This window comes from Tursiops truncatus, chromosome 13 (assembly GCF_011762595.2).
Source record: "Tursiops truncatus isolate mTurTru1 chromosome 13, mTurTru1.mat.Y, whole genome shotgun sequence".
Classification (NCBI taxonomy): Eukaryota; Metazoa; Chordata; class Mammalia; order Artiodactyla; family Delphinidae; genus Tursiops; species Tursiops truncatus.
Window position 1 is genome coordinate 74,756,307 of NC_047046.1, and position 144,179 is coordinate 74,900,485.

At 41.4% G+C, this 144,179-nt stretch overlaps 1 protein-coding gene across 2 annotated transcripts; it reads left to right on the forward strand.

The window, feature by feature from the left end:
* The first annotated feature begins 9,182 nt into the window (after positions 1 to 9,182).
* On the forward strand, positions 9,183 to 78,763 carry CDH20 (cadherin 20). Of its 2 annotated transcripts, XM_019937163.3 has the most exons (12): positions 9,183 to 9,479; positions 15,932 to 16,226; positions 16,734 to 16,853; positions 19,359 to 19,526; positions 24,013 to 24,200; positions 39,752 to 40,005; positions 52,120 to 52,256; positions 54,476 to 54,597; positions 59,129 to 59,246; positions 63,844 to 64,095; positions 68,202 to 68,806; positions 78,487 to 78,763. In XM_019937163.3, the coding sequence occupies exons 1-11, from the start codon at positions 9,234 to 9,236 to the stop codon at positions 68,705 to 68,707; spliced, it is 2,406 nt and encodes an 801-aa protein (XP_019792722.1). In that variant the 5' UTR covers positions 9,183 to 9,233; the 3' UTR covers positions 68,708 to 68,806; positions 78,487 to 78,763. The 2 variants fall into 2 exon arrangements, with proteins under 2 accessions (XP_019792722.1, XP_073646889.1); XM_073790788.1 differs by lacking the exons at positions 59,129 to 59,246; positions 63,844 to 64,095; positions 68,202 to 68,806; positions 78,487 to 78,763 and adding an exon at positions 58,333 to 58,569 and having other exon boundaries at positions 54,476 to 54,602.
* The last annotated feature ends 65,416 nt before the right edge of the window (positions 78,764 to 144,179 follow it).

A 144,179-nucleotide genomic window follows, 5' to 3' on the forward strand; every position in this document is an offset into this window, starting at 1 on the left:
TAATATTTATACATAAAAATATAACAATTCCTAATAAGTATTTAGTTCAACCTATCAACATTTTCCTTCACTACCTTTGATAATACTTTGGGAAGGTATTGTAAAAATAATATTCACCTACAGCTTCTCTTAGTATCTTTTGTTTTGTTTTTCTGTGTGTTCTACTAACTTTCAAGGTTTATTTTTTCCCATTTGACTCTTCAATGAATGAAGAGCGGATGGGGAACGGTGAAGGAACAGGTGGAGGTTGACCCTGAAAAGAATTAGAGAAAAAAGACCGCGTATCAGCCCCTTCCCCTCTCCCCTGAAATTAAGGAAGTAAAAAGCTAAACCACCAGAGATAACTTCATGGTCCTATCCCTTTAAGTAAACAACTACAAAATATTACATAATTTTAGGCCACTGTAATTTTTCAAATCCCGATTCCCTCATAAGGTTTCCAAGCATCTCTACAAAGGATTCTTTACATTACAACAAGTGATGCCAAGATCTACAGCACTTCTGACGTGTAAAGGTTTATTACATTTAGTGTCCAAAAATATCACTTGTAAAATCTCACTGTTTCCTTGACTTCTGTTGCCTTTATACTAATTACACACCACTTAATATACTGCTGGTAAGAATAGCTATTAAAATCAGCATGGAAAAATATTAATTAACTTAAAATAAAAGCCTGAAGACCTAGAAAGAATAATATCAAGCTGTTAAATACTTTTTATAGCTTAAAAATACGTTTGCACTCAGTTAATGTTTATTAAGCACCTAGTATGTGCCAAATACTACACTGGGTATCAAGGATACATGGATAAAAGACACTCTCTGGGTCTTCAAGGAGCTGACAGTATGGGGAAGAGAGAGACAAGTAAATAATTACAATACTGAATAATGAAAAGCCAAGACAGGAAATGCACAGGGTGCTTTGAGAAAAAGATAGACAAAAAGGGAAACATATAGGAAGTAAAATAGATAAATAAAAACAGAACTTAATCTATAGCAATAGGTATGATAATCTGTGATACTCCTTTAAAGAAGATTATCATCCTCATATTTGAGACTCAGAAAGGTTAAGGAGACACCCATGTGCCACATATCGAATGGCAGAGCTGGAAAGAGTCTTACCAAGGTGTCCTGATTCCAATTATGCACCATTCCTTCAAAGAGAGATTTTGTTTTTGAAAACATGTACTAGAAGACAAGTTTCTCTTTTCCTTTAACAGAATAAATAATAAATATCAATGAGACTTTTGCTTCGTTTTGTTTTGTTTTCCAGGGGTTTCTCTTTTCCTTTAACAGATTATCCAGTTGTTGCCTTTGTGTTCATCCTTTATGCATTAGAAGAATGAAAGATAAAATACCCACGACTCCAATATGAGAGTCAGTATTGTGTAAAAGGAATAACATGTGGGGACTGACAGGTCAAAAAAGTCCCTAGTTAAGTTGAAGTTCAAGTCGGCCACAGGAAGCCACTTACAGCAGGCCCAGCCCCCAGCCCGCCCCCCCCCCCCCCCACCACCCAACTCATCCGGTGAGCCTGGATTCAGCATGCAGGCTCGGGGAGTGGCGATAATTGCTCCAAGGGAGAGGCAGGAGCTCACATTCTTTATGCCCAAAGCTGCTTTGAAGTTTTGGACTAAAAAGAGAAGGGAAGTTCTTGCCTCTTTAAATAATCAGGCATAGAAGAATGAATTTTTTATCCCTAAGTCTAAAATCAAATTTATTACCTTGCCTCTAACTAGTGCCTCCTCTCAACTTCCTGCCATCACCTAAGCATGGAAGTTTCCTTGTCGTTGTTTTCCCGCGCCCAACTTCTTTCATATCTAGTCAGTTTGCAAGTGTTGGGGACTCTGCCTCAGGAGTTCAGATGTCTCACCGACCTTCTCCACCCCCATCCCTGGTTGAAGGTCTCCTTACCAGCTTCCCTGGACTCTCAGCTGAGTCCCTCATCCCTCTCCACTCCCCTCCAGCAACACAGCTAAACAGAGATTTGAACAAGTACATTGACATGCTTAAAACCCTTTAATTGCTCACTATGGACAATTAAATATATTCCAAACACTCCAGTCCAGCAATATTCAAAGCTCCTAGCTACTGGGTTTTGCCTGTATTTCCTGTCTTACCTCTCATTACCCTCCCGAATCGACCTCATTCTCCAAGCAAATTAAATTATTTTTCTCCCCCAGACAGGCCCTTTCCATCCTGCATCCACATCTCTGCACTTGCATTTTCTTTCACTTGGATGCCCTCCTTTCTATCCTGCAAGGCCTAGTTCATATGCTACCTTAAACATTTTCCTCCCTGATAGAAATCATTTCTCCCTCTTCCGACCAGGTGTAGCATTTTGTTTTTATGGGTCTTAGGGCCCTTATCACAAACAGATCCATGTTATAGTTAGTCATGTACAAAGCACGTGCTACAGAGTCACTCCTGAGGAAGAATTCCAGTTCATCCCATGACTCGCTATGTGGCATTTGTCAATGGCTGTGGTGCAAATATTCATACCATGGTTGATTTCAGGGAGTTGGAAAGATACGTGCAAACCGGCTTTAGTGATAGCCGGAAGGAGCTGACCCCAGCACACCAGTATTCATTTGTTTCTTTGTAAAATGGGAAAAGAATACCTTTCCATGGAATTCTTGTAAAGATTAAATGACAAAGAAAATGTATGTTACTTAACACAGCCTGGCGCGGAGTAAACACGCCATATGCTAGTTCTTCTGCTGCGATTGCTCCCGTCACTCCCGCTGCTGCTCCAGCACGATCGTCACCACTGCTAGTAAGGGTGCTATGCCTGAGCCTACTCCTGCTACTATTTCCACGCTCGGATTAATGGTAGTATCTGCCCCACTAAACTGCAAACTCCTTGAAGTAGGGAAGCACCTACTCACTACGTTTCAAGCGCAGGGCTTTACCAAACACCGTGCTAAGAGCTTCATATATATTTTCTCCCTTAATTCTGACCATCACCCCATGACAGTCTATAATTATCTCCAGTTTCTAGATGGTGAAATGAAATTGAAAGAGCTTAAGTCACTTGCTCAAGAGCGCACAGATGAGAAGTGGTAGGGCTAAAATTGAAACGAAGTTTTGTTTGGCTTCACGAACTGTTCTTTGATTAAACATATTTGATGCTCAAGTATTTATCAAATTAATAAATTGTCTTAATTTCAGACAGCAAACTTAACTTTTTCCCCCAAACTCTTCCTCCTGTGGATTAATCTTTATGGTCCAGCGAAGACTGCAGAATTGTCCTACCTGCCTAAAGTTCTGTACAAAGTCAAAGCTATAAGAGAAAACACTGAGTAGTGATTATTTCTAACTTCTTTTTTTTTTAACTTTTTATTTTGTATTGAAGTATAGTTGATTAACAACGCTGTGATAGTTTCAGGTGTACAAGTAACTTCTTATCAAAGAAGAATTCTAGCCATGCTTTTTTGTAATAAACAAGCACAAATTCAATATAATTATAAATGTCACATAAGACTAGAAATTAATGAGCATGTGAGACAACTCTGAAAAATCAAAATTGATCATTCTTGTCTAAGTGTAGTCAAAGAAAGTGCCCATGGACTGAAATGTAGTTTCATTAGCTTGATTAAAAGTGAAAACTGGAGGAAGGGTAAAGTAGGTCAAAAACCTCCTGACTCCTTTAGGATTAAAACATTTACTAGATACTAAGTATGTGTGAAAGGATCAGTAAGAATCTATTTGCCATTCTTGGAGGATATGGAAAGAAAGACAGGACACCCTCAACTGGAAAAATTGATTATAAAGAGAATGAAAAACAAAGAATTGGGCATGAACTCTAGCAAAAGGATTTCTAAAGTGGAAATTCCTTTATTCGTGACCCAAGCTGGGGAATTTATATCTAGAGGGTCAGTGTATATACAGAATACACAAAGCAGGTTTTATTATGGGACTGATCAGGTTTTCAAAGCCAGCTCTTAATTACATAAAATTCAAGCTTTCTATCATTTTTTGTTATATTCCTCTCACCCACATGTGGAAACACACACACTCACACACCCCTAGCCTTACATAAGACCATATATTGTTCCTAAAATCTTCATTTGAGCTACTCTATACCTCCCCCTCAGCCACATCAACCCCACAGTTCCATTTTTCAATGTCTTAAAACAGCACTCCCTCTCTCCTAAACTAGTTTTGTGGTGGGAAGGAGAAGGAGAGCAAAAAGAACAAGTGGTGAGAAAGGGAGGATTTCAGAGACTGATCACAGCTTGAATGAACACCATAAGAGCTGAACCTTTAGGCTCAGGGTTTCCACAGTTTTTGAGGAACTTGGAGGAGCAGGAACTCATAGAATAATAAATAATCAAAATTAGAATAAACAAGAGTGATGACTACCTTTTCTAAGAACTCTTCATGGAAATTAAGTATTCTGTTCTTCTTCTGTTTGATTTTTTTCAAAAACAAAAAGGTAATAGCATAATTCTTCAATTCTAGACACACCATCAATTTATTAACAGCTTCTTTGAGGGATGGGAGAGGAAATATGACCATATTAAATCTACATAATGATTTTAAGATATATCCCATTTCAGAAAGGTTAACTTTGGAGTTTGGGGCAGTGTCATGAGGCAGGTAAGGTGTGGAGTAGGTGAATGGAAGTGAGAGCACAGCCCAAATCCAGGAAATCTGGTACCTGGACAACTTCTTCTGGTTCTGTTGATAGTTGGTCACCTCCACAGATGGCTAGCTTTGGGTAGACTGGTGAGTTGATGGCCACAAAAGAGGACTGGAGCTTCTACTCACTTAATGACTATCCAGTTGAAAAGTGAGATGGAACACCTGTAGTAAATGAAAAAAACTTCAGGTCAGGGAACTATCTCATCTCCCAGCATACAAAACCATACTATACACCATTTCCAAAACAGAGCCCCACTGGTAAGCTTTCGTCAGTAGCACAGACATACACATTACAGATCCAGGAATGTTGAAAGTTTGTTTACAGAAGCACTGAAAATATTTTCTTCATGGGATTCCACAATGGGAATCTTGTTGTTTGTGAACTGTACATAGTCAAAAACATCATCAGCATATCAATTTTTCACTCCAATTTATACCTGGGACCACCTGTTCTCTGTGGATTCTATACTCCAATCTGAAGGATTTGACTCTGAAGTAAAATGTGTTTATTCATACTTCTCAAGAGAGACCCTTGATTGGGAGGTGAGATAATGTTGTGACACTGAGCTGTGTTCTGACTGAATGTTGATGCACCTCGGGTACGCAGTCATATCTCACTTTAACACCTAGGATCTTCACAAAGTTTTGTCTTTCTTTTTAAGTACATTTTTGAAACTCTTTTTATAAGTAAAAGTAAAAGTGATGGCATAAGAAGTTTAGCTGCCTAAAACCACAGCACCACAGCCTCCATTTACCTCTGTAAAGGTGTGAGTCGACTATAGAAAATTAAAACACCCCACTGTTCACAGGGGTAGTCACTAGCAGAGGCGACTGACTTTCTCCTTCTGTAGAGATGTCATTTGAGCTTTACTGAGTAGTAAAGCTCAAATGACATCTTCCATTGACCATGGAAAGCTCAGGAAAACTGGAATAATGAAGAAAGAAATCAGAGGGAGACCATAAAAGCCCAGTTCATTTCAAGGAGAAAGCAGTAACCGTCCCTTCCCCCTACATTTTAAATATCACAACAAATCTAAGTAAAGAAATAAACAATTCACTGAGAGCACATTTTATGTACAACTTTAATTTCTTCCTACTGTGTTCACTACCAAGCTGTTTACTTTCTTCAGGCAGGATGGGGGGAAAAAAACTTTTAAAAGACTCATTTAACACAGAAGTCAATTTCCACTAATGTAGTCTTCGTATGGCATATGTGGTCTTCCAAAGCAGACCTATATACACATGTATACATATATTAGCCTCTTCCTTAATAAGAACAACAGCAATTAGCCTACCTTCAAACACATCATCGCTATTCTTATCCCATAGGAAAAAAAATGAATATGAGAACCATTTTATTTACAATAATTGCAGACTGGTTAGTATTTTTGACAGAACTGATTTTCCCCTCACTTGTATAAACAGCTCTAATTGTGAAAAGAATAATGTAACTATTGGATAACCCAGATTTTACTTCCTGAAAAGTTTGGCAGGGGGTATTTTCCATGCATTCTGCCATGAGAAAGCAGGAATAAAGTGCTTTCTAATCAACTGTAGCTATCAAGTTATTTAACACAGAAGAGAGTTTACAGGCACGTCAGGCTTTGAAGTTTCAGGTGTGTCAGGGGGAATGTGAAAGGGGCACATGGACCACCAGAGCTTTCACAGGATCACCAAGGACTCCACAGGTCCTAGACATCCAAAAGCCACTTTTGTACGTGTCCCATGAAAGGGAAGCATGTGAGGGCTTTGCACTGGTGTATAGGAGGCCAAAGTGGACAGGAAAGAGAGATGAAAGCTTAGGCAACTGAACGGCCTACAAAATATTCATCACAAAGATTCCATAGAATGCCTTCTTTTTTCCTGAGCTCTTCAGATCACACTTATAGGTAAAGATAGGAGGTTTGAATTGGCAAGAATGCATGTCTAGTTTGTAAGAGATGGGGGAATATAAGGGACAGTCTTAAAAGTCCTCAAAATTTCCTCAAATCTCATTCTTTCCAGAAAATTTACCCAGTGGAAACAGGAGAGGAGATATTTGCACCGCCTCCACACACACAACACACACATGCACCTGCTCACTTAGAACCCAAAAACAAGATGCTAAAAGTAGACAGAGAAAATCATCAAAAATAATGCTTAGACAAAATGTCCACATACGAAACACAGACATTAAAGGAAATACATTAGAGTATTTATATTTGAGTTCTATCTTTGATAAGTATGACCCAAAAAGAGAATTTTCTCTATTCTACAGAGTTTTCGAAGAGATAGTCCTTTGATGTTTCCTCATACAAAAAAAAAAAAAAAGTTTGGTTATTACAGAATTGGGCTGGGCCAGATTTACTACCCAATAGTATTTATCATTGATGCAGAGATCTGTAAACTAATATATATACATTAGGCTCTTTCAGAATTTTGGTCCAAAAAGTGCCCACAAGATGTTTCAGGCTCAGCTTCATCATTTTTACACATGACCCAGGTAATTGCTCCTTATGTAGCTGTTCAAATGTCCGTTGACACCTTAAGCCATTTACGGAATACTTTCACCTACGTTATCCCAACAGATCCTCATAGTCATCCTGTGAAGTAGGTGGGAGAACTACCATTCACTGCCTAACAGATGAGGAACAAAAATTCATAGAAGTGAACACGTCAGAGGTGATGAACGCAGAACCAGGAGCCAAACTGTCTAGTGACCCTTTGTCTAGTGAACTTTGGGGAAACTACAGATAGGTCTGTGTCTCACAACATATGGAACATTCCCATTGTGGTTACCAATCCCAGTATTCATTCTGGCGATACCTTTTTTTTTTTTTTTGGTATTGCCCTTTAGTCCATCTTCTAAGTCCCTAAAACAGCATAGCTAATTCTCACCAATCTCTTTCATTAATTCATCTCCGCGGTTAAGGTTCCTTTTTCCAAAATGTCTCCCCTTAGACGGGGATCAGAGAAACATGAGCTGGGTGTCTGTTGATCAGTCTAAAGAGAAAGGGAACAGCTAATACTTGGTGACCCCCCCTTCTAGCAAACCGTTGTTCTTTATTAACAAACACATCACCCCAAATAAGGCACAGGTGGCTTGCTTTTACTTGACAATCAATCTGCCTTTAGAGCTCTAACTGATAAGAGGCACAGCCTCTCATTCTGTTAAAGAAATTCTATAGCTTTTTCCTCTTTATCAGCTCTCACTGAAGTGACTTCTTATACAGAAATGAAATGGCACATTGTATGAAATGATTATATCTTTTTAATTCTTTTGTTCATTTTAATAGTATTTGAGAGGAAGCTAAAACGAGTTCTGATGATGACAGGTGGAAGGTGGTAATTGAGTTAGCAGCAATGCATTCATTTTAAACCACTTGCAGAAATGGAGCATTGCTTAGTTGCATAGGTCTGAAATCCCCAAATAAACACATTTGTTATGAGAAGATGACAGCAGTTCTCCACATTAACAGTGAAAGTACTAAGCCCACAGAAGACATTCTAGTTGTTCTGACAGAGTGGCTTGAGTGCTATGCCACCTCATTAAATCCAGCCAAAGTAAAGGAAGAAAAGGTTGATGAGGTCATAGCCCAGGAGTGAGGTCACCAGCTAATCTGACCTCATAGCAACAGAAGAAGTTTGATGAAAAGGTGTCCCCAGGGTAGAAGTCAGCATCCCTTTGCCTAAATGAGTCTTTCAGCTCAGAAAAAAAAAATTGTTGGCTAGACTCTCTTAGCGTGCCCAGGGTAGCATGTAACTAATAGCACTTTAAAGTCTATTGTGAATGATATAATGATTAACTGACCTTTCAAATCCTAGAAAGGTTACATTAGCAGCCACTATCAGTGCTTCAGAGCTGAAGCAGTAGAGTGTGAAACTCGAATTCCACCATGAGCTCAGAGAATGATTAAAGTCAGAAGTGATCCATGGCTGCTTATAAATGAAGTCCAAGAGTCCCAATATTATCAATAACATGGAGTAGACAAAGTATAATTGTGGGTGACAAAAAAAATAGTTAGATTTTGCTTTTAGTTTTCTAATGAAAGCAGTTGGGCTAATGTAAATATTAGTTATTAGCTGTAAATTCTGGAAATGAATACTATTTTTCAGAATGTAGGAGACTGTCTTAAAAATATTTCAAAGAGCACACTATTAATTCAAGCCAATCAATAATACAGCATAGCCCTCTAGTTACCAGTGAGAAGAAATTTATTCACTAGTTTTATTTCTTTCTGAAATCCATATTTAAAGGTTTGGGATTGACTATGTCAACATAAGTTGTCTTCTTTTTATCAAAATATTATTTATTACTCAAACACTTCTAAAGCAGTGTTATGACTCTTTAATTTGTTGAGTAGAAAAAATGAATATTTACTAACATTTCTTGAAAACTTGCTGTAAGCCCACAAGAAAGAATTTGACATCATCACACTGTGTTTTCCTTAACTTGACAGGAAGTCAACGTCAAGTAGACTGACTTGAATCAGGACCTCATTTGGGAAGTATAAGTGTTCAATAAACTGCATTACTTTTTTATTTGGAAAATACTCAAGTTCAGTGGCTTTATCATCCTGAACTTTACTTTCTGAAAACCTGGCAATCCCATGTGGACTTCTGGTAGAATGAGCAATGCAAAGAGCTGGCTTGGACTTGGCATGTCCTTGTACTTCTGGGGATTGATGGACCTTACAACCACTGTTCTCTCGGGCACACCAACACCGCCAGGCAAATTAGAAGCGTTCCTGTCAGACAAGCCACAGTCACACTCTCGGACAAAGAGGAGCTGGGTTTGGAACCAATTTTTTGTTCTGGAAGAATACACTGGAACTGACCCTTTGTATGTCGGCAAGGTAAGAACTGCCAAAGAGAAAGATAAATGATCGGAATATTGAATATTGACATTGAATAAGAATATGAATTGCCTATGAAAGCTCAAATAGTCTAAGGCCTGAGAACAATTTTAACTAGATATATGTTACTTGACAGCTAGCTGAAATCTAATTTTTGCTGTGTCAGATACCGATCAGAAAGGAAAGATTTCTCTCCTTGTTCTTGCCTCTGTTCTGAGTGGGAAATATTAGGAATTGGATTTTTGCAGGAAAAGCCTTGGACCCTGTAAGAACCATTCAAGTCCCCCCAGAGGCAGCAGCAGCCTCAGGAATAACAGGATGGGGAAGAAATAAACTGGGAAATGCAAAGGTAGGAGTAGAGGGTTTTTTGCCTTTTTTTTTTTTTCAAAGCATTTCCACAGGTATTGCCTGAGGCCTTAATTTAATGGAAATAAAAAGAATAAAACATTCATTTCAGAAGATCCTAGCTTGTGCTTCAGGATAGTTGGAGACAATCAATGACTATATTTATAAACTTTATATTCAAATTCCCTTGATTTATCTGTCATCATTTCATTTTTAATCCGGGCTTTCTCCTGTGTTTACTTATTTTGGATGTTAATCAGAGACCACTTTGCAAAAGCAACCAAATGAGAGAAAGTGGGAAACAAGGAACTAATTAGAAAATAAATAATTCATTCAAATAACAAACACTTGTTTAGCACAGAGGCTAAGAGTGTGGGTTTCAGAGTCAAACATATGTGGGTTCAAAACCCAGCTCTGCCAATTGCTTCCAGAGTGACTTTGGAGAACCACGTAATAAGAGAACCACAACTTCTCAAGAGCTGTCTACATAAGCTCTTTCCTCAACTCCCACCCACTTCTCAACCCAGTTATCTGACTTCTGCCCTCACTCTGCACTAAAGTTGTCTTTTCAATGCTCCTAAGGACCTCCCCACCACCAGACCCAATGGCTTCATTTTATGGAACCACCCAACAGCGGCCTTGGACACTGCTGCCCAGTCCCTCTTTCTCGACTCACATTCTTCTCTCAGCTTCATGACCTTCACAAGCCCATTTTTCCTCCTTCTTTCTCAGCCTCTTTGCTGGTCCTCTCCCTCTGCCTGACCCCAACCACTGGTGGTCCTGTAAGCTTTGCCCTGGGTCTCTTCCCTATCCACACTCATTCCCTGGGTGGATTCGTCATCCCTATGGTTTTAACCATCCGTTAAACCGTCCCCAGCTTAAAAGCCTTTTCCATCATGAATACATCTTCCACCTATTCAGAGTCCAAAGATCTCTAGCAACTTGATATTTGTAAAACGTTTCTTCCAACTAGACACACATAGCTACCGCTAAAATAGGTTTAAGAAAATGTTTTTGTATTCGGTAATTGTTTTGTGTATTTGTACAGTTTAGAGCCCTCCTCCCTCCTCCCAAAGATAGAAACTGAGATGTCATCCCTGGCCTTCCCTACATTTCCCTAACACTGAGTACCCAGCACAGAACTGGACATACAAAAATGCAGAAAGACAAGAGTATCTGACAAGTTTCTGGGCTACCACAGTACCATGTGTCAGTCATATTCTCATAAAGCAGATCATTTAATCATCATAACAATGTTACGAGGTAAGTATAATTCACTATTTTGATAATTAGAGTAGGGAACAAGGCTCAGAGAGGTTACGTTCCTTGCCCAAAGTTACACAGAAGGCAACAGGAAATCTTAAACCGAAGCCATGGGCTTTCTTTTACACTGCCCTTCACATGGCCATGACTTTAGACCTAGCCCTGAAAGATACACAGAAGCATCAATGGTGTCGGTGAGACCAGGAATGTAACCAAGCCTGTTTCCTGAAGGTGGGAGCACACAGCTGTGTAGTACCCTCTAGTACTCATGATTAGTGCTCACCCTTTCCTAATCACCCCAACCCAGGACACAGGATACCTCCGCATCTCCACAGTCATCCTGTCCAACCAACACTCCAGCAAACAATGAAAGCTTTTACCCTGAATTGGGTATGTCACCTCCACATGAAGAAGATAATTATGTATTCACTTACCCAGGCACTTTTCCCCTTTACTTTCTTTTGAAAGAGAATCCAACCACCTTTCATTCCCTCTCTTCCAGGGGCATTTCAGCTTGTCACCTTGAGCTCTGGAAGATGTCTGTTTAGAGAGCTGGCCTGAGTATTTGCTTATTTCAGAAAGGAGTGTGGTAACAATTATCAGCTGTAATTGGTATGGCCTTATAAAATCCACACTGGGCTTTCCAGGGACAAGGCAGTGTCGAGTTAAAGCTAGATTATATTGACATATGCAAAAATGGGGATGCAGAGAGCTTGTGCTTACGCACGAACCTGTGGTCCCAAGTCATACTGAGGTTAACAACTACATGGAAGCTGTCTAACCACAAACTGTAAGCACTTGCTGCATTCCTGGAACTATACGAGGCACCATGAAAGACAGCAAAAGGAGTGAAAGTCACCCTTGTGTTTAACATTTTTTCATGATCTTCATGTACTTCCCATCATTCACTACTCCTTTGGCTCAAGATCTTATAGACTAAAGAATTGTTAGGTTAAGTAGACTATCCACCTGCCTGTCTAGTATAAGTACATAACCACGTGCTGCCAACTCCACTCCAGAAGTTCCTTACCTTCCTCCAAAGAGCTGGTGCTCAGTCAGTGTTAGCTGAATTAAGAATGGATAAACATAAAACACATTTTTATTGCAGTGCCAATTTGCTGAGTGACTTAGAGAAAAGCTGTTAATATCTCTTCTTTTCAATTTTCACAACCAAATGTGTATTCTATGGCTGGTAAACCTAATATTAAATGCACAGTACTGTGCTGGTTATTAAGCTAGTGTCTCAGCTCTGTATTCACCTTTCCATACTCCACTTTGTGATGCTGGGGCTGGAACTCTGCAAACCAGTTTCTCCTTTTCCAACCAGCTCCCACTGGGTTCTGAGAGTAGAATGCACTAGAGGGAGAACCAGAGGCAGGAGGAGGGAGAAGGGACTTGTTCCTTTTACCTGCAGAAGTTGATTCCAGTTTCTGGATTCTTTCCACACTCCCAGCCCCAGCCTCATCACACCCGCTGAGAAATATCAGCACCACTGGATGGCGCCGCCTTCTCAGAAGTCTGAGTCTCTGCTCCTTGGGAGGTGGGCGCTGGGGGGCACCTCTGAAGCTCCAGCCTGACGGGGCAGCACTCCCTTCTCAGAGGTCTCTGGCCCAGCCTCCTCCAAATGCCCAGATTCCAAAAGCCCCAACTTCTGCCCTCTGCTCCCCCAGCCAGAGGGACGCTAGCTGTTTCCTGGAGTTATTATCTCTCCTATGATACCTCAATGTTCCCTTTCTGCCTTTTCAATCCTTCATATTAAATTCTCTCTGCTAAAATGACTGGTGTGGGCTCTGTTCTCTGACTAGGTCCTGAACTGATACAATTTCAGGTGACCCTTGAGCAACGTGGGGGTTAGGGGCACCACCCAACCGCACCCTGGAAAATACATTTTTAACTTTAGAGTCGGCCCTCTGTCTATATCCATGGTTCCTCCATAATCACCGTTTACTCTGTATCCGTGGTTCTGCATCCACAGATTCATGTGTAATACTGTTTGCAGCATATACTATTGAAAAAATCCACATATAAGTGCACCCTCGTAGTTCAAATCCATGTAGTTCAAGGGTCAACTGTATAGTCCCCAGAAACTAGTTCTGTGTAAGCAGATCCTGGCCCTTTACATAGCTGGTACTCCTCCTGTTCATAGGAGGCCCTCCTGCTTCTCTGTGGATGTCCTCCCCCTCCCTTCCCCCCGCTCCCCCTTTCTTGCCCATAAGCACACACACACAAAGAAGGCAACTGAAAGGTGCTTGCCAGCTCTTTTAAGGCAAAGGTAACGTGGTTTCACTAAAAGCTTTAACCCTACTACTACACCCTACACCACTCATTCAATAAAATTTTATTGAGCATTTGCTACACGTGAGGATTCACACTAAGATGAAAGCCACGCGGTTCCTGACTTCAAGGAACTCACAGTCTACAGAGTTCCTCCAATTCTTCTCTCAATACAAACAAAAACAAAGATAACAGAGCCAACGTTCAGCCCAGACTCCACGGACATCAGCCAGCCGAGTAGCTCCTGAGGAACCAGAACTTTCTCTACAGCAGCAAAGATTTCTAGCCTCCTGTTACTTATTAAGTACTCTCCATAGGCAGAGCATTTCAACTTGGCCTATGATGATCACAAGTATGCTTAACTTTCTTAAGGTTCATAGGACAAAACTTTTTAGATGACAAACAGAACACCTCAAAACAATCCTGGGTATTTTCTTTAACGTCAGCTTCTATCCTTTCTTTTTCCCCTGGATAATCTGCCATGCCCTGAATTAACCTATTTCATCCTAAGTGAAAGTTCTATGCCACATGCCTTAAAACTACACGTTATTTATATGTATATTTAAATTTATATATGTATAGACATATATATGTAAACACACACAAATATATACATTTTTTTTTTTTTTTTAATCCTTAGATCCCTGTCCTCCTCCTCCCAATTCCATTCCTCTGCCTGGGAACACAGTTCCAGATGGAATGGATTTTCATTTCTTTGTGGCCGGGTCCAAATAAAATGGCTTTCTACTCTACACAGTAAGAGCTAGGCACCTCTGCCTTTTTAACTGCATAAACAGAAGATTTGGATTGCGATAAAAAAATAATAATACTGTATATGGAATGAGAAAATGGGAGAACTTTATATTCTAAATAGAATTCTCTAAGTAGAAAAAAATCCACAGCTATTTTTTCGGTCAATTTTGTTCTCTTACTTCCCTTCTGTAGATAAGACACAGCTGAATTCCTCTAGGCAGCAAAATCGCTGCCTGTGTGATTTGGCCGTGAGTCAATTTGAGATTCAGCTCAAAACCAGCCACAACCTGCAAACCCATCCTTGTCTGAGGATGTCGTGAATACACTTTCAGGTGTCTTCTTGGTGTCCGTGCCATTTAATCCTCAGACTAACACTGTCCCAGCAATGCTTCAGGCAGCCTTCTCCAGCTTCTACCATTGGGCTATGCATAACAAAAAGGCCAACAGGTTGTTTTTTTGCCGTCTCTGCTACACTCCTGAAGGTTTGAAGGGAGTACAGAAGAGCTGGGCATGTTAATACCCTTCTCTCTATGCACGTATATCATCATGGTAATTGGCCCCATTTATAGCTTTCCTATTATGGGAAAGACACTGTACTAGGTGCTTTACATACATTAATCTCTAATGAGCCCAACAAACCTTCACAGTAAGAATTAACATTGTCCTCTACATTTATAATATGAGGAACTTGAGAGTTATAAGCGTTAAATAATTTGTCAAGGGCACTCAATTTATAACTGATACAGACAGTGTTCAGGCCAGATATACTTGCCTCTCTGGCCTAACCCTAATGCTGGCTGTCTGTTTTATAAACTATATCTCATGGACTTCATCCCTGAGCTATGCAAAGTGCTAACTACCCCAGCAACAACAGAGCTGGTGGTAGCTGACTAAGGGTAACTAATTTTCTGTTGCCCCCTTAGAGAAGGACTATTATAAGAGCACAAAATTCCAGGGTTCTTGCCATCTATATACATTGTCTATAATTAGGGGTGCAGGAGTTTATTTCTAGGCTTAATATGAAAATAGTGCCCCGGACTCATTTCGAGAGTCGTTACAAAGTAATTTGGGAGGAAATATAGCTGGATGGACAGATAAAAGCATGTCCCTAACAGAACCTTCCACATATAGATTTGAGTGATTCAGTTATGAGGCCAAGAACTGGTCCCACCAAAAGGAGAGATACACTGATACAAAGAATAATAACCAGCAGTAAAATTCCATTTTGATGCCTGAAACATAAACAAGCATAGTCCCACTGAGTGAAACTACGGAATTCAGAGAATTTCAAGAGCCCCTGGAAGTCATTTTGTATTTCCAGTATGGTGGCCACTGGTCTATTTATTAGCTATTTCATCAGCTTCTCAGCCAACTCGAACTGTCACAAAGTTTCTGAAATTCCAAAACTTAATTTATATCAACACTTGTACAATTTTTAAATGTTTAGCTTGTCCTTTTCTTAAAAAAAAATTAAATGGAAAGGCTGGACTCCTTCTTATTAGACTTGCTCCTATTGTACACGTTGGGACCTACACTTTCCAGAACTCCTGTTTTCTATACTTCTCAGGGAAAGGAACTTCAGAAACAGTACTAAGTTAAGGATACTGAATGGAATGTGGAGAAACTTTACTTATTCATCAACTTATATTTGCTCTTTGATATAATCATGTTCAATGCGTATTAGTTCTCTGTAGACATTTTAAACATCTGAGTGAAAAAAAGTCTTTCTGTTTGAAAGGAAATCATAAATTTAGACCATATTGAAAAATCTATTTATTTCTGACACCTGTTCATATGTCGGTGCTTTTTTTCCTCAGCTTCATTCAGACATGGACCGGGGGGATGGATCCATCAAATACATCCTCTCTGGAGAAGGTGCAGGTGTCGTGTTTACCATCGACGACACCACTGGAGACATCCATGCCATTCAGAGGCTTGACCGAGAGGAAAGGGCCCAGTACACTTTAAGGGCTCAAGCCCTGGACAGGCGGACGGGCAGGCCAATGGAGCCAGAGTCAGAGTTCATCATTAAAATCCAAGACATCAATGACAATGAGCCCAAGTTCCTGGATGGACCTTATGTCGCCACTGTGCCAGAAATGTCACCAGTGGGTAAGGTGGAGATTCACTGATTCTCACAAACAGCGGTTCCACTATAGAAGATCCTCCTGTCTAAACATGGAGAAGGACAGAATGTGCACAACAGTTCACAAATCATAAAACTCTACCAAGCTACTTAGACAATGAAGACAGCCATAGTATAAAATAGTAGTAATACTAAGCTTAGTATTGTTATTCAGTTCCGGTTCTTAAAAAGCAAAACAAAATATAGATGATAGATAGATAATATTTGATTCATAAGGGAGAAGCATTTTGGTACTATCAAAAAGAAGAATGAAGGGCCCAAAGACTGTGTTGTCCTTACGAGTTACTAAGAATTTAAAACACAAGTAACTCCCATCCCCACTGAAGAGGTACTTCTGTACTAAGCAGTTATGGAAACTTGACCTAGAAAGAGGCCCTCCCAAGGAAGCAAATGCTTTAAAAATGCCCATTCAGGATTGCATTCAGCCTTTAGCAATTCAACTTGAATAGGTTTCCACCATCTCTCTCCCTCAGGAACTTCTGTTATCCAGGTGACAGCCACAGATGCTGATGACCCAACCTATGGCAACAGTGCCCGGGTAATGTACAGCATCCTCCAGGGCCAGCCATATTTTTCTGTGGACTCCAAAACAGGTATGTGATGTAATACTTGAGTCAGAAGTGTTGATTTTATTCTCTAATGATTTGTAACTGCTATTTATGACAGACACAACTCTCCTTTTCAAGAACTCTCCAGGGAATGTATTAACTAGAGAGGATTGTTACAAGCTTTGGGATTAAGAGACCAAACTAGCACTGCCCTGGTGGGTAAGAGCAGCACAATGCATAGACAGTGGATAAAGTCTGATTGGAGAGGCCCAAAGAACTGCCTACACAAAAGTATGCCTCCTCACTAACCTGCAAAAATACCATGGTTGTATTTATTCCCGGGGAGTAAGGTCTTTTATAACGCCAAGAAGATCTAAGAGGATTGGCATATTAACCTGGGCTCACTACAGAACTAGAATAATTGATTTTGAAACTAGGAAGAACCTTAGGGGAATAATCCAGTCCATCACTCTTCACTTAAAGGATAAGGAAATTGGGAACAGAGACCTAACAAAGTACTTCTGGTTGTAGAGGTGTCCCCTGACATGTGGTCTGATGTTCTTCCCACTGAGCCACCCCGTACTAAGCAGAGAGCAAGGCCAGAATGAGTGGATGAATGTGATGAGGGGGGAGAGAGCACAGAGCATGGAATGTGGCCCCCCAAAAAGGAGGTGCTAAGTGGGACACTCTAACAGGGAGGACAGCATAGAGAACTGGGTGGGTAAGGAGGTAAGGAGCAATGTGCTACAAAAGAACACGTCAACAATCAACAAATCAATTTGGCTTTGGGATTTTTGTTTTGTTTTGTTTTCAGTTTTACCCAAGAGCTTTGACTACAGAATTTATGTTTTAGGACTCCCTTTAATACTTTCAAGTTGGGCAGAGCAATTATTATGATTATTATCTTGCACTTGTGCCAGACTTTCTCGCTTTTAAAATACATTCATAAATATTACCATATTTGAGCCTCCCAATAATCTTGTGAACTAGTGAAATATATGGAAGTGTTGTTACTCCCATTTCACATACAGGAAAATTGAGGACCGAAGAGTAATTAACACAAAACTTGAGTAAAGAAACAGCCACAGAGATAAAGTCAATGACAAACACTCAAAGTCATCCCTTTACAGGAAATAGAAAAAACACATTTCTATTAGCAACCTGATATAATTTTTTTCCAGAAGTCCTCAGGGGAACCAGGCATTTGGAAAACTGTATCATAAAAGTAGAAAGTGAGGGAGTATACATTAGTAGGAGGAAAGAAAAAAGGTTGCTGTTAGGGACTTCCATAAAACAGTAACTTTAACCATTCTACAGATGGAGGGAGGGAGACTGAGGGGGTGCCCACAGGGAGGAAAAATACAGACAGGAAGTCGGTAATGTGTCCTTTACATCCCAAGAGGAAACTTACATTATTTTGACAGCTCCCAGGGGGCATCTATAGTGTTAAGTTCAAAAATACATGAAAAGATCGTTAATGCCATGCCCATAGGCCATTTAAAAAAAGAAAATGCCAAATATTTCACTTTAGAATGTTGTTACTATAATGCAATATATATATATTATAGGAGTAAAATGGGGACAGGTTTGTGGTTCCCAGTTCCTTCCCTTGGCATGCAAAAGGTCTGCTTAGCCAAGGGTCATGTTGTAAACCTGAAGTAAACAAGCCTTTAATCTTTACCTAGAGAGCACAGAAGTCAACTTTTCTAAGTTGAAGTGTTCAAAGGAATATAAAACATTACCACACATCCTTGGCAGGATCAAAACAACGCATTTCACAGGATTTTGACTTAGACCCCTCTTCCTAACTGAAACCATATCATCATACGGCAGTGCTGCTACCTACGGTCGGGGGGAGATCATCCTATATGTCTGTTAAAAATAAACAACTCACAGAGCATCTTTCATGTCTTAGCTCACGGAATGCACTGAAGCACAGAGGTAAGCAGAACCTAACAAAACAGAATGAACATATAAAGGAAAACAAACAGAAAACAAAACAGAATGAACATATAAAGGAAAAGCAAATCTGAATTCCAACCCTGCTTACAATTACTGTGGAGGCAGGAGAAAGCAGACTAGGAACGAGTTGCCTAAAGAAGAGTCATTCACACTACAAGGGCTCTAGGGGCTGAAAGAAAGAGCTAAAGGAGAATTATCTAAAATCACAGATTTGCAGGCATATGAGGCTTTATTTTCTGGACCCGAAGCCCGTTTTGTCTGGTGAGACAGAGCAGCCTGAAACTGTCTCAGACTGCCAGTCCCCCAGCCTGTTAGAGAAGCACTGCTGCCACCTCCTGTTCTTTCTCAGTAATGTTGCCAAAGGAAATCGGCCCACGAAGCTCTGCCGGCTGGAATAGTTATTTATTCACCCTTTGTTTAAGCACAGCATTTTTTTGACGCTGGGATTCTGACCTCAAATTTAATAAAAGATGTGACTTGCATCTCAACTCTAGCCATTAACAATGCACAAGGAGAAGCCTAGAACCCAATCTTTAAAATGGAACTTGTGGTTTTGTTTTTAAAAACAAAGTCATTTCTATTCTGCAGGTGTAATTAGGACAGCACTCATGAACATGGACCGAGAAGCCAAAGAATACTATGAAGTGATTATCCAAGCCAAGGACATGGGAGGGCAGCTTGGCGGATTAGCTGGGACCACAACGGTCAACATCACCCTCTCAGATGTCAATGATAACCCACCCCGCTTTCCCCAGAGTGAGTACCTAACCAGTGAGAGTATAGGTCTCAAGCCAGAGGGATGCAGCTGTGACAGCGGTGAAAGAGAAAGGCCTGAGTCCCTCTTTGAGTTCAATTTTTCATGGATTCCTTTCTGACATTTATCATGCAATTCTCACATAATTATTTCCCTTCTAGATACCAACTTCCCATAGCACTAAACCAGTGTTTAAACTCTTTTTTTCTTGATTGCCATGCCCTGACCACTCCCCATAAAATTAAATATTAAGCAGTAAGACTTTGTTGGGTAGGGCTGAACTTTAGAGAGCCACAAACCATTGTAATATATAATAAGTATCTAAGATTTTTTCACCTCTCCCCAACAAGAATCGATTTTTGCCCCCTAGGGGGCAATATTGCCCTTGTTGAGAATGCATGCAGGGAAACTAAGGCACAGCTGGAGGTGAACATAGTGACCCATCTGACCACCTTCACCAATCAATTCTCAAGCAGGTACCAAGCACCTGCTTTGTAAGGGCCCTGGGCATGAGGGGCATAAGATGACTGAAACCCAGTCTCTGCCCCTGTGAAGCTTAAAGTCCACTTGGGGAGTACATACTCAATACTCATCAAAAGTTAACCAGGAAGCAGCATTTGCTGTGCCACCTGGTTAGTGTAGAATGAAGCCTTCACAAGAAACCAAGATGAGTAAAGGCTTAATAAAAGGATGAGAGCTCAGCAGGGAATTGAAGAATATAAAGGATTCAAATAGGAAGAAAGGAAAACATTCCAGAAGGGGGAAGCTATTCATTCAAAAAATATTTGCTTTGGGCAACATCCTAGATATGGGATATAAAGACCTAGAAATAAAGCTGCAAATGTAATTTTATGTTCAAAGATCCCTAAAATGAAGACCTGCTCTTCAGTGTTTCAAATTTGTTATATTTCTAAAGGAAGTCACTGCGAAGTTTTTGAGCAAGTGAGAGACATAAAGGAAGGCTAATATGATAGCCGCGTACAGCACTGGTTGCTAGGGGTGGAGACTAGAAGCAGGAGAGTCTGTTAGAAGGCTTTTAGAGTGGTCCAGATTTGAACTGATAAGGATGTAAGGAAACAGCAGAAGGGGTGGAATGGGGCAAATAAGAAAACTTCGATTTCTGTCTCTTGATTTCTTGGCTAAGGGAAGATGAAATCAAAGATGACAGTGATGTTCTAAGTCTGGGTGACAGGGAGAAGAATTGTACTACTGATAGAAATAGAGGATACATAATGGAACTAGTGGCAGGGAAGGAGGAAGACAAATTCCAATTTGAATATGAAGTGACAGCAGGACAATCAGATTGAAGGTCCTTAAGGAAGGTGGAATATAGAGCTATGACTGTGGAATGGAGCCCAGGAACAGAGATGTGAATTTGAGAAGCAGATACCTAAAAGGGAGCAGTTGGAGAAGTGAGAGCAGCAGCCACAACTCCAGGTGAAAGACTTAACCAGGGGGAATCAGGTTAAACAACAACAACAACTAAACTAAAAACCAGACCATCAGCTGAATAGCTACATTTTGAGTCAGTCAAACCAAGAAGCCATCTATTTTATCTATGTAAACAGAGGAAGAGAACTCAAATATTTACATACAACTGGTATCCATAAAGTCCCATGAGATTTCGTGAAACTAAAAGACAGTATATTAAATATTTCACAAGTGGTACAAATAAGTAGGTTACTAAGTTGATTGGTTCTACAAATCAGAATAGTAGTGCATCATGAAAACAGTTTATGAAATGCCATATGGATTGGCTTCTTAATTGCTTTGCTGACCCTGGGGGTTCCATCTTTATTATTTCATGAATGGCTCACACTGTGCACACTGTAGACTACAGATTCTTGAACATCCTTGATCCTATCTGGCTTTGTAATTTGACACTAGACAGTATCTCTGAGGCATAAAGGGAAGAACGAAGTTCTTACACAGCTCACAGTATGTAGATCTGGACATATTGCAGGGAAGTTGTATGTTACCTACCAGGGCTCTTGGCCTCCTTTATCACTAGAAATTGATCAGAGGCCAGGCAAGAAATTCAGGCAAGGCTTTACTGGGGACCCCGCTGCAGCAGTGGCGAGTGAGAACAACAGTTTCCCTTGCTTGCTCCCTGCGCGGGGGCGAGCTCACTCCTTATATGGGTTGAGGGTAGGGGTGTGTCCAGGGGTCAGGACAGAGGGGTGGCTGGGGAGGTCTGCCCACCACTTAGGTGGTGGTGTGTGCAGGGGGCAGGCGCAGTACCCTGCATTTGCTCTGGGCCCTTCAAATGTGGCAGTGGGTTTTTTGGTCTCTTTGTATCTTTTGTCCAGAATTTGCCCCAACTGTGCATGGACCCAGTTATTTTTAGTCTCATATAGCTTCTCTGTCTTTTGTTGCTGGAGGAGAGGTGTGTCCAGGTGCAAGCACTGCAGCCCTGCAGCAAAGGGGCCCAGGTCCCAGCCTGTCTCAATATCACCCCAAACACGGCAGCTTCACAGAAGCATAACACAATACAGTGATAACTGGGGGTTTTAGTCCTGCCCCACAAGGCAACATCTTAACACCATTCTAAAGCACACATTTTGAGTCGTCATTTTTTTTAAATAATGAAGAACCTAGAATAGAGTGGAAACACAGACTATGTTGCACAGAAGACAAAATGGAAATGTATAAAAGTAATCTCTGTGTCTCTAAACATTGTTCACACATTATCTCTGCTTCCTCTAAAATAGTCATTATTGGGCTTCCCTGGTGGCGCAGTGGTTGAGAGTCCGCCTGCCGATGCAGGGGACACGGGTTCGTGCCCCGGTCTGGGAAGATCCCACATGCTGCGGAGCAGCTGGGCCCGTGAGCCATGGCCGCTGAGCCTGCTCGTCCGGAGCCTGTGCTCCGTGATGGGAGAGGCCACAACAGTGAGAGGCCCGCATACCGCCAAAAAAAAAAAAAAAAAAGTAAAATAGTCATTATTTTTGGGCTTATAAAAAATTTTCTTTATCTCACCATTAATTATTTCTCTTATTTGCTAAAACTAAGTTTAAATGATCTCATTATTCCATAACCTACCTTGGATAAACTCTTAGGCATTATTAATCTTCTGATTCTTCATTCTAGGAATCCCACTTTCCTTCTTTTTCACAAATATTATCATAACTGATTAGGTGTCAACACAATGACACACCTACTATTTTATATTGAACAAGCTCAGTCACCTTTAATTGAACCAGATATAAGGGAATGTCAAAACCTCAGACTATTTATTTCTAATATAATGCATTATGTGTAGAAATTATATGTTTGTTTCAACACAGAACATACAGCTTTCCTGGAGAAAATTATTTGTTTTTCCCAAACGTGTTCTGCAATAGAAAAGTCTAATCCATCAACAACTTTGGAAGTGAATGTAAAGAGATCATGAAATCCAAGTGCCTCCAGTTTAGTACAGACATTAGCAATTTCCTGGCTCATGCTGGCAAAGAACAGTCATCATTTCTCCTCCTGTGCAGGGGAGGGTGCTGTGAGCTGGCTGGGTGCTGTCAGCCTCCCCAAATCTTTGTGAGACTCAAGCCATCACATCCCAGACTTCCCAGGTTCACATCCCCACAGCTTGCAATGCATATTAGAATCAGAGAGGCCATGTACATATTGAAAATGTGATTGTTTAATATTTAGTTATTCACATTATGACTGACAAAATAATGAAGAATGTCAAAAAGTTTAGCCCCAGAGAATGTAAGTTAATGAAAATACTACTTCGTGGAGACAAAAATGAACTGAATTAGTGAATTCAGGGTATCAAGTTGAAAGGGAGAACATTACTGGCTCTGAGTTTCTTACATATGTGAGAACTCTGCGGGCATTCTATTATGGAAAAGAGAACAAGAAGCATCAGAGATCTGTCTATGAAGAAGCTGCCAATGGGCAGTCCCAGGTGCATGGACAGATTGAAGCTGGTGGAGTTTGTTCTCCATGGCTGGTCCTCCTTTGTAGATCACTGGTCTCCATTAAATTTGGGCAGGTGGTCATAGAGAGAGGCATTCAGCATCATGGCCAGGCTTCAAAGGAAAATGTGGGCATTTGAAACGTGAACAGAGTAAATACATACTTTGTGACCACAATGTTTTTTCTATTTTTCTCAGAAGTAATTAACATTTGGGGAAATGGTTCATTAGGAAGAAAAGATTGGAAAGCAAGGTACTGATACTTCCTACCACTCTGAAGGTAGATTCACTGAGATGAGAAATATTTTTGCTTTTGTCCTGTCCTACTCCTAGGATTATGATCAAGGTATTTTGGCACCTACTTATCAAACATCCAGTGCAGGCTATGACCCAATAACATTTACTCAGCCTCTTTGGATCTCAGTTTTTTCATCTGTAAAACTCGAGTTTTAACTTTTGGACCATGAAAAAGATGTTTTGCACAGCATGGTGGACATGATGTGATACAGAAGAGGCTTTTTTTTGGTAGTAACAGATTACAAAAAATGCATGTTCTAACTCTTCTTCACAGAACATTATCAGATGAGTGTGTTGGAATCAGCTCCGGTTAGCTCTACTGTGGGAAGGGTGTTTGCCAAGGACTTGGATGAAGGAATTAATGCAGAGATGAAGTACACTATTGTGGATGGAGATGGTGCAGATGCATTCGACATTAACACAGATCCCAATTTCCAAGTCGGCATCATAACTGTGAAGAAGGTAATCCAACTCCTTTTTCCAAATCATTTCAATGGAGGCTTTGAATGTGTATGAAATATTAGTAAGGACTGTTATATTATTGATACGTATTGCTTCAAATCCTCTGATACACTTTCCTATCATTAAGAAAAAAGCCTCTTACTCCTTTTGTTTACATGTGAACACTGGCTGTGTCATCATTTTACAGAAAGGGTACCAAGTCATGATAAAAATGTATTATAAATATGTCACTTCTAGCTAACTACTTAGCCACTTTAAAAAACTGCTGTAGCTTAATTCCCTAATGATGTTAATGACTTGACCAATATCTGCATTTGAATAACGTCACTTTTACCACAGTATACCATAAACAACAATAAAGCAAGCTATACTATTATTATTAATCAATAAATAACACGCAGGGATTTTTAAATTGCTACTTAAAGACCTAAAGATGCTAATCAGACTTGGAAAGGCTTTATCAAACACACCTGCTGAGTGATGTTACCACTTGGAACTCCTTCATAGTAAGGAGTTATAATAAGTTAATAAGTTTTCATAGTGAGTTAATAAGTTTTCTGAATGTAAGCTATCGATTCTGTGGCATAAAGCACATACGGACATACTCAGCTGAAAGATAAAACCTAAAAATAATTGAAGTTTTAACATCCTAATAAATATATCTGATAAAATACATTAATTCAAAAAAGTATTGATTTCATCTTCCTTCTCCTCTATTTCAAATACAACTTAAAACCCAAGATATCTTAAATTATTTCTTCAACAAAGATTTGTTGAGTGCCTACCTATGTGCCAGGCACTGTTCTAGGCATTTAATGTAGAGAGTAAGCAAAACAACTGAAAACCTCTGCCCTCTTGACGTTTACTCTAGTAAGGGGAAGAAGACAATCAAAAATAGCAAGTAGGGCTTCCCTGGCAGCGCAGTGGTTGAGAGTCTGCCTGCCGATGCAGGGGACACGGGTTCGTGCCCCGGTCTGGGAGGATCCCACATGCCGCGGAGCGGCTAGGCCCGTGAGCCATGGCCGCTGAGCCTGCGCGTCCGGAGCCTGTGCTCCACAACGGGAGAGGCCACAACAATGACAGGCCCGCGTATCGCAGGAAAAAAAAAAAAAAAAGCAAGTAAGTCAATAAAGTTGGATATTAGAAAGTGATAAGTGCTATGTGGGAGGGGGTGTAAAATAGAACAAAGCAAGATCAGAAGAGCCAACATGACTTCAAATTTAATTGCATGCTTGTGACTGGCCTCACACAGAAGTCACATTCATGCAAAGACTTGAAGTGGGCAGAGTCACAGCACAGAGTTGGGCAGGCTGACAGTGCACAACCCTCGGAGGAGCCCTGTAAATGACTTTCAGTGAGAACCATAAATGGCAGCCCTGTAAACGAGGGAGTGGACTGGAAATACTGAGGAAAGTGTTCCAGACAAAGGAACAGCCAGTCAACGACCTGAGGTGGGACTCTGCCTGGCTTGTTTCAAGAACAGCAAGGGGGTTTATAAGGCTGGAGAGGGAGACCAGAAGGAGATGAGGTCAGAAAAGTAACAAGGGAGACAGATTGTGTTAGGACCTTGTAGGCAGATTAAGGACTTTGGGTTTTAATCTGACTAAAGTGGAGAACTGAAGGATTTTAACAGATGTGTGACATCACTGGACTTTTATTATGAAATAATTACTGTGTAAGCTGTGTTGAGAAAAGGCCATAAGGGGGCAAGAATGGAAACAGGGAGACCAGCTGAAAGGCTATTGCAATAATCAAGGTAAGAGATGATGATGGCTTGGTCTACAGTATTGGGAACGGATGTGGTGAGAACTGGTCAGAATCTGAATATATTTTGAAAGTAGAACCAACAGGATTTCCTAACAAATTGGATGAAGATATGAAAGAAAAAGAGGAGTTGGTTGAGTAACAAAAAGAATAGAGATGGCACTAAGTGATATGGGGAAATACTGGCATTCAGTTCTGAGCATGTTACGTTTGCAATGTCTATCAGACACCCAAGTGGAGATGTATAGCAGTTGTTGGTTATAGGAGTCTGGAATTTGGAGAAGAGTTCTGGACTGATAATTTGAGAGTCATAAATGGTACTTAAAGCAAATAAAAAATAATAATATTCCAAGGGATCCCGCATAGATGGAGAAGAGGGCAGTGAAATAAATCCTGTGGCAGCCCAACGTGACAAGGTCAGGGAGAGCAAAAACAAGCAAGGAGACTGAGGAGGAGAGCCCAGGGAGGCGGAAGGAAGATCAGGAGAGTGTGGTGTCCTGGAAGGTGTAAAGAAACTGTTTCCAAGAGAAGAGAGTGACTGCTGTAAGTGCTGCTGTGATAAGTGCTGCTAAAGGTCATATAAAACACTGAAAATTAATCACAGATTTTAAGAACAGGGAGGTCATTGATGACCTTGACAAAAGCAACAAAGTCATAACTTAGAATGTGGCACAAGTTAATGTGTCAATAATAACTTTATTCTATGCTGTTCCATAGAGCTGAATTAACACTGCTTTAGAAAGGAAGAAGGGAAGAGTTCACATGTTTGTCCTTATTTATTTAAGGTGCAATCACGTACAGCAAAAGAACAGATATATCCAGCATTCCTCCAACCAGAAATCTTTATAACCAGCACACAATGACCTCAAAACAGTGCAAAATGCTGACATTAGCTTTGGAACCATCATATAAATCTGGATGTAATTTAAATATTGCAGTTTACTTTACTCATATTCTTTGAGAACTAATAATACTTTGTAAAAGGTGACTAGAATAATAATACCAAGTTGTTGTATGACATAAGATTAAGAACACTCCCCTATTATGTGGCATGCCTCAAGCTAAAAATTAATAATACATTGCCTATCATGACTGGTAACTATAAACGAGGTAAAAGCTCAGAGTTTGGGATAATTATTATCTCTTTAATGCAAAGATTATCTTTAAAGAATTAAGCAATCAGAAGAAGAGCTTTTGAGGTTCTCAATATATTTTAAATTTTATTTTATATCTTAAATAGTATATAATTCTAAATAATAAAATAATATTAATTTATGTCAAATTATTAGAATATATCTTAGACCTTACTATAAGCCATTAATTTAAAAAATATTAACTATTATAATTTTGTATATGATGAGATTGGATAGGGTGGTATGGCCATAGACTGTATCTGAAAGGAACCTCAAAATGTCGTTTCTCCAGCTCCCTTACCAGGAAAAAAGATTAAGCCTTGTAAGACAGAACACTGTCTTTCACTGTCATTGCTAAAACTATATCCATGTCTAATCAAAACATGTATCAACTTTGCCAAGGTCATTTGGATTTCTCTTCTGAACCTATGAGGTGCCAGAAAATGGAATTAAAAGAGAGGTCAATAAGTTGAGTAGATGGACAAGTCAAATACAATAAATACTTTGGAGGCTATTGACTGCTCAATCTATACCTTTGGAACAACATTCACTCAGATGCTTGATCCACACCCATCCTCCTACTTTGTCGTTAATAATGTCATGTAAAATTGAAAGAAATGTTCTGCTTTTGATTTATTTCCCTTAGGCCTATTATTTGTCTAAAAAAGCACACACTTTTTCAAAAAGAGAAATCAAGTTGAATTGATAGAATTGGGTCTTCATAAAACCACACTGATTACTACCCAGTACTTTGGGTCTTTTTTGGCTTTTAAGTAATCAATCAATTGATTTTCAGTCTCTTAATTTAAATGCTTTTCAAAGATAACTTGAAACATACAATTTTCAGAATGTTCTTTTTTCTATATGAGCATGATCTTATGTCTTCAGCATGTCTTCCATCTTCCAGCATACCATAAACAATTGTTTCAAGTCCACTCTCCTCTTAGGCAGGCCACAATGCAGAAAACTTTTGAATTTCATCAAACCTAAGGTGCCATGAATTCTCATCACTGTTTTATTTTTAATTTTTTTTAACATCTTTATTGGAGTATAATTGCTTTGCAATGGTGTATTAGTTTCTCCTATATAACAAAGTGAATAGGCTATACATATACATATATCCCCATATACCCTCCCTCTTGCATCTCCCTCCCAATCTCCCTATCCCACCCCTCTAGGTGGTCACAATGCACCCAGCTGATCTCCCTGTGCTATGCGGCTGCTTCCCACTAGCTATCTATTTTACATTTGGTAGTGTATGTATGTCCATGCCCCTCTCTCACTTCATCCCAGCTTACCCTTCCCCCTCCCCATGTCCCCAAGTCCATTCTCTACGTCTGCATCTTTATTCCTCTCTTGCCCCTAGGTTCTTCAGAACCACTTGGGTTTTTTTGTAGATTCCATGTGTATCTGTTAGCATATGGTATTTGTTTTTCTCTTTCTGACTTACTTCACTCTGTGTGAAAGACTCTAGGTCCATCCACCTCACTACAAATAACTCAATTTCATTTCTTTTTTTATGGCAAAGTAACAGTCCATTGTATATACATGCCACATCTTCTTTATCCATTCATCTGTCGATGGACACTTAGGTTGCTTCCATCTCCTGGTTATTGTAAATAGTGCTGCAATGAACACTGTGGTACATGGCTCTTTTTGAATTGTGCTTTTCTCCAGGTATATTCCCAGTAGTAAGATTGCTGGGTCGTATGGTAGTTCTATTTTTAGTTTTTTAAGGAACCACCATACTGTTCTCCATAGTGGCTATATCAATTTACATTCTCACCAACAGTGCAAGAGGGTTCCCATTTCTCCACACCCTCTCCAGGATTTATTGTTTATAGATTTTTTGATGATGGCCATTCTGACTGGTATGAGGTGATACCTCACTGTAGTTTTGATTTGCATTTCTCTAATGATTAGTCATGTTGAGCATCCTTTCATGTGTTTGCTGGAAATCTGTTTATCTTCTTTGAACAAATGTCTATTTAGGTCTTCTGCTCATTTTTGGATTGGGCTGTTTTCTTTCATATTGAGCTGCATGAGCTGCTTGTATATTTTGAAGATTAATCCTTTGTCAGTTGCTTCATTTGCAAATATTTTCTCCCATTCTAAGGGTTCTCTTTTTGTCTTGTTTATGCTTTCCTTTGCTTTTAAGTTTAAGCTTTTAAGTTTCATTAGGTCCTATTTGTTTATTTTTACTTTTATTTCCATTTCTCTAGGAGGTGGGTCAAAAAGGATCTTGCTGTGATTTATGTCATGGAGTGTTCTGCCTATGTTTTCCTCTAAGAGTTTTATAGTGTCTGGCCTTACATATAGGTCTTTAATCCACTTTGAGTTTATTTTTGTGTATGGTGTTAGGGAGTGTTCTAATTTCATTCTTTTACATGTAGCTGTCCAGTTTTCCCAGCACCACTTATTGAAGAGGCTGTCTTTTCTCCATTGTATATTCTTGCCTCCTTTATCAAAGGTAAGGTGACCATATGTGCGTGGGTTTATCTCTGGGCTTTCTATCCTGTTCCACTGATCTATATTTCTGTTTTTGTGCCAGTAACATACTGTCTTGATTACTGTAACTTTGTAGTATAGTCTGAATTCCAGGAGTCTGATTCCTCCAGCTCCATTTTTCTTAAGATTGCTTTGGCTATTAGGAGTCTTTTGTGTTTCCATACAAACTGTAAAATTTTTTTTCCAGTTCTGGGAAAAATGCCACTGGTAGTTTGATACGGATTGCATTGAATATGTAGATTGCTTTGGGTAATATAGTTATTTTCACAGTGCTGATTCTTCCAATCAAAGAACATGGTATATCTCTCCATCTTTCTGTATCATCTTTAATTTCCTTCATCAGTATCTTATAGTTTTCTGCATACAGGAATTTTGTCTCCTTAGGTAGGCTTATTCCTAGGTGTTTTATTCTTTTTGTTGCAATGGTAAATAGGAGTATTTCCTTAATTTCTCTTTCAGATTTTTCATCATTAGTGTATAGGAATGCAAGAGAATTCTGTGCATTAATTTTGTATCCGGCTACTTTACCAAATTCACTTATTAGCTCTAGTAGTTTTCTGGTAGCATCTTTAGGATCCTCTATGTGTAGTATCACATCATCTGCAAACAGTGACAGTTTTACTTCTTCTTTTCTGATTTGGATTCCTTTTATTTCTTTTTCTTCTCTGATTGCTGTGGCTAAAACGTCCAAAACTATGTTGAATAACAGCGGTGAGAGTGGGCAACCTTGTCTTGTTCCTGATTTTAGTGGAAATGGTTTCAGTTTTTCACCATTGAGAATGATGTTGGCTGTGGGTTTGTCATATATGGTCTTTATTATGTTGAAGTAAGTTTCCGCTATGCCTACTCTCTGGATGGATTTTATCATAAATGGGTGTTGAATTTTGTCAAAAGCTTTTTCTGCATCTATTGAGATGATCATATGGTTTTTATTCTTCAATTTGTTAATACAGTGTATTACATTGACTGATTTGCATATACTGTAGAATCCATGCATTCCTGGAATAAACCCCACTTGATCATGGTGTATGATCCGTTTAATGTGCTGTTGGATTCTGTTTGCTAGTATTTCGCTGAGGATTTTTGCATCTATGTTCATCAGTGGTATGGGCCTGTAGTTTTCTTTTTTTGTGACATCTTTCTCTGGTTTTGGTATCAGGGTGATGGTGGCCTGATAGAATGAGTTTGGGAGTGTTCCTCCCTCTACTATATTTTGGAGGAGTTTGAGAAGGATAGATGTTAGCTCTTCTCTAAATGTTTGATGGAATCTGCTTGTGAAGCCATCTGGTCCTGGGCTTTTTTTGTTGGAAGATTTTTAATCACAATTTCAATTTCAGTGCTTGTGATTGGTCTGTTTATATTTTCTATTTCTTCCTGGTTCAGTCTCAGACGGTTGCGCTTTTCTAAGAATTTGTCCTTTTCTTCCAGGTTGTCCATTTTATTGTCATATAGTTGCTTGTAGAAATCTCTCACGTTCCTTTGTATATCTGCAGTGTCAGTTGTTACTTCTTCTGTTTCATTCTATTGATTTGAGTCTTTTCCCTTTTTCCTTGATGAGTCTGGCTAATGGTTTATCAATTTTGTTTACCTTCTCAAAGAACCAGCTTTTAGTTTTATTGTTGCTATCATTTCCTCCATTTCCTTTTCATTTATTTCTGATCTGATCTTTATGATTTCTTTCCTTCTGCTAACTTTGGGGTTTTTTTGTTCTTCTTTCTCCAATTGCTTTAGGTGTCAGTTTAGGTTGTTTATTTGAGTTTTTTTCTTATTTCTTGAGATGGGATTGTATTGCTATGAACTTCCATCTTAGAACTGCTTTTTCTGCATCCCATAGGTTTGGGGTCATCGTGTTTTCATGGTCATTTGTTTCTAGGTATTTTTTGATTTCCTCTTTGATTTCTTCAGTGATCTCTTGGTTATTTAGTAGTGTACTGTTTAGCCTCCAATGTGTTTGCATGTTTTACACATTTTTTCCTGTAATTGATATCTCCTCTTATAGCGTTGGTGGTAAGAAAAGATACTTGATATGATTTCAATTTTCTTAAATTTCCCAAGGCTTGATTTGTGAACCAAGATATGATCTACCCTGGAGAACATCCCATGAGCACTTGAGAAGGAAGTGTATTCTGTTGTTTTTGGATGAAATGTCCTATAAATATCAATTAAATCCATCTTGTTTAATGTGTAATTTTAAGCTTGTGTTTCCTTATTTATTTTCATTTTGGATGATCTGTCCGTTGGTGATAGTGGGGTGTTAAAGTCCCCTACTAAGACTTTATTACTGTCAATTTCCCCTTCTATGGCTGATACCATTTGTCTTATGTATTGAGGTGCTCCTATGTAGGGTGCATAAATATTTACAGTTGTTATATCTTCTTGGATTGATCGCTTGATCATTATGTGGTGTCCTGCTTTGTCTCTTGTCACAAACAATTTTTATTTTAAAGACTATTTTGTTTGATATGAGAATTGCTACTCCAGCTTTCTTTTGATTTCCATTTGCATGCAATATCTTTTTCCATCCCCTTACTTTCAGTCTGTATGTGTCTCTAGGTCTGAAGTTGGTCTGTTGTAGACAGCATATATACGGGTCTTGTTTTTGTATCCATTCAGCCAGTCTATGTCTTTTGGTTGGAGCATTTAATCCATTTACATTTAAGGTAATTCTCAATATGTATGTTCCTATTACCATTTTCTTAATTGTTTTGGGTTTGTTATTGTAGGTCTTTTCCTTTTCTTGTGTTTCCTTCCCAGAGAAGTTCCTTTAGCATTTGTTGTAAAGCTGGTTTGGTGGCGCAGAATTCTCTTTGTCTGTAAAGCTTTTAATTTTTCCATCGAACCTGAATGAGATCCTTGCTGGGTAGAGTAATCTTGGTTGTAGGTTTTTCCCTTTCATCACTATAAATATGTCCTGCCACTCCTTTCTGGCTTGCAGAGTTTCTGCTGGAAGATCAGCTGTTAACCTCATGGGGATTCCCTTGTATGTTACTTGTTGCTTTTCCCTTGCTGCTTTTAGTATTTTTTCTTTGTATTTAATGTTTGATAGTTTGATTAATATGTGTCTTGGCGTGGTTCTCCTTGGATTTATCCTGTATGGGACTCTGCACTTCCCGGACTTGATTGACTATTTCCTTTCCCATATTAGGGAAGTTTTCAATTATAATCTCTTCAAATATTTTCTCAGTCCCTTTCTTTTTCTCTTCTTCTGGACCCCTATAATTCGAATGTTGGTGTGTTTAATGTTGTCCCAGAGGTCTCTGAGATTGTCCTCAATTCTCTTCATTTGTTTTTCTTTACTCTGCTCTGCGGTAGTTATTTCCACTATCATTTTTTTTTTTTTTTTTTTGCGGTACGCGGGCCTCTCACTACTGTGGCCTCCCCCGTTGCGGAGCACAGGCTCCAGACACGCAGGCCCAGAGGCCATGGCTCACGGGCCCAGCCGCTCTGTGGCATGTGGGATCCTCCCGGACCGGGGCATGAACTCGTGTCCCCTGCATTGGCAGGTGGACTCTCAACCACTGCGCCACCAGGGAAGCCCTCCACTATCTTATCTTCCAGGTCACTTATCCGTCCTTCTGCCTCAGTTATTCTGCTACTGATTCCTTCTAGAAAATTTTAAATTTCATTTATTGTGTTGTTCATCAGTTTGTTTGCTCTTTAGTTCTTCTAGGTCCTTGTTAAACATTTCTTGTATTTTCTCCATTCTATTTCCAAGATTTTGGATCATCTTTACTATCATTACTCTGAATTCTTTTTCAGGTAGACTGCCTATTTCCTTTTCATTTTTTTGGTCTGGTGGGTTTTCACCTTGCTCCTTCATCTGCTGTGTATTTCTCTGTCTTCTCATTTTGCTTAACTTACTGTCTTTGGGGTCTCTTTTTCACAGGCTGCAGGTTTGTAGTTCCCGTTGTTTTGGGTTCTGCCCCCAGTGGGTATGGTTCTTTCACTGGGTTGTGTAGGCTTCCTGGTGGAGGGGACTGGTGCCTGTGTTCTGATGGATGAGGCTGAATTTTATCTTTCTGGTGGGCAGGACCGTGTCTGGTGGTATGTTTTGGGGTGTCTGTGAACTTACTATGATTTTAGGCAGCCTCTCTGATAATGGGTGGGGTTGTGTTCCTGTCTTGCTAGTTGTTTGGCATAGGATGTCCAGCACTGGAGCTTGCTGGTCACTAAGTGGAGCTGGGTCTTAGCGTTGAGATGAAGATCTCTAGGAGAGCTCTCACCGAGTGATATTATATGGGGCCAGTAGGTCTCTGGTGAACCAATGTCCTGAACTCGGTTCTCCCACCTCAGAGGCTCAGGCCTGACACCTGGCCAGAGCACCAAGACCCTGTCTGCCACACAGCTCAGAAGAAAGGGAGAAAAGAAAAAAATAATAAAGAAAGACAAATAATAAAATAAAGTTATTAACATAAAAATTTTAAAATACATATTATTAAAATAAAATGTAATTTAAAAAAAAAGAAGAGGGCAACCAAAACAATAAACAAATCCACCAATGATAACAAGCACTAAAAACTATACTAATAAAAAACGGACAGATAGAACCCTAGGACAAATGGTAAAAGTAAACCTATACAGACAAAAATCACACAAAGAAGTATACACATACACACTCCCAAAAAGAGAAAAAGGGAAAAAATATATATGTATATATATAAAATAAAAGGAAGAGAGCCACCAAATCAATAAATAAATCTACCAGTGATAATAAGCTCTAAATACTAAACTAAGGTAAACATAAAACTAGAAACAAATTAGACGCAGAAAGCAAACCCCAAGTCTACAGTTGTTCCCAAAGTCCACCACCTCAGTTTTGGGATGATTCGTTGTCTGTTCAGGTATTCCACAGATACAGGGTACATCAAGTTGACTGTGGAGGTTTAACGCGCTGCTCGTGAGGCTGCACAGATAGATTTCCCTTTCTCATCTTTGTTCCCACAGCTCCTGGGGTTCAACTTTGGATTTGGCACCACCTCTGCACGTAGGTCACCCTCTGGCATCTGTTCTTCACCCAGACAGGAGGGGTTTAAAGGAGTAGCTGATTCAGGGGCTCTGGCTCACTCAGGCCGGGGGGAGGGAGAGGTATGGAATGCGGGGCGAGCCTGCGGCAGCAGAATCCAAAATGTTGCAACAGCCTGAGGAACACCATCTGTTCTCGCGGGGAAGTTGTCCCTGGATCACGGGACCCTGGCAGTGGCGGGCTGCAGGGCTCCCAGGAGGGGAGGTGTGGAGAGTGACCTGTGCTTGCACACAGGATTCTTGGTGGCTGCAGCCGCAGCGTTAGCATTCCATGCCCGTCTCTGGGGTCCAAGCTGATAGCTGTGGCTCACACCCATCTCTGGAGCTCATTTAGGTGGTGCTCTGAATCCCCTTTCCTCATGCACCCCAAAACAATGGTCTCTTGCCTCTTCAGCAGGTCCAGACTTTTTCCCAGACTCCTCCCGGCTAGCTGTGGTGCACTAGCCCCCTTCAGGCTGTGTTCACGCAGCCAACCCCAGTCCTGTCCCTGGGATCTGACCTCTGAAGCCTGAGCCTCAGCTCCCAGCCCCCACCCGCCCTGGCAGGTGAGGAGACAAGCCTCTCAGGCTGGTGAGTGTTGGTCAGCATTGATCCTCTGTGCAGGAATCTCTCCACTTTGCTCTCTGCACCCCCGTTGCTGCACTCTCCTCCGTGGCTCCAAAGCTTCCCTCCACACCCACCCCCCCATCTCCACCAGTTAAGGAGCTTCCTAGTGTGTGCAGACTTTTCCTCCTTCACAGCTCCCTCCCAGAGGTGCAGGTCTCATCCCTATTCTTTGGTCTCTGTTTTTCCTTTCTTCTTTTGCCCTACCAAGGTACATGGGGAGTTTCTTGCCTTTTGGGAAGTCTGAGGTTTTCTGCCAGCATTCAGCAGGTGTTCTGTAGGAGTTGTTCCACATGTAGATATATTTTTGATGTATTTGTGGGGAGGAAAGTGATCTCCACGTCTTACTCCTCTGCCATCTTGAAGGTCCTCCCTGACACATCCCCCATCACTGTTTTATATATCACTTAAAACACACACACACACACACACACACACACACACACACACGCACAAAAAAAAACCTCCTGCTAATTTGAATGATACAATGCTTTCTCATTCCTTTGTTTGTAGTTACTGGAAAAGCCCTTGCAGACACAGACATATTTGTTTCACTAATATCAGATTTATTCCCTGCTATTGTTTCCATACCATTTTACCTACACAGCAACTTTTGTTTCAATGTTGAATCATAATACAATCTTTCTGAAGACATTTTAGAAGGCAGTAAAGTTCAACACATGTATTACCAACAAGTGCAGAACACAACCGAAGTACATGAACGACTTTGACCAGGTTTGGCTAGCACAAATGGTGACAACTACATCCTACCTCTCGTTGGGCCTGCAGCAATTATAAGATGCTATCAATTGGAGAAGCAACCCTATTTCCAAAATGTCAAAATACAAAAAAATGTGTATCTTTAAATCATTGAAATATGGCAACGTAAAGTCTGTATATATCATCACTCAACTAGTATCAATACATGTTAATACACTGAAACACTTTTGCACTACTCAATGTAACAACATTTTTGGGTTTTAGTCCCTCCCTAGGTACTGGGGAATAAAAATCTGACTAAATCATAATCTTTGCCCTTTAGTATCATGAAGGCAACCAACACAGAAAGAAATATTTATAATACAAAATAAGAAGAGCCATAACGGAAGTAAGACAAAGTGCTATGGGAAAAGAAGAGGGAATGATTAATGCTGCTTAGGGGAACTGCATTACTATTTTGTAACATGATCTTCATTACTCAATTTTCAAGGATATAATAACTTCATTTTTACGTGCTCCAACTCTAGGAAATTTCTTGAATTTAACTTGGGTTCTCAGACATTACTACTCTTTGATTTACTATTTAAATATGTAAAAACAAGTACAAAAACTTTTCTAGACAGAAATGTCAAACTCATATCAATTATGGGCAATTTAAAGTTTAGGGTATTTAAGGCAATGTTTTCTTTAAATTTTAAATAATAAAATTATTTAAGGGAGACAATAATCTTAAATAATATAAAAATCACTGAGTAACTTATTTAAAAAGAAATTTTAACAATAATTAAAAACTCGCTCTAGTCTTTCAACAGTGCTAGAAAAATTGTATGTCTGTATACAAAAAAAAAAAATAAAGAACCTTGATTCATAGCTACAAAAATAAACCCAAAATAGATGATTTACCTAAATGTGAAAAACTAAAACTGTAAAATTTCTAGAAGAAAACAGAGAAGAAAGTCTTTGTGACCCTGATTAGGTAATTTTTTTAGATATGACACCAAAATCCCAATCTACAAAATAAAATGTGATAAATGAGACTTTAAGAGTTTCTTTTCTTCACTGATAAAAGAGTGAAAAAATAAATCACAGATTGGGAGAAAATATTTGCAAATCACCTGTCTGATAAAAGACTTTAATATAAAATATATAAAGAACTCTTCAAGAAGATATAAAGATGTTCAACATCATTAGGCATTAGGGAAATGCAAAACAAAACCACAATGAGAAACCATTTCACAGCCAGTAGGATGCTAAAACCAGAAAAACTGACAAAACCAAATAATGACTAGGATGTGGAGCAACCAGAACTCTCATACATTCCTGGTGGGAATGCAAAATGGTACAGCCACTTTGAAAATTGGTTTGGAAGTTTCTTATAACATTTAAAATATGCTTACCAAATAATCCTATGATCCCACTCCTAGGTATTTACCCAAGTGAAATGAAAACCTATGTTCCCACAAAAACCTGTATACAAATGTTCATAGTAGCTTTATTCATAACCATCAGAAATTGGAAACAACTCAAATGTACCTCCAGTGGAGGATGGATAAACAAACTGTGGTACATCCATACAATGGAATACTACTTGACAATAAAAGGGACAAACTCCACATTCACAATGACATGAATGAATCTCAAATGCATATGTTAAGTGAAAGAAACCAGACTCAAAAGACTACCTACTGAATGACTGCATTTATATGACATTCTTGTAAAAGGCACACAAAATAGATCAATGGGTGCCAGGGGGGTGGGACCTGACCACAAAGAGGTACTGATCAGGGCATAATGGGGTGATGGAACTGTTCTATATCTTAATTATCATAGGAGACACGTACATAATTGTATACATTTGTCAAAACCTACAAAAATTTACACTAAAAAAGATGAATTTTAATGTATGTAAGTTACATCTTAATTTTTACAAAATTCATACCAAATTAGAAAAATGACTTAAAATTAAAGGAACAACATATTTTGCCTAGCTCAAACCTAACATAAACAATCAGTGTCCACTCTGGGTTACTTCTACATAAGGAAAGAATTCTAAAAGAATACAGTGTAATTTACCAGGAAAGATAAATGTCTAGACTTAAAAGAGTAGTATAAATAAAATAAACTGGTAAACCTATTCCTTCAAATTTATTGAAACCTGAGTGGCAGATTTCCCTGTTTATGAAAACCCTGCCTTTTGACTAAGAACTACGGACACAGGGCGGCTGGTGGAAATGGCCACTTTGTTCAAATGGGAACGATGGACTCCATGAAACGAAGAGTACAAAGTATGGTGCTAAGTAAATACAGGACCAGTGGTAAACCAACAACAGCAACAAAACAAACAAAAAACTTTTTGTTAGAATTTGAAAATAACAAATTCAGTTAAAGCAATTCCTACTGCTGTTTGTTTCTCAAAACCAAACCAGTTGCTTAGACACATGCCTCTTTCTAACATGAAATGTGCTGACATTCAGCACATTTTATGAAAAAGGGACAAATGAATGAAATGTTTAGCTAGAAAAACTTGTCATCACCAAGTTGACATGTGACTTTTAAGCTTTAGTAACTGCTTCACTATCCTCTGTAATTATAGAATTGAGTTTCCATCATTTTTTAAATTATTAATGATATTTTGATATTTTGATATTTGATATTTTATATTAATGATATTTTGATATTTTAATGATATTTTGCTTTAAACTTTTATACATTTTTGTCAGTTAAAAAAAAGAAACACAAATGGATTATTCTTGAGATGGCATTCAAGTCCACTTTCTGCCCTAAAGTGCTGTATTTATTTTGACATAAAACATTCTGAAGGTAGAGATAGATCCAAAAAAGGAAACACCAAAAAAGTTATATTTTATGACATGGGGTTTTATTAGACAAAGTTAAACTTTTGGGGGTGAGCCTTGAATGAGGAATTTACAGATCAAGAGCAGCATTTCTACTCTGACATAGCGTAACCGCATCAGCTTAGGCCAGTCTGCTAGCTCGCTGAGTCTCAGTTTCTTTCATTGTAAAATGAGGTACTGGATTAGGTTTTTAAAAAAGATTGTCTATGATAAACTAAACACACAAATATTGATCTGACACAGTGCTTTGAGAACTTTGTGAGGTGTTTATTGATAGTTTATTGGAATAAAATCACTATTGCCTTTGTACTCAAGAACTGGGTTTTTTCAAAGAAAACAGAAAAGCCTAGGCCTCAGTTGTATGGATACGCTGAAACAGAACTCAAACTCTCTCTTAATTATCATGACACCTTTTCAAATGAACAAGCATTTCTAAAGATGACCATGCTGATTAAAGAGTAGACAAGTTAAGTCAGCCCTGCCCAGGGTTCAGTGCCTTTCTTCATCAGCAAAATGGCTTCCTTTAGCATCCTCCTTACTTTCTTTACCCAAATTGTTGAAAGTGACATTAAGACCAAGAACCATGGAACAGGGCTTCCCTGGTGACGCAGTGGTTGAGAGTCCACCTGCCGATGCAGGGGACACGGGTTCGTGTCCCGGTCCGGGAAGATCCCACATGCCGCGGACCGGCTGGGCCCGTGAGCCATGGCTGCTGAGCCTGCGCATCCGGAGCCTGTGCTCCGCAACGGGAGAGGCCACAACAGCGAGAGGCCCGCGTTCCGAGAACCATGGAACAAAAGAAAAAATTCCCTTATTTTTCCTCTTGCCTCTTTTCCACCATTTTAATGCATTTGAGAATCTACCCACTAGCCAGCAGTATCATCCATCCTTTAGAACCCTGACGTATATGCTCCTAACTGATCTATTTTCCTGTCATTACTTTCAGCCCCTGAGTTTTGAAACCAAGAAAAGCTACACCTTAAAAGTGGAGGGAGCCAATCCTCACTTAGAGATGCGTTTTCTGAACCTAGGCCCATTTCAGGACACAACCACAGTGCACATCAGTGTGGAAGATGTGGATGAGCCTCCTGCGTTTGAACCTGGCTTTTATTTTGTGGAGGTACCTGAAGATGTGGCAATTGGAACAACCATACAGATCATTTCTGCCAAGGATCCAGATGTGACCAACAACTCAATCAGGTTTTTCTACACATTTCACCTTATCCTTATATCCTGGAATCTTCCCTTATATCTAATTTTCTAGCACTTTTTCTCTGCTTCTTCCATCTCTGGACACTCTATTTCTTTAAATTCTTTTTTTCTTAAATAACGTGGACTTTTCATGTTATTTAGAAATGAAGTGCCATTATGTCTACAACTCACTGTCAGATGGTTCAGCAACACACATACACACACCTCTCAATTCTCAATTGTGGCCTTATTGACATTTGGGGGTGGATAATTCTTTGTTGAGGGGGCTGCCTGTTCACTGTATTGTACAATGTTTAGCAGCATCTCTAGCCTCTACCTACAAAATGCTAGTAGCATCCCCTGAGTGGTAACAATCTAAAAAGTCCCCAGATACTGCGAAATAGACAGATACATAGATGTCAAAACATTAAAAGTCGTTGAATCTTAGTGGTGAATATAAAGGTGATTATTGTACATTCTTTTAATTTTTATGAACCTTTGACTTTTTTACTTTAAAAAATGGAAAACACATATATAAACACATATTTCCATATACTATACAAAGAACAGACACAGAAACTACTACTGTTGTCAACAGCTTTGATGCCACGTAGACTGGCTTTCTATTGCAAGCCCACATAACAACCTCTCCAAAGTATGTTTTGAACATCAAGATTCCAACCTAGATGCTTCGCCCTCAGGAGGGGTAGAGAGCTGCTCTTATAGCCATGGCCATCTCCTGTTGACTATGAAACCAAAGTGCAAACCGCTGGTGGACAGATTGACACTTCAACCTTCCAGAGCAACTGCCAAGCCTGTGAAGCTTGACACAAAAGATCAGGATTCCAAGGCTGTTTGAGGCCATCTGTCACGTTAATTGTTGAAAGCTACACAAATGGATCTAGGGCTTTAGGGCAGATAGCACATTTTAAACACACCCTGATTCATCAAAGGCCTTTTCTGTCGGCTGGTTACCTTCCTCACCTGATGCCATTTTGTATTTAATGAAAATGTGCTTTTGTAGTCTAATAAAGATGGGTCTCTCCTGAGTTTAACCATATGGGGGAAATCTGCTTCCTCTAACCAATTAGCAAACATTTTACATTTTCAGGCATTAAAATGGCTAAAATTATTTTGCTTGAATTCTGATATTTGATTTTTAGAAGAAAACTAATCCTTATGAGCTGTAACAATTTTATAGAAGTGATATTTCAACCTTAAGCTTTCTAAATGTATAATAGAAGTTAGTGAAATATTATCCCCAAAACAACAACACAAATGAAACCAATTCTATTATAAATTTATATTTGTAATATAAATATTATAGTTATATCAGAAGCCAAGAATATATATCTATCTTCTGATTAATCTATTCATATCAGAGACACTACTGTGGGAAAAAACTCTAGACAATAAAACTTTATGGAGGGAAAGTGTTTGAAATAAAACAAGCACAGTTTGAAAAAAATCAGATCTCATTTCTAAAAGAGTCAATCAGAATATCCAGTGGATGCTTCCACATCTTCTTTCCAGATTCTGATTCTGGACTCCTACATGGTAAGCACTGGAAAAATGATTTTGTCAGGAGTCACACTACTAAATGACAAGCAAAAGAGACTGAAAGCAGTCAAGAAACAAGGAAATTCACACACACACACACACACACACACCCCTAGAGCGAATGTGCACTATTCAGGACTAAAGTCGTTATCTCAACACATATCTAGGAAGGAAGGAGAAACACCAGCAGGCCTAGATCCACTGCTGGCATGGAGCAAAATGAGGATACAAAATGAGGGAATCCTGTCTGGCTAACCGAAAATGCTGCTTCAGATGATGAGCCACTGAAAACTGTCAGTTGGCTGGCATGGCACTGATGCAATTAACATCAGGGAGGTCTATAGTAGGGTGCCTGTGTAGTCCAATACATCCCAGTCAGGAGGAATCCAAGAGTGAATAGGCGGGAGGCATAGAGCAGGGTCCACTGGGCTTATTCTAGTGCAGGGTTCTAGGTCTTGAAAGAGAAACTGGCAAGAACAAGGCAACAGCCACAGGCCTGGAGGTAACACGATAAACACGATAAGCGTTCAGGCACAGAGGATAAAGCAGAATTCCACTTATCATAACTAGAGATAATCGTCCCTCTGCATTTCGGCTGGAAAGAAGGAACAGAATTCATATTGTGAGATAGAGTCTCTGACCCTTTGTACTGTCCCACAGGAACAAAGAATGGTCTCTGGAGCCAAGCAGAACACCAGGGGTCCTGGATTCTGAGAAGGAAAAGCAACTAGAAGTCAAATCTCTGGCTATTACTTAATAAACCCATTTGGAAAGTACTTTCCTACATTATCTTTCACCAAATTGCTTGTTTTCTCCTTATTTATACTATAAAAGTTATTTTCTTTTAAAAATAATCTGAATATGCCATATGCCACTTGTCTATCTTGTACATTTTTGTTGCAAATAAATGAGGTTCACATTCCTAAAAAGAAAATTCATATTAAATCACCCAAAAAACAACATACCACCTGAGGTTCAAATGTTATGGATAAAAGGTCACTGAACTTTTAAAAAAGATTATCAGGACTTTTATAATCTCATTTCTAGAAAGTTTATGGTGTGTTCAGGCATATAAGCTGGTCATCATTTATTAGTAAAGTCCAAAACTAAGTCTCCAGATTTAGTTATATGTACATGAAAATTACCATGTTTGGATCACCTAAATTTTTAATAAATGCTCGAGGAATTTCTAGCAAGCAGGAAACTGAACCATTAGGCAACTGAAATAGGCTCCTGCTCGTATGGAAACAGCTTGTCGCCCTGTGCCTTCCTAGAGTGTGTATGGATTCAGGGAGCCTGTCCATGACACCCTACCTCCAAAAGCACTCCTAAATTCAGAGAATGTCCTCAGCCAAGTAAACAAGCAGGGAGCTCAACGAACACCAGCTACTGTTGGCTGAAGGCAGTTCTGTATGTGTATGTTATGCCTATACATATGAGAATATTATGATGAGAGAAAGGAAAACCACCTACGTAATTCATTAGTGTGTCCCAATTTCCTCATTTTCTATCTGTATCTATGCCTTTAAATTTGTTCTCTTGAGTCCTGAAAATTGGCCCAGCGTCCCATTCAGAGTAATGAATGCTATCATTGCCTCAATTCAGGCCCCGCCTGGGAAATGGAAGAGGAATTCCACTTGAGGGAGGCTTCTCTGAGGCAGGCCTGCAGCGTTTCCTCTCAGTGTGTCAGCGGCAGTACTGTCATGGGTTCTGTCAGTTATTTCCATCATTCCATCTCCCCTACCATCTGTGACATTTGCTATGGCCTTGTAGGTTTGAATGCAGGAAGCTGGTTCATCATAGGCTGCCTCTCCCCTCAGCATTATGCCTACAACTTGGAGAGCTGCCATCAGGGTTACAGCTCTGTGGGCTGAATGGCTGGCTTTTCTCCTGTTTGGGGAGCTGAAAGAAAAGACTGTCAGGAGCCAACCAGTATTTTTTCTCTAAGATAAATTCAAATCTTAAAATAGCCAGTAAACTTTAAAATTAAATCACTAATTATACCTAAAAAAAAAAAAAAAAAGCTCCAGTTAATTTTAAATTAACTTTGTAGGCATGTGTTTATTCTTTATTAAATAGTCAACTGTCGGCTATCATGGCTTAATCTATCTTCAAAAAACAGTTAAGGCTTTGTTTCCTTAAGCAATCTCATACATTCCATATGCCTAGGTTTGATTCCCAGCCGTGCAACCTTGGGTAAATGTCTTAACCTTTCCATGCTCCAGTTTTCTCACCTGTAAAATGGGGATGATAAATAGTACCTACCTCATAGGTTTATTGTGGGTATTATATGAGTCAATACAGGTAAGATGTTTAGAGCAGTGCCTGGCTACAGTAACAGGGTCAGAAGCAGAGAGAAGCATTACTTTACTTATTTAAATTTCCCAACACTTGGAGAGTTAGAACTGAAATGTTTCCAACTTCTCCAGCCTTTAGTGGTAACCTTTCCCTTTAATTCCTAATTCTCTGAACAGTCATCCTGAATCTCTGCAGGAAAAAATAAATACTCGAAACAAAATACTTTACCAAATAATACATATACTGGTATATACTTTATTTATTTATTTATATTGAAACAAAAGTTTTACCATCAATATTTACCCTTACTGGAATACAGTCTGGCATACATATACATGTTCTTTCTACACTAGTCACAACCCACCATATTTATTTCAGATTGAAAAACAATGCACTAAAGTAAAGAAACTACTTACTCCCATCAAATGGGCAGTATTTCCCAGTTTCAACAACTTTAAGATAGAGACTGCAATTGCTGGCAACTTTTTTTTTTTTTTTTTTGGCCATGCTGCGCAGCTTGTGGGATCTTAGTTCCCTGATCAGGGATTGAACCTGGGCCCTCGGCAGTGAAAGCCCGGAGTCCTAACCACTGGACCACCAGGGAATTCCACTGGCAACTTTTTTTAAATTAATTTTTACTGGATTATGGTTGATTTACAATGTTGTGTTAGTTTCAGGTTTACAGCAAAATGAATCAGTTATACATATACATATATCCACTCTTTTAGATTCTATTCCCATATAGGTCATTAAAGAGTATTGCGTAGAGTTCCCTGTGCTATACAGTAGGTTCTTATTAGTTATCTATTTTATATATAGTAGTGTGTATATATCAATCCCAATCTCCCAATGTATCCCTCCCCCCCGCACTTTGTCCTTGATAACCGTAAGTTTGTTTTCTACATCTGTGACTCTATTTCTGTTTTGAAAATAGGTTTGTTTGCAACCGCTGGCAACTTTAAATGGAATTTAGAACCCAATATGTTACAATAGCTTATATATATATAATATATAAGAAAGAGAATCATTTATATATAATTTACTGTATATTACATATACAATAGTTTATATATAAACACATGTATGTTTCAAATCTTACTGTTAGCTGCAAATTATTAGCTGTGTAACTGTATGAAAGTGACTTAACTTCTCTAAGTCCTAGTTTCCTGTTAGGTGAGATAATACCTACATCCTAGAGATCCTGTAGAATTTAAAAAGAAGCTATAGATAAATACAGCCCATCCTGAACTCTCCACAGACTGGCCTGTAACTTGCAACATTGTGCCTTCTAGAATTGCAGTTTCTCTGCTATTCCCCAGTAAACTCAAGTTCAGAAACCCCATTAAAGACTCTGGCCTAGAGTTTCCTCTTGCTCCTGTCTTTGCCACCCAACCAAAACCTGGACCTTCCTTGTGGCCCTGCAGGGCATGCAGTGACTCCCCTCTGAGATCTAACAAATTTATGTGATTACAAGTTTAAACCCAAGAAGACCTTCAAGATGGCTGAGGGTAAGACATGGAGATCACCTTCCTCCGCACAAATATATCAAAATACATCTACATGTGGAAAAACTTCTACAGAACACCTACTGAACACTGGCAGAAGACCTCAGACTTCCCAAAAGGCAAGAAACTCCGCACATACCTGGCTGTGTGGCTGACAGGGTCCTGGTGCTCTGGCCAGGTGTCAGGCCTGAGCCTCTGAGGTGGGAGAGCCGAGTTCAGGATACTGGGCCACCAGAAACCATCCAGCCCCATGTAATATCAGTCGGCGATGGCGAGAGCTCTCCCAGAGACCTCCGTCTCAATGCTAAGACCCAGCTCCACTCAACAACCAGCAAGCTCCAGTGCTGGATACCCTATGCCAAACAACTAGCAAGACAAGAACACAACCCCACCCATTAGCACAGAGGCTGTCTAAAATCATAATAAGTTCACAGACACCCCAAAACATACCACCGGACACGGTCCTGCCGACCAGAAAGACAAGACCCAGCCTCATCCACCAGAACACAGGCACCAGTCCCCTCCACCACGAAGCCTACTCAACCACTGAACCAACCTGACCCAATGGGGGCAGACACCAAAAAAACGGGAACTACAAACAGCTGATCTTTCAGCAGAAACTCTGCGAGCCAGAATGGAGTGGCAAGACATATTTAAAGTGATGAAAGGGAAGAACCTACAACCAAGATTACTCTACCCGGCAAGGATCTCATTCAGATTTGACGGAGAAATTAAAAGCTTTACAGACAAGCAAAAGCTAAGAGAATTCTGCGCCACCAAACCAGCTTTACAACAAATGCTAAAGGAACTTCTCTAGGCAGGAAACACAAGAGAAGGAAAAGACCTACAACTAAGAATTAAGAAAATGGTAATAGGAACATATATATCAATAATTACCTTGAATGTAAATGGATTAAATTCTCCAACCAAAAGACACAGACTGGATGAATGGATACAAAAACAAGACCCATATATATGCTGTCTACAAGAGACCCACTTCAGAGCCAGGGACACATACAGACTGAAAGTGAGGAATTGGAAAAAGATATTCCATGCAAATGGAAATCAAAAGAAAGCTGGAGTAGCAATTCTCATATCAGACAAAAGAGTCTTTAAAATAAAAATTGTTTGTGACAAGAGACAAAGCAGGACACCACATAATGATCAAGGGATCAATCCAAGAAGAAGATATAACAACTGTAAATATTTATGCACCCTACATAGGAGCACCTCAATACATAAGGCAAATGGTATCAGCCATAAAAGGGGAAATTGACAGTAATACAGTCATAGTAGAGGATTTTAACACCCCACTTTCACCAATGGACAGATCATCCAAAATGAAAATAAATAAGGAAACACAAGCTTTAAATTACACATTAAACAAGATGGATTTAATTGATATTTATAGGACATTTCATCCAAAAACAACAGAATACACTTTCTTCTCAAGTGCTCATGGGATGTTCTCCAGGGTAGATCATATCTTGGTTCACAAATCAAGCCTTGGGAAATTTAAGAAAATTGAAATCGTACCAAGTATCTTTTCTTACCACAACACTATAAGAGGAGATATCAATTACAGGAAAAAAAGTGTAAAACATGCAAACACATTGGAGGCTAAACAGTACACTACTAAATAACCAAGAGATCACTGAAGAAATCAAAGAGGAAATCAAAAAATACCTAGAAACAAATGACCATGAAAACACGATGACCCCAAACCTATGGGATGCAGAAAAAGCAGTTCTAAGATGGAAGTTCATAGCAATACAATCCCATCTCAAGAAATAACAAAAAAACTCAAATAAACAACCTAAACTGACACCTAAAGCAACTGGAGGAAGAAGAACAAAAAAAACCCAAAGTTAGCAGAAGGAAAGAAATCATAAAGATCAGATCAGAAATAAATGAAAAGGAAATGGAGAAAATGATAGCAAAGAACAATAAAACTAAAAGCTGGTTCTTTGAGAAGGCAAACAAAATTGATAAACCGTTAGCCAGACTCATCAAGGAAAAAGGGAAAAGACTCAAATCAATAGAATGAAACAGAAGAAGTAACAACTGACACTGCAGAAGTACAAAGGAACATGAGAGATTTCTACAAGCAACTATATGACAATAAAATGGACAACCTGGAAGAAAAGGACAAATTCTTAGAAAAGCACAACCGTCTGAGACTGAACCAGGAAGAAATAGAAAATATAAACAGACCAGTCACAAGCACTGAAATTGAAACTGTGATTAAAAATCTTCCAACAAGGGGCTTCCCTGGTGGCGCAGTGGTTGAGAGTCCACCTGCCGATGCAGGCGACACGGGTTCGTGCCCCGGTCTGGGAAGATCCCACATGCCGCGGAGCGGCTGGGCCCGTGAGCCATGGCCGCTGAGCCTGCGCGTCCGGAGCCTGTGCTCCACAATGGAACAGTGAGAGGCCCGCATACCGCAAAAAAAAAAAAAAAAAAAAAAAAAATCTTCCAACAAAAGCCCAGAACCAGATGGCTTCACAGGCAAATTCTATCAAACATTTAGAGAAGAGCTAACACCTATCTCTCCCAAACTCTTCCAAAATATAGCACAGGGAGGAACACTCCCAAACTCATTCTACGAGGCCACCATCACCTGATACTGAAACCAGACAAGGATGTCACAAAAAAAGAAAACTACAGGCCAATATTACTGATGAACATAGAGGCAAAAATCCTCAACAAAATACTAGTAAGCAGAATCCAACAGCACATTAAAAGGATCATACACATGATCAAGTGGGGTTTATCCCAGGAATGCAAGGATTCTACAGTATATGCAAATCAGTCAGTGTGATACACCATATTAACAAACTGAAGGATAAAAACCATATGATCATCTCAATAGATCAGAAAAAGCTTTTGACAAAATTCAACACCCATTTATGATAAAAACCCTCCAGAAAGTAGGCAAAGAGGGAACTTACCTCAACATAATAAAGGCCATATGTGACAAACCCACACCAACATCATTCTCAATGGTGAAAAACTGAAACCATTTCCACTAAGATCAGGAATAAGACAAGGTTGCCCCCTCCCATCACTATTATTCAACATAGTTCTGGAATTTTTAGCCATAGCAATCAGAGAAGAAAACGAAATAAGAAAAATCCAAATCGGAAAAGCAGCAGTAAAACTGTCACTGTTTGCAGATGACATGATACTATACATAGAGAACCCTAAAGATGCTACCAGAAAACTACTAGAGCTAATCAATGAATTTGGTAAAGTAGCAGGATGCAAAATTAATGCACAGAAAGTCTCTTGCATTCCTATACACTAATGATGAAAAATCTGAAAGAGAAATGGGAGTGTTTCCCATTTACCACTGCAACAAAAAGAATAAAATACCTAGGAATAAACCTACCTAAGGAGACAAAAGACCTGTATGCAGAAAGTATAAGACACTGATGAAAGAAAGTAAAGATGATACAGACATAACATGTTCTTGGACTGGAAGAATCAACATTGTGAAAACGACTATACTACCCAAAGCAATCTACAGATTCAATGCAATCCCTATCAAACCACCAATGGCATTTATCACAGAACTAGAACAAAAAACTGCACAATTTGTATGGAAACACAGAAGACCCCGAATAGCCAAAGCAATTTTGAGAAAGAAAAACAGAGCTGGAGGAATCAGACTCCTGGACTTCAGACTGTACTACAAAGCTACAGTAATCAAGACAGTATGGCACTGGCACAAAAACAGAAATATAGATCAATGGAACAGGATAGAAAGCCCAGAGAAAAACCCACATACATATGGTCGGTCCCCTTATCTTTGATAAAGGATGCAAGAATATACAATGGAGAAAAGACAACCTCTTCAATAAGTGGTGCTGGGAAAACTGGACAGCTACATGTAAAAGAATGAAATTAGAACACTCCCTAACACCATACACAAAAACTCAATATGGATTAAAGATCTAAATGTAAGCCCAGATACTATAAAACTCTTTAGAGGAAAACAAAGGCAGAACACTCTATGGCATAAATCACAGCAAGATCCTTTTTGACCCACCTCCTAGAGAAATGGAAATAAAAACAAAAATAAACAAATGGGACCTAACGAAACTTAAAAGCTTTTGCACATCAAAGGAAAGCATAAACGAAAAGACAACCCTCTGAATGGGAGAAAATATTTGCAAATGAAGCAACTGACAAAGGATTAATCTCCAAAATATACAAGCAGCTCAATATCAAAAAAACAAACAACCCAATCCAAAAATGGGCAGAACACCTAAATAGACATTTGTCCAAAGAAGATATACAGATTGCCAACAAACACATGAAAGGATGCTCAACATCACTAATCATTGGAGAAATGCAAATCAAAATTACAATGAGGTATCAAGTCACACCAGTCAGAATGGCCAGCATCAAAAAATCTACAAACAGGGCTTCCCTGGTGGCGCAGTGGTTGGGAGTCTGCCTGCCGATGCAGGGGACGCCGGTTCATGCCCCGGTCTGGGAAGATCCCACATGCCGCGGAGCGGCTGGGCCTGTGACCCATGGCCGCTGAGCCTGCGCGTCTGGAGCCTGTGCTGCGCAATGGGAGAGGCCCGTGTACTGCAAAAAAAAAAAAAAAAAAAAAAATCTACAAACAGTAAATGCTGGAGAGGGTGTGGAGAAAAGGGAACCCTCTTGCACTGTTGGTGGGAATGTAAATTGATATAGCCACTCTCACAGCATGGAGGTTCCTTAAAAACTAAAACTAGAACTACCATATGGCCCAGTAATCCCACTACTGGGCATATACCCTGAGAAAACCGTAATTCAAAAGGAGACATGTACCACAATGTTCACTGCAGCACTATTTACAATAACCAGGACATGGAAGCAACCTAAGTGTCCATCGACAGATGAATGGATAAAGAAGATGTGGCATATATATACAGTGGAATAGTACTCAGCCATAGAAAGCAAGAAAATTGAGTTATCTGTAGAGAGGTGGATGGACCTAGAGTCTGTCACACAGAGTGAAGTAAGTCAGAAAGAGAAAAACAAATACCATACGCTAACACATATACATGGAATCTAAAAAACAAAAATGGTTCTAAAGTACCTAGGAGCAGGACAGGAATAAAGATGCAGACGTAGAGAATGGACTTGAGGACATGGGGAGGTAGAAGGGGAAGCTGGGACGAAGTGAGAGAGTGACATGGACATATATACACTACCAAATGTAAAATAGATAGCTAGTGGGAAGCAGCCGCATAGCACAGGGAGATCAGCTCGGTGCTTTGTGACCACCTAGAGGGGTGGGATAGGGAGGGTGGGAGGGAGGGAGACGCAAGAGGGAAGAGATATGGGAACATATGTATATGTATAACTGATTCACTTTGTTATAAAGCAGAAACTAACACACCATTGTAAAGTAATTATACTCCAATAAAGATGTAAAAAAAAAAAAAGGGAGGGGATATGGGGATGTATGTATGCATATGGCTGATTCACTTTGTTGTACAGCAGAGGCTGGCACAGCATTGTGAAGCAACTGTACTCCAATAAAGATGTTAAAAATATATGCATGTTTTTGTAAAAAGAAGCTATAAAATGCCTGGTATTCAATAAACAGCAGCGATCATAACTACTGGCCATTACCAAGGACTATATAAGATTCTAAAGGATGGTTCTCAATCATGGCTACATATCAAAATCCCTTATGAAGGTTCTTAAACATACAGATGGCTGAGACTCCCTCCATACTTAGTGAATCTCCTAATATGGAAACCAGGTAAGACAACTTAGGTGAGATAATACAAAGGGTCAGACTGCCAAATCAGATTCAACAGGAATTACAGGTCTTACACAGTATCAAGGTAAATAAGGACTCAAAGGATATAAACAACAGCAAAATATGAGCTAAGCATTCTTTCCCTAGAGAGGTCTGAAACTGTCAGGTGTAGGTGCCTGTAACTATCCTTCTTTTTCCTGTATAAGGATGCATGTTGGTCCACACTGAATATGAAAAGTGTAAGCAAAGGATGAAGTGCAATGCTTGAACAGAAGGAGCCATTTTGATTCTGGAACATCTGCTTTTTATACCCCATTAATTACATAGCTCACGTGACATTTTCCAGCACGCTGCGCCCAATAAATTCATAAATTCCAGGCTTCTTTACAATAAGCAACCTAGACAGACCTGGTCCATCTTGCTAGTAACATTCCATAGGTAAGGACATCCCATCTAGCAAATACCGTTAGTGTGTTTGACAGCAGGTCATTAGTATCTTTACAAAAGACCTGATTCAAATCTTTCCTCCTCAATAGGTGATACAACTTACAGGAACCAGAACCACGTAACTACACCTTTTCCAGTTCCCATTTATCGTTTCTGGACTTATTTGAATAAAATTTTTTTTGAACAAAGATATGTAGGGGCGGACATTCAGAGTGTCCCAAAAGTCTTAGGGCAGTTTTAAGCTTTAAATAGCTGAAATTGATCTTTAAAAAGCGTGAAACTACCCTAACTCTTTGGTACCCTGTTTTATTTCATTTTATGAATGAGGAAATCAAAGCAGTAATAGTTTGTTGTTGTTTTGTGTTTGGGGTTTTCTTTTGGGGGGGCGGGGAGGGTTTTTGGACAGATAAAACAGCAATGCAGTCTTCCAAGTGCCCATAACTGAGAACTATCCTGTTTCACATGGCATGCACTCAGTTCTCTTATGGAATATGCCACAGTATGCTTATCCAAATAAAACAATGTGTGTAATCTCTGTTTTTGCAGATATTCCATTGACAGAAGCAGTGACCCTGGAAGGTTCTTCTATGTTGACATTACAACAGGTGCCCTAATGACTGCAAGACCTCTTGATCGAGAAGAGTTTTCTTGGCATAATATCACTGTCCTTGCTATGGAAATGAGTAAGTAAAACAAAAAAACTGCTCTCCATATAGTGACAAAATAGAAGCACTGGAGAAAGTGGAAGTTTCTAGAGCTTGTTGAAACAAAAATTATCTTCTTTATGGAAAGGAATGGAAATCCTGGTTTATGCAAGTGAATGAATATATTAATTCAAATACTTATTGAGGATCTTCTATATACCTAATCCTGCGCTACAGATAAAAACACACAAAACATGCAAAAGCAGCACAAAAAATAGCATCCTTAAATCAAAGAGTTAGACTTCTATATGAAGAAAAGGGAAAACTCCTGAGAACTCCAAGAGGCTTTCAATCTTTAATAAGATTAGGAATGCACAAATAGTATAAAATATTATTATTGGATGAAAGGAAACATTTATAACTTATCACTCTTATTACACACATACATATACACATACATGCATTTAAGAATTTCAGACATCTTACAACAAAAGACAGATTTATTAACATAAACTTAAAAATAAAATTGAAAACTAACAAAAACTAAATTAACATATTTATTATAATCTCAACACAAATTAGATTATATACTACTACATTGCATATTTTTCATAACACCTAGTGATGAGAAAGATTAAGGGAAATGACAAATACTAACATATTGGCAGAAGTATGTACAGCCATTCATGAGAGCAATTTGGTAACTAATCTTTGTATTAAGATCCCCCAATATATTCATACTCTTTTTCTCAAGAATTCTCCTGTAATAATTATCTTAAGGAAATAATCATAAATATTAACAAAGATTTAAGTACCCAAATGTCCACTGCATTGTTATTTTAAAATAGGGGGAAATTACCTAAATGTCTAATAATAGGAGTTTGATTAAATAAATTATGGTACAGCCACACAGTAAAATGAGACTATCATATTGATATTAATACCCATGCTTTCAAAGTATATTTCAATGATACAGAATAATCCTGCCCTAAAATATTAAAGCTCTAAATTCAACATTTTTCTTTTCTTTAATTTCAGTGCATGTGTGTGTATGTGTGCGTGTGCGTGTGTGTGTGTGTGTATTAGAGAGTTTGGACACATGTAATATAATACATAACATGTAATGGAGCTCTCTGGTGGTAGGACTATGGATCACATTTATTCTTACGTTTTTCTGAATTTTTCATTATTCCCTGTATAAACAAGCAACACCAAGTTACAATGAAAAAACTGTAAATATGGCAGCACTTTTGGTAACCAAGCAATAGAAATATTCAGGGGAAAAACACAGAATAGACATTCTTGAGAGAGAAGAAAAACAATGAACCAAAAGAACAGGGCATTCTGAGGTTTAATGCAATTATTTACTATGCATAATTTCTGTGTCTTATGATTTCTATTTTGTCTTCTTGGGATGGTGGCCAAAACAGAAAAAGGCAGGAGGGGCACTAGTGGGGCTGTGAAATTATCTTTGTGTGGTAACGCCAAGCAACAGACAGACCAAAAGGACATATTTCCCCGTAAGTGACTACGAGTAACTTCTCCTACCCCAGACAAAGATACAGATTTGGTGTGTCCTATACTATCTCCCTTAGTCCCTAGGTGGAAATAAATGTGCAGTGTTATCTGTAATCCCATGAATAACTTGAAACCTTCTGAAACAGTAATTCAAAGAACTGATTACAGGTTTTCCCACTATCCAAAAGTAAAGTGTTCCTATGAAACCTTTTGTAAGGCAAAATGTTGTAAAACGAAGAAGCAATTACATTAGGACACATCTTGCTAACAGATGAGCAAAAAAAAAAGCACAAATGCTCACAGACACAGTTCAAAGATATGGCAGCTGGATGCCAAGTATAGTTCCTGGGGAAAGAGCTTGTTGGTGCCACTCTCACAGCTCAGGGTGCGACCTGCCTTCAATTCTAGAATCTGAAGCATGAGCCAAGTGAGAGATTCAAAACCTCTTTTTAAGATTCATTTTGTGATACCTGCTCCCCCCCACCGAGTCTCATCTGTCCCCTCAACGTCCTGATATCACACCCTTCTCCAACACAAAACTCGTCCTGCCCATGCTTATGTTCTGGCCACACTCTTAATAGGCAACCCCTGCATCCTTGTGTTGCTATTTCCATGTACTTTATCCATTCCTTTAAAAACCAGAATGAGGAGGTAAACACCTATTCCAACAAAGAGCTGCTTTCTTGCATTTCTGAACCCTCCTCACCTTTGGTATTTGTTTGTTTTGTGTGTGCTTTTAGACAATCCTTCCCAGGTTGGAAGCGTTCCTGTCACAATCAAAGTCTTAGATGTGAATGACAATGCTCCAAAGTTCCCCAGATTCTATGAAGCTTTTGTCTGTGAGAATGCCAAAGCAGGGCAGGTAAGGCAGCCTGTGAGGGTGCACCCTGGTTAACCCCCAACATGTGGAAACGACTGTTTCAGATAACCAGATTTGTCATCAAAGAAATTTAAGACTCCAGAAACTAAGTGTACAAAAGACAGTCCCCAACTTCTGTATATCATGTTGCAACAGTTTATTTGTTAAGACAACTATTTCGAGCCTCCATTACATTTTATAAGCTAAACAAGGTTGTGAATCAAGGTGGCTTACTCACCTGTGAAGCCAGGTAGTCACCCACCTTGTAACTGAACTGTATGGAACCAATTGCAGTAACATGTGCTCTGGGTCCTGGAAATGAGGGACCATGGAGATGAAGATAGGAGAAAAAAGGAGAGTCTTTTTCTCATTTTAGCGATCATCCTTGAAAGTGTTTGTAGTAAGGAAAGTTTAGTTTTTATATCTTCCTACCTCCCTTCCTTCTGGCAGCAAGTTTACAGACTGCCTGCCCTATTCTCAGAACACCTCATTACCTAGAACTACCTAGGTAATTCTACTCTCCCCTCCCTCAATTAAAACATCCATTTTATTAGTACCACTCATGTCATGTAAAGTTTTGAGAGGAAAGGCATCTGAAGGAACAAATTTCTACTTATTTGAAACAGCTTTAGTTTCATAATCTTCAGATATATTTGTGTATTTTTTTAAAGTCTTCTTTTAAACCTAAATGAATATTGGGTTGACTAAATCCCAAGTGGTGTAACTGAAAAACATCCAAACTGTGCTTGGAATGGCCACGTTATTAATGTATGTGTCAGGCTGCTGCCCACCCCGTGCCCAGCCTTCCATACCTCAGATCACAGCCAATCTCTCCTCTTCTGCTCCTGCTTTTGTAAGACTCTTCAGTCCTCTCTAATGTATTTCCCCCGAGCATATTTTGTGGTCCTGGATTCCGGTTTGGGGACGTCGGGTGCACATGGCAAGGACACATGCTTTGGTAATTCAGGTTTTCCGACTGTAACACGGCTTTTGCTTCCACTTCTCTCACTCTCCTGCAACATCCCACTGCACAGACTCTCTCTATACAACCAAAACTTTTATTAGCTTCCTGAACTCACCAAAGATTGACTCAACACATCTTCACCATTCTACTCAAAGAAAAAGTGACTCCCTTGTTCCAGGGGAAAAAAAAATGTGTCCTGTAGTCCTTCTCATCTAAATTATCTCATCCATTGATTCTTGAAACCCAGTGCAATGGTCTATAGCATGCCTAAATTTTTTTTCAACAAGTCTAAGATAATTCTACTTCTATATCTATTGAATTTCTAATCTAGAAAGACCTGAAATATTATGCAGCTAATAAAGTTACAATGAAGACTTTCCAGCATAAGAAATGATCTGTGTTATTATAAGAAAGGAGGTATAGAAACTACATGTACATGCTTGAAGTTATGTAAAACTGTATCTGCATGTGAACAAAAATTGGGAGGCAGGATGCAAAAATAGCAATAGTTACTGTGCTAAGGTAGTTGAGATTTGAGCGAAGGGATTTGGGACTTTAATGATATTTTTATTGTAACATGACAATTTACTTATATATTACAGAAACACCACACATAATTTTTTGTTTATATTATATAAGATTATCATTATAATATGACAAACATAATACTTTATATTTTAATATGACAAGAAACTAATTTTTAATCTGTAATATAAAGAGTAATAGTAGCACAATAAATTAAACCCCTCATTCCCCAAAGTGAAACATTTCTTTTCTTAACAGGCTTCAGAATAGAAGGACAGGGTTTTTTTATATATATAAATTTATTTATTTATTCATTTATTTATTTTTGGCTGCGTTCGGTCTTCATTGCTGTGTGTGGGCTTTCACTAGTTGCGGTAAGCGGGGGCTACTCTTCGTGGCGGTGCACGGGCTTCTCATTGCAGAGGCTTCTCTTGTTGCAGAGCATGGGTTCTAGGCGCGCAGGCTTCAGTAGTTATGGCACATGGGCTCAGTGGTTGTGGCTCGTGGGCTCTAGAGTGCCGGCTCAGTAGTTGTGGCGCACGGGCTTCGTTGCTCCACAGCATGTGGGATCTTCCTGGACCAGGGCTCGAACCCGTGTCCCCTGCACTGGCAAGAGGATTGTTAACCACTGCACCACCAGGGAAGTCCAGAAGGACAGGTTAATAGCATGTTACCACCTCTCTTGTTTTTGCAGCACACAAGCACACCTCCCATTTCTACATTCATCTTCTAATTGTCTATTGTACAGTCCTTTGAAGCATGGTTTATCTGTGACTTCAAGTTCAGACTGTGAGCCACAAGTCTATCATAGTCTGTCATATTTGTCATCTTTAGCCCAAGATACGTAAACCCTACTCTTTGATTTTGGCTCTGGGACATGTTTTGAAGATTTTCAAAAGCACACAGCTCAGTAGGTATGTCTGGTTTATGAAGAATCAGGCCTCCTGCTTGTGTTAGATTTGTCAGACACTGTCGTTAGCTTTGTATCTGCCGAGTTGGGATGTGTGCTTTCCTCTTAGGGAGAAACGAAGCCCAGAAAGAAATCAGACGACGTCTTTGGTGCAGGCTGAGGGCGGCGTGAAACCTGCTGAGCAGAATCTTGAATGGCAAGTAGGGCTGAGGATGAATTGGACCTGCCAGGAGAGGGGAGGCCAGGAGAGCAGGCTCTGGTGCTCCCAACCTGTAACATCGCTCACCCATTCTTTAAAACCCTGTAACCAACCCATCATATGCCTCAGGTCCCCACCTCACCAATATACATATATACAATTTCACAGGTCAGATGTTCTGAAATGACTTTCTGTTTTCCAAGTTATACATAATCACCTATTTATAACATTCATGAAGAAACACGTCATCACGTGTGTGGCACCATGCACAAGACGGAACGTACAGGATTTGTCTCGGCAGGAATGGGGCAGTGGAGTGACCCTCGTGTATGAGCAGCATTGACGCCAGGCTGGACTGTGGGGCAGATTTATCTTCAGTGCTCTCCTGATCCCTGTCCTTTATTGCAACTCCAGCCCCCCGACCTTTAGATTCAACAGAGCCCCGCTGCCAGCTGGGTTCACCAGGAGGCATAAATGAGATGGAGTTCTGGTCTAAGATGTTTATTAAGGCATGCCCTTGGGGCCAATGCCCTTGGAAGGGAAGAACTTCTGCAAGACTGGGCAAAAGGAGAAGTCCAGCTGCAGTGCAGACCCACTAACAGCCCTGGATGACTTCAAAGAGTTCTAGGACTAGGGTTCTCCAGAGTTGAAATGGGATGGCCAGGCTTTATACTATCGCATCAGTCACTGGATATGGAATGTCCTGGAAGAATGTGGTGATTGTGGGTAGGTGGCTCTCAGCAACTGAAGCAACTGCCAAAGAGACTGACAGGTGAAGGTATCAAGTCCTTCACTGAAGGGGGTCTGAGCAACACCATGTTTACCAGCAGGCCCCTTGCTGGAAGCTTTCCCCTCTGTTATTTAATCTTCCGCATACTGTGAGGGTAGCATTACCTCCTTAATTTACAGATGAAGAAAGAAAGACTAAGCAAGCCCACCTCAGCCCTCCAGCTGACCCTGAATGTTCCATTTTCTACCCTGTTAATAGCCAGCTTTTGACAGCAGGAGCGTGGTGTCTACAGGGCCAGGCCCGAGAGGGGTGGGGGGGAGTCTGTGCCGTTGGTTGGCGAGAGAGCAAACACACAGGAAGGAGACCACCCCTTCGACACCTGTTCTATATCCCCCCAGTCTGCCTGCCAGTGTTTCAATTGTGTTATTTCTCACTGTTTTCTTTAGGAACTTTTCCATCCTGATCTTCATAACCTTCATGGTAACTTACGACTTTGAAAAACACATGGAAAGGGCAAAATTTTGGCCAAAGAGCTCAAGAGGAAGCCACTCCACCTCTTCCTCTCCTCAGCCCCAAGCCTTGCTCTGACTCCAGTCTGTGCTATAAAGCCCACCCTGGGGGTCTTGTGCTCTACACTTTGCCTAGCTCCCCTTCCTGCCAACAAAGAGTGACTGCTCTGCGACCCACCCCCTCACATCTGTTTTCCATTAAGCTGACACAATCAATGTAGTGTCTGCTTACTTCCCACTAGGTACTGGTCATTTTTAAATAGAGGGCTCTCAAACATAGCAATCTGACCATGAAATATTAACCCAAATGTGAGGCTAAGAAGGTGAGGCGAGGGGACAAAAAAAACTGGGAAACAGGCAGGACCTTGTGGCATCCCAGAATTATTTCACTCGAAGTCTTCTGTTTCAACTGCCTAAAAGGGGCCAGACCTGGGGTGAGAATAGTGTGTTATGTCGATGTCTAACATCTGAGGCATTTAGGTATCATCTACCGTGTGCCTGTTAACACACTCAGGCCCAACAATAAACCAAAATTCAATTCTGCACTGTGTGATGGCACAGAGACTGCCGAGGGAAGTTTCAGGATGTCCTCGTTAGGTAAAACAATCTACTACTGGATTTCAGGGTTTGGGATCCCCCCTGCCCTTGAAGCTTTTCTTTTGACTCTGACTCACCTGATTTCATGTCCCTCCCTCAGCTGATCCAGACAGTGAGCGCAGTGGACCAAGATGACCCACGCAATGGCCAGCACTTCTACTACAGCTTGGCTCCTGAGGCTGCTAACAACCCCAACTTCACCGTAAGGGACAACCAAGGTAATCAGCTGGCTACCGATGCTTCTCTACAGCGTGGGCTGGAAACTCTGGGTCACTATACCATGCAAACAGTGTCAGAGGTCACCTGCTCTTTAACAGCACGAAAGACATTAATGTTAATTTGTATGGTCTTTTAAAGTTTTGTTTCAGAACATCAAAGACAAAGAACATCCTCTGCTGATTCTGAAACTTCTACTCAGTCAGTCAGTTCACTCAAACATTTGAGCACAGGCTCTGGGCCAGACACTGTGTGAGGCACACAGGCTTCCTTCATCCCCACAGAGAGCAGCCATGTTTGTATGTTCTTTAACTACAGGAAGAATCTGAGAAAGCTGACAGAAAGAGGCCCAAGGAGAAAATCCTGACTGAACACTTCTAAGCAAGGATCAAAGGGGGAAACAGTGAAAGCTCCCAGAACAAAAGGGAGACAAAGGCTAAGTAACTTTTGAGTTACTTAAGAGCAAAGGACAAATACAGGAACACAACCAGTAGTTCTGGCACTGAAACCACTTTATTATTTTGGAATGATTCAGAAAGAAGAGTCGGGTGGGGTTCCCTATTCCAGAAAGTGCTTCCCTCTACATCTTTGCTAGAATGGAATTATAGACCCCTCTATTCCAAAAAGCATTCAGACCAGCTAAGGAGTTCACAGACCTAGCACACTCTTCATTGGGCACAGATGGGAAAAGGAGGGGCTTCTGTACTTTGGCCAGAAGATTTTCAGAGAAAGGTCAGAGCAGGTGAAAAAATAATTTAAATCTGTCAAGTGAACCCCTTATGTTGCTAACTCTGCTACCAACTAGCTGTCTGACCTTGGAGAGAGAGGGCATCACTTCTCTGGGCTGTGGTGGCCTCATTTTTATTCCAATTCTAAAGTTCTGTCACTTTAGAACAATCTAAACAAAGGGTAACAAAAAGTCATGATTTAGGCATACCTAGTCTTAGTCCAAAAATCAATTGTTTGGGACTTAAAGTATTAAATCCACCCCACACGATATTCTGCTATTAAAACTAGAGAATATCAAACCTGTTTTCTTCTAAATGGAAAGCATTTAGTCATCTGTTTAATCATCTACATCAAATCACTATAATTCTGAAAGGAAGAGTGATATAAATTATAACAACAGAAGTGCTACAATTAAATATCCTGATATTTTTTACTGGGTCAAATTTTGAATTATTCATTTATCTGCTTCACTTGGAAACCCTTCCTGCAAAACATTGTTTCAGACCCTTCAGGATAGGTTTTTTTTTTTTGGCCGTGCCACAAGGCTTGCAGGATCTTAGCTCCCAGACCAGGGATCAAACCCACGGCCCCTGCCCCTGCAGTGGAAGCATGGAGTCCTAACCACTGGACCACCAAGGAATTCCCTAGGATAGGTTTCATAGTAGAAATCCTGGGGGAAAAAATAATACATTATACTGTTTCTTCAAATTTTCAGCTAAGTGTCACTCTATTCCTCCACTCTGATATTTGTCTGAATCAATACAGAAACAATACACAGCAAAATGCTGCAAATTTCTTAACAATGACTTTGGGCACCATTTCATGGGGCCAATACCTTAAAAATATGGGCCCCTGGAACCTGATGACTATAAAAAGAAATGACTCATCTCTTGGAAGGTTTTTTTCAAAACGGAAGTTGGAACATCTTCAATAGAAAGAATGAACTCTTAATCTCATGACAATTTATCCCTCAAGTATCCTTTACTGAGGCTCATTAAAAAACTGACCGGGCTTCCCCGGTGGCGCAGTGGTTGAGAGTCCGCCTGCCGAGGCAGGGGACACAGGTTCGTGCCCCGGTCCAGGAAGATGCCACATTCCGCAGAGCGGCTGGGCCTGTGAGCCATGGCTGCTGAGCCTGCGCGTCCGGAGCCTGTGCTCCGCAACGGGAGAGGCCACAACAGTGAGAGGCCCGTGTACCAGTAAAAAAAAAAAAAAACAAAACCTGACCAACATCTGATGTGGTGGATCTACTGTCAAGCCCTCCAACTCCCGTGCCCAAAACATGATATTCATTTATGAACACAACAGTGCACTATTTCAAGTAAAGCCTTTCTTAATCCCCAAAGCATTGTGAAAAGGATTGTCCATATACTTCACAGTTTCACACGCATTTTCTCATACTTTGCTTTATTTGATATTTATAATAATCCTTTAAGGTCTTAAGAAAGTTACTAATGCCTCTGATGATTCTCATTGTCTCATCTGATAGACAAGGAAAGAAAGTAAATGGCCCATGGAATAGAGAGTAAGTATTAAAATTGGGACTGGAAGTTGAGACCTCCTGTTTTAGCCACACACACACACACACACACACACACACACACACACACAATCTTTGTGTCACCCTGGATACTATACCCAAATGGGTTATTCGAGCTCCAGTTATAATAGTCAACAAAATTTTGCAAGTGGCTAAATTTTGCCAGCTCCTTTGTAGGACTAGTCTCAGCAATGTGATGCTCTGATCTTTTTTTCTTAATCTTAAATAATTCTGAGATCAAGAAATCTATGATGCACAGTAGGCATAATGTAATACTTATATGAAATTCAGCTCTTCTCCGGCTTTCTCAAAGTCTGATGAACTGCCCTTGATTAAAATGAAAAATGAAAAAGATTTCTGTTCGAGAAAAACTTTACTTCTGACAAAAACAAAACGAAACTGAAACTGTGAAGCAAAATTACTAGTACTTAGCTATTAAATCTGGAAAACAGAAAAGAAGATGGATTGTGTGGTAGGTGGAAATATGAATATAATCTTCAGGTTGGTAACCAACTGCTATCTTTCTCCACTGAGAAGGAAATAAGAGGGAAAAGGCCTGTACCAAAGTAGGAAGAGATTTCAATTAGCTGAATAATTTTCAACATTAATGTTACAAAACTAAGTAAGCGGTTACACAGCACAATGGAAGGAGTGTGTATTTGGAGTCAAGAGACCAGAGTTCAAATCCCAGCTCTTCTACTAAATTAGTGACTTTGAACCAATTACATAATCTCTCTAGGCCTTAACTCTCACTGTAAAAGGGTGAGATTATCACTATCTCACCAAATGGTGATAAAGATTAAATGAGATACTGCATGTAAAGTCTAAATACCTTGCACATAAGCACTCAAAAAACAACTGCTCTCATGATAAAACAGGGGGAGGAGGAGGTGGAAAAGTTAATTAAGGAATTATGTATTAGTCAGAATAGGCCAGGTTAGGCTGCAGGAAAAAACACCAAAATCTCAGTGGCTTAACGCAACTAAAGTTAATTTCTTGCTCACATAAAGCTGACTGTGGGTCTGGCGACCAAGGACAGCTGTCCAGGTGTAGGCTGCCTGGCTCTCCATCTCTAACGTTCTTTCATATATTACAACAAGGCAAGACAGCACAAGAATAACATACCAGCTATTATTGATACATGCTGCTGTCCGGAAGTGACACGAATCAGTTTTGCTCATTTCCATCATCTAAAGCAAATGATACAGACATGCCCAAATTCAAGAGGGTAGAAAAGTATAATCCTTTATTATGTCCAGAAATATTGATATTGGTCTGAATAATGTTTACTTTGGCTAGACTCTCAGAATTTTTTGTGAAGTTCTAGACTCTTCCCTGTGAAATGTGAAACACATCCAGAGGACCTTCCATATACTGATGACGTTAGCTTTGTCACTGATTATACGTCCTACCACATCTCTCAAACTTTTCCTCTGCTGAAAAAGATACCAGCTTTCCAGAAAATATATCTGATTTATAAGTCAAACCCACTCAAGAAAACTTGAGAACATAGATTTAAAAAGATCCCAAAACATTACACTAGGCAAATATAAATACACACACACACACACACACACACACACACACACATCAGCTTTGTGGAAACATACCAAACGATTTTGCTAATCCCCTTTAAAACTGGGGGAAAAAAACTAGTATTGAATGTTCACCAAATTCATATTAATTGCTTAAACTTAGACCACCAATTAGCGGGAAATAGCAGGGTGTGTCATGATTAGGGGATTTCAAATAAGCTTCTGCTAAACGAGCAGGTTCATCAGAAAGCACAGGAGTTGGTGACAGCATTTCAGAGGCATAAAAGAAAATAGCAGAAGACTTGAACTCCAGCCAAAGTGGCAAAAATAAGCAATGTGCCACAGCCGCGTGGGCTCCTCAGCATTCTTTTCCCGGGGGCACAAAGCAGCACAGGGCCTTGGAAAGCTGCTGAGCCAGAACCAACAGGGACCACAAGTCGCCAGTGACTGTTCATTTCTGTCAAGTTTCCCCAGGGACATTTCAGTTAGATCTGAAGTCTGACAGTTTGCCCTGGGCACTTTGTCACAAAGGGTAAGACAGACTCTCAAAAAAGGCCTCAGGGTTTTCCCTAGAAGCAAGCAAAAATTTTGGTTTCTGAATCCAACTGCTGATCCCAAAAAACCCAACGGTGGCTGTAGCTAACCGCCTCCAGGGCATGCTGTCCCTTCTCTCTCCTTCCCCACCCAGTTCCTGCCCCCTTGCTTCCCTCAATCCAAAAAATTAATTCTCTTGTTGGTTCTTTCATTTTCCTCTTCTCTCTCCTTTTTTGATCCCGGAACCCCTGTCTTCTTCAGATAACACTGCCCGGGTTCTAACTAGGAGGTCTGGCTTCCGGCAGCAGGAGCAGAGTGTCTTTTACCTGCCCATCCTGATATCGGACAATGGGCAGCCGGTGCTGAGCAGCACGGGCACGCTGACTATCCAGGTGTGCAGCTGTGACGACGATGGCCACGTCCTGTCCTGCAGCCCCGAGGCCTACATGCTCCCAGTCAGACTGAGCCGCGGCGCCCTCATCGCCATCCTGGCCTGCATCTTTGTCCTCTTAGGTGAGTAAGTGGCTCCTCTCCATTCTGTGGGGTCCTGCAAGCGCTTACTTAGCAACCATTCCGTTATCACACTGACACAGCTGGCCAGAACTGGTTTTCCACACCATGCTTATTGAAAAGGTGGGAGAGTAAGGCTGGGAAAAAGTAAAGAACTTGGAGACAGTCCCCTCCTTCAAGGAACTCATGGCCTCTGTGGCCAAATGAAAGCACATAGATTTATCAACCATCTACTGTAGGCCAGGCTGCCTTTCTAGGTGCTGGGATTAATAAGACAGAAATGCCCCAGCCTTCACAGAGCTTAATTCAAAATAAAGCAAGTTCATTTTGACATCATAGAACCTATATAATAATTTTGGACAGGCTATGATGATCACCTCTTCTAACCCCCTCATTTCAGATAAGTAGTAGCTAAATCACAAAGAGGTAGTGACGGGCCCAAGGCCAAATCTCAGTCGCAGAGCCAGGGCTGAAACACAGGCAGGCCCGGCATTGCACATCCCTGTATCTGCGCAGTACGGCCTTTCCCCCAAATGTTCATCCCCAGATTCAGGATGTGGTAAGTGTTACAGAGAAGGGAAGAGGGACAGGGAGTCCTGAGAGGACAGGAGACAGGGGTGGGTGCCAGTTTAACTAGGGTGGTCAGGGAGGACCTCACTGATAAGACGACCTCTGAGCAGAGATCTGAAAAGTGGCAGAGTGAACCACATGGATATCTGGGAGGGTAAGCTGTTTGGGGGCGTTAGCACCCCCCCTCCCTGGGTACCGTGGCCTCTAACCAGGGTCAGTTTGCCTCTACTTGTGAAATAAAGATGTGATGACAGGCCAGTGGGAGAGCACTACTGGGATAGGCGATCCTTTCCTCTTCATCTAAAGTCATACTGCAAAGCAGCTCCCAACTCCCTTGTACTAAGGCCATTCATCCTATTATCCTCAAAATCCACACTCAAAACAAACAGTAAAACATCTAAACCAATTCCTGAAGCCAAAAAACTATCTGTACATATCTGCCAACTCTTCTGACTGAAATAATTCACAGCATACTTATTTTGCTTAGAGAAAAGCAGACTTAGTAGATAGTAATATTATTCAATATGGAAGAAATCCTAGTAAGGGAAAAGAGTAAAGATTTGAGGATTAAAATTAGAATTTAAGCCCTGATCCCAGGTTTACCTCCAAACCAAGAGACTGAGTCAGACCAAAGAAAGAAGGTCTAACTAAAATGTCAGTTGCTTGATTGAATCTCTAGTAGGTCTGTGGAATATGCTTCATGTAGTTCAGTGCTACATGAAGGGAAAAACAGTATAAAGAAGTAACCTTTCAAAGTCCTTGGATCCCTGGATCAGAGAGAATTGTTACGGCTTCTGGTCCCTTTCTTTACTGACAAATAAAACCCTCTTGCAATTCCCTGAGTGTCCATAAGGTGGCACTGGGAGTCCTTGAGTGCATAACAGGACACCCTGAAAGAGGCCTTTGAAGAAACTTGCTCCTAGGAGAAACTTCCGGTCTGGCTGTCCTTACTTCTATCTTTGGAAATGTCTACATTATGACTTCACCCTGGCCCACAAACAGTAGAAGGAGCCACCACTTCATTGGGGCTGATTTAAAGAGGCTGGCACAAAGAGGCTCTCAACTTAGAAGCGGTGTGCAAGGGGCGATTTATTTCGTGCCTCCCAAACCCATTATGTCTTGCTTTTGGAATTGCGCAGAATAAACAGACAGTTTTCAGCACCTAAACCGAGCAAAGCTGTCATAAAATCCTCAGAGTTTTAGGCACTTTCACTTCTAACAGTGTACATCCCACATTAAATATAATTCATAAAACTGAGTAAGACTGAACTGCAGTTGATTTGTCAAATACTACATTTTGTGGATAATTATATTAACACATTAATTTTGACTATGGATTTTTTTCCATGTTTCAAATATGTATCTAGTTCCTAGAAAATCTCATAGGCCCTATGCACTGTGCCTATAGATACTAAAGAATAAACATCCCTAGAACTGATTCTCTTCTGTCAGGGAAGCCCTTCAGCTGAATAGGATCATTTTTCCTAAAATTTGATTTTCAGGGGACTATATAATACTTGATATTTATATAAGATTACCTAAAAATAAGATCCGTAGCAATCTTTATTTTTTTCAGAGCTCTATAAACTGCCTAATTCTATATCATCAGAATTCTTTCCAGTACAAACTCAAAGACTTTTCTAATATTGCTTCCCAGCATTTTCTGAAATACCACACCTAGCACTCCAGTGTCACCTGTGTGGAGGTTTTCTCAGGTCCCCAGGAAGAATTAACTGGCCCTGCTTCTGTATTCTCTGCAAAACTCTTGCAGCTCTATGATAGTCCTATCACCACCTGTTTGATATTAATCATTAATGTCTATTATCTCCTTCGACTGCATGCTTGTAAAAACAGAAATCATGTCATATTCTACTTGGTTTCTGTTTTGCTTCAGATAATGTCTAAAAAATATTTGAGTTTAGTAACTCCTTACTGAATCCCACAAACACAGCAAGTTCACTCAGAATCCCATTTCTCCACCCTGCATCCATCCAAATCACACCCCAACCTCCAATGCCCAGTTCAAGCCCCCACTTCATCAAAGTCCTATTAGTCCACTTCTCTGAAATCCCATAGTCCTCTAGCCTATGAGTTACATTTTTGCACAGAGATAAAATACAAGAGTATATAACTGTTTCCTGTGTGTGCATTTTGTCACCCGAGCTATTCAGGAAAATATCATGTATTAACATCATTCACTGCAATTTACAAAAAGCACATTCCACATTCAAGTTTAAAAAACCATTATTGTTATTTTTTTAAGTTAGTCCATAATCTTACTGGGCATATGACTGTACTCCATTCCCCCCCCCACCCCTTGGATAAACTGGGCTCTTATTGTGCAGTGTTGTCTAGCTGTCACCGTTCACCAGCTGTAACAAAGCATGCTAGAAAAAAAAAAAAAGTTCTACAGCCAAAATCTCAACACACTTCCTGGAAAACATTTTTACTCACAGAGATAAATGGTTCAATGGGATTACCTCCATCCCTCCTTTAAACCCCAGTGAACACATCCTGGGGGAAAAAAAAAAAACATACGTCGGGATAAACTTTCATCCAAACCTGCAAGGGCACATCTAACAGTGTGGTGCGCCTTTGATAACATGATGAAATTATACAAAATGCCACTGTTCATTCCCTCTCTTCCATGAACATCCTTAGATCTAGAAAGTCACAACCTCCTCTCTAATGGAAGGCTTTTCTGAGGAATCTGAGTTAACTGGACAAAGATGGTCATTTATGCTCTCTTATTTTTTGGAGAAAACATAGAAAGACTAAGACTTTGGCTCATATTTAACACATGTGTCTATACTCATTTAATTAATATATGATCACAATTGATCCTTGAACAATGGTGGGGTGGGGTTAGGGGCTTAGACCTGCCCTGAAGTTGTGAATAACTTATAGTCGGCCCTCAGTATCCATGGTTCAGCATTTGTAGCAACCAACTGCAGTAGTACTGCAATATGTATTTATTTTTAAAAATCCACAGCTAAGTGGACCCCAGTAATTCAAACCCATGTTGTTCCAGGGTCCACTGTATATTTACAAAGTAGGATCCTATTGAGAGGCCAATGTAAAAAAGCAGGATTCCACCTACACAGTAAGGTTTTCACATTATAATGGAGAAACACGTATTCGTCCTTACGCAGTCAGAAAACATGATCTGATCCTTAGCATATACTCCACGGGGCCACAGGGCTTCGTGCTTTGTTAATGAGATGTTACACTGGGTGGCTGGGTGTACAAACGCACACACATTTCAAAGCGATAAGGTGTGTGCAGAGCCTCTACATGCAACTTCTACTTAAACCACGTGGAATCAATCATGTCAAGTAGCGTTCACTCGCCCACAGACTCTCCAACAGTGCAGGAAGAGTGAGAACAGGGTAGACCCTGTGAGGTCACATATCCAAACACTGCCCCTGCTCTCCCCACCCAGACAGCCCTCGCCCTACCTGTGTTACTCAAGAGCTCTGGTCTCGGCCCACACGGCCGGGGCTCTTCCGCCAACACCCGGTCCTCTGTGTTTCCGGCAGTGCTGGTGCTGCTCATCCTGTCCATGCGGAGGCACCGGAAGCAGCCATACATCATCGACGACGAGGAGAACATCCACGAGAACATCGTGCGCTACGACGACGAGGGCGGTGGCGAGGAGGACACCGAGGCCTTCGACATCGCAGCCATGTGGAACCCACGGGAGGCGCAGGCGGGCGGCGCCTCCAAGACGCGGCAGGACATGCTGCCCGAGATCGAGAGCCTCTCCCGCTACGTGCCTCAGACGTGCGCCGTCAGCAGCACCGTCCACAGCTACGTCCTGACCAAACTCTACGAGGCCGACATGGACCTGTGGGCCGCGCCCTTCGACTCCCTGCAAACGTACATGTTCGAGGGGGACGGCTCGGTCGCCGGGTCTCTGAGCTCCCTGCAGTCGGCCACTTCAGACTCGGAGCAGAGCTTCGACTTCCTGACGGACTGGGGACCCCGCTTCCGGAAGCTGGCGGAGCTCTACGGGGCGTCGGAGGGGCCCGCGCCCCTGTGGTGACGGAAGCCGGGAGGCCGGCGCGCGGCCAAACCCGGCCGTTCTGGGGCGGAGGCTTCGCGGAAGAGGCGCCGCCAACCGCAAGAGCAAGACTGCTGGAGAGTGAGTTTGCGGGGGGAGCGGGCGAGCGGAGCTCTCTCTGAATCAGCTTTACTTGGTTAGATTAAGTTAAATAATCAAAAGGAAACACAGGAAGAGGGGGGCAGAATCTCCAATGACCTTTTCTTCTTTTTTAGTTTTTGTGATACTGTATTCAAAGGCGTGGAGTCCAAGGTTAAGTATGGCGGGCTTGACTTTTCTCCGCCTTTCACTTGGTCATTTTGCCACCTCAGAGAGGCTGTGCTTTTCATTGCAGAGGTGGCAGTTGAAAGCAAATAGAAAGTTCTACTCTCCTATCCGTTTTTTGTTTTTATTTTTAATCATGTTTTTTTCTCCATTTAAAAGTTTTGCTGGCTCATCACACTGCACAAACCAACCCCCATAAAAGAACACTGAAAAATTATTCCTCGGTGAAATTAACCTACTTGTTCTGGGATGGATGGAATTTCTTTTAATACTTTTAAGACAAGGTTAAGGCCTAATTGACCTTGCATGGGGGGTGGGCAGGGGGGTGGGAGAAGGAAGAGGCATTGACTTTAAGCTCAAGTTTAATGGCTGAACCAAGAGTTGTTGGCATTACAACAAATCCACCTCCATGGAGTAAGAGTGCTCTTGTTCTCTCAGCTCTTTAACTGTGCCCCTGCAAAATTATTCAGAAGGAAACCAGAAAATCTGCCTCTTTTGCACTGTAGATGTCTCTTCCATGTGCCAAATGTGAAGATTAGATTCTACAAATGAAAGCCAAAAAAAAAGAAGTATCTGATAAAAGCATGGGTTAGAGGGCTTTCCTAATCTGTGTGAGGTCAATTCAAGGGATGTTTACATACTGTAGATAACCTACTTGAACACAAATCAGTATTATAGAGAATGGATGTAAGAAAATTACATGTATAAGTTTTGTATATTTGTTAATAATTTTGGTAATAAATATGATGTACTGCATCTCAGTACCTTAGCATCTCTTTTAATAAAAGTTAAATAGAAGGGAAAGTCTATTGCACATGTGTTTAATTGCTGAGCAGGTAAGGTTTTGTGATCCTGACCTAGTCTCAGGTTCTTGGGGCTGGGGCTCATTCATAAAACAAAGACAACAGCACAGAAGTATGAGGCTGTGCATTCTATTTCGGTCACTGATCAGATGAACGTATGGTTTAAACTGTAAAGCTGTAAAGCTTTTCATGAATATTTTTCATTTCCCCATCCCTTAAAAGAGCAAAGGATGGTTTGATAACACCAGCAATACAATAGTGAGTTTAGCCCGTATTTTTTTTGTTTTGTGAGAGTGTATTGCACACAGCCACCAATGAAGCAGGCCACTGTGCTACTTTCATCTCTGTTCTGTTGGCAAATCAAATATGTACCAAAAATATGTACAAATATGTACATCTTGTCAATACTGGATGAGCTCACAGAACACTGGGGCCATATTTTATTCATGTTTCCTTTCCCCACAGTAGCTAAGAGTGGGTACTTAATAAGTGCTTAATGGGTACACGATGGAAGGGATCTCTTTCTTTGACGTCGTATTATTAAAGGATATTTTACACAGTTATCCTCACCATTGGGAACAAATTGGGAACAAAATAGTTTTCTGAATGTCTCGGTTAAAGGTTCTCAAATTTTAATGTTTGTCAGAATCACTTGGAACAGAATCACTTGTTAAACTATAGCTTGTTGGGCCTTTACCCACAAAGTTTCTAATTCAGTTGATCTGGGGCGATTTGCATTTTTAACAAGTGCCTGGGTGATGCTGATGCTGCTGGTCCAGGGACCACACTTTGAGAACCTTTGGTATATGGTCATGCTTTCTCAAATATAGAAAGATTAGATTGCACTGGGGCCTACCCCATCAGTAGAATAGTATTGTGAATCTCTTTTCCAGTAAAAAGGAGAGTTTGGCAGAAACATGTGAGAAGGCTAATGGATGTCTGGGAACCAGCAGGATGTGCTTCATGCTTTATTACGTGGTACACTAATAGCTAGGCAAGTTCTCATCTTCAACCTTCAGCATACTAACCCTTTCCTCCATGAAAGGCAGCTCTCATACATGCTCTTTGAGGGTAAAGTATGATGTAAAAATAAATAAACTTAGCAAAGAAAAAGAAAAATCATGAACTTGAGTCCAAACTAGGCTTTACAACATACCAGTTATGTGAATGTGGGCAAATTGACCATTATAACATTCTTTTCTGTCACTAGCCCTGAGGATAGTTTTTTGACTAGCTCACTCCGTGTTGCTTGTTTTAAAAACTGGGAACAGCTGTTATCCTAACCACAGGGGATTATCATTGCCCCACATCCTGCAAATGTGGCCCCCCATGATACTGGGCATGAAGTGCTTACGCAGAATCTCCTGGAGCTTCTGGTCCCTGGGAAGATGTTTAATGGTGTGATACAGGAAGTGTGAGAGAAGCACAGAATAGGAGATCCATTTCAACTCACACTCTAAGCTAATAGAGACTCTTCCTTCCAGATGAGTTTTAGAATTCCCTTTCCACTGCCACAGTTTACCACAAATGCTGGTTCATCTGAAAATAAAACATCATTGTCACCAGACAGAATGCAGTGTGATCAGGTTAAAAAAGAGAGCTGTGAAATTATCCAGCCATTTATTTGTAAACAGGTAAAGCAGCTAGCCTTTAATTTATGTTAGAGGGAAAAGGAACATCTGTGGAAATCAATTGATAAGACTTTGTCTGGAACGGTATTCTGAACAAGAACACAAGCAAAGATAAAGATTAGCAATGAATTTTCTAAATCATAAAAGCAGAATATCCCAACATGGCAGATAGCAAAGGCAAAGAAGGGAGTAGTTTGCACAAGAAAGAATCTATAAATCCTGAAAACGAATTCAAACAAGCCAAAATCAGTACAAGCACATTGACTATGCATTGTTACTAGTTTACTAGTGATCGAGAACTAAACCTTGATGTCAAAATTCCCAGTATTTCCTTTCTAGCGCTGGAAATACATGAGCACGGGATACACTTTGCAAGCAGTTCTTTTCGCATATGGACTCATTCTCAAATCCATTTGTCATCTTCATAATAAAGAACTTTCAAGATATTTTTATGGGTAAATACCTGGATTTGGGAGGCTTCTGCTTGACCCTGAGGGTCAAGGTTCTGGTACAGGGAATGGACAAAATTAGATCAAGGAATCTTCTTTTTAAAATGACCTACTAATGAGACATATCTGTCTCTTGTGATTCATGTTGTGCAAAAATTGTGAGTACTAATTTATATTATGTGTAATTAACTACAACATCAACCAAAAACACAATTTTTCTTAAATCTTTCCTCCTGGGACGGGAAGCTGGCAAATCCTACCCCATGTGTTTGTCCATACTTTTGGTTTGTAAGGATTCCATATGACTGATGACGGGGCTGTTTCTTCCACTCCAACATTTTAGCCGCTGAGACCACCTTCCTGGTACCCATGATGACAAGGGCTACTTTCCATCCCAGAAAACCTTAGACCTCTTCTCTGAGAGGACACACTTCCAAAAGCTAGTAAAACTACCTATGAGTCTTTTCTTATTTTTCAGGAAGTTTGGATACTAGCTTTTCTTTTATTATTTCCACTTCTTCCCCTTCTTCATATCAACTGTTTTACCACCATTGCTGCATAAAAAGACACTAAACTTAGTGGTGTAAAACGACAATCTTTTTTTTATTTTTCTGTTTTTTGTTTTGTTTTGTCTGCTTTGGGTCTTCATTGTTGCACACAGGCTTTCTCTAGTTGTGGCGAGCGGGGGCTGCTCTTCGTTGCGGTGCACGGGCTTCCCGCTGTGGTGGCTTCTCTTGTTGTGGAGCACGGGCTGTTGGTGCACGAGCTTCAGTAGTTGTGGTGCGTGGGCTCAGTAGTTGTGGCGCGCGGGCTCAGTAGTTGTCGCGCATGGGCTTAGTTGCTCTGCGGCATGTGGGATCTGCCTGGACCAGGGCTCGAACCCGTGTCCCCTGCATTGGCAGGCGGATTCTTAACCACTGCGCCACCAGGGAAGTCCCCAATCAGCTATATTGTCTTTCCCTTTTTTCTACTCTGCCTCCTTCCTCTATTCCAGGCATCACTTTGGATTCCATTCACCATTTCTTTTCTCTCTTCCATTCCCCCTCCTCTCTATAGAATACATTCTTGTTTTATAGGTATATTATTCTCCAAAATTCAGTTTTATCCCTACCATGTACTACTTTCAGAAATAAATGAGTATTTCATGAAAATACTTAGCAAAATATCTGATATATAAAAGGCACACAATATATTTTTATTGAAGTATAATTAATATATAATAAACTGCAGGTAAAGCATATTATTTAATGTTTTGACATATGTATACACCCATGAAGCCATCACCCCATTCAAGATAGTAAATATATCGGTTACCTTCAAGAGTTTTCTCATACCCTGCTGTAGTACCTCTCTCCCATCCCTGCCAACCACCTCCCCCAACAGCAAGCAACCCCCAGTGTGCCTTCTATCACTGTAGATTTGTTTACATTTTCTAGAGTTTTATATAAATGTAATCATACAGAGTATACTCTTTCTTGTGTGTGGAGGATGGGGGAGGGGGTCTGGCTTCTTTCACTCAGCATTATTAGTTTGAGTATCATACATGCCACTGTGTATATCAACAGTTCATTGCTTTTTGTTGATAAGCAGTATTCCATTGTGTAGATAAACCACAATTTGTTTATTCATTCACGTATTAGTTTGCTTATGCTGCCAAAATAAAATACCCTATATTGGGCGGCTTAAATAACAGAAATTTATTTTCTCTTAGTTCTGGAAGCTGGAAGCCCAAGATCAGGATACCAGTATGGTCAGATTCCAGTGAGGACTTGCTTCCTGGTTTTCAAATGGCCACTTTCTCATTGTATCCTCACATGGTGGCAGGAGCAAGTGAGCTCTCTGGTGTCTGTTCTTATAAGGACACTAATCATATCAGATTAGTGCCCCAGCCATGTAACCTCATTTAACCTTAGTTAATTACTTCCTTACTCCAAATACAGTCACATTAGAGGTTAGGGCTTCAGCATATGAATTTGGGTCATGGAGGGGGACACAATTCAGTCCATAACAATTCATATGTTGATGGACATTTTGATTGTTTGCAGCTTTTGGCTGTTACAAGTTAGGCTGCTAAGAACACTTGCATGTGAGTCTTTGTATGGACATATATTTTCTCTTCTCTTGAATAAATGCTTAGGAGTGGAATGGCTGGAGTCATATGGTAGGTATATGTTTTCAGTTCTTGTTTTGGTTTTTTTAAACTGCCAAACTATTTTCCAAAGTCTTTTTACCATTTCAAATTCCCACCGGTAGTATATGAGGGTTCCATTTCCTCTTCACCTTCACCAATACTTGGTATGGGCTGGTTTTTTTTCATTTTTGTCATTGTAATAGAAATGTTGTAGTATCTCACTGTGGTTTTAGTTTGTAATATCCTAATGACTAATAATGCTGAGCATCTCTTCACATGTTTATTTGCTATCCAGATATCTTCTTTGGTGGAGTACCCAGAGGTATTTGCCCATTTTTAATTGTTTCATTATTGTTGAGTTTTGAGATTTCTTTTTATTTCCTGGATATGAGTCTTTATCAGGTACAGACTTTGTAAAGATTTTTATTCCAGTCTGTGGCTTGTCTTTTCATTCCCTTGACAATGTCTTTTGAAGGGCAGGAGTTTTTTTATTTTGATGAAATCCCAATTCATCAATTTGTTCTCTTGTATTGTGCTTTCAGTGTCATTTCTAAAAAAATCTTTGCCTACCCAAGGTCACAAATATTTTCTTCCATGTTTTTTTTCTAGAACTTTTGTGGTTTTAGGTTTTACATTAGGTCTATAATTCATTTGGGATTTATTTTTGTAGATTTTTAGGTATGAACTGAAGCTCTGTGTTTCTTTTCTCTTTTGGCATATGGATATCCAATTGTTCTAGAACCATTTATTGAAAAAGGCTATCAATTTTTTTACTGCATTGCCTTTGTTGTGAGTTGAATTGTGTCTGCCACAAAGATATGTTCAGGTCCTAACCCCCAGTACCTGTGAATGTGACCTTATTTGGAAATAGGATCTTTGTTTACAGATGTAATCAAATGGACTTGAGGTCACACTGGACCGATGATTGGTGTCTTTATAAGAGAGAAATTTAGACACAGAAGCAGAGACACAGAGTGGAGAATGCCACGTGACAACTGAGGCAGACAATCGAAGAGATGCATCTGCGAGCCAAGGAGTATTAAGGATTGTCAGCGACACCAAAAGATAGGGAGAGGCATGGGACAAATGCTCCCTCCAGAAGGAACCAACCCTGCCCACACTTTGAGTTCAGACTTCTAGCCTCCAGAAGTGTGAGAGAATACCTTTCTGTTGTTCTAAACCACCCAATTTGTTCTGGCTGCCCTACGAAACCAATAGAAGCCTTATATAATACATTTTTTAAGATCAATTTTAACATAAAAAATAACTCAGTATGAACCCTTTACATGTCCTTGTCACTTTGGCTGGATCTACAACACATCCACACACCCGGTTGCTTATTAATTAATTAACTAACTAATTAGTGTGTTCGTTTTGCAGGATCTTTTTTTATTTCGACTCAGCCTTTGCACATGGTTGGAGTGTATGGAGAGGGCTCTGAAGATGCCCTGCTCTCTGGCAGGTCTCAGGCAGCAGCAGAACTCTCCGGCTGACTTGGCAGCCTGCAAGCAGCTCTCACAGTTGCAGGCAAGGGGGAGGGAAGAATGAATCACCAGATGGCTGAGAAGAGGCACTTCCATTCATATGACCCCACTGATGTGGGCGGTGCAGAGAGGTTACAGAGAAAGCAGAGAAGGCAGGAGCTGCTGAAAACGGCGCTAAGTGCCCATTGGTCCTCAGGCAGCACAGCAAAAGGACAGCATTCAGAGAGGTGTCCCCAACTCGCCCGCAATACGGAGCATATGTACCCTTGGCATGACTCTGCAAGTGAAGAGCTGCACAGCAGAGTGAAAGAATTAACCTTCAAAGAGCAGGCTGCGTGGTTTCCTTCTGTCTCTTGTACTTGATATTCCCCTGCTGCCCCGGGGAAACAGATACAATCCTCTGTGTTTCCCTGCCAGGCCCATATGTAGTGAAATTCACTCATCCTAATTGCTAGTCTTCACTAGCCTACTGGGGGAGGGTGGGGCACCAACAGTCTACCCCCGTGTTTACCTCCAGGACTGGTCTCATCAACCTCAAATTTTTACTTTTGCCCATGACTTCTTGGGACTGTGGCTATTGGACTGTATGATGGTTGGTGTGAGATGAGATTCTTAAATGCAGGGCATTACCTGAGGATGAATATTAGTTACACCCAAGAGGGGACTCAGGGCCTCATCAGCATGCTCCAGGCAGACGTCACTGCTGCTGAGCTGAAGCAAAGAGAAGGAGAAGGTCATGGCCAACTATTGAGCACCTACTGTATGCCGGCACAGTGCCAGGTGCTTTTACACTAGTGATCATGTTGAAAACATGAGCAGAGCACAGACCTAAAACCAGAAAAGAACACAGAGCCATTTGTGAAACACTCACCTCAGATGTTGATACCATTGGCTCCTCTGGGAGCTATAACATGTAAGGAGCTCTGCATACGTCCTTCACCATTGATTGTGGATATCCCGTCTACATTAAACCCTAGAGAACTGAATACTGGCCTACAAGTGGGCAGCGAAACCAGGTGAGGACAGCTGACAAGCATCATCTGAGAAATAGGGAGTGATCATGCTTTTGAAATTCAGTCCTATGTTCTTTCCAGAAAGTATGAATATTTCACTATTATGTGAAGATTTTTAAAAAATAGATAGCATTGGAGAGGACTTCATTATCAGGAACCTTACATAACCCAGGTTAATCTCCTCTCAAAGGAGCGGGAGGCTATTTCTGGAGAACACTGGCACACTGCCATATTTACAGTGTGTCCCTTACCTACAAACTGGGTACAAATTCTCTGTAAACTCCAAGCCACTTATCACATCCAGATTCCCACATAGATCTAAGCATATGCCATGTACACGTCAGGCACAATGGGCAAACAGATTATTTATGGGACTTGGCAGAGATGTCTTGATCAGAGTTTTTAGTCACAGTCTCGGTGACAGCATCCACTGTGACAGTGAGCAGGTAAAGTGAATAATAATATATCCATCTTGGAAGGTCAGTTCCTGCTCATACTTCTAATTATTAAGTACATTATTGAGAGCCTTTCCGTAGCTTAGTTTCCTACTGTGAAGGTAGGCTGTTCATTATTCAAAGTTGTTCTTTTGTTGCAGATGTAGAACAGAAAAAGTGGAAATTGCTCCAGTGCAATCCTTTTATTTTGAAGAAAAAAAAAAAAGGCACAGATTTTTGACTTCTTGAAATGTAAGGCTAGAGCTTATTTTTTCTCTTTCCGTTTCAGTGCCATCCTCACTGAGTCCATCAGTAAATCTTCAAACTCCATTAAAATATAACTTGATTAGGGATCATCCTTTAGCATCATCCTAGTTGGTTTGTTTCCCTCCTGACTAAACACTTTCCTTTGAAGGAAAAGGAAATGATGGAACCTTCTCATTTTATCTCAAAGAGAAAAAGCAAAAAGACACTTAAAGCTGCAGAAATAGGAACTTAACAGCATAGACAAAAATCTCTTCTATAGGGTCCCTCTAGCCAAAAGTAAACTAGATTAAAAAATGCCAACACAGGAGAAATGTGATCATCTAAATGAGGTTCACATTAATTCTATTACTTGGTCATCCTTGGCCAAGTTTTCTAATAAAGCCTAAATAGATAAACTAGATAAATAGCAAGTTTAGTAGATAGATTATTTTTATAACTTCTATATTAACTAGCACACTTGGGAGCCTAAATTATTGAATACTGATCATAAGACTATTCAAGGGATGACCATACATCCTGTATCGTTCTGTTCTAAGTCTTTGCTTATGAATGGCATTATTACACATGGCCGCGTTCTAAGAGTTTGCTCAGCATTGTATTCAGTTGTTTGGCCAAAGTTCCATCCTGCAGGGGAGAATTCGCCCTCTCCCAAACTGAAAAGAATGGTAATATCAACGGGTAATAACTCTGGAGCTGAAGAAATGTGCATCTCAATGTGGTCGACATTGGGGCAGGTCACAAATATTCCAATTACCCTCCATCTAGGTACACATGGGTCTGAACTTCTCCATCAGGTTACGGTTGTATCCAACCACGTGACTGCACTGAGCTAAGGAAACATGAGCAGGAGTAACAGCCAGTGTGGGATCTGCTGGTTCCTTGCCCCTTCCTGCTGCAGTGATCTTTGAAGTCTGTGCCAAATGGAACCTCTTTCTGCCTAGGTGTGAGTGACCGTATTAAGTAGGGTCCTCCTGCTGGCCTGTAGCCTGAGCTGAAATGAGAGCTGTCACAGGACAGACACACCAACTTTCACAGTGTTAAGTGACTGAGATTTTGGAGTTACTTATTACCACAGTATAATTTTGCCTATCCAGACTAACATGACAATGACAAAAACTGTTAACTTCCCTTAAGAAGAGGAATTAACCAACTGGTATGACTGGTATGCATGATGACTACCGATGCCTCCTCCAAAATACATGTGCCCTGGTTGTTTCTTACCATGAGTAAGAGTGGATTTTGTTGACCAATTCATCTTTTTTCCATTTCTTCTCAAAATTAACAGCACACATTTTCAAGATTAAAGAATAAAACAGCACTGTGCCCATAGATGGACACGCACAGAGGGAACGTAGCCGTGTGACAGCAGATGCAGAGATCGGATCACGCAGCTACAGGCCAAGGAACGCCAAGTGATGTCGGCAACTCCTGGAACCTGGGAGATGAGCACAAGCAGATACTGCCTCTGGACCCCCAAGAAGGAACCAGCCCTGCTGCCACCTTGATTTGGGACTTCCGGCCTCCAGAACTATGAAAGATTAAAGTCCTGATGTTTTATGTCACCCAGTTTTTGGTACTTTGTTACGGCAACACTAAGAAAATACTACAGTGACTTTTAACTATACTTTCTACCATTCCTCAGCCTGCCTGACATTTTTACCATGTGTCTTTACACGAAGACCTGCACGTTCCTGCATTTTAAAGCTCAGTGCTTTCTGAGACTCTTTCTGAGTTGAATAAAATAGGTACAGGGCCTAAACTCTTCTTTAGCCAAATAATCCCTACCAAGATCAGAAGCAATATCTTGTTCATCTTCTCCCTCTCTCTTTTTTTTTTTCTTATATTCACTTGTTTGTTTTATTTTTCCTATTCCACATATAAGTGAAAACATACAGTATTTGTCCTTCTCTGTCTGACTTCACTAAGCGTAATACCCTCCAGGTCCATCCATGTTGTTGCAAATGGCAAAATTTCATTATTTTTTATGGCTGAGTAATATTCCATTATATATATCACATCTTCTTTATCCATTCAGCTGTTGATGAACACTTAGGTTGCTTCCAGGTCTTGACTATTATAAATAACGCTACTATGAATATTGGGGTGCAGGTATCTTTTCAAATTAGTGTTTTTGTTTTCTTCACATATATACCCAGGAGTGGAATTCCTGTATCCTATGGTAGATTTATTTTTAATGTTTTGAGGAAGCTCCATACTGTTCTCCATAGTGGCTGTACCAATTTACATTCCCACCAACAGTGCAAGAGGGTTCCCTTTTCTCCACACCCTCTCCAGCATTTATTGTTTGTAGATTTTTGGATGATGCCCATTCTGACTGGTGTGAGGTGATACCTCATTGTAGTTTTGATTTGCATTTCTCTAATGACTAGTGATGTTGAGCATCCATTCGCGTGTTTGTTGGCAATCTGTATATCTTCCTTGGATGTCTATTTAGGTTTTCTGCCCATTTTTGGATTGGGTTGTTTGTGTTTTTGATACTGAGCTGCATGAGCTGCTTGTATATTTTGGAGATTAATCCTTTGTCAGTTTCTCCGTTTGCAAATATTTTCTCCATTCTGAGGGTTGTCTTTTCATCTTATTTATGTTTTCCTTTGCTGTGCAAAAGCCTTTAAGTTTCATTAGGTCCCATTTGTTTATTTTTGTTTTTATTTCCATTTCTCTAGGAGGTGGGTCAAAAAGGATCTTATTGTGATTTATGTCATAGAGTGTTCTGCCTATGTTTTCCTCTAAAAGTTTGATAGTGTCTGGCCTTACATTTAGGTCTTTAATCCATTTTGAGTTTATTTTTCTGTATGGTGTTAGGGAGTGTTCTAATTTCATTCTTTTACATGTAGCTGTCCTGTTTTTCCAGCACCACTTATTGAAGAGGCTGTCTTTTCTCCATTGTATATTCTTGCCTCCTTTACCAAAGATAAGGTGACCATATGAGCATGGGTTTATCTCTGGGCTTTCTATCCTGTTTCATTGATCATACTTCTGTTTTTATGCCAGTACCATACTGTCTTGATTACTGTAGCTTTGTAGTATTGTTTGAAGTCAGGGAGCCTGATTCCTCCAGCTCTGTTTTTCGTTCTCAAGATTGCTTTAACTATTCAGGGTCTTTTGTGTCTCCGTACAAATTTTAAGATTTCTGGTTCTAGTTTTGTGAAAAACGCCATTGGTTGTTTGATAGGAATTGCATTGAATCTGTAGATTGCTTTGGGTAGTATAGTCATTTTCACAATGTTGATTCTTCCAATCCAAGGACATGGTATATCTCTCCATCTGTTTGTATCATTTTTAATTTATTTCATCAGTGTCTTATAGTTTTCTGCATACAGGTCTTTTGTCTTCTTAGGTAGGTTTATTCCTAGGCATTTTATTCTTTATGTTGCACTGCTAAATGGGAGTGTTTCCTTAATTTCTGTTTCAGATTTTTCATCATTAGTGTACAGGAATGCAAGAGATTTCTGTGCATTAATTTTGTATCCTGCTACTTTACCAAATTCATTTATTAGCTCTAGTAGTTTTCTGGTAGCATCTTTAGGATTCTCTATGTATAGTATCATGTCATCTGCAAACAGTGACAGTTTTACTGCTTCTTTTCCGATTTGGATTTCTTTTATTTCTTTTTCTTCTCTGACTGCTGTGGCTAAAACTTCCAAAACTATTTTTGAATAATAGTGGTGAGAGTTGGCAACCTGGTCTTGTTCCTGATCTTAGAGGAAATGGTTTCAGTTTTTCACCATTGAGAACGATGTTGGCTGTGGGTTTGTCACATATGGCCTTTATTATGTTGAGGTAAGTTCCCTCTATGCCTACTTTCTGGAGGGTTTTTATCATAAATGGGTGTTGAATTTTGTCAAAAGCTTTTTCTGCATTTATTGAGATGATCATATGGTTTTTTTCCTTTAGTTTGTTAATATGGTGTATCACATTGATTGATTTGTGTATATTGAAGAATCCTTGCATATCTGGGATAAACCCCACTTGATCATGGTGTATGATCCTTTTAATGTGCTGTTGGATTCTGTTTGCTAGTGTTTTGTTGAGGATTTTTGCATCTATGTTCATCAGTGATATTGGCCTGTAGTGTTTTTTTCTGTGGCATCTTTGTCTGGATTTGGTATCAGGGTGATGGTGTGCTCGTAGAATGAGTTTGGGAGTATTCCTCCCTCTGCTATATTTTGGAAGAGTTTGAGAAAGATAGGTGTTAGTTCTTCTCTAAATGTTTGATAGAATTCGCCTGTGAAGCCATCTGATCCTGGGCCTTTGTTTGTTGGAAGACTTTTAATCACAGTTTCAATTCCAGTGCTTCTGATTGGTCTGTTTATATTTTCTATTTCTTCCTGGTTCAGTCTCGGAAGGTTGAGCTTTTCTAAGAATTTGTCCATTTCTTCCAGGTTGTCCATTTTATTGGCAGATAGTTGCCTGTAGTAATCTCTCACGATCCTTTGTATTTCTGCAGTGTCAGTTGTTACTTCTCCTTTTTCATTTCTAATTCTGTTGATTTGAGTGTTTTGCTTTTTTTCTTAATGAGTCTGGCTAATGGTTTATCAATTTTGTTTATCTTCTCAAACAACCAGCTTTTGGTTTTATTGATCCTTGCTATCGTTTCCTTTATTTCTTTTTCATTTATTTCTGATCTGATTTTTATGATTTCTTTCCTTCTGCTAACTTTGGGGTTTTTTTGTTCTTTCTGTAATTGCTTGCACACAGGCTTCTTGGTGGCTGCAGCAGCAGCCTTAATGTTTCATGCCCGTCTCTGGTGTCCGCGCTGATAGACGCGGCTCACACCCGTCTCTGGAACTCATTTAGGTGGTGCTCTGAATCCCCTCTCCTCGTGCACTCCAAAACAATGGTCTCATGCCTCTTGGGCAGGTCCACACATTTTTCCGGACTCCCTGCCGGCCAGCTGTGGCGCACTAACCCCCTTCAGGCTGTGTTCACGCAGCCAACCCCAGTCCTCTCCCTGGGGTGTGACCTCCGAAGCCCAAGCCTCAGCTCCCAGCCCCGCCCGCCCCGGCGGGTGAGCAGACAAGCCTCTCGGACTGGTGAGCGCTGGTCGGCCCGATCCTCTGTGCGGGAATCTCTCCGCTTTGCCCTCTGCACGCCTGTTGCTGCGCTCTCCTCCGCGGCTCCGAAGCTTCCCCCTCCCGCCAGCCGCGCCCCCACCCCGTCTCTGCCAGTGAAGGGGCTTCCTAGTGTGTGGAAACTTTTCCTCCTTCACAGCTCCCTCCCTGAGGTTAAGGTCCCGTCCCTATTCTTTTGTCTCTGTTTTTTTCTTTTTTCTCTTGCCCTACCCAGGTACGTGGAGGGGAGTTTCTTGCCTTTTGGGAGGTCTGAGGTCTTCTGCCAGCCTTCAGTAGGTGTTCTGTAGGCGTTGTTCCACGTGTAGATGTATTTCTGATGTATTTGTGGGGAGGAAGGTGATCTCCACGTCTTATTCCTCCGCCACCTTGAAGATCCCCTCTCTTGTTTATCTTCTAATCCCTCCTCTGACACCTTCTCAGAACTTGGCACAGCACCTGGCCCACAACAAGGCCTCCACTATATTTGTTTAAAAAAGTATAGGACAAACATTGGATATTACTCCTTTTCTTTCTGCACCTGTCATCTCATACTAAGCAGTGATTTAGGAAAACTGAATTACTAAGTCTGTGAGTGTTGGCTCACTTCATGGCCAATTACCTGACAATTAACTGGGTCACTCTGGTAGCCAATCAGACCATCCATACATTGGTACCAGCTATGCCATGGTCCATTAATGTCACTCCCATCGATGATTACATCAGAGCAACCAATGGAACAGTCAGCGACCAGAGCCAGACTTGGGGTGTTTGAAGTAATAGACCATCATTAATCAATGAGGACAAAACAAGAAACCTAAGACTTAAGAGGCAAAAATAAAAGTTAATCTGCAAAAGTGAGACTCCATGTGCATATAGCTGTGTCACCAATGACTGTGTACACATACCACATCCCGCAACAGAATTTCTATTTATTCATTTGCTATTTACCTCAATGAGTTGGCACCCAGGTAAGGTATCTGCTGGTTTCCACATATACTCGACTTTCTTCCCAAGCATGTGGCAAAGCCAATCTGCTCATTTGGGCTGGGAAAAAGTCCTGATTACCTAAGAACTAGCACATTTCAATCTAGTGAGGACTAAGTTTCACTGTATTAAAATGCAACCAAAACACAGAGTTCTGTCTCACACACAGAGAAACCCAACTGAGGGTCTTCTCCCAAAATACTTAATGCCTGCGAGGTTCTCCAGTCAACTCTATCATTTGAAATCATATCCCTTACAGACAAATTAATCTTTTAGCATTAATCTTCCCGAGTTGTGGTGTTTGGGGGATGTTTTAATTAGCTCAGCTGGTTTATCATTCCTTTAAGTATCTGAAAGTATCTGTTAGCTTCCTACAGGTCTCAGGAAGATGGCCCCTTCCCTAGAGGTGGCTAGGAAATGTGTATTTGCTTTCAAAGTTCTACGGCTTTCTGAGACGAGCATTTCATCTTATTATTTCCTTTCCACCACTAATCATGAAATGTTGAAGGCCTTAGCTAATTCTGGGCGCCCTAATCCACCATAAATCTGAAACAAGGGAAAATCAACTGAAAGCTAGCCCGTGGATTTTCCTATACCCGGAACAGGAAGAGACTGGTCATAAAGATAAAGTAGTTGACTGTTCACATTGGGTTCCAGAAAAGGTCTCTAACTTCTCAGCATTTCCCCTACAGGTCCTTACTCAAAATGCAAATAACCTGAGGGAGATAAACCCTCTTTATCAAGACTTTTTTTTTTTTCCATTGCAGCATTGATGAGGGCACAGAAGTGATGGAAATTTTTGCAGAGCCAGGAAGAAAAGGGCTCTGATGGTGCCTGGGTCTATATATCCAGAAGGTAGAGCCAGAGAGCACCCAAAAGAGAGTAAAGATTCCTCAATCTCTGATCAGACAGAACACTGTGGTCCCTATTTCAGAAATAAGACAACTGAGTCCCTTAGAGTTAAGAGCGGTACCCCACTGAACAGCAAGAAAGCACTAGATGCTTGAAAGGTTTTATGAGTAGAGGAAAGAAGAGAACAGAAAAGGGCAGTGAGAGGGTCAACTGTGCCTAGAATCATCTCCACTATGTGAAAATGTTGGTGCCACGGGTGAAGGTGACACACTACGCCACCCCCAATTATGGCTCTGAAGAACTAGGACATGAAAGAGAGGGATTTGGAGAATTCCCTGGTGGTCCACTGGTTAGGACTCTGTGCTTTCACTGTCAAGGGCCCAGGTTCGATCCTTGCTGGGGAACAAAGATCCCAGAAGCCACTCAGTGCAGCCGAAAAAAAAAAGAGAGAGAGAGAGAGGGGTTTGCATGAGGGAGAGCATGCCTGGACCAGGAGGCATAGACACAGGTGAGAACAGGGTAGGGAGTCAGGGCCGTGAGGGGCTCTGGATATCTGGCTGGGAAAGAGCGGAGACAAAGCTCACCTCCCCACTCTTTGGAAGCTGGCTCTCACGCTGATTTTATTTCCGCATTCAGGATAGAGCATTTGAGAGGAGCTGGGGGAGAGAATGGCCACCAGGAAGTCAAAACAGGGTATAAAGTGAGCAAAGCCAAAGATTATCCGTGTAAAATCCAGTGTTCCAAAACCTCTACAGTAACATTTCAGGTCAGAGATCCACAACTACCTCCTCATCCTGGCCCACATCGTGGTGGATACGGCCACGTGTCATTTAGGAGTCTATGTCCCTAAGTAACAGAAAGGTGTACTAACAGTGACCTAAGCAAAGATTTCTTTTTCTCACAAATAAGAACTCCCATGTTGCCTCAGTGACTCAGTGCTGCCAAGGTCAATATTGCTACAATTCTCAGGTTGCAAGATGGGAGCAGTAGCTCCAAGGATCAGATCTTGCACTGGTTCAAGGGCAGGAAGCCGAAGACAGGGCTAGGACAGGTTCTCTTCTGGACCTTCCTCTTACCAGGGAGGAAAAACCTTTCCTGAAATGTCCCAGCAGACTTCTTATAGTCTTGTTGATCTATACTAACTACGTGCCTTCCCTTAGACTAAGGACTGTGTCCGGATTACCTAAAGTTAAAGATGCCCATCTGATGTATAGATTTCTCCTGTTCCTTCCTATGGGCATGGAAGATGGGGGCAGTGCCTTTGGAGGCCTCTAGCATCCATTGTTGATGAGATCCAAGGGTAGACCTTGGATCAAGGGTGGAGCTGCTGGATCAGAGCAAAGCCCTCAAGACCAGCACAAGCAGACTGCTGGGACTACAAGTAGAGGGCCTCCACCCCACATAGGCATCCTCTCTAACTTTAGAAGCAAGAACTAGCCTTCCCAGAGGCTCCTTTGAAACTGTTGAGAAATCATAATTAGACTCTGTACCTCTGCTAAGCCTTTCATCCCAGAAGCTTAGGGCACTTCCCTGCATGGTCTCATTAATCTTCACACCATTTAAGGCAGCCAGCCTCTATTGTCATCTTTATTTTCAGGATGAAGGAACTGAAATGTAGGTACAGGTTAATGACTTGCCCGATGTCATATGTTCAATGAGTCACCAGCCCGCTGGGGATAGGACCAAATGTGATGGGGAAAGATAGCTACCCCAACTCACTGAGGACCCTGGGTGAGAACGTGGAGGTCATTTACTTACCCAGAGGGCATGAGCCCTGAAAGGTAGCCTGATGAAGAATGTCAGAGCTCTGGGCAGAGAGGCAAGAGGGCCAAGTCTGAGCTGTGACTCACTGTCCAGACAACCTTGGGCAAGTCACTTGCACTTTCTGAACATTTTTCTTATCTAAAAATAAGGATTGTACCCTGGTGGTCCAGTGGTTAGGACTCCGTGGTCTCACTGCCGAAGGCCTGGGTTCAATCCCTGGTCCGGGAACCAAGATCCCGCAAGCCACACGGTGCAGCCAATAAATAAATAAAATTAAAAAACATAAAAATAAGGATAGTCACATTCACCCCATCTAATTCACTCAGCTGTTTCGAAGGCAAAAGGAATGTTTCCAATGAAACCACGTGAGCTAGGACGTTGTGTAAAACTAAGTCCACGGAGGGAGCTGGTAGAACCAACATTTAAAATCAGCCTGTGCTCTTGGCTCACCACGACTGACAATCCTAACCTGCAGTCAGACAATCATACAGGACTCTCCCCAGATAACCAAGAAATTCCTTTCTGCCATTCGATGTGCTACGAGCCTATTTCCAGCACATACTGTATGGAGTATGCAATGCCCCATGCATGCATAACTAGGATGTGACCTGTGTCCTCTAGGAAATACCGTCTGGAAGAGGAGGCAGGCAAATGAACCACTTACTTCATTGAGAGGCAAAATGAAATAACACTTATGACAGACAAGGAGGCGAAACAGGGGAGGGTGGTATCCAGAGAAGGTCTGGGTCAGCCAGTGGGCTGGGAGGAGGTAGAGTGGGGAGAAGGAGGACAAAAGCCGAAACAGGAAAAATCCTTAGCTTTTTCTTTTCCTTCCCCAGCGTCCATCATTCTCCCATCTGAGAAAGAGGATGTCAAGGTGGTAGAGCAGCAGAGGCTGAAGGTTGGGTTTGCCTTGTTTCCATCCGCAGGAAAGGGCATTTGCAGAGAAAACATTTCCTCCCCGCGCCCTGGGCGCGCCTCTCTCTGCGGGCAGTCTTACTTTCGGCCACAGGAGGGCGCTTCTCCTCCTCCGTGGTCTCTTCACTGCGGTCGGCGCCGCCCCGCCTTCCAGCTACGTCCAGCGGACGCGGGCTGTGCTTCCAACACCTGCAGCCTAGAAGCACTGCACCAGCAGGTGGGGAGCCTGGAAGACGGGGTCACAGCACGCCCAACTTCCAACATTTTATCTCTTTCAGACAAGCCAGGATAGATGTTCAAAAACAATTAGTCTCCCATCAGCAATGCATGCTATGAGGACAATAATGCCTAGAAAATTCTCAGGGAGTAGTTTTGGAAGATTTTCTATTGAAGAGGCAAAGGCTCAGATTCATCCGGAGGTGGAAATAGTGTCTCTGGCCCTGTCAGCAGCGTCTCCCCCATTCCAGGCTTAAAATAGGGTGATAGGGAATTCCCTGGCCGTCCAGTGGTTAGGGCTCCGCGCTTTCGCTGGGGAGGGCGCGGGTTCAATCCCTAGTTGGGGAAATAAGATCCCGCAGGCCTGTGCAGCGCGGCCAAAAAATGAATGAACGAATGAATTTTTAAATTAAAAATAGAAAAATAAAATAGGGTGATTGATAACCAATTGACATAGCAGGACCTTGTCCCTTCCCAGGGAGACATCCAGTGCGGTGCTAAGGGGACCCAATAAAGGAGAATAAAGGGGCTTCCAGATCTGAGACACGACCAGAGATGGAAAACAGTCACCTTTATTTATTTTTGTTTTAACAATTAATTGTTAAAATACCTGAAGGAAGGAAACTATTAGGGCTGGCTCTGCACCAGGCAAGAATTCCCAAACTGCACTAACTTGGCTACGCCCCAAAGTCCCTTTGTTCTCTCCACACCCTCCTGTAAACATCCCTATGCACCACCACCCTGTATTATTTGTCTCCAGTGAATTAGAATGAAAGTTCTAAGATAAGACAGGATGAAGCACTGAGAGCCAGTCAGGAGCCTTTCACTCAAAACTCTCCATTAGAATTAACGGAGGACTGGTTTTTTGGTTTGCTTGTTTTCGCCTCCTAAGAGTACTAACTAATTCCATGATTTCTGGTTAAGCCACTGGATTGGAGTGGTTCTTTGGGTAGAAACAGCCTAAACTTTCCTAAACTCTGAGATGAACAAGAACTATCACAGCATGTAAAAACAAGAATTACCAGCTTGCTAAAATTATCCCCTCCTCAGAAAGGGAGAGAAATCTCTGATTATGAAAAAGATTTTTAAAACAATCTAATAACTACACAGCAACACTCAAAATAGATCTTGAATAGTCTGAGAGATGCTTGGTCTAAAATCCCATACCTTGCTCCAGAATATTTGTCTAGCCGCATGCCCATAAAGTACTGTACATAGTCACGGGAGCCGTCAACGGAGTGGATTGCCATCACCACCACCATCATCATCGGATGAGTGGTTTATTAGATAGAACACATAGTTAAGTGTTTCGAATCCTGATTTCTTTTCCCTTATCTTTCTGAGCCTGGGTCCTGATGTTTGGCGCTCTTGCTGGATCATGGATTGCGTTAGTATTACTGCAGACACGAAAGAAAACCTTCCTCCAGTCCCCTCCACACAGCAGAACACTATAGGAGAAATCTGAATCAGAGTGTTAAGTGGGACATTGTTCTCATCTGTAAAATTGGGCGGAGTCCATCTATTTGCGGGGATATATCCACAGATGCTGTGGGCTAGCATGAAAAACAATGATTCCTGTAGTTTCTACAGTGGTCACACCTTTGCTGTAAGGTTTATGTCTCTGAAATCATATCAACATCACTCACTCCAAGGAGATTTGAGCTAAAAACATTGAGGAAAACAAGATTGGAGAATAAAGATTATGTGACAGTTTATTTTACGTGTCAGCTTTGCTACGCTATGGTGCCCAGGAGTTTGGTCAAACACTAGCCTAGATGCTGCTGTGAAGATATTTTGTAGATGTAATTAAGATTTACAATCAGTTGACTTAAGTAAAGGGGATTACCCTGGATAATGTGAGTGCGCCTCATACAATCAGTTGAAGGTCTTAAGAACAAATACTGAGGTTTATTGGTGAAGGAATTCTGTCTCAAGACAGAAATACCAACTCTTACCTTTGTTTCCAGCATGCTGGTCTGCCCTACAGATTTCAGTCTTGCTGAGTGTCACAGTGGAGCCAATTTCTTAAAATAATTCCATTTGTGTGTGTGTGTCTATGTGTGTTTGTACACATGTTTGATTCTGTTTCTCTGGAGAACACTGACATACAGATTTCAAGTGAATCTTTATTGTGTGTGTGTGTGTGTGTGTGTGTGTGTGTGTGTGTGTTTGCTACCTGTAAATTAAAACAACGATGAGGCATTCAGTAATGCCACTTTACATGACATTACACATAACTTAGACTCCTGATCTGGTTTGGGCACCCAGTCCCTCCCTAACAGCCCACCCACCTCACTGGAAACTAACCTGAGCCCCACCCCACCCCACCCCACCCCCAACCCCCCTCAGGGGTAGTCCTGATTGGTCCAAGGCTGAGAGATCCCCTTGCCAATGATTGGTTCAGTGGGATCATGTGGCTTAGAAAGGGCCAGTGAGATATGAGAAGAAGTTTGTAGTGGACTTCTTGTAAGGTTTGTTCTCGTTCTTCTGAGAGACTTTACAGAAGCAGCCGTTCTCTCTGATGTTGGAGGACAATGAAGCAGTACCTGGATTGCTATTGGCAATAACCCTTTGATGGGAAATAACCTGAGTCCCTTATGATGCTGTTGAGCTGGATGGATCAGTCATCCCTAAAGCCTGCACTGACTCTGGTCTTCCTTTAAAAGGAGCCAATACGTTTTCTACCATGCAAGTGAGTTTGAGGTTTCTTGAGGCTTCTTGTTAGTTGCAGCCAAAGGACCAAGTTTTCTTGCCTTTCGTTTTTTTACCTATAAACTGGGAGGACAGAACTAGATAATCTAAGATGTCCTTGAACACTCAGTATTTGTAAATTGCACGTTTAGGCACTAACACTAACCGTATTTATCAATTACTGTTTAGAGAATCTGAATATTACTGTAGGTTTGAAAATACGTCTTCACTGTTAGAAATAAGTATGTTTCTAAATACATCTTCATTTTAGAAACAGGAAACTGACATGAATTTTAAGTTCCTATAGTGTAATTTGATGAATTTTTTTCAGCAGCCTTAACTCTAGCCAGCCACTGTCAGCAATAATAATTTTCACTAATTTTTTTTAATATGTAAAAACTCTAACAAATGAACAATAACTAGAAAAAGAGCCTAATAGGGAAACGGGGAAAGGATAAGAGCAAACAGTTCCCAGCAAAAGAAATGCAAATGAATCTTAAACCTAGGAAGAGATGTTCAACCTCCCCCATAGAGAGAGAAATGCAAATTAAAATGACAGTGAGATTGTTTTTTTCACCTAAAAGATTGGCAAATTATAAAAAGTTTAATAACACACTATTGGAGAAGCTCGAAGAAGATAGCAACATTCATACCAATAATGGGAATTATCACTGAGGACCAGCAATTACAGGTAAGGGTGGAAATGGTACAACCTTCAAGGAAAGCAATTTGGCATTATCTGTCAAAATTACAAATCCATATACTCTTTGACGTAACCATTCCCCTTATAGATCTTTATCCTACAGTTATACTTTCCCATGTATAAAATGATATTATTTGTAATTGCAATAATTGGAAACCACTTAAATATGTATCAATAGAGAAAAGATCAAGCTATCATAGGTGTTACAATAGAATAATTCCCAGCTGTTAAAGAAATGGGGCAGCTCTGTATGCAGTAAAATGGAATAATCTCTAAATTGTATCTTAAATAGAAGAGTAAGACGAAGAACAATGAGAATTATATGCAATTATATGCAACAATGAAAATTATATATTATTTGTATTTTTAAAAAACAATAACTACATATGTTTTTGTGTAGGGATAAACTAGGAGACTGCATAGGAAACTAGGAATTGTGGTTACATCTAGGGATTGCAACGTGGGAACTAGAACACAGGGGTGAGAGCCAGGTTAACTTTTCCCTGGATATCTTTTTTTTAAAATGTTAACATATGAATGTATATCAGTTATTTTAAAATTAATGAACTTGGAAGGAAAGTAAAGTTATTATTATAGATACATTTCCTGATTTGCTATCATGATAGTCATTCTGAAGCTAAATTACAGTGCTACTGTTTTGGATAAATGATAATTAATGATCAGATACGAAACAATGATTTGGTACATTTGTTCTCATTTCACTTTCTGTCTAAATAAAGGTAGTAGAAAAAGGATCAAGAATAAAGGAGAGGAAATTAATCTTAACCATAATATTTTAAAAACTGGTTTGCTAGGCATTTACTTTTCCGTGCCTTCTACCCCTAAGGTGCCTAAACTAAATTTCTTCTAACCCAGTGTCCTATTGTTCACTCATATTCAGTCATTCGACAAATATTTACTAAATATTGGTGTGCAGTCACTGGAGCCTCAAATGAGAATACGACCCAGACAACTGCTATCTTTTTTTTTTTTTTTTTTTTTTTTTGCGGTACGCGGGCCTCTCACTGCTGTGGCCTCTCCCGTTGCAGAGCACAGGCTCTGGACGCGCAGGCTCAGCGGCCATGGCTCACGGCTTCCCGGACGGGGGCACGAACCCGTGTCCCCTGCATCGGCAGGCAGTCTCTCAACCACTGCGCCACCAGGGAAACTCTATGACGTTCTTTTAAATGTTCTTTCTATTAGGCAGTAGTCCATTAAATGAGATTTAATTAAAGTTGATTTGGTTGATACTCTAAGATCTCATGGTCTTTCCAAAGGCTGCATAGGTTTGTGTCATTGATCAAAAACAACCCTTGCCTTTTGGCAACCTTGTGGTAAAATGATTTATTTCCTTGGTAAAACCAGCAATACTATTGATCTCAGGAAACATCACTTCAGTCATTCCTGCGTAGTGGAGGTTCTTAACTGTTATTAAATCAGCTGTTCATTGGCTGACACATCACAAATGGAAACTACACACACAAATCACACAGCCGAACTTGAAAAGCCAAACCTGTTTTTATTGCACTGTGGAAACTAGAAATGGGATTTCATTCTGCTGAGGTTATCACATGGAAATAAAAAAAATGCAAAACATCCCTCCTTTTAAAAATAATAAATGACATAAATCATCTCGACAGCTGACCATTACATTGTAACATTTCAGTGAGTTTTGCATTAATAGGAAGCTGAATTAGATTAATAACTATGCATTCTTCTAGGCCTTTCAAGGAAATTAATTTAGCTCTTCACATGTCTGAGCAAAATGCTTTGAAAATATTAACTACCCGATTCTTATCACCAAAAAACGTTTCCTTTACACCTATTTGCACATGGGGCTTTGCTAAGCACTTTTAAGCGATTCAAACTGATGGATTATATAATCTAAAACTGCAGTTTTCCTATTAAAAGGACAACCTGGAACTTGTTTATTTAAGTGCCAGCAGCACTTTTTTTTAAAAGTTGGATTATTTCTGGTTATAAAAGTGTGAGGAGGTCTTATTTCATACAAAGGATGCATCTTACAAGACCTTGCATAATTCAAGAAAGATTTTCTCAAGGGAATAAACATAAAATAAGACAGATGTATTCTCAGAGCACATTTACAAGTTGTAACGTATTTGTACTTTAAAGCCGCTTTTCCTGTCCCCAGCGTTATATCTAATATTCCACAGAGTTGTCTCCCATATCCACTGCACCATGTTTCATCATAGTTGTTTGCTCTTCCTCTTGGCATCTTATCACATATAGCTTCCCCTCAAAAGTTATTGATCTGGGGACGCACTGTTCAGCGTGAGCACTTAACATCATTATTTTATGAATACTTGAATGACACTGTTATAGGTCGTAAAAATAGTTTACACGATAATAACAGCGAATGCTAAAATAATAGCATAATAGTAAAAAAAAAAAAATCACTTGCAGGAGTCCCATTGCATGTAAACAACAGCATGGTTTAGAGACTCCTGCAAAGCCAGGTTGACATTTCTGTTTACCAGCTAAAGTGGCAACCATGTTATAAAACTGTAGAGAGGTTTACAATATTCCTTTTGCTCATCAGCAATTAAATTACATGATTCTTGACATTTTTTTTTAATTTGGCATGATTGATGTATTTTTATCTTTGTATCTGAATTAAGATTTTATTGGGATTTTTACATTGATTCTCTCAAGTGTACATACCCCATAGGGCTGCCTCCCCAGGGGGTAGTAGAGGGAACTGGGAAAAGGATGTTTCATCAAAGTCCATGGTGGCTAATGTACAGACTCAAGAGATGGAAGAGACACACCGTCATTTAGGAAGGATTTCATCTCTATCGCGTCTACAAGGCAGGAATTGCAGGGCTCATGCTCACCACAGAATAAAGATCACTCAAAATGCAGGTTCACTCCTAGCACCTTTCTCCTCCTACGTCTCTCAAAAGGGGTATGGATTTAGGGTAAAGCATAGTCTGTGTTTGATTCTGCCCTGGTCTGTGTTTCTGTCGCTGCTGTCCAACTGAGGGGGTTTAGGTCCCTCCCTCTGAGCCCAGGCTTCAGTATCAGCGAGTGATGGCTTTAATCTCCATCCGGCTCCTCTCCTTGGGTGGTTGTAAATAGCAAGTGAGCTAATTACAGTCATTCTCAACAGAGGGAAGCATGCCAATCTAGGTATTAGGGGCCTTACATGGTTTGGAAAAAACTTAGCATTCTTTCTTAAATGGAAGAACAAAGATGTAGTTACCACTAGAACTGGAGATATACTAGCTTATTTTAAAATAAACTTATAGAAAATGTGAAAAATTCCAGAGCATGAAGAAAGATAAATAATTTCATTATTCCACTGCTAAGAAATAAGCTTTCTAAAATTGTGGCATGTTTTTTCCCCTCCTTTTTCTGTTGCTTTTATATTTTCCATTACTAATATTACATGTACCATTTTTTATTCCACTTCAAAAAAAGCATTCCAGAGCACATTTACATATCAGTATATCATGTCATGCTCAAAAAGCAGTTGTAATTGCTGCTTTCTAACCCAACATTCGGATGTTCTCCTCTATTACTGAACATTTGAACTGTTCCAGAAAATTAACATTTTAAACATATTATTCTCCAAGTGTAGAGAACATTCAGAATTTTTCTATTTATCAAAAATTACAATATTGATTTTAAAATTCTAAAATTAAGTAATTTGCTATATACTTATTAATTCTCCATCTTGATTTACCTCATTTTCAAGCCCTGAAGATCCAACAGTAACAAAGTAACATCCTTGCCCTTAAGAAATGGACATTTTCGATCACCAATGTATATATAGTCTCATTATACAATGTATAGTGAGACAATATATATACAATGTATACTCAGACTCATTGACTTATACATTTAAATATAGGTAATTTGGGGACTTCCCTGGTGGCACAGTGGTTAAGAATCCACCAGCCAATGCAGGGGACATGGGTTCGAGCACTAGTCCGGGAAGATCCCACATGCCACGGAGCAACTAAGCCCGTGCGCCGCAACTACTGAGCCTGCGTGACACAACTACTGAAGCCCTAGCACCTAGAGCCCATCCTCTGCAAGAAGAGAAGCCACCACAATGAGAAGCCCATGCACTGCAATGAAGAGTAGCCCCTATTCTCCACAACTAGAGAAAGCCCGCACACAGCAACAAAGACCCAACACAGCCAAAAATAAAATAAATAAATAAATTTTAAAAAACCAGATGAGGAAACTGAGGCCCAGCATGAATAAATTACTTGTTCAAACAAAACAAAAAAAAATAGGCAATTTTACTACACAAATTATATCTAAAATTATTTTTTTAAAAAACCTCAATGGATTAAAGTCATTTATTATAGAACTGGTGGTTAATGAGGATTACCTGCTTAGGCTGCACACATCTAATGTCAGCTGGGTTCACTCATTACCTGTCTGCAAGTTTCCTGTCTACAGGTAAGCTGGGCATCTGCTCTTGTCTGGCTTGGTTGAGGCCTCTTAGCTGGGAAGCTATGCGCTAAGCCCTTCATCCTCCTCTTGGGACCAGAGGGCTAACCTGGCCTTGTATTTCTCATGGCAGTGGCGAAGCCCAAGAGACACACGTACTCTTGAGGGGTAGGCTTGGAACTTACACACCATGAATTCTGCCTCATTCGTCTGGCAAAGCAAGTGACATGGCTAAGCCCAGGTTCAGCAGGGGTGGCAGGAAGAATTCACCTTGACTCTTTTTTTGGGTTTTTTGAATTTTATTTTATTTATTTTTTTATACATCAGGTTCTTATTAGTTATCCATTTTATACATATTAGTGTATGGACCTTGCCTCTTAAGTGAGAGAAAATGTAAAGTCACATGACAAAGGGTGTGGATATTAATGCAGTCAACCTCCAGCTCCGAGTGGAGCTATCAGAGGAGTATTTGGAGATACGTGTATGGAATTCAAAGCTCTGAGCTGAAGATATAAAATTGAGGGTTGTTGAAATAGGAAGGTATTTGAGGTTATATGACTAGATGGATCACCTGAAAATGAATGTTGATAGAGAAGAGATTCAAGTCGGGGGAGATGAAGAAAACCAGCAGAGGATATCGAAATGGGGTGCTGGTAAGTTATGTAGAGTAAAGAGAGAACAGTATTCTAGAAGAGGGGCTCAGAACATGTTTTTTTTTTTTTTTTTTTGGCTGCGTTGGGTCTTTGTTGTTGTGCCCAGGCTTTCTCTAGTTGCAGCGAGCGGGGGCTACTCTTCGTTGCGGTGCGCAGGCTTCTCATTACGGTGGCTTCTCTTGTTGCGGAGCACGGGCCCTAGAGGGCATGGGCTTCAGTAGTTATGGCTCACGGGCTTTAGAGCGCAGGCTCAGTAGTTGTGGCTCATGGGCTTATTTGCTCCGTGGCATGTGGGATCTTCCCGGATCAGGGATCAAACCCATGTCCCCTGCATTGGCAGGTGAATTCTTAATCACTGTGCCACCAGGGAAGTCCCAGAAGGTGTTTTAATAGGGAGGAATGATCAGTGTGTCGATCACTGCTCCATGAAATAAATAAAACTTTTTTAAACTGCTGCCTGGTTCTTTCTGGAGAGTCATGTCACAGTTGGGTATGTCACTGTGCTGAGCTAGGGTGCAGTTAGCATCTAATAAGAACTGCCTTGCCACACCCACTCCACCTGCAGACACATAAACAAACCAGTTTAAGATTAGCTAAGCCCAGCCTAAACAGGATCTTTTGCTACATTCATTCACTGATAGCTGCCAGGATGGTTTCCAACATTTTAGTGATATCTGTAGCCTAACTACTGTATTTGTGTAACAAATATTTATTGGGTGCCTAGTTTCGTCACACACTGCTCCAAGCAATCAGGCTATAACAGAAAGTAAGATAAGTAGGTTTCTAGCTGTCATAGAGTTAACATTTCAGTGGAGGAAATAAACAAAAAACATAGACAGATGGGTAAACATATAAATTAGCAAGTAATTTCAGATAGTGCTGAGTGTTGTGATGATGATAAAGCAGAATGATGACTAGAGAGTGACTGAGGAAATTACTTTTGATCATATGATCAGGTAAGGTGTCTCTGAGGAAGTGATAGTTGTCTGAAATCTGAATTATTCAAATTAGACAACTCCTCAGTGAGTTTCATTATAGCTCTTTGACCTTCCACCACTCCTGAGCTGCTGCACAGAAAGGAGAATCCCAGCATTATCTTCTGTTCTCCCTCGTGCCTTTCCCAGAGCCCCTGGAGAGCTGAAATAAAAGAGGAGAGTAAGGATGCCAGGGGAGGTATACCAGATATCTGCTGAACCATGTGACCACAAATCCAGTCTCCTATGGCCAGAGAAGATTCCTTTTAAGGAATTGAACCCAGTTAAAGCTTTTCAAAAAACAGAAAGGTCTCATTTGATTCAGAAACTTTACCTTTTTTGTGGCAGGAAAAGAAGAAGATATTAACTCTGCAGAAGAGAAAGTCATAATTGACCTAAAGCCCCCTTGACTGCCATATCCTTCCAGCATTCTGCTATCAAAGAAGTGAAAGGAGGTGCTGGATGATATATGTGCCATGTCTCCCTGAGACCCATCAGCAAACTCAGATGGTGGAAATCATTACTGGAATGAAGACACTGGCTCAGAAGGACTAAAGAACTTACCCAAGGTCATCCAGTCAGTAAGATTAGGAAGCTGACAAGAGGTAAAGGAAATGTCCTTGCTTTCTCCCCTGCAGAAACCTCACTGTAGGAAAAGTGGAAAGAACACAGGATTGAAAATCGAAGTAGGTTTGGTATAGAAAAAACACAGGAGGGAAATATGAGAACGTTTGGAAGAAAGCAATATGAAATGAAAGAATTTCAGAGTAAAGAGAAAAATAAGAGTAGCTGTTGTAGAAGAGCAGGATGGTTAATTAACAAGGGGGATAAGAATGGCCTGCAGATAATATTTATCATCCTTCCCAGTTCTCCCGTGGCTTTGTTTGTGCCCATCTGTCAGCTCAATCTTTTCCAAGCGTCTGCTGCCACAAACACAAGCCATTAATTTACTGAAAATATTACTGAAATTAGATTGCTTCTGGCCTTCCTGTTGTTTTTCTTTTAACTTTTTAAAAAATTGTGTTTATCTGTGTGCCTGTTTGTGTTTTCATTTGGCAAAGTGGAGGTTTGCCCAGGCTCAGAAACATAGGCTTCCCAATTCACAACAAGAAAAAACATGGGAAACTTTCCCGTGTTCGGAAGCACACTCATCTAATTTTGCAAAACAATTTTGTCAAATGTTCCTGTACACACACCCCTGTTCCCCTGGGGTGAGAAATCTAAGCCTGAGATATTCTGACAAAAAAAAAAAGAAAACAATGGCAATGTTGCATTTATTTGCTTTAGCAGAAAACATACATAAACAAGTGGCTCTTATTATAAACACATCCAATTTACGTTTAAAATAAAATTCATTATACTAAGAAAAAGTAGGTGGTACATTTAGATTATACCCGTTTTTACTTCAAAAACAGGGACAAAATCCTTCCTATCGACTCTATCACAGGTTGATATGTCACCTCAATTGAAGCTGTTATCAAAGGAAGATCATTGTGACATTTTTAGTGTTACATAATCGAATTTTTTAATCAGCATTTGCATGTATATTATGAGAGTTGTGAAGAAGCAACTCTTCAAAGGGTCTGAGGCCTTGATTTGATTTCTTCAGCTTCCCAAGGTTGCCCCCAAAGAGCAGACAGGCCACCCAAATCTCCAGTTTGTCAAACTGGTCTGGCCCCAGGAGAGATTTCTGAGTGCTTTCCTTCAAAGAATACCACCCAGGCTGGTTGGCTGCAAGTGTGAGCGGCCTATTATTTCTCCTTCATTTCCCAGGACATCTGGGTTCTAGAGCTCCCAGCCTCCTGGTGGGCACTGTGCCCTGCCTCTTCACAGCCCCTTCTCATGCTCAGCAACCCTTTAACTGGAGAATCCCAGCTGCTTCACCTCCAGGCTCACTTGCTGGCAGTCTGGTGTGCAAGACAGAGGGGAGAGAGGTGGAGAGAGTGAAGAACGAAGCAGCTTTGGGTGGTTTTGTGGGGAAGGAAAAAAGCTTATTTTTTTTTCTCTACCCATCTTAGGTTCATAGGCTGGGACCAAACTGATAAAAGACAGATTGGAAATTCCCCGCCGGTCCAGTGGTTAGCACTCTGTGCTTTCGCTGCCAAGGGTGTGGGTTCAATCCCTGGTCGGGGAATTAAGAACCTGCAAGCCCTGCAGCTTGGCCAAAAAAATAATAATAATAGTAAAATAAAAGACAGATTAACAAGAGGAAAAAAAAAACAACACATTTAACTATGTGTATACATTTGCATGGGATTTCACAAAGAAATGGTACAGCCAGAGGTTTATATACCATCCTAGGCTAAACAAAGGAAAAGGGGTCTGGGACTTCTAGGTGGGAGAGGCAAGCTATGGGTAGGTGACAAGTAAAAGTACTGTCAACAAGGGTTGCTTAGTGGGATGTGTTATGCAGACTTAAGTAGGTACTTTCTCCACTGAAGATATGTTAAAAGTCCTTCTCCCCCGGGTGCAGGATGGGGAAGCTTTACAAAAGGATAAGTAAATGACTGTTTTTAGAGCTTTCCGTGCATCTACTGTTTCTTAATGGCCTTTAACTCAAAATAGTCCAAATGTCAAAGGGAGCTATTTGGGTGCCATATTCTTGAGGGAGAAAAACATGTTTTAAAGGCTGAGGGACTGGAGATTAAGCAATTAGCTTCCGCAAAATAAAGTGTGTATTTCAGTTACAAAAGTCAAAAAAAAAAATGAAGTGGCAGAAGGTATTGCAGGGGAGGAAAAATAATTTCCCCTCTACCCTTCTAGGTTTTTGGTGGAGATGCCCCTGCAATAAAAGAAACATTAACAGGAGAAAAACAAACATAAGTTTAGTATACCTTCTGTATGCCTGTATACAAAACTGAGTGTGTCCCTGAAATGGCCCAGGCCAGGAGCTTAAATACCATCCTTAGCAAATGACAAAAAAAAGATGTTGAGGGGTAGAGGAAGTCCTGTTAATGGGAGGTAACCAGGAATAGGATGGTAACAAGTAACAAGGTCATGGCTGTTATGCAAATCAAAGTCTTTGCCTTCTCAGTGGGTAAGAGTTGCTAGGGATTTAGTCATCCTCCTCGTGGTATGGAGAGATGCCCCTACATGTGGAGATTTTCTTGTAAATGTAAACGTCTCCCACAAAAGGGTAATTTCTACTCAATTTTCAGAGCTTTTCCTGAGTCTGCTGTTTTTTACAAAGTAACAGCCCCAAATAATCTTTATGCCAAAGAGGCATATTTTGGGGTGGCAAATCCTGTTCCCCTTCAGTACCCTTGTTGCCAAAGACAAGTTCCTGTGCCCGATGCCCAGGGAGGTCAAACAAACTGAAACGTTTCTATAGGCAAAATTTGGGGTGAGGGCTGCAAGGTGTGTGACTTTCTTCTGATTGGTTGGTGGGGAGGGAACAGGGTGGTGTTTCAGGAATCCTGTGGTCAGCCTGAAGTTACCAGCCTCCACCCGGGTGAGGGCCTTAGTTCCTGCAGAAGAGCTCAAAGGTATTGTTATGAATATTCCTTCAGGAGGAACCGGGACCCTGCCACAAGGCTGCACTATTGTTTCTGAAATCCCTCCCTTCCCTGATTGGCAACCGTTTTAATCTGCCCTTTGGAACTCAGGGAAAGTCTAAGAGGCTGAAAGAAGCCTATTTCCTACAAACAGGAAATGGGAGATGGACAGGATTTGTAGCCGAGAGGACCTCACAGGGTCCTGCTCAGTTTCACCCTGGTGGATTAAGGTCAGGATATCCCCAAATATTATGAGTGGACACTCCTGAGCCTACATAAAAGAGGGGGAAATCTGCAAATTGTGACAGATTTGCCCCAAATGTTAACCAAGCTCACTTCAAATGGTCATTTTCCTTTGTGTTTAAATGTCTGTTGATGCCCTTCTAATCTGAACAATCAAGAACATATTATAGTTGTATCTGGTGGAGCCAATCAATATGTTCAGATGCACAAGGAGAACCGTAGGATACCAGAACATGTCACTCCAAACTATGCCTCTTTAGCATAAGGATTATTGTGAGCTGATTATTTAATAATCAATAGACACAAGAGAAGCTCTGAAGACAAAACATACAAATTTACATTTTTAAAGGAAGTCTCCATTTGTAAGGTGTCTCCCTCTATCACCTGAAAACTGGGTTCACCTCTCGATAGGTGTGGAGCCAATAGACACAGCCAAGCCAAAGATCAAGAGAAGAAAGGATTTAATACTTGGAGCAAGTAAGGAGAGCTCCAGAGACCTTTCCCAAAGCAGTGTCTCCCTGAACAGCAGTGAAACCTGTGGGAAAGACTCCTTCCTTGCCTCTTGTTGCTTCTGGTGGTTGTCATCAATCTCTGGTGTTCTCGGCTCGCAGCTGCATTCATCCTATCTTACCTCCATCGTCACATAGCTATCTTCTCCCTCTGTGTCTCTGTTTCTTTTCTTGCAAGGACATTAGTCATATTGGATCAGGGTCCAAACTTATGATCTTACCTTAACTTGATTACATCTGCAAAGACCCTATTTCTATATAAGGTCACATTCATAGGTACTGGAGGTTAGGACTTCACATATCATTTGGGGGGACAACATTCAGCCCGTAACAATCTCAAAGGAGTAAGCGATTGGCATTCCACGCTTTTAAGGAAGCTGGGACCATTTGTGAAAGCGGATGAGTGAACATCTCAGTAAAGTGGTGGTGATGGAAGCCAGCTTTCAAGAGCTAAACAGTGCAGTAAAAGAGGCAGTAAGTATAGCCTGCAAGTTAGAATGTGGCTGGTGACAGTAGTGGGGTAGGGTGGCAGCATGAAGAAACTAGTCTTTACCTCTTGGTGCTGCTGTGGCCCTGATCACAGAAACTCCCCTACCTGGATTGCTTCCACATTGTTCTGTCATTTTCCTGCTTCAGAGTCTGTGCACTCCTCGGGGCCACCCACCAACATCCTGTTTCCTGTCTGAAGGATGCCTTGGCTCATCTGCTGGACAGAGATAACCGATGTGCCAGTGAATGTTGAGCCCAGGGACCCAGCCACCTCCTCTTTCCTGGCCATCTTTCTGGTGACTCACAGCTGTAGTATTCCCAAAGAAAGTGGGAAGATTTTCCTAAGATTAGTAATTCTGTGATTAAGGTTTGTACGTGAGAACTATGTAACTGAGGGTACACACTTCTAAACAGTAGAACAATTTAACCCTCACATTTCTATAGAGTATACGAGGAGAGATGATTAGATGTGCAAGTCAAAGAAGAGGCAAGGAACGAATTCTTCCCTGGAGTCTCTAGAAGTAACCAGCCCCGCCAGCACCTTGATTTTAGTCCCATAGGACTCATTTCAGACCTCCATTCTCCAGAACTGTAAAAAGAATAAGACCGTGTTGTTTTAAGCCACTAAGATTATAGTAATTTTTTACAGCAGCAATAGGAAACTAATATACAAATCAGCCTCATATGTAAAGGCCCCCAAAGTCACCCCAAATGCAGCTCAGGTCTTTCTCATATATGACCACTTGACTCTGCCTGTTTAGCTTAAATGTCCACAATTTCTGGTGCTCCCACACTGGTGGAGTCCTCTCCTTCTCCTTCTTTTTCTTGTCTCTTTTGGGTCCCACCCCACCCAAACTTCATCCCTTCCAAATGCAAGAAAAAAGAAAATCTCTGTCTCACTTAGTAGAGAATGAAGAAAACAAAACAAGGACAAGAAAGAGGCAGAGCAAGTGGCCTTCAGGATGCTTACAAACCCAGAGGCGTTGTTATTGGTAATTAAGGGGTTGCTGGTAAATGTTCTGGCACATCAGTGCAAATTTGGCAGGTTCACTACATCAGTTAATATAGTAAGTGCTGTGTTTTATAAGGTCCATAAAAAGGAGTGCCATTTAGACCTTGCCAGGACCTCTCCCCAGGGAACTGTATGTTTTCAGATTTTTGGAAAAGATTCTCCAAAAAAAATTAAAACAAAAAAAAAAGGAAGCAGAAAACAGAACTGCCCAGTTACCTGCCTTTTTGGTCTCTATTTATACCTCCCGGTTTTATAGGTCCGTGGAGAGGAGTCAAGACTTAACATCTTAGATCAGTGCCTGGCCCATATTAGCACTGATCAGATGTTAGATATTATTATTATTCCTAGAATTACTTTCTCTGATCATTCTGAATTAGTTAAGTAATTACCTTCTCCTCTTTAAAAGAACCCTCAGGATTGTTAGAAAATAAAAAAGAAATGCACAAAGTTCTAACTGGGCTTTGCTGTTCTTGGGAATCACTTCCTGCTTCAAGTACAACTTTTTACGTATGCATCTGCATTACAGTAGGATTTTTTTCCTTCTTCTCTCATCTACCAGAACAAATGAAATAAATCTGTTGCCCTGACAGAAATACATAGATTGACCTTGATCATGGATTATTCCAGACTTGTCCAAGCAACCTGCCTTGCCCACAGGTAGATTCAAAGGACAGATTCCAGGTGCAGAGACAAATATGATGGAGATCTGCATTTGCCCAAAAATTCTAGAGGGAAAGCTTCAGAAAGAATGTCCTCTCGCTGCACCCAGGATCAAGAGTGATTGGGAGGGCTTCCCTGGTGGCGCAGTGGTTGAGAGTCCGCCTGCCGATGCAGGGGACACGGCTTCGTGCCCCGGTCCGGGAAGATCCCACATGCCGCAAAGCGGCTGGGCCCGTGAGCCATGGCCGCAGAGCCTGCGTGTCCGGAGCCTGTGCTCCGCAAGGGGAGAGGCCACAACAGTGAGAGGCCCGTGTACCACAAAAAAAAAAAAAAAGAGTGATTGGGATATATGAAAACCCAGGTAGCCTGGCCTCATACCTTGAACTTGACCTCACACCTGATCACGCTTTCCCATCTCTTTGCAGCCCACCCTCACTTTCTCCTTGCCCTCTTTATTTCAGGATCTTTCCTCTCTCCCCCAGCTCCCTTCCACAGGAACCCTGACTCTCCCACCTGTGCCTCCACAGCAAGGTTCTCTGTGCCTTGTCCATTTTCCTCTAAATGGAAGGGGTCTTGGAAAAAAGAAACCTAAATAGACAGAGCTATAAACATGGGATTCATTTTTGAAAACTGTACATGCATTTGTATGCATAAAGTCAAAGCAGGGGATAGAGTCACAAAGAATGATCTTCAAAGCAAATTGCAGCATCGTCTATGCCTCACATCAACTCATAAACTGTAAAGAAATACATTAACTTGTGTTTTTCATCTCTTTATCCTTACTCACCTGGTTGTCTAACAGCTAGCAAATGTCTCATGTGAAATTTTAATGTACACAGACCATTTCATGTTATTAAAGGTCCTAAAATTTATATGCAAAGGTGAGAGTCTCAGCAGTGAGTTCTTTTGCAGCCTTATTCAATCTCAGCCTCCTTTTCCTCTGAGGCTCCCATAAAGGCCAGCACTCCATCCTGGAAATGTAATGTCAGCTCATGATCTATCAAGCAACTACTGCTGCACTTCTGAGTACACCAAAGGAAGCAATTATTTGTATTTCCAAGAAACCAGATTTGTCTGAGAAATCTTCACATCTATTTTCTCACCTAAAAACAATGAAAATAAATCTTGAGTGGAGAAGTGACCACTAGCTTCCAGTCTGCATCATCCACTTCACGTTGCTACATATTTACTCAAGGATGACCCTCACTAGCACTGTTTCCAGTTTTATAGGAAGCAGTGTTGTTTGCTGGCCATAAGTTTAATGGGGAAAAGTTAATTCTTGTAAGAGTTACAGAAACAACCAATCACTGATCTGGCCAGCTCACTCCTTCAAGACAGAGCTATATTTAAAACTTACTCCATAATTGCTAATGTAAAGTGCTTGCAGTACTTGGTACCCACTAAGGTATTAGAAGTCTACCTGGTTTGGGACTTCCCTGGTGGTCCAGTGGTTAAGACTGTGTGCTTCCAATGCAGGGACACAGGTTCAATCCCTGGATGGGAACTAAGATCCCACATGCTGCACAGCCAAAAAGAAATCTGTCTACCTGGTTTGAATTAGCCCTTTCCTGCCCCAGTACCTAAGTCCCTTTTCTGAGTATGTTAGTTATTTAGCAGTAATGGAGTAAGCTGAGTAAGCTTTCCTTAAGTCTAATTTAAATAAAGCAGAAGATAAATGAACTATGTCCTTGGATTTTATCCCATGTTGAATAAATAACCATGTGCAAACCTTCAGGAATACAGCTAAAAATAAGAATGAATACACATTCCCCCAAAAGACTCATGCTTGTCCTTGACAATCATCTCAAAAGATTAAGAGCACACATCAGATCCCAAGATCCACCTGTCTGTAATAATTCAACTCAGTAAACCTTTATCAATCATTTGCCATGTACAAGTGACTGGGCTTGTCATCTCAGCAGGCATAAAGATGAATAAGACATGGTTCCTGCACCAGAAGAACTTATTCATTTCTCATCCATTAGGGTATTGACACCTTTTTAGTATCCAACTTTATTTTCTGTTCCCAACAAGACTTGCATTAGGCAGAATCAAAGCATGTCCTGCCCTATGTGGCGTGAGTTAAATCTATAGTCAAAACACAAAAAAGGAAGAAAAAAATATAAACAATTTTTCCCTAGAAAATCAATTTGTGTTGATTGGAATCTCTTTTCTCAGAATAGTTTTAGCTCAAAACACTCTTACATGAATCCTCAAATATTTGTTCTCATAACAATTTTGCTTCTGTTGCTCTAAGACCCATAGGAAAAATCCTATGCTTTATTACATGAAAGGAGGGGAATCAAGCTTCCTTCTCCTTAGAAAAACACAAAACCAGTGAGAGAAGGCTGTTGAAAGAAGAAACCCCATCAAGTCTGTGCAATTTGGAGAGTTCCTCTTAAGCTGAAATTTTGAACACAGACAAAATGCTGAATGGGTAACGCCCAGAGACAACCAATTCTTTTTTTTTTTTTTTAATAAATGTATTTATTTATTTATTTTTGGCTGTGTTGGGTCTTTGCTGCATGCTGGCTTTCTCTAGCTGCAGCGAGCGGAGGCTACTCTTCGTTGCGGTGCGCGGGCTTCTCGCTGTGGTGGCTTCTCTTGTTATGGAGCATGGGCCCTAGGCACGTGGGATTCAGTAGTTGTGGCTCATGGGCTCTCTTAGAGCACAGGTTCAGTAGTTGTGGCGCACGGGCTTACTTGCTCAGTGGCATGTGGGATCTTCCCAGACCAGGGCTCGAACCCGTGTCCCCTGCATTGGCAGGCGGATTCTTAACCACTGCGCCACCAGGGAAATCTGAGAGAGCTAATCCTAATGAGCCCTAAGGAGATCGAGCGTTTGAATTCAAATCAGCAGTGTGAGATATAGAAAGTGCCACCCATGTCAGGAGAGCTGGAGCCAGCTCTAATCTCCAGCAAGTCCAGACTCAGGCTAGAGCATTTTCTCAAAAGACAATGCATTAGGCTGACCAGTTGGCTGGGCTAGGTTGGGCAAAGGACTTCAGGTTATCAGAGACATGATGTCAAAATGTTGACAACTACGAAAACCAATCCTGTCACAACAGAAATCCACCCCCACATATGCTAATCATTATGCCTGGTGCTAATGTGTGATAAATTATTTAATGGCCATGAATTCCTGCCAGCCCAGTATGCTCGACACTTTGCAATGTAGCATTGCTCATCCTCCTATCCAGCAGAATTATTTGTGTTTTTTCTTTCTTTCTTGTTTTTTTGGGGTTTTTTTGGCTGCCCCACGTGGCCTGTGGGATCTTAGTTCCCTGACCAGGGATCAAACCTGTGCCCCCTACAGTGGAAGCACGGAGTCTTAACCATTGTACTGCAAGGGAAGTCCCTATTTGTAATTATTTCTTGATCATCTAAATGTGATGGAGCTGATAGTGTATGAGTTCTGGAGTCTAGGCTTTAAGAGACCCCCTTGGAGCCTCCACATTTAAAAGAAAAAAAAAAAGATTTTCCTATTACTCTTAAGCTGCTAAAGTGCAAGTGTGCAATTTTATTGACATTTGTGGAGTATTTCCGCGATGCCCAACCCCAGTCCATGGCACTGTGCCGAGTCCATCATAACACAACAGGAGTTCAATTAATGAAGACTAAACCGAGTGAAACAACTAGAAAAACAGGTCCTACTTGAGACAGCCTAAATAAAATACTCCCTAAACTGATCACTGTAAGATTTAATCCTTTCAATGAGGCTCTGAATTTGAATGCTATTGGATACAGCCTACTGAACACATCTCTTTTGGGTCTCGGCTAGAAGACCTGACAGCACTACCTCAATTCTGGGCCTGGCCATTTGACCAATATGGTGACAGACTCACCTCCCACCCATGTTTCTTCTGCCAAGGAAGAGCTTTTCCTCTTTGTTTTCTGTTGTTGTTTTGTTTTGAAATTTAACTTGACTGGGAAAATCAAACTTCATGGATACAGATTATGAAGGCCTGGAGGGGTTAAGAGAGCACTGATTTTGTGGCCTATTGTATTTCCCAAATTTACATAGTAGCTTGGCTGGCATTACTTCAAACATCCTCAGCTTTACCTAGAGGAGGAACACTTCCCCAGATGCCCTTCATTTTGGTCCTTGAACTTTTCTTCTGCTGTTCTCTCCACTGGGTACCCTCTTTACCCCACCTCTCCATTTCAGCTGGACAGGGTAGTAGAAAAGCACAGGATTTGGGGGTGGTTTCTAGCCAACCCCTGGAATTCTGTAGGCACATGACAGCTGGCTGCCCAATCCGGACCTCGCACCACACTCTCCTCACAGGGCTCAGAAAGAGGAAGAGGTCATCCACAGAAACAGAAAAAGCGTGATAGACATCACTATCTTTCTTTTGTCTCTCTCCAGGTATCACAGAGGTAGAGGGAACTAAGAGAAGTAAAATATTACACGGGTCAGGAATTTGGGGGAAGTCCCTCTGCTTAGGAGTTGTAGGTAACAAGAAGGATAGGACTTGAGGGGAAAACAGGGCCTGGGAGCATGAAATGGGCCCTGTACTCCCCCTCCCCCTCCCTCCCCTACCCTCCCCCACACCGTGATGCACAACTCCAGTAGGGCACCATTCACATTGACCCCCAGAGTTAAGCAATGGGGACAGAGTTGTGCTTCCGTGGAAAACTACACAATGTCTGGATTCTAGAGGACTCTTCTCTGGGTTATACGGTGTCATGAGGGTTATTTTACAGCTTTGTGAATTGTACATGACTGACGGCAGTGCAAAATAATTCTTGGCGATAGGCATGCAAATTTTGTCCTATCCCCAGTGGTTTCATGGACTTCACTTTCCTAAAGTAAAACTCGGTTGGAGGTGCTTTTGCGTATTCATTTCAACATTCCCATGTTCGTAGGATGGTTCTTTTTCTACTTTCCATTGAACTGGTTTTAACACCTCACCAGTTTGAGTTAAATAAAGTATTTAGCATGTGTTCATATATCAGTATGAGAGTTGTGGTTTTACCTTTTTTAAAAAAAATGATTCTTTAAGAGTCCACGGTAAGAACCTACTTGGGTCCTTCCCTGTGATCCAGCCGTAAGCATCCAAAACTTGCTAGAAAGGAAGCTGTAGCTGAGAACCAAATGCTCACTCCGGCTCAGGGCACATGAGCATAACAATAGGCTCTTCACTCCTGGAGGTCCAGGCTTTTTTTCCTTTCTTTCTCAGGGTTCCCCTGAGGTGAAACCCTATTACCCCAGGGATGGTGTTTTAATTCACTTCTAAGTGACTGGACCGCAAGTTGGCTTTGCATCCTCAATCCACTGGAGCCTGGATTCATTTGCAAGTAAATAAAATTAACTCTCCTTTTCTAACAGCCCTTAAGGTCAGCAACAACAAGGAGCTACTATGAAATTTTCATAACTAAAGGGCAAGATTTTACTTTGAATGCTAAGTAAGGCTCTTTAAAGATAAAAATCAAAGCCCTGGCCATTTCCTATAGTATGTAATTCGCCAACTCTTCTTTTTCCCCTGCCTGTCCTCCCTCTATTGGAAGGCACAGTATTCTTTGTATAGTCATCAAAATGTATTTGGTACCAAAATACACCGGAAGCTCTGTCAGGAATCTTAGCCTATTAGAGCTACCTGAGGGTTCCTGGGTCTTTTATTTTGCTGAAACTCGGAGACTCAGAAGAGAAGATACGAATGGCAACTGAAGAGCCAGGATCTAAAATAAGTGGTTCCAAATTCATTGCTTGTTTCCCCTATTACATCCTGACGCAGGACAGTGGTCTCCAAAGTAAAGTGTAGGAAGCAATTATTCAAATTTGCTTCAAGTTATTTTTCTTTATTTTTAACTTAAAATTATTTTATTTTTTAATGTATTTTTAAACATTTTATGTATGTTTTACAATATAATACAGCAGAACTACAGTATGTGTATATAATTTATAAATGAATGAATAAATAAATGTCAGAGGTGTGTGCTCAAAAAAATTATGATAAGGACGACAAATAAAAATAATTTAGAGGCCTTTTCTTTAGTGCTGATGGTGAACTCTAAGCCCTGTGTTTCCTGAAAGCAGGGATGGTAGAGAAATTCTCCCACCATTTTGTATTCCCAGAAAACACAAAGGACAACCAAAGTAAGATCCACCTCTGGCCTTCTTAAGACCAACTAGAAAGAATTAGAAAAATTAGAACAAGCAAATGTTGGTTCTGAGATGATCAGAGCTGGCTGACCCTAAGAATTGAGCTATTTGTTGTTATTGACAGAATTGTTTCCCCCTAAATTTACACATTAAAGCCCAAGTCCCCAGTGTGACTGTATTTGGAGATAGGGACTTTGGGGAGGTAATTAAGTTAATAGGAGGTTGTAGAGGTGGGACCCTAATCCTATAGGACTGGTGTCCCTATAAGAAGAGACACCAGAGATCTCTCTTCTTCCTCCACCCCACGTACAAACACAGACGAAAGGCCATGTGAGCACAGTGAGAAGGTGGCCATCTGCAAGACAGGAAGAGAAGTCTCACTAGAAACCAACCCTGACGACACCTTGATCTTAGACTTGTAGCCTTCAGAACTGTGAAATAATAAATTTCCTTTGTTTAAGCTGCCCAGTCTATGGTATTTTGTTTTAGAAGCCCAAATGTCCTAAGACTGCCCAATGCTTAATACAGATGTATACTATAGGAATTAAGAGAGAGGTAAAGGAAGATCTGATGAAGTGGGATTTGAGGTATGGATATTGAAGTGAGATAGTTAGAGATGGTAACAAATGCCAACTTGGCTGGAAAGTCCATGATCAAGGTGCCAGCATGGTTGTGTTCTGGTAATATAGCACTCTTCCTGGTTCATAGCCAGTGCCTTCTCTCTGTGTCCTCACATGGTGAATGTGGCTAGGGATCTCTCTGGAAGCTCTTTTAAAAGGGCACTAATTCCATACATGAGGGCTCCACCCTCATGTCTTAAGCACCTCCCAAAAGTCCCCACCTCCTAGTGCTAACATCTTTGGAGGTTAGAATTTTAACACATGCATTTTGAGAAGACGCAAAGCCTTTTTTTCACTGGCTTCATGATTCCAAATAGAATCATTGCAAACTAAGGGAAAAGTATCTACAAATGGCACAGAGAAGCACGCTTAGGCAAACAACTGTATTGCCCTGAGTTTGGGTAAGGACTGGGCTTCTGGGTGACGAGAACTGTGAGGAGGTAGAGGTACAGGGGAAAGGGGTGACTCCCAGGAACAACCAGTCCATCTCCAAACCTAGTCCCTCTCTTCCAGGAACCTCACTTTCAGGGATGGTGTGATGAACATTTTAACAGCACTCAGTGCATTAATCTGGGCCTCCTCTGTTACATCCCATTTCTTCCTAACATTCATAACTTCTCATTCTTTGGATTAAATTTTTCTTTATTTCTTAAAGAAATTTTCTATCCAGTATAAAATTTTCTACCAGTATAAAATATCAGGCTGGTGGCAAGGGCCTATATAATCTAAGAACCTGCAGCTCTAGAAAGGTGGTGATATAAGCAAGTAAAATCTAAAATGAGAACCAGGGACTTCCCTGGTGGCGCAGTGGTTAAGAATCCATCTGCCAAAGCAGGAGACCCAGGTGTGATCCCTGGTCCGGGAAGATCCCACATGCCACAGAGCTACTGAAGCCCGCGCACCTAGAGCCCGTGCCCTGCAACAAGAGAAGCCACCACAATGAGAAGCCCTCGCACCACAACAAAGAGTAGCCCCCGGCTCACCGCGACTAGAGAAAGCCCACGCACAGCAATGAAGACCCAACGTAGCCAAAAATAAATTTTAAATAATAAATAAATAAATAACATGAGAACCAGATGCCTCACCCAGGACCCCTCTTGGAGGGATCACACCCAAGTCACATGACCATGCTATAAAAGGGATTTTTTTTTTTTTTTTTTTTTTGCGGTACGCGGGCCTCTCACTGTTGTGGCCTCTCCCGTTGCGGAGTACAGGCTCCGGACGCGCAGGCTCAGCGGCCATGCCTCTCAGGCCCAGCCGCTCCGCGGCATGTGGGATCTTCGCGGACCGGGGCACGAACCCGAGTCCCCTGCATCGGCAGGCGGACTCTCAACCACTGCGCCACCAGGGAAGCCCTAAAAGGGATTTTATAGGCTTGGATTTGCAAAGTCAATTTGAAAGAGTTGTCAAGTTCCCCCTGCGCACCCTGTTATCCAGGTACATGTTTATGTTTGCATATGTTTTTCAGTCTCAGGGGCCTGGCTTTTCATAGACATTGTTAACGGGACTGAAAATACTACATGGTTTACGTTGTAGGATCTACATGGTTTACGTTGAATTTTGAGTTTCCAAAGTGAAAATTGATAAACTGATGTTGAAATATTGCTTAAGATATTCTCAAGAATTTCCATTCCCAGTCTGCAAGAGACATGAAGTAGAGAACCTCTTCCTGGTTTATTCTGTCTCCCTTCACGCCCCTCCTTGGAGACGTGTTGCAAAATAGTCTTTGCTGAAGCCAGCCTGCCACATGATGCTTCTGCGGTGATTGCCTTGACCTTAATTACTATTGCCAATTATTCAAAAACACTAATTGAGTCATGGTCCCACTGCAGATGTGACTTAACTCGCTGTTTTACTGCTTGCTCAGGAACTGCAAATAAAAACTAATGGCAGTTGTAATTAACTCAGAACCAGCTATATAACCTGTCCCTCAGTCCGTGACGGGTAAAAGTTCAATTAAAAAGCAAAGTTATTAACAGAGTGAGGTTTGGTCACACATCTGTCATATTGAGTGTGACAGGACACAAAAGTTACCCCATACTACCAGAGAGGGATTCACTAGGACCCTGCAGTAACTTTATTTTCAGGCTTTTAAAGATAAATAGCTCCATATATAAAGCAATTAAAATTATTCCATATATAGAGTCATATGATTAGTCACCTGCTTAAAAAGTCTAAATAGAAGTGTTTATCTTAGAGTCATGAAGGGTATAATAGTAGTAAACTACAAAACTAAAAGCAAAAAAAAAAAAAAGAATCATGAAGCAATGCTAAGAAGAATGTAAGAAACTTACAGAAATGTACACAAACTACCCAAAAGGTTAGTTATCAGAAACCTTCACTAAGATATTTGATACAATATCTACTAGGTGGCTATAATCCAAAAGGAGGACAATAAGAAGTATTGACAAGGATGTGGAGAAATCAGAAAACCTCAAATACTGCTAGTGGAAAAGTAAAATTGAATAGCCACTCGGAAAACAGTTTGGTGGTTCCTAAAAAGTTAAACAGAGAGTATCCAAATGACCTAGCATTTTCCACTTCTAAGTATATACTCAACAGAATTAAAAACATGTCCACACAAAAACTTGTACATGAATGTTCACAGCAGCATTATTCATAATAGCCATAAATGGAAAACAACACAAATGTCCACTGATTGATAGATGGATAAACAAAATGTGGTATATCCATGCAATGGAATATCACACAGCTATAAAAAGGAATGAAACATTGATATATGCTACAACATGCATGAATCTTGAAAACATTACGCAAAGTGAAAGAAACCAGATGCAAAAGGCCACACATTGTATGATTCCATTTACATGAAAAGACAAGAAAAGGCAAACCATAGAGACAGAAAGTCGATTAGTGGGTGCTGGGGGCTGGGAAATAGGGGTGTAGGGAGGAAAAACCTTTTTCATTGGCTGGGGCCACAAATAGTATTAATAAAAGATGGATTAACAAAACAAAAAAAAAGTTAAGTATGTAGTATGTATGTATCCACAGGAGCTTCACAAAGAAATGAGACTCAAGGAAGCAACCAGATGATTGGGGCTTACTATGTACCGTCTTAGGCTAAATAAAAGAAAAGTTTATTTTTAGCCAGTTCAGAGGGGGCTATAAAGAGCTTTTTCTACTAGTTCTCAGTTGTCTTTAGCTCAAAATAATCTTTATGCCAACAGTACTGTCACTAATTGGCTGATTCTTTTTTTTTTAATTTTCTTTTTTTAAATTTTTTTGGTTGCGCCGCACGGCATGTGGGATCTTATTTCCCCGACCAGAGATCGACCCCGTGTCCACTGCATTGGAAGGGCAGAGTTTTAACCATTGGACCACCAGGGAAGTCCCCCAATTGGCTGTTTCTTCTGTCAATCCAATGGTCCCTTACCAGAGCTTCTCTCTTTAGTGTAGAGAGCTACTGCTTTCAAGGAGTGGTGGACACTAGCAAAGCATATAATTGAGACAATAATGACATAGCTCAGAGTGAAAACAGAAGAACCAACATATGATGCTTGATGTTAAAGGGGTTCAGAACAAGCCTCCCCAAAATGTGTCACTTTTGCATTAGGATTATTTTCTAAAATTTTATTATTATTTTATTTTATTGAAGTATAGTTGATTTACAATGTTGTGTTAGTTTTAGGTGACATGAGGATTATTTTGAGCTAAAGGCAGTTGAAACCCTGTGAGTTCAAGAAAAAATTTGCACCTCCGTCAACTATCTAGAAGGTTATAAATTAGGGGTCTTTCCCACAATAAGAGTTATTACCAGAGATAATTGTAAATGAGTGGCCCATCTGTATGGCAGAGCAAACATCTAATTACCCAACATCTGCTCTTCTTTTTTTTTAAAATTTATTTATTTTTGGCTGCATTGGGTCTTCGTTGCTATGCGCGGGCTTTCTCTAGTTGCGGCGAGCGGGGGCTACTCTTCCGTGCGGCGGGCAGGCTTCTCATTGCGGTGGCTTCTCTTGTTGCGGATCACGGGCTCTAGGTGCGCGAGCTTCAGTAGTTGTGGCATACAGACTCAGTAGTTGTGGTGCATGGGCTTAGTTGCTCCATGGCATGTGGGATCTTCCCGGACCAGGGCTCGAATCTGTGTCCCCTGCATTGGCAGGCAGATTCTTAACCACTGCACCACCAGGGAAGCCCACATGATAAGCCTTCTTATCATTCTATAAATTACTGTCCTGTCCTTGGAAGTTCCAGACCCCATCCCATTCCTTAACTCAGGATGGCATGTAGACCTTATCTTCTCTTTATCTTTGAACCTCTTACCTATGTGTGATACATACAAAATTAAATTTGGTTTTTCTCCTTTTAATCTGTTTCATGTTATCAGAGCAGCCAAAAGAAGCTTTGAGAGGTAGAGGAAAATTCTTCCTCCCCCACCATAGATTTGCCTGGGTGTATATATTGTATCAGGATTGCAAACTTTAACCTACACACAGAGAAAATATAAGTTTTTATTTTTTTCATAAATAATCTGGTCTCCCTCCCATGATTTTTATGATTTAAAAAGTTTTAACTAAATCTCCAAACCTGTTTAAAATGAAATTCAATCTGACAATATCAACAATGCTTTTGGATGTGTCCAGTAGCTCCTGGATAAAGGAGCTCAGCTCTCAGATAGCTTCAACTTTCCCCAACTTCTCGCCTGCAGACAATCCCTGGACATTTGGGGGAGGAACACGCGACCGCTCTGCCAACGTTCTTGGCTGAATTCTTCAGCTAGTGTAAGTTATGATCTGGTCGTTCCTGGTTTGAGCACTGCTCTGGTGGTACATGCTGGTTCACCAGCACCCTCCAAACTTATTCAACCCTTACTGCTATAGACCCCTGAGCCTCTGGCCTTTCCTCTCCTCCAGGCAGCCTGCTGTCCTGGTGGTCCTCTGCTCTGGCAGACCTCACCAATTCCAACCTCAGCTCTGATGTCTCTTTCCCCTACCACTGCGGGCCTGGGGGTGGTCCCATGGCTCTCAGCTCAGCCTCCTGCAATGTGGGATCCCAGGCAACTGGGGTTGGGTCAGCCCAGGGCGCCCTCTCTATCTAGTGCCTTTGGCACAGCCGCCTCCCAGGTTGAGCTGAGCAGGTCTGAGAATTGATCCAGAGATATTTTCAGGATCCTAATAAACATCTTGGTTTGAGAGAGCCCTTCTTCTGCTCTTGGCTTTTCTCTCTCCTTACTTGAACCAAAGCCAAATGAGGCAAAAATCTGGGCACACACAACATTCTCTAGGGCTCCTTCCCCCCTCTCTGGGCCTCTTAGGCTGTAATCTCTTGGGGCTGGAAGAATCAGGCTTTCCCCACCTTCCATCGTCTGGCAGGCAATATATCTCAGCTTTCACTATCATATCACGTCCACCCTCTTCAGCAGGAGAACTATATGGGCTGGGTTATCCAGAATTGACCTTACGATGTTAAAAGGAAAAAAGGAGCGGGAGGTGGAATGAATTGGGAAAATCTTCTCTTAATTCTCTTTTACGCAACAGAGGCCGAATGCTATCTCCTATTTCCCAGCATTCACACTGTAATGTGACAGATGTCTCAATCCATGCACTCCCCCTCCCTGGACCCAAGGCAAATTGATGCTTGGGGCGAACTAGGTCAAAGCCTGGGTCTCAAAAAGGCAGAAGAGGAATAGACGTTACTGCTTTTCAAAACATTTCCCTTTTCCACATATGTACACACTATTTTATGGGAGACATTTAGTAGTTAAGGACATTAAGGAACCCTGGAATAGTTTTGAGAACTCAAAAAATAACCCCTTCATGTATTGTTTTCTTAGATTAAAAGTGTATTTCATTGTGTTACCAGCAGGTGCTCTCATACTACAATGAGATATAGATGCACATAAATGGGAGACGTAAAATATAACGGTCCATAAGAGTGCTCTGGGACCTGGATTCAAATCCTGACCCTGCCACTTGACTTAGGCAAGTTGCCTATCTTGTGCTTTCATTTCCTCGTTTGTAAAATGGGGATAATAATTCATAAGGTGCTTGTGATGACTACATAAAATAATACACATACTTAGAAGCATTCCTAGCACGTAGTAAAAATGTAGCAAATACCGTTATATGTGCATATACAATTATGATATGCATGTAATGGTGATATGGCTCTTACTCCCATATATATTCCAGTAACTATGGGCCAGGTGCTGTTCTTAGCATTAAAAATACAAGTTGAATGAGGCAGACGCAGTCCTGCCCTTATGTGTGTATCAGAGCTGAATACAAAGACCTGCAGTAGCTCGTTGTACATAAACACGATCAAGGTGTTCTCTCTTAGGGAAATCCTCAGTTGGCCAGAGTTGTATGGCTTCCAAAATGCCAGTCAGGCTACCCCATCTGAAATGTGACTCCAGTTGACACGTATGTCCTTGGCTGACACTCTTTAATCAATGGCCTTTCAGCTCTGTCCACAGTTCTGTTGGTGTGTCCCAAGGTCTTTTGGTTCTCTCCAGGTGTGTGGACTGCTATCCTGGGACTGAGTTCTTCCATCCGTGATACACATGGGGGCAGTAGTGGCACTTGGGCTTTAAGGTGATGGGGCTTTTTAAATTGAGCCCTGAAAAGAAAGGAAAATAAAAATAATGGAAGGCAAGGAAGGAGGGAGGAAAGAAAAGAGGAAGAAAGAAAGAAGGGAGGGAGGAAGGAAAGAAGGAAAAGAAGTGTGGCGTGAAAAGGACTCAGGACAAATTTTAATGTATTGGCCCAGGTTCTTGTTCCCTTCTTGACATCAGGCAAAGTGTGGTATTAATCCACCCAAGTGCATAGTGAGGAAGAAGGTCTGATGTGGGGGAGTATAGAAGACCCACTAATGCTGGAGCCCACCTAAGAGGACTGAGCTGAGCACCCCTGGGAAGGCTCTCCCACCTTCAGGCACTTAGAGCTCAGACTAGCTCCGACAACACCCTGTCCTGCCTTTTCACTGGCCCCAGGATGTAACCTGCGTTCCTTTCTCGCTCGAAGCTGCCATCAGTCAATCTAGCCTTAGAGAGTTCCTCTTTTCTGAGCCAGCTGCAGAGTGAGCCCCGGTGTCCCAGCTACCACACTCAACCCAGCCCAGAGCAAGCACACAGTCCATTTTCTTTCTAAGAGATTTACTACCAGGAAACAGATAAGAGGTAACAAAAATAAGCAGAGAGGGAATTACCAAGATAAAGGCGGTCTTTCACAGCCCCTGTAGCCGAACTCTAGTTATTTTCTTTTAAAAACGAGACTGAATTGAATGCTCTGCTTTTTCCAGACAAAAAGGTGACTAAAAGTGCAAGTTTGCCCAGGACAGAGGGGAGTCGTAGGCCGGGAAGCCTCCTTCAGTGCTAAAACTGGGAGAGTCCCAGACGAAACGGAGCTGGTCACCCTATGAGTGATCAAACGTGGCCTCTCATCGCCTTGACAGAGCTTCCTGACTCCAACCTGTGGGAAGCCCCCCATCAGGCCTGAACAAAACGTGGTGGTCAGGGCTCCTCCAGGTGCCTATTTGTCTCAAGTGGCCAATTCATATTTCTCAAGATCATTGCTAAGGCATCACTCCTGATTCCGACTCCTTAGGAAGCCCACACAGCGTGCTTTCTCCTGTTCAGCTTCCCCACCTAAATGGCAGGCGTCAGCAGGGCTCTTTCCAGGAGCTCCCCTGGCCATATTCTAGGGATTGGTTACCTTCTCCTTCTCAGACCAAGGAAATCCTCCCACCTCCCACCCCTCAACAGCATTTTGCAAACTGCTATTTCCTGGAAGACTATCTTACAAACCATCTCAAAGTTAAACCTGTTCCTGTGCTGTCGGGGTGCGGGGGGATTTTCCTTCTCTTCTTCTAGGCTCTTTGACTGGTCTAATAATTCAATTGACATAAGACACATTAACAGGAGAAAAACCAATTTTTATCTTGTACATATGGGATCCTCATAAAATTATGACACCCAAAGGCAGCCGGGCAATGGAGGCTTATATGCCATCCTGAGCTACAGGATGGGACAAGGGCTGGGGCTTCAAAGGGGAGAAAGTTAACTTCCTGGAGGATAAGAAGACCAGATTTTGATAATAGAGGTTTGCCCTTCCATACTCATAGGTCATTCAGATAAAAAGTTATTTCTGGGTCAGACCCCTTATCTACATTCTTTTAGGTCGTTAAGGGAGAGGTAACAGCTCTTCTTGAACCTGCTGGGTCTTGACGGACTTCGGCTCAAAATAATCCACATGCCGAAATGGCACATTTAGCGGGTGGCATATTCTGCCCTCCTTCAATGTTAAGGAACATTTCTTAAGAGGGACGCAAAGGATGCAGCCCCTCCCAAACTATTAAACCACAGACTTTCCTCCCTTCTCTTCAGGAAGTTACCATTACAGCCTCCAGCACCTCTGTTTTGAAGAGCATATGACCCTGGAGTCTTTGATTCCACTAAGCAGCTTTGGGCCTTTTCCTGATGATACCCAGTGCTATTTTCATGGAAAAATCATGCAGAACGCTGGGAGATTTTACTGAGGTGGACCCAGCACCAGGCCAGCCATGCCAAGCAATGTGCAGGGTGTGTGTGTGTGTGCACGCATGTGCACGTGGATTGGAAGTCTGCCCTACTCAGTTCTTTGCACCTCAACCCAGGTTGCAAGCGCCATCTTTACTGACTTGGGAGGAGCTGTTGAAAGTCTCTCCAAAGGCCACTGTGCCTGCATGATTTCTTGCACTTCCTAAAAATTATGAGGTCCAGTAGGTGCAAATTCCAGCCAATACAGTTCTTGGGTCACATCCCTTCTTGTGCCAGCATAGGTAGGATTCACTGTAACCAAATGGTTATATTCTTACTTATATGTACTAGTATATATGTACGTGTTAGGTTTTCTAGTAGCGGTAAAGACTGTTGAACTGAGATTAGTTTAAAGCAATACACATGTCATAGTTCTTCTTTCCAGTGATACATCTCTTCATTTTTTTCCTACATTTTGTTTCTGTAATTTTTGAAATGGCAATAAAACCAACCAGTGCTGATTTATATATTGAAAACAGGCTCTCTGAAGTAACTTGGGAAATGGAGTTTGAATTCCTGAATTTATTTATTTTCCCCTGCAGCTAATGTGGCTTGTTTGTTATTCTGGACCTGAGTGCTGATGCAAAGAAAGTAGAAGGGGTGACCTCCTGCTCCCGAGGGGCATTTATCACCTGTAATTTTCCAGAAGTCCTGCCTCTAATCTCCGAATTTCCTCCAGTGAAAATTGACTTTCACTGAGGTGAGTCTGGGGCCAAGTCATCTGCAGGTTCAAAGAGGTAAACTCTGCAAGCCATGAGGTGGAGCCCACCACCCTGCAAGGCCCCCAGGAGGGGAGCAGGTACTCTGCCCCACCCTCTGCTCAGCACTGGCTCCACGGGCAATAGTCACCCCAAACACAATCCAAGTTGTTTAATTAAAAGATGTCCAGGGAATTCCCTGGCAGTCCAGTGGTTAGAATTCTGTGCTTCCACTGCAAGGGACATGGGTTCAATCCCCAGTCGGGACCTAAGATCCCACACGCTGCACGGCCAAAAAAACAAAAACAAAAACAAAACGTCCAGTCCCTTATTTCCTAAGTGGAGCAGAATGGTAAGTGTTCCTGCCGTAAAGTATAATAGAGATTGGTCTTCTCTCACGCAGCCTGGTGAGGGAAATTGCTCTTAGAACTGTCAGCCTTTCCAACGCAGCACTTTGGGCTGAGACTCACACATACGTGCTATTAAAGTTGATTTCTGGCAAGTGCCACTCGTGGTATTTATTCAAAAGAAGCCAAGTATTTAAATGGAGTTAAAACAAACCAGCCTTTCTGCTCTCCACAACCTACAGCCTTCCGTTCAACCTTCTCTGAGATTCTGAAAAATTGACGACACCCTTTAATTAGTCCCTTTCTTTCTGCCCCAACTGGTCTCAACTGGCACTGGAAATGTTGAAATGCCAGAGAACACCACAAAGCTTTCTAAGTGGCAGCTTACTAAGAAAAATTCACTTCCTTTAATTTCCTTCCTGGGTTTTAGACCAACTGAGGTCATCTGCTCAAGAACAACCTGTCTCCTCTTTCTACCTGCAAATGAGGGTGGTGCCTGCCAGCAGCTCACAGCGCAAACTGCAGCAGGGCCAGGGGTTCTGCTGGCCCAGGGACAGGAATGAGGAACTGGGAGATGGGGACGGACATATGTACACTACGATGTATAAAATAGATAACTAATGAGAACCTACCGTACAGCACAGGGAGCTCTACTCAGTGCTCTGTGGTGACCTAAACGGGAAGGAAATCTAAAAGAGAATGGATATACGTATACGTATAACTGATTCACTTTGCTCTACAGCAGAAATGAACACAACATTGTAAAGAGACTATACTCCAATAAAAATTAATTAAGAAAAATAAAAGCGTGCATGGTGAATTTCAGTGTCAGAGAATGTGACAGCCAGAAGGGGCGCCAGAGAAGAGGAATTCCCGCACTGCCCTGAAGAAGAGGCGGAGGTGCAAGGCCCTAGAGCAGCTGGCTGAGGGGAGGGGAAGAAAGCAAGGGGGCTGCTTGGTCCTGCTGACTAATTTTGATCCACCAGAGGACTCACGCCTCCACCGCTCCCCAGTTTGGATTTCCTTGTTGCAGGGGAGGAGGCCTGAGGGCTCAGGAAGGTAGACCAGCTTCGGGATGGTAGCCAGCACTGCAGGGTGAGGATAGGGCAGGACCAGAAAGGACTGTGGGCTTAAAAACATGTTTTCTCTGCCTTTCCTTTTTTTTTTTTTTTTTTTTTTTTTGATTTAATGTGCAAAGGTTTGAGTTAATTATTCTCCTCAGTTCATAGCACACTATCATCTTTGTCCTCTCAATGGCCCTGTGTTGCTTTGTTTATTTATTCCCTTTATCTGCAAATCCCATTCATTTCCCCTCATAGGCAACCATTCTAAACTGTTTAATCTGTATCTTTTTATTTGAATGTGTCTAGCAAAATGGTATTATTGTGTCGTATGTATGGATATATGAAGAGGTAGATAGATAGACCTCTATTTATATTGATATATATGAGATTTTTATTTTGAAAAAAATAAAGACACACAAGAAATTCATTAAAAAAGAAAATACAAAGGCACATGAAAAGATGCTCAACATCGTTACTCAATAGAGAAATGCAAACCAAAATCACAATGTGATACCACTTCACTGTCATTAGGATGGCTACTGTTAAAAAACAAACGGAATTCCCTGGCGGTCCAGGGGTTAGGCCTCCACTGCAAGGGGCACGGGTTCAATCCCTGATCGGGGAACTAAGATCCCACAAGCCACACATGGCCAAAACAACAACAACAACAAAACAAACAAAAAACAGAAAATAACAAGTGTTGGTAAGGATGTGGAGAAATTGGAAACCCCCTGCATTGCCGGTAGGGACATAAAATGGTGCAGCCGCACAGGAAAACAGTTTGGTGGTTCAGCAAAAAGTTAAACATAGGATTGCCATATAATCAAACAACTCCACTCTTAGGTATAGACCCAGAAGAAGTGAAAGCAGGGATGCAGATTCTTAAACACGAATGTTCATAGCAGCATTATTTGCAATAGCCAAAAGGTGGAAACAACCTAAGGGTCCATCAACAGATGAATATGGATTTTTTTAAAGTGTATTATATGCCCACAGTGAAATATTAAACCTCCCCAAAAAAGGAATGAAATTTTGATCCACACTACAATGTAGATGAACCTTGAAGACATTATTCTGAGTGAAATAATCCAAACACAAAAGGACAAATAATGTGTGATTCCACTTATATGAGGTACCTAGAATAATCAAACTCATAGAGATTGAAAGTAGAATAGTGGTTACCAGGCAATGGAGGGAGCGAGGAAGGAAGAGTTATTATTTAATGGGTACAGAATTTCAGTTTGAGATGATGAAAAAGTTCTGGAGGTGGATGGTGGTGATAGTTGTACAACAATGTGAATGATCTTGATGTCACTGAATTGTACACTTAAAAATGGTTAAAATGGGTCTTCCCTGGTGGCGCAGTGGTTAAGAATCTATCTGCCAATGCAGGGGACATGGGTTCGAGCCCTGGTCCGGGAACATCCCACATGCCATGGAGCAACTAAGCCCGTGCGCCACTACTACTGAGCCTGCACTCTAAAGCCCACGAGCCACAACTACTGAAGCTCATGTGCCTAGAGCCCGTGCTCCGTAACAAGAGAAGCCACCACAATGAGAAGCCCGTGCACCACAACTAAGAGTAGCCTCCCACTTGCCGCAACTAGAGAAAGCCCGCATGCAGCAACGAGGACCCAACGCAGCCAAAAATAAATAAATAAATTTACTTTTAAAAAATGGTTAAAACAGTACATTTCAGTTATGTACATGTTATCATGCACACAAAAAGACATGTAAAAAAAATTCCCAGCCACCAAAAATAAGATTACAATAAACATCTCTGGCCTGTCCCACGATGGCGCTGTGTGAGAATCTCTCCAGGATATATTCCTAGAAGCCAAATTTCTGGGACATTTTTAATTTAACCAAGTACTGCCAGGTTGTTCCAGAAATGGAGCTCCAGTTTGCACTCCTTTCCACCAGCAGAGCACAGGTGTTTCTCTGTCCTCACATTCCAGCCAACGTTTGGCATAACCAGCTTTCTAATTTTTGCAAGTCTAATACGAGAAAAGTGTTGCTTTGATTTGCATTTCTCTAATTGCTAATGATTTTACTCATCTCTTTATAGACTGATTAGCTTTTCGAAATTCTTCTTCTGTGTAATGGCTTAAATGTGTCCCCCGTGAAAAGGCATGATGAGGTCCTAACCCCCAATGCCTCAGGATGTGACCTTATTTGGAAATAGGGTCTTTGCAGATGTAATCCAGTTAAAATAAGGTCATTAGAATGGGCTCTAATCCAATATGACTGGCGTCATTTCTGGAAAAAGGAAATTTGCACACGGAAACAGATGTGCACACAGGGTAGACTATGTGAAGAAATATAAAAAGGACACCATATGAGGACTGGAGTTGTACTGCCACAAGCCAAGGAATGTCTGGGGCTACCAGACGCTGGAAGATTCCAGAAAGGATCGTACTAGGCTATCCGAGAGATCCTGGCCCTGCTGACACCTTGATTTTAGACTTCCAGCCTCCTCATCTTTGAGACAATAAATTTCCATTATTCTAAGCCACCAGTTTGGGTTATTTTGTTATGACAGCTGTAGCAAACTGATACCCTCTGTGAATTGCCTGTCCATATTATTTGCCTCTTTTTCAGCGAGGCTCCTGCATCTTCCTATAATGTGCAGAAGTTCCTCATCTGCTCCAGATTCATCTTCATTTTTTGCCTTTCTCCCTCTATCACTCCCGCCGGCTCCCATGGGGTCACTTTGAGAGCAGAATTTCAAGTAGAAGGGAAGGGCAACCCAGCTGGACAGAGATGAGAAGGAAAGAGGAAGCAGGGGTATTTTTAGGCCAAAGAGGCTTTGTGCTGCCCCTAAACAGAAGTGGAAAGGCAGGCTTGGATTGGAGGAAGATCAGCCTGAAGATACTGAGGAATCTCTGTGATTCCCTAACTGCCTTGAACCCTTTATCCTCAAAGCCTTTGATGCCCACCTATGGCTAAGATCAGTGAGTGAGTCTCAGATAGATCCCCAAGCCATTTTTGGGTCAGGTTTACAGGTGCTTTGGGCCACCCAGTGACCACCTTCAAGGAAACCAGCAGTTTGCTTCACGCCCACTCACATGAGGCCCCATGGAGAAATCATGCACCAGGCTGTGTTAGGCCTTCTGAAACTGCCCTTCAATTTGGTTTCTTTGAGCCTTTCAGAATATCCACGGAGGAAGACCATGACATATTTTAAAAGGTGTTTGCTTGAGAAAGGCACTTTTGTTAGCAAAGCTGGATGACGCGGCACGGAAAGGCTAAGGCCACTGGAAGAAGTTGGCTTCGGCAGTTGTGGGCAGGGCCAGGGCTGCAGAGGCAGGGGCTGAGAGTGTGATTTCGTCCTTCCCTAAACGGTGTCATCTCTTGTTTTCTCACGGTACCTTTCCTGAGAGCCCGCTTAAACCCCTCTACACGTCCCCAGACATGCAGCACCTGGAATTCCAGCAACATATTTCAAAAGACCCTCCAGAAAAACCCTGCCCTAGATGTGGTACGGGGAGATGACCAGACTCGGAATCCTGTACCAGGAAGATCAACTCACACCAAAAAAGAAATCAGGAAGACTCCATCTATATACCCTTTGTACAATAAGACTTTAAAAGAGTTTTTTTGTAGTTTTCTTTCTTGAAAAAGATCAAATGATATGACTGAGAATACTCACAGAGCTATTGCATGCCTGGAGAACTCAATCTAGGGTAAATGTTTTGGTAAACAAACCTCCTTTTAAAGGATATCATTTAACAGTTTTACAAATATGTATTGCCTGTTAATTCAAGGTATTCAGTGGTTGTATTATTTTTAATAAAATATTACTCCTGAACCAAACCAAGTCATCTCTCTCTCTCTCTCTCTCTCTCTCTCTCTCTCTCTCTCTATATATATATATATATATATATATATGAAGTTTAAGGTTCTGTGTTAGGTTTTATCATCTTGGGGTGGAGAGGGAGGCTTCACAAACAAGACATGAAATTCAGAAGCCATGATGGAAAATGTGCATACGTGAATATATAATGATAATTTTTAAAAAGGCTTCTGCCTGGCAACAACAAAAATGAGGCAAAAAAATCAAAGTAAAAAGTAGACTGAGCAAAGATATTGTATTATGTACAACATATTAGGTCAGTAGCTATACTGTTCAAAGACCTGGTACAAACTTAAGAAAAGACCAAAAAAACACAGGAAAGAAAGATGGGAGATAGGTACAGCGACTTCAAAGAGAAAATACAAATGGCAAAAGAATACATGAGAAGATATTCAATCTACCAAAGAAATAAAAATCTAAAATATAACATCTTTTTTCATACTGATAAGCAAAGGCTTAAGTGAGGGCGGGGGGAGGGGACTAGAACTTTTATATACAGTTGGTAGGCAGGTAAATTGATACAGAATTTATGGGGGAGGCATTTTTGCATTGCCTCCTAAACTTTAACATATGCATACCTAGTAACCTAATAGATCCGGTCTAGAAACTTATTCTACGTTAATGCTTGCATATGTATACCACTATATATACAAGGAGAATGATCAATTAAATTTTGGTACCTCTATTCAACAACACCATGTACCCCTTAAAAAGAGTGGAGTGTTGCTATGAATAATAACCTGAAAACTGCCTGTGATACATTGTTAAGTGAGAGGATCAGGGTCTAGAATAAGATACACATATGTAATAATTCCATTTATGTAACAAAATGTTTGAAGCTAGGCAAATAGACAAGTAGGTGATAGAGTAATCATACATGAGTTCAGTAAAATAGGATGATACATACCAACAGGTGAAGTGGTGGGGCTATCAGCTTTCACATCCTATTCCATGGCATAAAACTCTCCCTAAAATAACCTGGTCTAGGTCTTTTGGTCATCACATAGCATCACAGATCATGGAGCAAGCTCTCCAAAGTCATGATCTGGGACATTCACCTCTATATTCCCTAGATCTAGTTCAGTTGCAGACCTCACAGGAAGTTCAACAGCTGTTTGTTGAAGACTATAGGGCTTCACCCTTCCCTACTCCACGCAACTACAGAGGTTAATGTGGCTTTATCAGGATTCAGGGTCAGCTTGAGTCTACCCTCAGAGCCAACCTGCAAAATAGTTTGGTGAAAGCAAAAGTGTAAGGACACAGGAACTACTGCTCAAGTCTGGTCCGGCTTCTCCTCACCGTTGCTGCAGCCAGGGGCCACCGGCCTGTCCCAGTTGGAAGGCTTTTAAGTCAGTTCACAAGGAAAGACCCAGTGGGATAAAGGACTATCTGGTAAGGTGGATGGAGGCCAAATAGGGAGCAATAGAGGAGACAGAGAAGCAAGAGAGAGGAAGCAGAGGGTAGAGAGGCAAAGAGAGTCAGGTGACACCACGAGGAATTTACAGACAGCAATCAAGAAAAGAAGCACAAGATTATGTGTTTACATATAGAACAAGTCTCAAAAAGGTAACATGACCTGGCCCTGTCTTTTTTTTTTTTTTTAATAAATTTATTTATTTATTTTTGGCTGTGTTGGGTCTTCGTTTCTGTGCGAGGGCTTTCTCTAGTTGTGGCGAGCGGGGGCCACCCTTCATCACAGTGCGCGGGCCTCTCACTGTCGCAGCCTCTCTTGTTGCGGAGCACAGGCTCCATACGCGCAGGCTCAGTAGTTGTGGCTCACGGGCTTAGTTGCTCCGTGACACGTGGGATCCTCCCGGACCAGGGCTCGAACCCGTGTCCCCTGCATTGGCAGGCAGATTCTCAACCACTGCGCCACCAGGGAAGCCCTGGCCCTGTCTTTTAACTGCTCCCGCTCTAGTCTTCAAGCCCTCTTTGAAGATGACCACAAATAGAAGAATCTTTCCTAAGTGAGAGAGTCAAACATTAATAAACTCCTTGAAATAAATCTCCAAACTGGATTGTCAAGCTTTGGCTCACAAGAGTGCACCAATTTGCAAGCCGGCCCTTCACATGGGTGTCTGACGTCCCAATGACTTGTCTTACTCTTTGGTCTGGTGTCATATTATTGAAAGCTAATATTTGTCAGTGTCTTATTAAATGCCATGAGTCTAAGCTCTTCGTGTATATTGACGCTTCCTCTTCACAACAGTCCTATGAGGTACATATAAAGTAGAAAACACATTTTGCAGTTGAAGTGTCTGTGTGGTTAAGTAATTTGTCCAAGGTCCCTCAGTCAGTAAATGTGGGACCCTTAGACAGTGCTTCTTAAATTTTAACATGAATCTGAATCACCTGGGCATCTTATTAAAATGCAGATTCTGACTCAGGAGGTCCGAGGTGGGGCCTGAAATTCTGCATTTCTAATGAGCTCCAGGGAATGCCAATGTTGCTGGTCCCACAGACCACACTTTGAGTAGCAAGACTCTAGAACTCAGGTCATGATGGTTACACTTTCAGAGCAAGCTGCAATACCAACTGTGAGCTCCAAGGATGTAGATTAACCGCTCTGTTTAAAAGAAGAGATTGGGAGGGGCTTCCCTGGTGGTGCAGTGGTTGAGAGTCCGCCTGCCGATGCAGGGGACACGGGTTCGTGCCCCGGTCCGGGAGGATCCCACATGCCACAGAGTGGCTGGGCCCGTGAGCCATGGCTGCTGGGCCTGCGCGTTCGGAGCCTGTGCTCCGCAACGGGAAAGGCCACAACAATGAGAGGCCCGCGTACCGCAAAAAAAAAAAAAAAAAAAAGAGAGATTGGGGAGGATGATCTCTGGATGCTGGCAAACTCTACAGTTTAAAACCATTGCAAAATCCTCGTAGAAAAAAAGTTACCACTGCATTCCTGGGCCACGCTCAGTGCCCAGGCCCCAAGTCATATACTCTACTGTAGAGAAAGAACAGGACACGTAATGGACAAGTCTTTCCATAGAAAGTGACATCAGAATACATCACTCCAAAAATATGCCCCTTTGGCATATGGATTATTTTGAGCTAAAGGCAACTGAGAGCCAGCAGATGTAGGAAAAGCTCTTTACCTCCGCAGCTGCCTAAAAATAAGGTATAAATTTCCCCTTTAGAAAAGGAAATTCACATTCATAATGTAAATTTCCATTTGTAAAGACATCTCTGTACAGGGAGGAGAGCTACTCCGGAGACACCTCTTATGTGCATAACAAGAAGATCCTTTTTTACCCCGCATTTCCTCCTCTCCTCTCTCTCTACCTTGTCCCCCAACCCAGAAGCCCCAAACCCCCTTTCCTTTGTTTAGCTTAACGTGGTATATAAGCCCCAATCATCTGACCCTTGAACCCCATTTTCTCTATCAAACTCCATGCAACATACGTAATTAAAATTGTTTTTCTCTAATCTGTCTTATTTCAGTTTCATTCCCAGGCCCTAGACATTGAACCTAGGAGGATAGAGGGACAAATGTTTTTTCTTCCACTACACATCTAAGCTGAGACATGAAGGGTACCTAGGAGTTCGCCTGGTGAAAGCCGATGGGGAAGAGAGGCTGGCAGAAGAAAGAGCACGAGAGAAGACCCGAAGTCAGCCAGGTATTAAAAGGTAATAAAAGTAATAGTGATTGACCTTCAGGTTGAAAAGGAAAGTGTGTGAGAGGTAGAAATGTGAATCGGGCCAGCTCACAGTGTGTCTCAAAGACCTGGTTTCTTTTTTTATTATTATTTTTTTATTTATTTATGTATTTATTTTTGGCTGTGTTGAGTCTTTGTTGCTGCGCGCGGGCTTTCTCTAGTTGCAGTGAGTGGTGTCTACTCTTCGTTGCAGTGCATGGGCTTCTCATCGTGGTGACTTTTCTTGTTACAGAGCACAGGCTCTAGGTGTGCAGGCTTCAGTAGTTGTGGCACGAGGACTCAGTAGTTGTGGCTCTTGGGCTCTAGAGCGCAGGCTCAGTAGTTGTGGGGCACAGGCTTAGTTGCTCCACAGAATGTGGGATCCTCCCAGACCAGGGCTCAAAACCGTGTCCCCTGCACTGGCAGGCAGATTCCTAACCACTGTGCCACCAGGGAAGTCCCAAAGGCCCAGTTTCTTAACATGACCCGTGGGCTAAGGTGATGCAAAGCCTTTGAGGAGTTTTTTATTTTTATTTTTATTTATTTATTTTTTTGCGGTACGTGGGCCTCTTACTGCTGCGGTCTCTCCCGTTGCAGAGCACAGGCTCCGGACACGCAGGCTCAGCGGCCATGGCTCACGGGCCCAGCTGCTCCGCGGCATGTGGGATCTTCCCAGACCGGGGCATGAACCCGTGTCCCCTGCATCGGCAGGCAGACTCTCAACCACTGCGCCACCAGGGAAGCCCCTAGCCTTTGAGGAGTTTTAAGCAGGAAATGGATAAATGGATTGGAATTTTAGTTTAAGGAGCTACAGTGTGTAGAATAGAATGTGGGGAGCGGTTGGGAGGGGCCCAAGGTCGGAGACATGTGTCCACTAGGAGGCTGTTACAGTTATCACTGTGAAAAATGACAGCAACCCCGAACTGGGGTAGCAGCAGGGGGGTTGCAGGGAAGGAGACACATTCTAGAGACATTTAGAAAGAAGACAACGGAGTGAAAAAAGTGAAGGATGAAAAGGAGGCGAGTGAGAAAAAGACAGTGCTAAAAGATGTTTTTTTTTTTTTAAAAAAAAGGTAAAATCGTGACTCATAGGATATAAAATGAACACATGCTAAAGATTTTATTCCACTCGTAAAGAAGGAAGCAGGCAGATGTTATAACTGGTTCAAGGGAGAAATTGAAAAACAGACACATCTATGGAGGAGGAATATTGAAATGAATGTACACACGGAGGCAGAGCTAGCTTCTTCCGCAGTGGGGGAGGGGATTCTGAACCTCCACGAGATAGGACACCATGGGCCCATCTAGAGCTAAGAATTATTTTGCATTCTGGTGGTTATGCACCATTTACGGAGTTGTACAATAGTCCCTGAGGAATCAGAATACTCAGAGGGGTGTCCCCTTGACAATGCAAAGTTTTCTACAGAAGCACAAATTTGTCCTTGAAGCAGGGTGACTCTGGGATGTCTGACTTGGACACCTAGGGGGACAGTTATGACATTCACTGAGCAGGGAATATGGGCAGAGAGGAGGTGCTGAGGGGCTGGGCTGGGGGAGGAGAGAGGTGGTACATTGACTTGGTCACATTTCTTTTTTTTTTCTTTTTTTGGCCGCGCTGCAGACCATGAGGGATCTTAGTTCCCCCAGCAGGGATCGAACCCATACTCCCTGCAGTGGAAGCGAGGAGTCCGAACCACTTGACCGCCAGGGAAGTCCCCAGTCACATTTCAATAGCTGACGCTTGCCTCTGGTGGAGACGTGGCTGGGCAAATACTTCAAGATATGAAGGGAAACCTCCAGTCTCATGACAGGGCACTCTGTTCAAAGGAAGAGGGGTACTTCAACTAGAAAAGCATGAAAAGCCAAATGTCTAAGGCCAGTGGCCCTGCCTTGGGCAGGGTGGTCCTGTTTTGTTTTGGTTTCAAGGATAAAGTATCTCTCTCAGGCTCAGTGGCTCCAGTTTTGGGGGAGGCATTGTTTGAAGAGCCTCCCTTGCTTTAACCACGTGCGACATTGATTGAACACCATTTTACAGAAGGTTCTGTGTATCATGCTATGATGTATTCCAAATAGATCTTGCCTGGAAGGAACTTCCAGGGTGGCTGTTTAACATTTGGATTTTTCATTAGAAAAAATGTCACTCATGTGACCACTTTCCCATCCCAACAACAATGCTCTTTCTTAAGACTCCTAAGAACAGGGACTGCTTTCCAAACCAAAAAGTGGAAAATGGGCAAAGGATTGTCTTCAATTTGTCAATTTATAGGAAAGGACATATAAAAATTATTTAAAAGTTGAGTTGGTTTTATGGCTTCTGTGTACTGAAAGCAATAATTTCAACTGACGCTTGGGTCTGCCTGGGACATTTTGGATCACACGGTTAGGAGACGCAGGATGTAGTTTTAATAGTATGTACTGGATTTTTTGTTTTTTACTAAGTAAAGCAATATGGTGTACCAGTACTAATGAAAACTAACTAGAAAATAGGAAGATAACATAAGAATAGAAATTGTGCAGATTCTAGAAGGAATTCTGCTGTTTCCCAGCCTCTGTAGTGCTCTATTTCTCCCAGCAAGTGACAGGTGACCCTTACCTACAGGCCCTGTCCCACCTTCAGTCTAGGAAGCTCTTAAATAGAGGTGTTTGGGTCCTTCTAAGTGGCCTTGAGAGGTCTTGCGCTGTGGCCACATAGACCTGAGTTTCAGAGAGACTGGAGTTCAAGGTCTATAAAGAAGACCTACCTTGCTCTGGCCGTCCCCCTTCTCTGAGCCCTAAGATTAGGGTCTTGCTCCATGCAGATGCCCTTCTCTGTCAGCTGCCAATTTTGCTGGACTTTGAGTACCACCTCCACTGGATTCCCTGATGTCATGATCTGCCTGCCTGTTGGAACGTCCTGAACTCTGGGGTCAGGCCCTCCTACTCATCCCATGCTGAGTGCTCAGGACTCTGGCCCACGCTCTTTGTATCCTCCAGATACTCTGCCCTGGACTCCACACAAACCTCACCCCGACACCAGCTGTGGGGCTACCACCAAGCAGCAAAGCTGCCATGGTGGCCGGATCCCAAGCCTGGCCCCATCCAGACTGCATCTCTGTCCACGCATCACTGGGCCATGTCTGTCTTCACTAGGAAAATCCAGTTAACGTTGGACTGCAGCACTGTCTAAATTTATATCAAAACTGAAATCTGTCCTTGTTTTATAAATTCATATATTATGGAAACATCAAGGGACATCCAGAGCCTTTGGTTCAAGTTCGCTTATTCCCTTCTGAAAAACTGAAATTTTAATCTCCAAATATTGTCTTATACTGCCTACTACCCTCTCCCGCTTCCACTCTGGAAATCCTTGCTCTCTTCTGCATACTTGCAAAAGCCAAGACATTGCTGAGTTTTACTTCCCATAGTCTGTGTTATATGGAAGATGTATTGTTTAGTTTTTTAAACATAATTTTAGATACATTCATCCTTCTTCTCCCCAACGTTCAAAATCACTATACCCCATGCATGGATGTGTATGTGTGCATGTGAATACGTGCTTGTTGAAATAAATTACATTGGTGGTGTAATTAATCTCCCCTTGATCTTCGATTCTATGATACTACCAGGAAACACATATGAGGGCCTACAATGTGCCAGGACAGTGCTAAGGGCTGTATATGCACCCTCATTCAATCCCCCTAACAGTCCAATGATTAGCCCTAATTGTTGCATGAAAAATCTGAAGCTTGGGGAGACAAAGTAATTCTCCAAGTTTCACAATTAGAGTGGAGCAGAGCAAGATTTGAATCCAAGTCAGATGACCCTGGATGTTCTAAATCTCAGCATTATCTTTGCATCCCAGCCCCTGGTACGATGCAGGGCACAAAGAGGGCCTTCAATACACGTTTACTGAGTGAATGAATGCTTAACCCCTCCTTACTTAGATTCAACCTACACCAATTAATGTAGATCGTGTATCTACTTTGTACCAGCCACTGTGCTTTGACGTGAAGAAGCAGTTAATGGTTTATCTAAGATAATATCCATAAACTAGAAACTAGAAAACAATCAGCAATATGGCAGAACGAAGTCTAGAACAGACATTTTTTTTTTAATAAAACTGTATCACTGACTCTTTTATCAGCCATGATGCCTCAGTTCTCTTTTTTGGCTTGGAGAAGGAATGAGTAAGACAAAGTGGGGAAAAAAGGATTTCTTTTTTAATGTAACTGAGGAAGACTAAAAAGAAAAATAAAATCAAAGAGGATGTGTGGTAATATATAGGATGTTAGACCCAGAAGAGGTTAAGTTCAGTTGAGGTGCCAAGGAGGAAGTTGCTGTTTCCTCCTTAGGTGGTTTAAAATGTCGCTCCACTTGCCAAAGCTCATGGTGATCACAGATCACGGTGGAGAATGGCCACCACAGAAAACTTCAGCCTAGAGGACTCAGGTTACCGGGAGCCTCCCTCAGCCACTGAGGCAATGGCCAAGAGCTAGGGTTTTATAAAAGAAAGAACGAGATAATGCCATTTGCAGCAACATGGATGCCACTAGAGATGATCATACTAAGTGAAGTAAGTCAGAAAAAGAAAGACAAATACTGTATGATATCACTTATATGTGGAATCTAAAATATGACACAAATGAACCTATCTATGAAACAGAAACAAAATCAGGGTCATAGAGAATAGACTGGTGATTGCCAAGGGGGAGGGAGGTGGGAGAGGGTAAGAGTGGGAATTTGGGATTAGCAGATGCAAACTGGTATATATAGAATGGATAAACACAAGGTCCTACTGTATAGCACAGGGAACTGTAGTCACTATCCTGTGAGAAACCATAATGGAAAAGAATATGAAAAAGAATGTATATATATGTATAAGTGAGTCACTTTGTCATACAGCAGTAATTAACACAACATTGTAATTCAACTCTACCTCAATAAAAAGTAATTAAAGAAACAAACAGAAAATAAAGAGCAAGGGCTTTGAAACCAGCTCCGCTCGGGTTCAGATTCTGTCCCCGCCACTCACCAACCCCACGACTTTGGATGAAGCACAATGATGCCCCCATAAGCAGAGTTTCCTGGTATTTGATATGTAGTACCTATTATATTTGTTATTAATTATGATAATTTACTAATAAAATATACAATGAAATCTTAAAAGCATTTTGAAGAGAAACAAAGCCTCCTGTGAAAGTCAATTGACAAACACCCATTATTCAAAGTGCACTTGACATTCTTTGCCCAAGCGGAGAGAAAAGAATCACTCCTGAGAGGCCAAAAACTGAGAAACGTATACTCCTCCCCAGATGTCCTGGGGCAAGCCAATACCGTGCCACCAACCAAACAGATAAAGATATCTCCAGACCTGGAGGAGAAACAAATCCCAAGCCAGTGCGCTTTCCTTGTTGATAACTAGTAAAGAGTTCAAGCCAATTCTTTCATGAAGAGGAATTGATATTTATAACCGAACTCATTTTATATTTCTAGTAGTTCATCATATAAAACCTGTAAAGAATCAACGTTACAGAGTGTGGCTTCGGTCACTTCCAAATTATTTTATTGTTTTTATAATATCTTGAATTAAAAAAAAAACCCTCCAGATAATTATTCTGCCAGAGAAATCTGTGGAGTTGACCTGCCTCTCCCAATGTTCTAGAGCAGAGCGTAAGAACTAGCTCAGCTCACTTCTGCCTGGGAATGAGTCAAGTTACACAGTCAGAGGAGAAAGGTCACCTAAAGTGAAATTAACTAAGAAATCAGGGCATAAATCAGAGGGAAAAGACTCATTTTTCTACTTCCCTCTCCCCGGTTCCCATTCAATCGATCGATAGGTCCTGTCAATTCTCCCATCAAGACAGAACTTGAATCTCTCGCCCTCCTCCCTCTGTCACTCCATTTTTGTGGCAAACACCTTTTCCTCAAATCGATTCTCATTCAATAGCTAGAATGATCCTTTTCAACCTGACCTCATCTCACTGCACTGCCCTGCTTTAACTCTTCAATTAGCGGTACTCCCGAGTCCTTGCACGGCTGTGTGACTCCTGCTTACTCTTATCAGTCACCCTGGACTTTCTCAGGTTCTCAAATGACATAGAGAGAGTCGCTAAATACATGTTGAACATTTGAATAAATTAATGTGCATGGTTGACTTGAAAAGGAGAAAAGAAGAGGCTGGGATGAGCAGTTCTGAGCCTTAACCACCAAGATAATGATTTTCCTGGCAGAGGAGACAATATTTAACAAGTTGTTAACTGGTGCAGGAAAACCCCAAACCAAGGATTTTTATTTAAAATAGAAATTCTGCAGACTTTAACTGTTTGGTATACTACTCACAACATAGACTTAAAAGGAGAAATGCCATCACAATTCACGGGGGAAAAATCCCTTTTGTGCCCATTCCTCATGTTTGTAAACTCAAAAGAGCAGGTGATTTGATGACAGGGACAAAGACATTGCTACTGAGAAGTAGCTACACGGTGTTGATTTGTGTGTTTTCTGGGCTTTCTCAGGAACAATAGGCTATTTTTGCTTGAACTTGTGTGGCTCGCCTAGCACCCTAGATCTCACTTTCGTTAAAGGTTGGCTTTGTTGCTCATTTGCTTTTCACCTCTTTAATTGATAGACTTGGACATCAGCAGAGGTAACTTCAGGCCATGTTTAGGATGCAGGACTCAGGCCCACTAAAGGTGATAAACAAAGATTCCCTTCCAAGAAGAACCTTAGCAAAGGGAGATTCTCTTCCAACATCCTGGCCCAATCGTTCTATATTCCAGAAGCTATTAATTTTCTCTGCTCCCACCACAGGAAAATGTTTGGTCTCAGGGGAAGTAAGCCAATTAAACAGTTGCTTAAGGGGGAGACTAAAATAAGTTAGGAAAGTTGAATGGAGCCACTAACTGTTCCTCCTGAAATCTAATGAGGACGACACTCAGATGGCAATTCAGCAGATTGAAACCATCAGTGTTAGTCATGGAATGCAGCGACCACAGCCGAATACAATTTAGCTGTCCGGCGAGGGAGGAAGCTGCCCTTTGATGATGCTTTGGGGGACAGAAGGGAGAAAGTATCTTAATCTGCAGAGGGCATGTTAGGTAGACTATGAGCACTTGGGCTGTTGGAATCCAGTAATCCAGATCCATCGTCTGCTGTCTCCTAATGGGATGTCACGAGGCAGGAGTCTTTTTTTTTTAATTAATTAATTAATTAATTTATTTATTTATTTATTTTTGGCTGCGTTGGGTCTTCATTGCTGCATGCAGGCTTTCTCTAGTTGCAGCGAGCGGGGGCTACTCTTCATTGCGGTGCACAGGCTTCTCATTTTGGTGGCTTCTCTGGTTTTGGAGCACAGGCTCTAGGCGTGTGGGCTTCAGTCGTTGTGGCGCATGGGCTTAGTTGCTCCACGGCATGTGGGATCTTCCCGGACCAGGGCTCGAATCCGTGTCCCCTGCATTGGCAAGCAGATTCTTATCCACGAGGCAGGAGTCTTTTACCCACTTTTGCTTGCTGGAACATTCTTGACCTGCTGTACTCCCATTACCTTTACCCATTCTCTGAAAGTCAAGCCCTGCCCAGGCTCTGCAGGGGTTAGGATCAAAGTGGTAGGATATGTTCAGAATTCAATGCAATAAAAAGCAGCGCAACTTTCTAAAATGTTCCAGTGAAATGGAAAAGAAAATTAAAAACTTAAGCCTCTTAGAATGTAAATGGTGCCAGTGTGCTTTGCGATTTGGACTCCTGCCCATTAAAAAAAGAAAAAAGAAAGAAAAAAGAAAACCAGGGCTTCCCTTGTGGCGCGGTGGTTGAGAGTCCGCCTGCCGATGCAGGGTTCGTGCCCTGGTCCGGGAAGATCCCACATGCCGCAGAGCGGCTGGGCCCGTGAGCCATGGCCGCTGGGCCTGCACGTCCGGAGCCTGTGCTCCGCAACAGGAGGGACCACAACAGTGAGAGGCCCGCGTACCACAAAAAAAAAGAAAAAGAAAACCAGAAAGCTGAGTGCTTACGAGCTGAAGTATAAAGAACACTAAGGGTGCTGTAAACACAGTCATGACTCTGGGCCTCCCTGCCCTCACTGGGTTTAATGTCACCCACCGTAATTTTCCCACAAGGTTGCTCTGAGTACAAATCATGCTGATGACCCCAAAGTCTGTTGAAAGGTAAGAAGTACTTCTGTAAACTCCTGATATCATTTGTTTAACCAATCAGCTCTCTATCTGAAATGGATGGAGAGGAAAGAGTCCTTTTTGTCAGAGTGTAATATTTCAGGATGCTTCCACCCACCTCCCCGCAAAAGGTACACATTAATTTCTCTCTTAAGGGCGAGAAGGAAAACTCCTATGACTGGGTCGCTTCCCACAGAGGGCGACCTCGTGTCTCGCCAGCCTCGATTCAGCAGTGCTTTCTTGCATAACTGATCTTGGAGACACCTGCGGTATCATGCTTTCATCTTAATCGAGCGGGTGCCCTCTCCCTCCAGGGCGCCCCCAGGAATCTTTAAAGGCAGAACCCAAGTGTCTTCACTTTTATGTAGCCCAGTCAGAATGAAATGCTGCTTCTATCACAGCCCCGAATCCTGGGGTTGAACCCCTACTTAGCATGTCATTTGTCCTGCCTTGTGCATTTGTGTCCTGCTAGGCTGGGGGACCCACGCCACCTAACAAGATGCCTTCTTTGACTTTGTTTCCCGCCAATTGACCAGTCCAGTGCCTAGTACATGGCACAAACTTGATCACATTTCCCCTTGATTAAACATTGTCTCTCTCTCTCTTTTCTTACATACCTTTTTTCAGTTCTAGTCATAACAGCTAAAAACAATATTTTGCAGCTTCACAACCGGAAAACTGGAAATTTGCCACTGAGGTGAGCAGAAATTTCCACAAGGTTATTTTTCTTCCTCGACATTCAGAAAGCAACATTTCCTGACAAATACTATTCTCCTCTGTGATGGAAGAATTGGATAGCAGGAGCAGAACTGTGTGGGGGTCAAACAGTTGGTGTTATGACTTCACACAAGTCAAAAGGAATTTTTTTGCCTCTCTAACCCAGGTGGTTTTCAACTGCTCACGATTTAAATGCTTGTGCAACCAAAAAAATGTAGTCATTTTGTTGCTTAGCTTTTCCACGTTCATTCAAGAATTACATCATTTCAAAAATTCTCATTGATTTAAAAGTAATAAGTTGTTGATTAAAATCTTAGTTAAAAATGAACTTGTAGACTATGTAATATAATTTGTTTATTGTTGTTTATGAATAGAAAAGGTTTGGAAATACAGATACCCAGATAGATACCTATCAGTTAGGTGGGAGGGCAATATGATTATGGAGAAATCTTACTTTCTGATTTATTTGCATATTTTTTCTGCTTAATAACATTAAAGACTAAAATAGTCAAGGACTTACTATGTGCTACATACCGTTTTAAGTGTTTTGCATGTATTGATTCTATGTTAGGTTTTATTGTTATCCCCATTTTATAAATGAGGAAACTGAGGGACAAAGATGGTGGGAACTTGCCCAAGGTCACGCAGTAGTAAATGCAGCGCTGTAGCCTGACCCAGGAGTCTAATTCCAGAATCCAAACTCTTAACCACTATGCTATATTGCTCCTGTACTGATCATTAAAGACTATGAAGATTTACTGAGTTTTAATAATTTAAATATTTTGGCTAAGCCATGTGACTTTGATTGAGTCATTTAACTCCTTGGAATAATGTAGTATAGAATTCAACCTTGCCCCCAAAGAGGTCTGGACTTTGGCCTTGGCTTCTAGGAGGTAATCCCTATAGGAGTGTTTTTGTTTAAGTGAGGACTGGCCATCCCAGAAAGACCAATGATGTGATTTAGGGTGGGAGCTTTGGGACAGGCCCAGAGGGGGCTGGAGACTGAAAACTGAGGTCCACCACATGGGCTATCTATCAATCATACCTATATAATGGAGTCCCAACAAAAACTCTGAGCCCCAAGACTTGGATGAGCTTCCCTGGTTGGCAATACTCCATGTGTATCATCACCCATTGATACCAGGAGACTGATGTGTCCTGACTCCATGGAAAGAGAACAACAGACACTTTGCCTGTGAAACACTCCTAGGCTCTGCCCTGAGTGTCTCTTCCATTAACTCTTATTTCTTATCTGTATCCTTTCTCTGTAATAAGCCATAACCGTGAGTATAATAGCTTTCAGTGAGTTCTGTGAGTCTCTCTAGCAAATTATCGAATCTGAGGGTGGTTTGGGAACCCCCCGAATTTGCAGCTGGAGTCAGAAGTGCAGGGTGGTCTTGTAACCCTCAAGTTCTTCAGTTTCCTCCTCAGTAAAATGATGATATTGGAAGAAATGATCTTTACTTTGTGACCAGCTAGAGGGGTGGGATAGGGAGGGTGGGAGGGAGGGAGACGCAAGAGGGAAGAGATATGGGAACATATGTATATGTATAACTGATTCACTTTGTTATAAAGCAGAAACTAACACACTATTGTAAAGCAATTATACTCCAATAAAGATGTAAAAAAAAAAAAAGAAGTGATCTTTAAAGTTTCCCATAGAGCCCAGTAGTGTTACTCTGTCATTTGCTGTTTAGCATGGCTCCCGTGGAGGCTGGAAGACTTAACCCAAAGGAGCACATAGTGAGGAGATGGAGAATCAGTGAGACTTTGGGACGGAAGTTTCTCCTGCATAAATCACACTATGCATGTCACTTACAGATAAATGGAACTCACCCGGGGTGATGGCAATGGCGGGAGGGGGTTTTGGGGTGGGCAGATCCTCTTAGTTCCGAGTCAGTTTCTGTATCTAAATAAATGCGCCGGTGGGTGCTGTTCTACTGTGAGCTGTTTGGATCAATGGAGCCCATGCACCCAGAACCTATTTCTGCTCCAGTTACAGAAGTCAGAGACTCAGTGCTCTCAGGCTTCCAATATATTCTCAAAGGTAAAACTTCGATCTGGAATATGACTTGGAGGCCTCGCCGTGTCCTTTGATTTTGCCTGCATTCAATTGTTCCCAACCTTTACTCCAGGAAAGAGTCTCTCGGCCTAGATGCTTCACTCACCTTTTCATAAAATCTTCAGAATGCTTTTAGGCACAAGAGGAAATGCTCTCAGTAGAGTTGTAAAGCCCTTTGTTTTCCCAGGTCCCAGTTTGCCAGAACTCCAGAACTGTAAGATAAACTAGTGTTGTTTAAGCCACTAAGTTTCTGTAATTTGTTACAGTAGCAAGAAGAAACTAACACAGAGCTATTAAGTGGTTGATCAGGGATTTGAACTCAAGCAGTCTGCTTCCAAAGATCAGTTCTTACCTCAATATCCCCATCCCAAGTCATCAGCCTACTGCTGATAATTTTTAACATCTAGTAGTCACAGGTCCACTTCTCTATAGGTTACAGGGAGACGCACAGAAGTGAGGAGTCCTGCAGCCAATATAGAGGCTAAGAGCTCAGCAGTGTAAGACTGGCCAGCACTCTCAGGCTTGCTGAACCTCAGTTTCCTAACCTGTAGAGTGGGGACCAGGATGGTACAAGCCTCCTGGGGATTTTGAAAGGATTCGATGAAATGGTCCAAGTAAATCACTGAATGCAATGCCCGGCACAGCAAAACACACTAAAAATATATTATTCTCTTAAAACTTTATTGAGTGCCTAATATTATCTTCTAGCCTTTTGCTAGGGAGTTTTAACTTCAGAATTTCAGGTTTGCAATGGACCATCCCAAGGTTTCATAAACAGAAAAAAATTATCTCCTCACTTTTATATGATGCTTCTGATTTAGTATCTAGCTACTAGCTGTTATTTCAGAATAAATGATGTAGCGGGTTGAATAGTGTCCCTCCAAAATTCATGTCCACCCAAAACCTCAGAATGTAATCTCATTTGGAAATAGGGTCTTTGCAGATGTAATCAAGGTAGGGATTGAAATGAGATCATACTGGATTTGAGTGGGCCCTAAATTCAATGAAAGGGTCCTTATAAGAGACAGAAAAGTACACACAGGGACACACAGGGTGAACGCCATGTGCCATGGAAGCAGAGGTTGGAAGGATGCAGCTACAAACCAGGGAACTCCAAGGACTGCTGGCAGCCACCAGAAGCTAGGAAGAGGCAAGGAAGGATTCTTCCCTAGAACTTTGATTTCAGACTTCCAGCTTCCTGAACTGTGAGAGAATAAATCTCAGTCATTTCAAGGCATCAGCGTTGTAGCAATTTGTTACGGAGCCATAGGAAACAAATACACATGGTAATTCTGGGGCCCCTCCAATCACACCACCGTGGGGGGGACTGCCTCATCTACTGCTCCAGGCTCTCTCCATCTTTCCCCCAAAGGAAGAAATATTTCATGTAAGAGAATGGTTCTTTTTCACTTCCACTTTGCAGCATACAGACTGCAGCAGGTGCAAAAGGAAAGCAAATCAAAGCCAAGAAGGATTGCTCTTCGGGGTAGAAAGTGCCCTGCTCGGCATAAGAGAGGCAGAAGTGTTTCTGTGCTACTAATTAGCTGCACGACCTTGAGGGGGTGACTTAACCCTCTGAGGCGTCCATTTCCTCAAAGTGAACTGGTTGCACAGAGTATCTTCAAGGTCCCTAATGTCATAGAACTATTTAGAGATAATGTTCTGGAGACCAAAAGGAAGAAAAGAGAGGAGAAAGTGAAGAACCCTTGGAACCTTGTGCACATCCTCCCCAAGGAAAAATATCTCATGTAAATGCTTAGACCCATGTGTTACATTAGGGCTCCGGTCCTAGTATGATTTTATGCCTACGATTGCCTACTTTGCAGTACTGATGTAATACTGACAACAGATTATGCCTTTAACTGTGGACCCTCCTGTTAACCTAGTAGATTGAAATTGTTCTTAGGGCTACTCACATTAACATCAGTATCTCAGGAAAAAATGCTCTCGACGTGTTTCACTATCTGTCTCCCCTCACCTATATAAAGAGGTAGCTGTTGTTTCAGTAACTCCTTATGCAAATCACAGCCAGAGAGGTTTCCCCTTGGGAGGACGTGACCTCTCCCACTCTTCCTGGGAATCTACTTCACCCAGCAGGTTAGATCTTACCTACTCACCTTGCAAGCACACAATATAAGGTTAGAGGAGATTTAATTAGAGAGAAAAGATAATCTTTCAATCTTTAGATTGCATATCAAGGATCAAAGTCTCCAAAAACTCTCACTGGCTGTCTGCAATTTTGCATAAACTCATTGATAGCAGAGAAGAAACCAAGGTTAGGAAGAGTTCATTTAGGTTCTAGGCCACATTAAAGTTTCTCTCCTGCTTAGTCCAAGACCTTTAGCCTAGGTTTACTTCTTGCATTGTCACATCATTACTCTCCCTTTTCCACCACTTCTTTCCATCCACAGAAACCAGTGAGCTGTGGTTTTTTTGTTTATATTCTTTTACAGCTTAACTATTTCTTGCCCATTTACATTTCCTATCTAAAGTAACAGTTGAAGTCACCAGCATATTACTTTCTTATAGATCTTTCTAAAATTTCCTACCATAGTTTTCTGTTTAGGGAAAATAATCAATAATGTGTCTGCTTACATGGAAGGAAAGGAAGTGAGAGTATTGATATTGATAAGTTGCTTCAGGCAAACCAGTATGGAAACCTGAAGACTCTGGAAAAATCACATGAAGGAAGACCTTTAGAAAAGGGATTCAACACTTATTACTAATTCCTCGAAGTTTTTAACTCACAGGATAAAACTGAAAACAGATTAATGTAAAAGAAAAAAAATAAAAATAAATTATCTAACAAAACCACCTCAGAAGAGAACTATAGAGTGAGTAAAAAGGTGACAACCCCTTCCGAGTGACAGTGAAGACGGGGAGGTGGGAAGTTTGGGGACAGAAAGTGCCAACTATAGAAAGGGAAGAGTGACAGCTATGAACTCACAATCGCTTGTGTATCCTCCTTCAAGTGTTATTGACTAAACAGGGATAACTGTGCAAAGTATGCTGTCTGGGAAAAGCAGGAGCTTCACTGATAGCCAGCTTTCTCTTGCTCCTTGAGATGTCCCTGTTAGGTAGATTTCAGAACCAGCACATTCCCCGTGCCGCCCAGGCCCTACTGAAGCTCAGAGGAAGACCCAAGTTACACTAAGACTCCTGCGGTTCTCAGTCTAGAAGCCAAAGTAGGTCATTCAGCAGCCAGCCGTGTACAGTGACTAATTTATCAGTGCTTGGAGGATTATTTTTGAAGGTCTAAATGAATGTCACTCTTTGAGCCCCAGGAACACAGCTCCCCAAATATGAATCATTGTGCTAATCCAGCACAGGATTCCATATGGTGTGAGCTCTGTTATTTGTCCTGGCCCCCAAGGAGAAAGAAGTGATATATTTAAGGGAGGGTGTTTTCAGAGAGAGCATTAACACAGTGAATTATAGGGAGAATGTAAATGAAAGAATGGTGAAAGTGACCTTGAGTTCTGCAGTTCAAACTAGTTCCCTGTTAGCTAAGAGCCAAGCTGGTTGAGAACATCAAGAGCAGAGGTTACAGATGTTCTGTTTATTAAACAGAAAACATTAACAACTTAGTTGTACATTGAAACTCACTAAGACATGAAAATAAGCACAGGGTAAAGGGGAAAAGTTCAGTGAATTTTCCCTGACCATTTTTTTTAGTACCATCTCAGCCCTGGCATATTTTTTCAAATATAAGTCAGGAAGAAAATTATAAAAGAATTTTTTCTTTTTTTTTTTGCAGAGCTGTTTTTGGTCCTACAAGGTTGACAGTTTTAATGCAATCCACTCGAGAAACTGCCTATTGAAATACAAAGTTGGAGGGACTTCCCTGGTGGTCCAGTGGTAAAGAATGCACCTTGCAATGCAGGGGATGAGGGTTCGATCCCTGGTCAGGGAACTAAGATTCCACATGCCGCGGGGCAACTAAGCTCCACGCACCACAACTACTGAGCTCACAGACCTCAACTAGAGAGCCTGCATGCCGCAAACTACAGAGCCCACGTGCTCTGGAACCCGTGCGCCACAACTAGAGAGCCCACACACCCTGGAGCCTGCATGCCCCAACTAGAGAAGAGAAAACCCGCATGCCACAATTAGAGAGAAGCCCACGTGCCACAATGAAAGATCCCCCATGCCTGCCACAACTAAGACCTGACGCAACCAAAAATAAATTAAATAAATAAATAAATAATAAATCTTTTTAAAAAAAGATACAAAGTTGTAGGTCATATCTTGGAGTAAGACAGTAGCACATTTCATCCTTTGGGGAATAGCAGAGATGGAGACTGTTAGCACCCCAAGGGACATTTCCATTTTACAGAAAAGGAAATGGAGAACCAAGAAATTCTAATGACTTGTCCAAGACAGTGTTGGAGATGAATCTTGAGCTTAGACTCCTGTCCATGCACAGACCACATGCTTAAAGCCATGAGTCGTCACTCATCAACCTTATAAGTCTTGGGCTAGGGGTAGAGAAAATGGAAGAACACACCTGCAGAGTCAACTCTGAGTAGCTGTAAGCATGCTATACTGATTAAATCCCAACTTCTTTACAAAGTCTGTACTGTGTATAGGACTGAAGTGTTATGTATACATGTGACAAAAGCTCCACACGCCACCTGAAACGGTCCACAGCCGCAGGCTGAAGTTGCTCTACCTTCACCCAGACCTCTAAATTCCACCTATGAAGTTTCTTTCTGCTTTGAGAATGGGCTCAGTGAAGTACCAGCAGCAGCCCAAGATCTTTGTCCTCTGGGGAGAATCCACTGCCCCTCTCTCCATCAGGTGAAGCCCACTGCATCCACGGAGTGCCTCAGGCAGGGTGGCAGCCTCCAGCCAGGCAGAGTCAAAGGATTAAAACATGAACTCGGTCCATAGGAGTCCACACTCAGCTGTTTTGCCTTTCAGTGACAGATACAGATCAGGCTGTCTGGTCAGCTTGGAGTTACGTGTCGGCGGCTGGGGAAGCAAAAGGTATTTTCCTTAATGGTCATACTTCCACCAAAGGGACCGAAGAGATTCAGAGGCATGGGTGACATTTTGTGAAATTCACCATTTGACTTAGAAAAGGTCAGCAGAGAAACCTGAGTTTGAGTCCGCGTTTCCGTCTATGTAAAACCCGTGCTAGAGTTGAGCCAATGAAGAAATTCTAAAAACGAGCCAGGAGCTACCTGGAGAAGGCGAACCACAGAAACTGATGCCAGGGATGCTAATATCTAGAAAAGGGGCCGTCTCCAGAGCAACAAGCATTAATGGTCTGGAGGGGGTTTCAGAGTGTTGTGTGCCTCCCACTGAAGCCCAGCCAGCACTCTGAGAATGCAAACATGTCAGACACTTGGTTGCCATCACATTGCTCCTAGGAAAGTAAGGCTACTAAACCCGGAATAGGACGGGCCTACGAGCTTGTTTCACACAGCTTTCAAAGCATTATGCCTTTCTGGTCACAGACAAAAGGGCTTTTATTCCTGGCACCTTAAGGAAGGAAATTTGACAGCATCCCATATTGGTACCACTGGTTAATAATC

Excerpts from the sequence above, each read along its gene's own strand:
- CDH20 (XM_019937163.3), top strand. The coding sequence starts at position 9,234 with ATGTGGACTTCTGGTAGAATGAGCAATGCAAAGAGCTGGCTTGGACTT. Across the intron at positions 40,006-52,119 it reads GTGACCAACAACTCAATCAG|ATATTCCATTGACAGAAGCA; the intron begins GTTTTTCTACAC and ends CTGTTTTTGCAG. Across the intron at positions 54,598-59,128 it reads AGAATGCCAAAGCAGGGCAG|CTGATCCAGACAGTGAGCGC; the intron begins GTAAGGCAGCCT and ends TCCCTCCCTCAG.